We start from the raw sequence: 117,272 nt of genomic DNA on the forward strand, positions 1-117,272 counted from the left end.
TTTCTAGCGGACATGTGTAAAATGCAATTAGTGCCCGCGTCTCCCATTCACAGGATATTATGAATCGTGCACTGTGGGTGGAGCGGGAGGCAATGCTCCTATTTTAGAATACATACACTATATTTATTTTGAATGCTTTATCACGTTATTGAAATAACAAAACAAGAGCACCTTTTGGCAATTTTATTTTTATTGTTTCAGTTGGGCAGCCACTTTAAAGTTTTGCTTATTTATTTTAATGAAAACGAAAATACTGGTATTTTTGTTGCTCATTTATTGTTTTTTGTTTTGTTTTTTAATGATTTTGTTCAATGTTTACTAAAGCGAATGTAAAGGTAATTGCCAGTATGCTAAATATTTAAAAATATTTCCTTCACCATAAAACTTTTCGGATTTGATTCGAATGAGTTAAATTAAGCTTAAAGGCTTAATTAGGTCTAGCAAGTTAATGAAAATTAAATTTCTTTTGCATTAGGTGCAGGAAACGTCCTTGTAAGCAAAAACAGAATTCTCCAACCCATCAGCTTATTAATGTTATTAACGTTATTTCTGAGCTTAAGTTAAGTAAAGACTTTGCTGACATTATTCGACACCATAATTACTTACAGATTCAAATTTTAAAATTTATGTTCTCAGTGTGATATTTGAGCGAATAGCTACATATATAACCTATATTGAATATGGAACGTGAAGGTGAAATTTTTTGCTTTAGTTTCTGTTTCTATAGTCGCGAGTGCCATAGAAATATATAAGAGATACAGATTGCCAAATGCAAAAAAAGACGTGCTGTACTTTTTCAAACTCTGTGATGAAAATATTAAGTTTTTTCGTTTTTATAATCCAAGCAACCTTGTTGATCTAGCTTCCCAATTTGCCCGGAAGGTCACGGGAAGTACTACCTGGTAACATATGTTTCATGGAAATATTGCATTTCATTTAGTGGAATAGTTCCAATTCGCACAATAGAAATATTTTTTTTAGTATATGTAACTTGCTTAAGGAAATGCTCTAAAATTTAAACTATGTATTTTATTTAAATACAAAAAGCGCGCAGATTAGCCTGCTTCATAAATATATGAAAACCACTTAAAACAACTCTACCTAGATGGTATTATTAACGTTGAAGGATGTAAGAGCATTAACAAGCTGCGAGCAGTTAAAACACTAACTTTGAAGGGAAGTATTGCTGATAGATGTCTAGCATTGATTGATGCTCCATTGAAAAATATTGATATACTTGTACTTAATATAAATGACTATCTTTAAAGAAAGACCAGCAGATCTTTGCTGCTTATCTTAAGCGATTGCAAAGCCATACAAAAACATACAGACCTACAGACCACCTTGCATGCGAATGGCTCTCAACAGTAATGCTAGTGAGGTTAACTCTTAAGTAACGCTTCCACAAAATAAAAAAGATATACATATACATATTTAAATATGTTTGTATAGACACATATAGAGGGGGTACATGGTACGGGACGGTAGCATTGCATTCTTGTTTCAAATTAAATTAAATTAATTAATACGATGTATTATAATCGCTTATGTCCATAATCGCTTTAAACTTAATGTCTTCAATATATATAATTTAATATTTTCAGAAGCCATGTCTATATACCTGTCCGCCCTCGGCTATCGACGCCCACTTCAGCTACCCGTCATCGTCATTACGGCCGCATGACATGATTCCTTCCGCCCGTTTAGCATGCGTGTGTGAAATGTGCCCTTAATGGGTTTTAATCCTTCGTTTGTTAGCGGCCCGGTGGCATTTGCAGTGGCAGCAATACGCGATGGTCGAGGGGACGCGTTGCCATTTTTCGACCACCTGTGCACTCTGGCCTCTCATGTCACGTAATATTTTTACAGTATTTTCATAATGAGCGGATTATTTTCTTAATTGATGTTGATCGGTCTATTATATGCACACAATTTCCGCATACGTTAAAAACCTAATTCGAAAACTTGTTCGCAAACAAATGCAAAACGAACAATGTTAACCCGTTGCGGTGACAATTTGTGCGCGCCAAAAGTTAATTTGATTTTGTGCTGACCACATGTAAAATTTGAACTTTTTGACTTTGACAAATTTGCGGCGAACATTTTTAGAATATGTTCACAGTCATTAGCCATTGGGAAATGGTTCCATTTTGTTTTTCTTGTTAGTGCTTTGGTCTTTTGTTTAAATTTCGCAAGTGGGATTTCGGCCTAATTGGTTTGGAGAGCACGAATCGGTTGTGCAAATAGCGGAGCGAATGCAATTAGGGACGTTAATTGTTGAGGGGGAAACTAAATGAAGAGCACTTACCTTTCAATAAAGTGCATGGTGTCCATTGTGTGGTATAATTTTCGAAACAAATACATTTTTATACTCTGTACATGAAATGTACAGAAGTATATTAGGTTTGCGGGAGCTGAAAAATGTAACAGGCAGAAGGAGGCGTGGCAGACCCCACAAGGTATATATATTCTTGATCAGCATGACGAGACGAGTCGATCTAGCCCTGTCTGTCTGTCTGTCCGTCTGTCCGACTGTCAGTCTGTCCGTCTGTCCGTCCGTATGAACACCTGGATCTCAGAGACTATAAGAGATAGAGACACCAAATTTTGCACAAAGATGCGTTATGTGTGTATTCTATACGAGTTTGTTTTATTTTTTTGATTTTCCCCCCCACTTCCCCCCTATGGGGGTTTTCCCGATTTTCCATTCGTATAATCGCCTATATCTCGGAGACTATAATACCTAGGAACACCAAATTTTAGTCCCAGATGCCTTATGTGAATACGCAGAAAATGTATATTTTGGAATTCCCCTCCCTCCCCCCTCTACCCCGCAAATCGTAACTCCCGTAATTCTTGGAATTTCGAACTAAAATTTTGGAAATACCCCCAGTTGGTTATTATGTGTCCGTATGCCAAATTTCATTATGATAGACCGATTTAACAAGAAGTTATAGCCATAAATATATTTGCTGCTGCAGCGCTGCTCAAGCGCTGCCCGCGGCTGTTGTTGATGTTGCTGTTTGGTTGACTGCGAAAATGCTTACACAGACACGAATAGATGCGCATAGGCATACATACACTAACACAGACGCAATTGCTATGTAAATGTGCAATTATAAACCCTTTACGTGAGTTCGAATACCGAAAGAGGTAAAATCGATCAAATTTTTTTTTTTTTTTCTTAATTTTTTTTATTTTCTATAATTATTGTAAACATATGTACAGAGTATTTCAAAGTCGGGACACCCGACTTTAGCTTTTTTACTTGTTTTTATTTATTGTATTGCATTATATCAGAAATTGTTTTTTTACACTATTTGAAATCTGGCATTATAGTTTAAATATGGTTTTCTAACACTTTGTGAATGTGTTAAAGTTGATAACTGAATGGTGTTGATGTTTTAAGTATTTTATTTATTCTTAAGATCTCTAAAATCATGTTTGTTAGAGTTTTTCAAATGTAAATTTCCCAGTTTGCTTTAGAAAAATAGGAAACTGTTGTGGTATTGATCGTATGGTTATCTATGCTAGTCCACCCCAATGTAATGTTATCGATGTAAAAAGTATGAGTAAGAGACAAGCAAGCTTCATTAAATAAACTATTAATTAAGATAAAATGCCCGCATTCATCATTTATTGGAGGTATAACAAAACAAATGTTGTGAAAGTTATAATAACTAAATTGTTGTGGAATATTTGCTCACAAATTATGATAAAATATGAAATTCTTAAATTCATTTTTGAACAATCATGTACAATCTGTCAAGTAAGTTATCAATATAATGTGTTTTCAATAAAAAATTATAAGAAATATACTCTTAAATTTACATATTTTGCGATTAACTTTTGACAGCTTACTTGGCAAATTTTTTAACTTTAAGCAAAAAAAAATTGTAGTATATATTTGTAGGAAGATGTTGGTGGAACTTTTAGAATCAGATATCAATGTTGATTTATTCATGAATTATGATCAAAGATTTTCAAAAAGCTCCACTAAAATGATGCCAGCCTTGAACTGGCATTGGAGACAGTCTACGAAATCTGACTAACAAATGAGCTGCATTTAAAACTAATAAACTGTTCACAGGCATGGTGAGGATAGATTAAAAATAGTTTAGACATTCTATGGTATAGGATTATGTGTTATGTGATATGTTTCTCACAAATCCGCACCCAACCAACACTAACAAATCCATGACACAATTGTAAGCACCTGTTCATCACTAATTAGTGCTGCATGCTGATTAAATCATATGTAGACCCTTTAGCTGCCGTGGCCGGCCAGCTGCAGATGGAAGGACACGAACTACTCGTATGCATATCCCTATGAATGGTGATGGGTGCTGTACGTGCGTTTTACAGGATTAAGCACTTAGCAACAATTTTACGCACGCATTTTAAATTAATTATACATTATTTATAAATAGGTAGAATGCGCACAAAAATGATGCCCAACAGGACTGGCAGCAGGAAAGCAAAAGCCATCAAGTGGTCCGCACCTCGTCCATGGGGGGTTCTGTTGTTGTTATTGTTGTCATCGTTGCTCTATCATCAGGAGGATTTAATGTTGAAAACCACAGAACGAACATGTTGCGCTTAAAATACTTTGCTAATTTTTGCTAATATTTGCCAGGTGCATGTTGTTGGCATTAGTGTTGTTGTATTTGTTGTTGCTGCTGCCTCCGTTGGACATTCGTTTTGTCTGCCAGTCGGATATAACAAATATTTAAACGTATTTAATTAAAACTCACAAATGAAACCGCAACGCGCGCAATGCACGACGTCCGTTTGCATTACACACTCACACTCACACACACACACACACATACATAGACCACACATGCACACAAGTGCGCACAAATTATTGTTTATTTATTTACATGCATAGGAGACGTCAGTGGATGCACGAGTTTGTCGATTTTTGTTTGTGTGTGTGCGTGCGTGCGTGCGTGTGCGTGTGTGTGTGTGTTGAGGGTGTTGATGTGTTTCTATTTATATTTGCATCGGTGAATACATAAATACATTTGTTTGTATGTATTTAATAGGAATCCATGTGTGTATTTGTGTGTGTATGTGTGTGGCATTTGCGCTTCTAAAACGTTTTTGCATTTTTAGCTCTGCATGCTTTTGGGCAACGAAATTTTTTCTCCTCGTCTTGCAATTGGAATTGAAGGGAATTTTGTGTCTCCCGCATTGCATTGCATACTTTTGGGCGCGCGCAGTTAGGGGGGTATGCCAAAATTAAAATATATTAAATAAAAACATTACACGAACATTGTAGACAATTGTTAAATTAAATTTATTTTACAATATAGTTTATTTATTAACTGATTTGGTTAATTTCACTTAAAAGAAGGATCGGAGGGCAGCTGCAATGAATCTTACGAGTACGACGAAAAATTTTACTAGTTGAGGATATCCTCTTCTCTTTCTGTCTCTCTATCCCTCTCTTACTTTTATAACCTTATCTTAGTTCCAATTAAAGAGGACTTTTTCATGCTTTGCGTGGAACATAGACCTTACAATTGCTGGACTTTTTTTGCTAGGCTTTAAGTGCATTAACTGAAAACTTACTTTTCAAAATCGAGGTTTTTTTTAAATTTGTCATAAAATATTCACATATTAATACTTTAAACATAAGAAACCCACTAATACACTATTTATTTAGACCTTTGTAATTAAAATACCTATTTACATTCATAAAAATAAATTATTTCATTATATTGCAGAATTCGTCGACTGGTGTTGAAAAAAAAAAATGAAAAATGCGTCATTTTGTTTGCTGAAATATTTTCAAAGCTCCAGTGGAAGTGGAAGCTGATGTACAAAAAAGTAAGAATCGACCGCTTGAAGCCAACATGGTGAATTGTTTGTGTCTATTTTTAAATATTCGAATAAGCTATTAAAAATAATCAAATTTCATTTATTTACTCTTAATTAATATTAACTACAAACAACAATTAAAAATTAAATAAATATTTATTCAAATGTCCAAGGAAAACGCTGCACTCGCTTCTCCTTTCTTCAAAGACAGCTAAACATAATTGACCCTTAAATCAAGGTCCTAAAAACAATATTTTGTTAATATTTGATTACTATTAAAGCTATATTGCGGCTTGAAAAGTACCTGACAGAACAAGTTTTAGTTACAATTTTGATTGACATTTTATTAATCAAAGATAACAGAAAATGTTTTTGTCTTTCAACCGCACCCTCCCTTCCTCCCTTTGACAGTACGATTTAAAACAAAAGCACAAATTTGCATTATCGAATCAAACTGATTGAAAATATCGTTACTGAAGCTCTACATATTTCACCTATTTAAAATTAAAATACAAAAAATTTTAATTCATCATAGTAAACAAAAAATGTTTAAATATTTGGAGATTTATAGAAGTAGCTGCCAATTCTTGTTCCATCAATTGCCTCTGCTATCCAAAGAAAAGAAAGAAATTGAAATACTCTGCTTAAAATATTTATATTAGTGGAGACTAAACACTAACAATGGTTCCTGAATGGCTTTATCATAAAGAAATATATAAGAGTCTAATCACAATTTGGATATTTTGCGTCTCTGTTCCAACTCTGTTATATAATTAGGCGTTTCGCGCAACGACAATTTATGTTGAGGCGATGGATGTAGAATATCGAATGTTATGGTGAGGTTCTCATCAACACCCATTGTAGCGCCCGCATTGTCATACAAGCCGCAATAATTTGGCGCCGAAAATAGTGTAACTAATTGACGTTTCGCAAAGAATTCGTAACCATCCTCAACCACCTGATGAGCACGACAAACCAAATCGAAATCGTGTTTGGCCAGAAACTTCTCAAGGACGTCACGGCCAAACAAAAAACTAACGCCCCGATCACTGGGACTCCAACCAAAATTGTAGGGATCTGGATCGGCCCACAGCAAGTCACAAAATAGGCCCTCATCAGGCACCTCTGCCGGTCTCGGCAGACCTTTGATTTCATCGAGCTCTGTCAGATTCCGACTTATTCCGCCGTGGCAGCAAAAGATGCGATTGGAAATTATAGCCGCCATGGGTAAACAATTATAGCAGTCTACAAAGTTTTTCCATAACTTGGTACTATAGCGGCGCTTACACTCATCGTAGAATCCGTAGATACGGTTAATGAACTGGGACTCGTGATTACCGCGTAGCAGGAATACTTTTTTCGGAAACTTAACTTTCAACAGCAGCAGCAACGTCAACGTCTCCACCGAATTCTTTCCTCGGTCTACGTAATCGCCAAGGAAGAGGTACTTCGTCTGCGGCGGAAAGCCACAATTGTTCAGAATCTGAAGCAGATCAGTATACTGGCCATGTATGTCACCCACGACTCGCAATGGCACCGAAACCTCAAGCAACATAGGATCGTTCATCAGCACCTCTCGAGCCGTAGCTATAAGACTTCGAATATCGTCCTCGAGTAGTCTGAATGGTCTGTTTTTCTTAAATGCCTTTAGATTTCTCAACATCTCAGTATATTTGTCATCATTTGGCTTGCGTATTGAATGATGTGAGCTTGTCTTCGGCAACTTACCATATTTATTAACAATTCCGGCCTTAGAGCTGATAAGCATGGCTTTCCAAATTAATTCACGTTCGATTGAATAATTTTGGCAATTCTTCTTTGTGAATGGTGGTGATCGAAATTTTGTACAGAAATAGTTTTATCCTTAACTTTTTATCAACAATCAATTTCACGTTTCTCTTTTGTGTGCGAACTGCCGGTTAATACCAAAATGCATGCAAAAATTTTTGAAATTAATACGAATGATTTGTACTCGCCTTCCTAGATTTGTTTTGCTCTTTTATTTATATTTTTTCTATAAGAATTGTATATGTTGCCAGCTTGTTGTAAAACGAATGTCTTTGTCTGTTCCATGTAGACTCATATCCTTTACATAGTGAGGCAACTTAAAATTTCTCAGCATTTTTTACAGCAATTGGTTTCAAACTTACGGTCAATAAATTTTTCTAAAATATCAGTGTTGCTCTTGATTAACTTTTTTTTAACAATAATCTTCGTATATTTGCTTCTTTTGCCTACGATTTAATTTAAATACATATTTTTTTCACCATATATTTATATAATTCATTTTATTTATATAATTCTGTATACTTAAATTCTTATTTTTTAATTATGAATGAATACCAAATTAAAGCAAATTGGGATAAAGAAAAACTAGTGAATTATTGTCCAATTTACCAAACATAAATTTAGCAAAGGTTCGTCTTATTTTATGAAGATGTAGAAGTTTGAAACAAACATTCTTCTTTATTGTTATTGTTTCAACTAATCATGACCTAATTCAAGCATGCATTTAATTTTATACGATTAATCAATTCTGCAAAAAAATCGATGTTTTCTATAATAATCGATTCTAAATTGATTCTTTTCTTTTTACAACTCCACTTTAAATGACAAAATTCTGTATTAAGACACCGATTTCCTGCTTCCATGGTAAAAGTCCATTAGAGAATAATGTTTATCAAATTGTTACAATCTCGTATTTTCAAGTCTAAAATCTACAAAAAACCTTTCTAGGCTTGCTTTAGCTCTTATATTTTTTCTGACGGACTCAACTAAACCAAAAAACAACGAACAGAACAATCCACAAAAGCATTTAAACTTTTAAGTACAAAGTATTCATTTTAAATGTAATATTCAAATTCAACTCGAAGGTGAACAAAACTCCCAGACTCCATGATTTTAAACGCATGTAGACAAACATCAGACTGTTTGGAATGTGTATGTTTGTATGTATGTACATACATATGTGTAAGCCAGCAAGCTAAATAGAAAAGTGCAGGCATTGAAAAATAAAACAAAAGTTACAGAATAAACAATTGAGTTGCAGTAGCCAGAAAGCCAAAGCAGAGTTGTCGGGTGGGGGTATACTTTAAATAAACACACCCGCATATACCCACATATGTATTTAAATTCATCATATCAGTGTAAGCTTGTGTGAGTGAGTAAGTGTGTGTGTGTGTGTATGTGTGCGTGTGTGGGTGTGGGATTTAAGCAAATGGCGGTCAGTGCGATGCAATAAAAGGTGAAGCTAAGTAAAAGGACAGAGAATAGAATTGCTTTGTCAAGCTTTGTTGTTTGTTTCCACTATATTTTCTTATTTGTTATCCTCTCCTGCACTCTGCTGTACCATTCTTCTCTCTGCCAGCCATCTTCTCAGCATTAATTTATGCATTCAAAAAGCATATCAAGCGCTTGAGCGGGGAGATAGAAGTTAACTAAAGTCGAAAAGCCAAAGAGCAGTTACACACACACATGCATTCAGGCACACACACATTGTTATTTGACTTTTGTGCGCACATATGCGGAAGAATGCAATTTTTCACACGCTGCCATTTAACAAAAGTTTTTCCTTTTTCCAACATGAACATTTTCAAAGATACTTACATACACATACAGTTTACTCTTAGAGCTTTTTTTGGGAGGATTTCGTAACTCTTTCTGATTGCATATAATAAAGACAATAGAGTAATGACATTTTGAAGTTTTCTCAAAGTTTGCATTTTATTTTAAAGTTAAAAAGTGCTGTTTCTCGAGGAGTTTTTGATCATATGTATATATGAGTATACACCTAATGCTGTTTTTACACTGTAGATTGGTACCTAAAAAAGTCGTGATAATAAAAACCGTGTAAAAAAAGACATTGACAAAATTAATCTTGCTAAATGGAATAAAGTCGTGTAAGCACATAGAAATTTTTTAATTTTCAAACCGAGTTAAATTCCTAACCGTGTAAAAACAGAATTAGGTGCATTCACACAAAAGCACAATTTGCAAAAAAAGCTTAAAAATGTCTCTTTCCAAATAAATTTGTTTCATGAAAATATCTCTATTCGTTCAGGAGATATGATTTTTGCAACGAAAAAAGTCAGAAGGCTGTGTGATGGTATGAACATACTACTATCACTTAACACTTAATAATTCCGTTTCGAGTAGAGCAAATTTCATTATATTTCTACAGGATGTCGGTAAGGGATGTAATGGAAATAATGAATTTTTTTGTATATATTTGTAAAAATTTGATTATATACTATATTGTCATATCTTTTGTGCAATTTATTACAAAATTTTAAAATTAGGAAAATTATAAAACAATGCGAGTTGATTTATTTAATTATTTATTCAACAACATTGAATTGGAAATTCGTTTCAAACATTTACACTCTAATTATCTAGATTTAAAATCCTTAAGTAGACTAAAAGCAAATAGCTTAAAATTGTACAATTTCATAAAAACTATGGCAATAATCAAAAGTAATGATGCAAATTGCATTTCAATAACATCAATATATATATAGAGTTTATACAAAAAAGTTGTGACAAATGTAGGCGATTATTATTTATTTCTACATATACAATATATTTACAAATATCACAAGAACAAAAAATGGGGGCTTTACGGAAAGAAATAGTAATAGAAAACTCAACGGCATGGAATGTAAGTAGATATGTACATGAATAACAAAATATAAAACACGTTTTTCTAAGGGCGCATAAAAATAACAGATCCATTTTGAAAGCCTCCCGGCATAGAAATAATAGTGAGTAACACTTTGAAGAAAATAAAAAGTTCATTATCAGTTAAAAAGCTGGACATGGTAGCTCAACGGTTTTACTTTCAAAATATGTCGAATCCATTTAATTTTTATGCGCAATCTATTCATCTCTCTCTCTCTCATATACTTTCTCTATGAAAAATGAGCTTAGTTTGCAGCTCCAGAGACTGCAATATTCAAGAATAAATGCGAAATTTGAAATGATAAATTGCCGTTCAACAAGAGACTTAGAGAAGTGAATCATTATGATTGGAAAAATATTGGCAATACGACTAAAACTTATAATACTTTTGCTATACACTTAACCTACGGCTTTAAAGCTTTTCCACATACGCCTCCGATTCCAGTTCCTTCTTCATGCTGCCATTCTCCAACTTCCAATCCGGCTCGAAGGCTCTATTGTCGTGCTGCTCGAGGTGTTGTTGTTGCATCGCATTGGCCGCTGCCTCGGCATGATTCCGATTGCGTTGGATTTGCGTGGAATGGCGCAGGCCATAGGCGAAATAAATGATATAGCCAATGATTATCCAAATCAGAAAACGTATCCATGTATAGAGATCAAGTTGGAACATCAAATACAAATTAACGAACACGCTGAGGCAGGGAATGAATGGCACCATCGGCACCTGGAAGGTCAACTCAATACCAGACACGGGCTGTAGTCCGATCACAACGCATATAACTATCAGAACCAAGCCGACAATACTCAAAGATATAATGCCAGATGCGCTGCTTATATCAAAAGCTCGCTCCAGACCACACCAAAGCAACGTGAAGAGCGCAAACACTACAATGCCTATTTTGGTGATTCCCGAAGTAAGGGTGTTGGGCTTATTAAATGAGTTGCCATTGTAGAATTGTTTCAGAACCGTAGGCAAGCGTACGGTTACCTCCTTGATCATGCCCTCGTCCTGGTAGCGCAAAACAAGCACACAAATAGCCACAATGGTGTAGGCCAGCAATGTGCCAATAGACATCATGTCGATCAACTGATCCAGATCGAAGAGTAATGCCATGATAGCTGAAATATACAAAAAAATATATATTTAGTACCGGCTAGACGAAACAAAAATGTTAGAATTAGATTGGTGTAATTAAAAAATTATAGGATACTAGCTGTACTGTAAGCTTTAGAACGCCTTCTAAACACCTTTGATTTATTAGTTTTGCATGCCTAATTGTTTTTTATATATGCTTGATTGTTTTTATGCCCTGATATTCTTATTGGTCCTCTGTAAACTGAATTTATTATTTTCATATTGAAACAACAAAACAAAGAAATGAAAGAAAATCAAAAAAATCCATTAATTTATAGGAAAAACCAAAATTCTTAAAAAAAAAAAAATAGAAAAATCTACAAAAATAAAATATAATTAAAAATTGTGTTCATTCAATAGCCACGAAATTCCACAGTACTATATTCACAGACTATTTTCAATATTACCACAAAATTTAATCAAAAACGGGCAGCGATTTCGAAGTCTATGCATATCATACATACATACATATATGTACTATATATAGATTATCTAACATATCCATGCCTGTAATTCAATTTTAATAATCACTTTAATCGTGCCAAAAGCCTAATTGTTGTAAAAAAACAATATATCTTCGCTGTTCGAGAATTTTATGTTCAGTTATCGATTATCAAAACAAAAATAAAAATTGAAATGAGGAAAAAAAAAGGAAGGAACCAAATTGCTGGGATTTATGTACAAGTATAATTTTTCCCGCTTTACATTGTTTAATTTTTTATATTTCCCCATTTTGTTTAATTAAGTAGAAAAGAAAGCTGCCTCACTTGTAAATTCATAATGTTTTTAATTAAATTGAATTGAAAGGAACTACATTTATCGATTAACTGATTATGTGTTTAAAAAAACCGTTTTCAAGCAATACATAATAACCTGAAATCGAAAACTCTAGCCTATATTCGATATATTGAATATAGGTATATGTAAATATGTGTTTATATTTAAATCGCAATCAGTTTACATTTTTTAAATCGCTGTAACCGACGTTGTTCATCTTCGATAGCAATTACAAAACAATAACTACCTACATCTAGCGTGGAGATTGAGATTCTAAGATAATATGCAGACTGTATTTGATATTATTTCATTCACCGACTCTCAAAAACTTTTGCTGATAACCCTCAGTAGAATACTTACATGCAAAAATACCCGACACAATAGTGGCGAGAAGTGGCGTCTGTGTATAGTTATTAACCAGGGAGAGCTTCTTGAAGAGTATGCCATCGTTGCCCATGGCATAGAGTATACGTGGCAGTGGAAACATGGCGCCCAAAAGACTTGTGCACAGCGCAAATACTGCACCAATGGTCACTATCCATTTGATCGTATACCAATTGACGGCATCAAAGGCTGCGGGGAAGGGTGCCTCCTTATCCTGCAGATAATAGGGCAACATCATTGTGAGAACGGTCGAGACTCCAAAGTAGGACAGGAATATAATGATGAGCGAGATGACGATGGCCAGCGGAATGTTACGTTTTGGATTGATGGCCTCCTCGCCGGTGGTGGCGATACAATCAAAGCCGACGAAGCCATAAAAGCATTTGGCCGCCCCAGCCATGACGCCAGCAATGCCAAAAGGCATAAAACCGCCGCTACCAAATCCAGGTGGTACCTCCGATTCGGGTATGCGCCAGTTATCGGGATTCGCTGCAATGAAGCTTAGTTGTATTCAAAGCCCAAATGGAATTATTAAGACTTGCTTACCATTTATAGCGCCCGCAACCAGCACGATGCCAATGGTAACCAAATTCACGCAAGTGAAAATGTTATTCAAAAAACTGGACTCCTTGACACCAAAGGCAAGCAATGCGGCCAGCAACAGAATCATGCCAAAGCTCAAGAAGTCGGGATAGTCGCCCAGAAAGCTCACTTTAATGGGCAGATGTTCTCTCAGGGCAGCGGACATTGTGCCATTAATTAGCGAATCAAAGTAACCGCTGAGACCTCTAGCAACAGATGCCGTGCCAATAACATATTCCAAAATTAGATTCCAGCCTATCGTGAATGCCACAAACTCGCCAATAGTGACATAACTGTAGACATAAGCACTGCCCGCCTTGGGCACACGTGCCGCAAACTCTGCATAACAAATGCCCGCAAACGCCGACGCAAGGGCAGCAATCAGAAAGGAAATGGTCACCGCAGGACCCGCTATATTGTAGGCCACCGAACCGGCCAGCACATATACACCCAGGCCGAGTGTACTGCCCACACCTAGAGCCGTCAGATCGAAGAGATTGAGTACGCGGGCCAATTGCGATTCACTCTCGTGCACATCATCTGTTTTGCGGCGTGAAAAGGCTCTCCATAATGCGGCCATACTGAAGGTTCTGAAATAATAAGTTATATAAGAGTAAGTACATAAAGTTATAACAGGTTCTCGCTATTCGTAAAATTACATTTTTGCTTGGCCTGAAGCTTTCATTAATTAAGTTAATTATTATTTTAAAAAATGTGTTTGAATAAAACATTTTTCGGGAAAAAGGGTCACACTTTTTTAATTCAATTCAATTCAAATACATACATTCTCTATTCTTAAAATTAAATCTTTGTTTAGCTTAATAAAGCCTGAAGTTTTCGTATGAACGCAAAGAATTTCGAAAGCAACAAAACTAGGTACTTTTATTATTCAAATTAATTATAATTTCTATTTTATAAAATTTCAATGGAAAGGTCACATTTTTTCAATTCTGAAATAGATTATCTATGCTTAAAATTAAATCTTTGCCTAGTTTGACGAAGAACTTGGAAAGTCACAAAACTTGGTACTTTTATTATTCAAGTTAATTATAATTTCCATTTTTTTTTTTTTAAAAATAATTTGAATGAAACATTTCTCGGGAAGAAGGGTCACACTTTTTCAATATTATTTAATATTTGCGATTCTCCATTGAATGCAAAGAACTTGGAAAGTCACCAAACTTGGTACTTTTATTATTCAAGTTACTTATAATATGTAATTTAAAAAATTAATTTGAATAAAAAGGTCACACTTTTTCAATTCTAAAATAGATTTTATTTATTTATTTATATACAGCTTACTCTACAATATATAAATTAGAAATCAAATTAAACGTTTGCTTAATTTGAAGAAGAACTTGGAAAGTCACCAAACTTGGTACTTTTATTATTCAAGTTAATTATAATTTTCATTTTCGAAATTTATTTGAATAAAACATTGTTCGGGAAGAATGTTTAATGTTTGCAGTCCTCTATTGATACTAAAGTATGTTTAGTATTACAGCCCCCACTCTGTTAAAGATTGCGCAGGTCATGTGGTATGCGATTTATCACTATATCTTATCGTTCTATTTATCTATATGTATGCAATAAACTTGAGTTGATATTTGAATAAGCAAATGTTTTAGACGAAAACGTCAAAACGTTTGAGCCGCTTTGGATGTCATTGTTCATAGCCGTGTTTTTTATTGCTCGATAAGTCATTTGTCTTGCCAAGCACGACATAGAAAAGCGGCTGAAATAACAGAGAAACAGCGATTAGATATCGCAAATCGACTGACAGCGTACAGCTATATAGCCACACATACTTGTATATATTCGTAGATATGAGTTAATTATTAGACGTAACTCATTGACTAGCATTGCTTAGTTTGTTGTTAGTTTTAATGATACTTTAAATAATGAATACTATGAGTTGTGCTCAATTAAAAGTATTCCACTACTTAAGAATATTTTCTGATATTAGCGCTTAATTTTGCCGATTTCTGAATTTTAAGATAAAGCACTGTTTTGCTATAAATTATAGTTAAGTTCTTCTTATATCGAAATAAATCTTTTTAGAATTCTTAGCAATACTTACACTATTAACTTTTTGCTCAATATTTTACCATCAAATTATTGCTTTAATTTTAGGTTCTTCCTAGATCGAAATAAACTTTTTAAGAATTCAAAGCTATTCTTATACTACATGTTAATAGTTCTACAAAATGATTCACTGCCTCTACAAACTGAAATATTTTTGCTCAATTTTTACCTTCATAATATTACTTTAATTTATAGCTCACTTATCTAATCGTTAACCCTTTTCGGGGGGATTTATTCGTAAAGATTAAGCTTCCAACACGTGAGCAGTGTTATGTAATTACAAAGTTCAAGTTCTTTCAGTATTTCGATTTATGGAGCCAAACTTAATAAAAATGGCAGGCCATAAAAATCATTATATGACTTCATCGATAACGTTCATTGTAGTCGGAATTTATGGTTTAACTTTCATTCACACAAACATTTGATAAAATGCCCCCAACATTTTAGGCATTATCGTAAACATAAGTATTTCGCCCCCACAAATATTTTCTGAATATATATATAACGAGATGCCTTTCCTATTAGTCATATAAAAAAATTGCCAGCTTATCAATGGCCCTGCGGCATGACTTTTCTAAATTGGAATCTTTGTGGCAATTTCTCAATAACTATTTATCTTTTTATTAAGAGGTTTGTCTAGTCGAAGGTTAATTATTCGCGTTTCAAATCACTTTTTATAGGTCGAGCAATTCAAGTTATAGTTTCTAGCATGCAAAAAATATAAATTTTGTTGTCTTTAGAATATAAATAGTTGTTTCAAGGTAGTACATCCTAAATAGAATACTAGCTCCTTCATATTATATGTCTGTCACGCGCTATTGTTGGGGATCCCCTGTGCTGTGGATTATTATTATTAATTATTTTTTTATACCCTGTACCCGTAGGGTAAAAAGGGTATATTAGGTTTGTGCAAAGTATGTAACATATAGAAGGAAGCATCTCCGACCCCATAAAGTATATATATTCTTTATCAGCATAACGAGAGAAATCGATCTAGACATGTCCGTCCGTCTGTCCGTCCGTCTGTCCGTCCGTCTGCCCGTCTGTCCGTCCGTCTGCCCGTCTGTCCGTCTGGATGAACGCGAGGATCTCAGAAACTATAAAAGCTAGAATAACCAAAGTTGGCATCCAGATTCTCCTAGGTCCGAGTAAGGACGAGTTTATTTTATTTTTTTTAATTTCCCCCCCCTTCCCCCGCTACAGAATTTCGTCAATAGCGTCCACATTTCAAATGCTACCTAAACCAAACTTTGCACACATAATTTATATATAATTGTCTACTGTTGTTCAACATTTTATTCAATTCGGTCAATTCTAAATAAAGTTATTAGCAAAACAAATTCTCGCCAGTACAACCCCCCAAACTGCAGCAACAAGTTCGCTCTTCTTCTTCCTCTTTTTGGGCGCATATAACTCAGTGACGAAAGTTTACCTGGGTACAGGGTATTACACTGTCGGGCTTGCTCGACTGTAGCGTTCTCTCTTGTTTTTTATATTCTTTTTCGTTTATGACAATTTTAAGCAGGTATTTAAATCGTATTGTAAACACATATGTATATGCATTAATTTTTTTCCGATTTTCAGATACAGCTCTGCATTTCGTAGTCATATACAAGTTGCTTACATGCTGCTTTTAAACGAAATTCAAGTCAAAATTCTCGTCTATATCATCATATTTATTCTTTAGGTAGATAGTTTTCATTTCCTATTTAGTCAAAAATCAAACCGCAAACGGCACTAGAAGAGAATCACATTTGAAATACTCTAACAACCAACTGAGTTTTAGTTCATTCTATTACCTGGAGAAATGCTTAAACTTTCTTACTCCATCTGCTTTACCCACAATTTGAAGAATCTTTTCATAATATTACATATTTCAAAAAAATAAAATTTTTTATTATTTTCGACTAAATTCTAAAAACTAAATTTATTTCAATGTTTAATCCAATTAAGCTTCAAGCATAGTAAATTAATTGTGGCTTTCTGTTTGCGTTTAAGATCCGGGCTCTGCGGCTTCTAAGCAATTCAGTTAAAAACTGGTTTGCCATATATAATATGCATCATCTTGATAAAAACTCAAGTACATTCATACTTATATGGTTTATCTACTCATAGCCTTAAGTTACATGAGATTATGGACTTCAATACCCTTATGTGCCAATTAAACAACTTATCTGATATTTATAATACGTTGACAAGTAGTCCATTGTTATCGGAAAATACTTATTGACGCTATTGATAACATGCTGCTAGGTATTAAGTATTTGAATTGATGTTTTCTTTGATTAAATTCAAGTGTGATTGATTCGAAGAAACGAAACTGAAAGCCTAGAGTGAAGAGGTTGAATAATACTGTTTAATCTATTCAAACTTCTTAGTGTGGAGTTATTATTTATAGTTAATTTTAAAAGATAAGTTTTCCATTAATTTTGTTTTAAAAAAATGTAAGGCAAAAAAATGCCAACATTTAAGCTTCAAATAAACATGTTCCGATGAAATTTTGTAAAAGCTTATGAGTTCCTCCATAAAAGTGTATATTTTAATCACTACGGTCCAATTTAAAAAAAAACATTTTTGAATTTTGATAGTTGGATTTAAAAAATTCGGAGCTTTGCAATTTACATTTCTTTTTTAACGTCGACAAAAGAATTTATTTGTGAGATATCACACATAAAACATTTTTGAGCAGTGTAATACTTAAGGTTTAATATTGGAGCACAACTGAATAATTTGTATATATCATTTCATTTCACTTTTGCATTCTTGTTTCTTTTAATTGTATACAATAATGTGTTCAAGTTTTAAGTAATGCCCGTAGTCTCGAGGACTCTCTTTTTATTAGTTTAAAATATTTTGTGGCATTTTTCATACTTTTTTCTGTTTTTGCGTTTGTATCACTTTAAAAATGGCGCACTACGATTTAATGGCAGTTATAAAAGTTAATACGGTCTAAAATAAAAACAAAAGTTAAGCGCTCTGGCAAATACGTCAACCGCGCGCGTCGCTCTTCAAAGTCGTTCTGATCGTGCGGTATTGGCGTTGGCGCGGTTAAAGCTTTGCAAACAGCTAACAAGCACTGTGCACCGCCGCACCACCGCACCGCCGCCTGGTGTCAGAGACCCAACAAAGTGTTAAACGAACTTTTTTCTTAGCCAAGTCACATACGAGCAAGTATACTTAACGTAGCAAACGCATTTTGCAGCATTATTAATATGTTTCCGGTTCGATCCAATTCGGTACCGCAAACTCGTCGGGCGAAGAGAGATTTTGGCAAGTCTATTGCCTATTGCAACAGTGTTGAAGAAATTAACCGATAAGATATTCTGAAAAATGTATGCATGTAGGAGTAAAATGTATCGGTATTGTAACGGGTTACGTATATAATCCAGGCTAGATGGTGGGCATAGGTGAGAGCGCACGCGAAATTTTTCCGGCTCTGGCTCGTCGGCAAGTGGGGTGGTGATCTTGCTTCTCGCCTATGGTTTGCCTATACATATATATTTCTTTAAAAAAAAGATGCGTGCAGACAAGCGGAAAAGTTGCGGTAATACACACACAGGATAGTAAGAGGGAAAACAAACATAAAACGAAAATTGCGACCCTCAGGTGTTAATGAGGTGAACTGCGACCCTCAGGTGTTATTGAGGTGAACTGCCCTCCCTACCATGGTCATTCCTTACCAAAAAAATAAGGACTAACTATTAGAATGACCCCTAAAATTTCCGGGAGACCTACAGGGGCGGCATGACTAGCATTGATCAAAAGAAGTTAAGTTAAAACATTATAAAATATAATTTATTCACAAAAAAAAACGAACGTGGAAAAATAAGAAGTGCATGACAACCAATTATAAATAACAATTAAATAGGTATAATATAAATGAAATTAAATGTGTATGTATATGAATGCTTAAAATATATAGATAAAAGGTAATAAAAAAAATGAATATGAAAAATAAATAGAATTCAAAAATGATTTATAAAGGTATAACCAAAATGAAAAATATACATTCTTATGAATTATCAAATTAAAAAAAAACTTTCGGCATGGAAACAAAATGGCAGTAGAAAAATGATGCAAGAAAAATGAATTGAATCAGTTAAGCTTAGTAATGAAACTATATGTTCTGAGTTTTGCCTCTTTAGTTGAGTTTTTTTTTTTTTTTTTTTGTTACGTGATTCGCAAAAAAAAATAATAACAAAAAAAATAATTTGCAAAAAAAATAACTTACTTGGCGTTATCCATCGCTGAAAGTACTTTCCCGATGAGACCGCTGCTGAAAAGGAAAATCTTAGATGATGGGAATACAATCCAACCATCTGTGTGGACACAAAACAGAATTTCGTTTCTTTTTCTTTTGCTGTACTCAAAAAAAACTCACTCGAAAGAAAACACTCAACAAAACATACAAAAAAAACGGTACTCCTCTTCCTCTTCAATATTCGAAGATACGGCCTCTCTTCGGATTTCGAGAACCAAGATAAACTAATAATTAAAATTCGGCCATGTGTTTCCCTATGCCTTCACAAAGTAAAATTAATGACATCGAACAATGTAATATAAATGGTCTGAACCAAGATTAACAGTAAAAAAAAACTGTATAACTAAATAGAACTTTAAATATAAATATAATGAAAATTTAACCTATGGAGAAGTTGATTCTGGCTGGCCATTATATCGTTTTTTTCCAACAACCAAAAATTTAGCCACTACTGCCTTTTCCCTTTGCTCAGAGCCACACGTCTTAGCTGCACTCAACCTTTTTATTTAAACCAAACACAACAATGAAGCCGACGCGGGTAAAATTTAGCAGCGCGGATACGACGGCGCTGGTAGCTGCTTCGCGTACGATAGAAGACTGAGTTGCACTCAGGTGGGTCGGACGATCGCCTGCGGTTGTTCTGCTGCGTCGAACTTAGGGTCCAAAACTTGAGTGATTTCGTCTTTTAGAATTTTAATGCTGCTGGCGGCTGCTGTTTATTGCATATGCCAATGCAATGGACTGCTCTTCGGTTTCAGAAACCCTCCAATACGATCAAGGGCTGGCATCCGGCGAAAATAGCTCAATATTATCACTGGCCTTTGTGTGGGCCTTTGTTTTATTTTTTATTTTTTTTATATAAAACCAATCTGGATACGCTTTTTTAGCGACTTTAAAATTTTTCTTCGACTCGGATATAAAAAAACTTTGAACTGCAATTTGCACACGTCTGCTCTCGGCCAAGTATCACCAGAAAAAGAAAGCATCTGACGCCTTGGACCAGGCGGGAACCTTTTTACAGAGGCGGTAGGTCAGCGAGGTGAAAGTAGCCATTTTCGGCGAAAGTGACACTTGCACCTGTTAAGCCAGGAGTTACCCTATTGACCTGCTTGCGCCTTTCCCTCATACGACCAAGAGGTGGCGCTAAGAAAAATTACGATATTCGCCTATTAAACTGATTTAACAAAACAGTTGCTGCTGCAAGCGTTACAAATGCCCCCCACCAAAATCAGACTTGGTGGTTTTAAAAAAAAACATCAAGGCTGATCACACCTAAGCTTGAAGCAGCTATTGCTTTAAGTCTTTTGCGTGATATTTGCCAACAAATCGACCCTGGAGATCCTCCAGCTCGTAATAGCAATTGCCAATTTTACGTCGAACACGGGCTTTGATATAGGCAGGTCCCAATTTTGAGTTATAGCCAGCTTGAAAATTACTCTGTCGAAAATTTCTCCGGTAAATTTCCTGACCTACCCTATACGAAACTGCTCTTGAGCGTAAATTGTAATTGCGCTCATTTTTCTCATTTTGTTTTCGCATTACCTCGCATGCTTTGCTTCGTATAAGTTCGAGAGAATCTTCCTTGCTATAAACAGCTGCTTTATCTTCTAGCAATTTTAAGTGTCTCAACAATTTGTAGGTTGAACCCGAATTTAAAAATTGTTGACCGAACACCATATAATATGGAGTAGCACCAATTCCGGAATGAACTGCTGACCTTAAAGCACAACTTATACTGCTCAAATGCTCGTCCCAGTCTTTTTGATCTGGCCTTATATAAGAACGAATAGCAGCAATAATTGAGCGATTTACACGCTCGGACGCATTAGCCTGTGGCGAATATACAGCTGTCAATGTATGAACAACTTGATTGTCCCGAAGCAACTTTTGAAAAGCTTCAGCCTTAAATTGCGAACCATTGTCTGAAACAACTGTCTCTGGAACTCCAAATGTGTGGAAAAGCTCCTGTTGCATATATTTCACGACAACATCTGCAGTCAGTTTTTTCACTGCTTTAAGAAAAACAAACTTGGTGTAGTGGTCCATAACAATAAAAATACCAATATTTCCACTACGAGAACGAGGATACGGGCCTAAGAAATCAATATACAACCTTTGAAAGAATCTCTGTGATTCTGGGGACTTTCCAATTGGCGGACGCTGAACTGTATTTGGCGCTTTAGTCGTTTTACATGTTTCGCAAGAATTTATGTAACATTTCACATCGTTGACTAAGCCTGGCCAATAATAATACCTTCGTATCCTTTCCAAAGTTTTATGCACTCCACCGTGAGAAGCTAACGGGTGGTCATGTGCGTTTTTCAAAACCTCTGAAACTAATTCCTTAGGAATCCATAACTTCCAACCAAAAGAATCATGCAACTGGTCTCCCGTTGCATGGTCTGATCTACGGTACACAAAATTTTCAACCACTTTAACATCGGGTAATTTGTCTGCATTTGCCTTAACGCGTTCCATGAGCTCAGTATAGTCATCGGACTTAAAAAATTTAGATTCCAAGTCGACTAACAAACCATTACTGGACTCTATCGCAGCTATTTCGTCATCGTGCACCCTAGACAAAGCATCTGGAACAATATTCAATCTACCGCTTCGATGTTCAATTTTAAATCTAAAACCTTGAAGTTTTAGTGCCCATCGAGCAAGACGAGAATGTAAGTCTTGTTGTGACATGAGCCACTTTAAGGACGCATGATCGGTTATCACCGTGAATTCGTGACCTTCAACATAAGCACGAAAACGCTTAATGCATACTAAAGCTGCTAAACATTCTTGCTCAGTTACGGTATAATTTTTTTGAGCCTTGTTAAGTTTTTTCGAAACAAAAGCTATGGGATATTCATCTCCATCTTCAGTCTTTTGAACCAAGACACCTCCGACTCCAGTTTTGCTAGCGTCACAGTGTATAAAGAAGGGCTTGCTGAAATCGGGACTGCGTAGCACTGGTGCTAAGCAAAGCAACTGCTTTAATTTTACAAATGCTTGTTCACCCTCTGGAGTCATAATAAATTTCTGTCTGGGCTTTAACAGATCTGTAAGTGGAGCAGATATTGCGGCAAAATTGCTAATAAACTTGCGGTACCATCCAACCATTCCCAAGAAACTCCTTAGAGCTTTGAGTGTACGAGGAATTGGAAAATCTGTCATTGCTGAAATTTTTTCTGGGTCTGTACGAATGACACCTTCACCTATAATATGTCCTAAATATTTAACCGAGCGCATGCAAAATTTGCTCTTTTCTACGTTTAGTGTTAAACCAGCAGATTTGATTCGCTCAGCAACTTGAGTCAAAACCTTTAAGTGCGACTCAAAACTATTCGACACAATTAACAAGTCGTCCAAATAAACAAATACCTCATTTCTGAGCGATGGTGGAATAACTTTATCCATTAGACGAGTCATTGTTGCGGCAGCATTGGTCAAACCAAATGGCATGACTTTATACTGGTAAAGCGGCCTACCCGGTATCGTAAATGCTGTTTTATCTCGCGACGAAACATCTAACGGAATTTGCCAGTAGGCATCTTTCAAATCTAGACTTGATATAAACATTGCTTTTGGCAAACGGCTTAAAATGCCATCAATTTGTGGAAGCGGATACGCGTCTTTTCGCGATACAGCATTGACTTTTCTGCTATCCAAACAAATACGAAATTTTCCTGGCTTTTGTACCAACACAACTGGCGAAGACCAAGCACTGTCTGACTCTTCTATAACTCCTTGCTCAAGCATGCGATCAATCTCCGCATATAGAAGTTTTTCTTGTGCCGGAGAAATAGGAAAATGACGCTGTTTAATTGGTTTTGCATCACCAACGTCAATTATGTGCGATATGAGCGAAGTCTTGCCAAGACCAGAAACTACAAATGAAGGAAATTTGTCAATTACTGCCTGAAGGCTTTCCTTTTGTAAACCCAATAAGTTGTGAGAATCTGATGACAGTTCGGAAATTTCTCTGTCCGGTGGCAAAAGATTGAACGTTGTCCAAAAATCGATTCCAAGGTACAGATCCTGACTTAAGGAAGGAATAATATGCAACTCTATATCTTTCGTCTCGTTTTTGTATTTTATTGCAGTTTTAAACCGACCTACAATTTCTTGTTTTTTTCCATCTGCGGTACAAGCTGAACTTATAATTCTTTTGAAATTGAATCTACTTCGTATTAATTGTTCTGCCAATCGACCACCTACACAACTAATAGCTGCGCCAGTGTCCATTAATCCAAGCACAATTCTATCCAGCATACGAACTTCAGCATACGGGCGCTTATCATTATTTTTATAGCGAATGGCATTTATTGTTTTTGCAGATTGCCAATACGCGCGCATGCGTTTTGCATTTCTAGAAACTGATTTTCTTCTACCTAAGTTTTTAAAATTAAATATATCTACAAAGTTTTTGTACTTTTGCGGCCAATGCAAAAGTGACAACGTAGAACTAGCTGTACTTGTGTTTTCATCGGTAATTATTCGGCATTCGTTAATTTGCTGCTCTGAACACACGGGTGCTGCCGAGCCGGTGCGTTCGACCTCGAGTTTTTTGAGCATTTGGTGCAAGTTGGTTTATATGTATTCTTAGCACCACAACCATAACAAAAAACTCTACGCTTAGCTTCACAATCTTGATATCGATGCCCCTCTTTACGACAATTCCAACAAACTAGAGCCATTGCGCCAATTTCGCCTTCGCTCTCCATGTCAGAAAATTCTGCGGCATCCTCAGTTTCACTATCCTCTACCAGCTCAGAAACTTGCTTTCTAAAAGGAACTGTTTTTTGATAGCTATAATCTCGCTTTACGTCTTTTAAAAACGCTTCGCGACGGCGACAAATTTCACGCAGGCGGCTAACCGAATTTATTTGAATGTTTAATAATTCGTGCCTTATTTCGGGCCTTAAGTTTCGACGTAGTGTTTCGACAACAATCTCTTCAGACATAGGACTTTCTAAACTATCCATTAGCTGAACTATTGCGTCATAAAATGAATCGAAATTTTCTTTTTCGCGCTGCTTTCGATCCCTGATAGCCTCTCGAATGTCTACATCTGTACGCGAATCTCGATATTGTTTTCGAAGTGCGTTACAAAGTAAGTCCCACCTTGCCAAAGGAGTAGTTCGATGGAACCGCCAATAAAATTCTCGTGCCTTTCCTTCAAAAAGCAAACTGGCATTAGAACAAAGAAGTGCAAAATTTCCCTCTAGAGTTTGGTGTGTCATTGCCTCAGCTCTATATATAAAATTATCGACACTAATGCCCTCCGGATTTCCATTGAAGCGTAACTTCCAACTATTCAGAATATGACCAACTTTATCTGGACGATACGTTAAATCGCTGTGCGAAGTTGGTGTTCCAGTAGGAAATACCACAGACATTGACTCGCGCTGACTGCGTTGCGCCTCTTGCTCATTATTATTTCTACGAGTATTTTGAGCCTGGTTTTGAGTCTGAGCCACCAAAGAACTCATCTGTTCTGCTATGTTGGTCCGTATCGACTGAGCTATTTGAGCTGACAATTGGCTAAAAAGGTCATTTTGCATGGCTCGAACTGCCTGAGCCACTATAGGAACGATAGAATTTTCTTGGGAATTCGTGCTATTCCGTTGTTCTGCTGATCTACTAGTACCCGGTATGTCGTCTTGAGTTGCATACGTTTCGTGTAATCTGACTTGTTGCCTGGTATTCTGCGCTATTGTGTCTGGTTGGCTTTTGAAACAAACAGCTACACAGCATGGGCAAGTATTTGATGTGCGTGCATGAGCCATAATGCACTTTTTATGAAATTCATGGCCACAAGTAGTCGTGTAGCCAGTCGTTGCTGCTATGCTCTTTTTACATATATGACACTGTGTTGTAGATTGGGCATTTGTGCCTGCCTCCTCATCCGAATGATCGACACCCATGATAAACAACAGAACTTATTAAGAGCAAAAAAAAATAACAGAAATACAAAACAGCTGATCTAAGCAATTTCAAGGGCAAGGTCAATAACCCTTGGAGCCGCTATTCGCTAATCTCTTCAACTGCTCTCTGCATGCGAACGAAACTGCAAACACAACCTGAGCGAAATGAGTGTAATTCTAAACAAATAATAATTATGCTAAGACCTAAAGTAAAACGTGTAAACAATAAAAACTATTGCGGTACTTGTAAATCAACAAATAAATATCAAGAAGAACAAAAAGCATAAACATAAATTGATCTTTTGCTTAGTCAATGCTCCCTGCATGAATCCCTTATCAGCAAATTAGCAGATTTGTTTACGTTTGCGTCGAAAAGAAAAAGTAAAATATTACGTTTGATGCTGGCGGCGACAAGTCATTTACAATCGTCCACAGCTGATCCAATAGAATCAATTGCGGTAGACCTGTCCGTTTTTTTCTTTCTTATTTTTCGCGCAACAACAACAACATGAGTAAGCTGTGGCCAAATGGTGATAACATTTATCAACTCAATTTGTCATCCAAAGCAACTTACATATTGAAATATTTTTTTTTTTTTTTTTTTTAAAAGGAAAAGATTTGGTTTTTGATTTATTAAATAATTTAAATGTGGTCAGAGGAATTCTTATAAAAGAAAATCACACTGCAAAATCCTATGCATTTAAACTACAAATAAAGTTTACCCATAGATTTGTTTTGAGTCTTTTCTTTCGCCTTTCAGCCGTGGTCAGTTGATTCGTTACTAATAACAAAGTCATCTGCATATCCTATGCGTCTTGAATAGCAAAATTAAAACTCAAAGGAAATTTGTTCAAATAGAAAAGCTTTCTGAATTACTTTCTCCTACTTTCAGCCGTGGTCAGGTATTCAACTACTGAAAATTTAAATACCTGCATATCCTATGCGTCTAAATGAGGGATCAAATAACTCATAGGAAGAATAAATTTTAGCGGCAACACCAACCGTGGTTGAAAAGACAGAAGATAGGTAGCTGAACTACAAAGTGTCTCCAACCCAATGTTACTGTTATAATTTAGGAAAATTGAAAATGAAAATAAAGAAAAGAACATTGTGTGTGTGTGAGCCTCTATGAGATTATGGGCTTCTTTATCTGAATGTGAGTTCTAGAGAAAGTTATTATAAAGGTCTAGATAAAGTATGCCCCACACGTTGGACGCCATTTTAAATAATATTATTGTCTATTATAATTCATAACTGTAACGGGTTACGTATATAATCCAGGCTAGATGGTGGGCATAGGTGAGAGCGCACGCGAAATTTTTCCGGCTCTGGCTCGTCGGCAAGTGGGGTGGTGATCTTGCTTCTCGCCTATGGTTTGCCTATACATATATATTTCTTTAAAAAAAAGATGCGTGCAGACAAGCGGAAAAGTTGCGGTAATACACACACAGGATAGTAAGAGGGAAAACAAACATAAAACGAAAATTGCGACCCTCAGGTGTTAATGAGGTGAACTGCGACCCTCAGGTGTTATTGAGGTGAACTGCCCTCCCTACCATGGTCATTCCTTACCAAAAAAATAAGGACTAACTATTAGAATGACCCCTAAAATTTCCGGGAGACCTACAGGGGCGGCATGACTAGCATTGATCAAAAGAAGTTAAGTTAAAACATTATAAAATATAATTTATTCACAAAAAAAAACGAACGTGGAAAAATAAGAAGTGCATGACAACCAATTATAAATAACAATTAAATAGGTATAATATAAATGAAATTAAATGTGTATGTATATGAATGCTTAAAATATATAGATAAAAGGTAATAAAAAAAATGAATATGAAAAATAAATAGAATTCAAAAATGATTTATAAAGGTATAACCAAAATGAAAAATATACATTCTTATGAATTATCAAATTAAAAAAAAACTTTCGGCATGGAAACAAAATGGCAGTAGAAAAATGATGCAAGAAAAATGAATTGAATCAGTTAAGCTTAGTAATGAAACTATATGTTCTGAGTTTTGCCTCTTTAGTTGAGTTTTTTTTTTTTTTTTTTTGTTACGTGATTCGCAAAAAAAAATAATAACAAAAAAAATAATTTGCAAAAAAAAATAACTTACTTGGCGTTATCCATCGCTGAAAGTACTTTCCCGATGAGACCGCTGCTGAAAAGGAAAATCTTAGATGATGGGAATACAATCCAACCATCTGTGTGGACACAAAACAGAATTTCGTTTCTTTTTCTTTTGCTGTACTCAAAAAAAACTCACTCGAAAGAAAACACTCAACAAAACATACAAAAAAAACGGTACTCCTCTTCCTCTTCAATATTCGAAGATACGGCCTCTCTTCGGATTTCGAGAACCAAGATAAACTAATAATTAAAATTCGGCCATGTGTTTCCCTATGCCTTCACAAAGTAAAATTAATGACATCGAACAATGTAATATAAATGGTCTGAACCAAGATTAACAGTAAAAAAAAACTGTATAACTAAATAGAACTTTAAATATAAATATAATGAAAATTTAACCTATGGAGAAGTTGATTCTGGCTGGCCATTATATCGTTTTTTTCCAACAACCAAAAATTTAGCCACTACTGCCTTTTCCCTTTGCTCAGAGCCACACGTCTTAGCTGCACTCAACCTTTTTATTTAAACCAAACACAACAATGAAGCCGACGCGGGTAAAATTTAGCAGCGCGGATACGACGGCGCTGGTAGCTGCTTCGCGTACGATAGAAGACTGAGTTGCACTCAGGTGGGTCGGACGATCGCCTGCGGTTGTTCTGCTGCGTCGAACTTAGGGTCCAAAACTTGAGTGATTTCGTCTTTTAGAATTTTAATGCTGCTGGCGGCTGCTGTTTATTGCATATGCCAATGCAATGGACTGCTCTTCGGTTTCAGAAACCCTCCAATACGATCAAGGGCTGGCATCCGGCGAAAATAGCTCAATATTATCACTGGCCTTTGTGTGGGCCTTTGTTTTATTTTTTATTTTTTTTATATAAAACCAATCTGGATACGCTTTTTTAGCGACTTTAAAATTTTTCTTCGACTCGGATATAAAAAAACTTTGAACTGCAATTTGCACACGTCTGCTCTCGGCCAAGTATCACCAGAAAAAGAAAGCATCTGACGCCTTGGACCAGGCGGGAACCTTTTTACAGAGGCGGTAGGTCAGCGAGGTGAAAGTAGCCATTTTCGGCGAAAGTGACACTTGCACCTGTTAAGCCAGGAGTTACCCTATTGACCTGCTTGCGCCTTTCCCTCATACGACCAAGAGGTGGCGCTAAGAAAAATTACGATATTCGCCTATTAAACTGATTTAACAAAACAGTTGCTGCTGCAAGCGTTACAGTATGTATATCAAGCACTTTTGACGTCACACAGATAAGATATTATTTTAGGCCTTTCGTTTTTATTTATATGGGCAGTTAGTCGTTCTGGCCGCTCGTGCCGTTGATAAGCGGTGCAGCTGAGTATCAACCCCGTATCGCCCAAAGCCCAAAACAGCTTGTTAAACAATTTTATTGACCACTTGTAAACGGGTATTGTGTGATAAGCGCGAAGACATTGAGACACGTTCCACACGCGCCTATCCCTACAAAGTAGTTACTACAAAGTCTCTCTTGCCCATGCCGATCGCTTAAAATTATACACTTCAATAACAGTTACATTCTGTGCAGGCCATTGTGCCGATAAGGTAATGATCACTAAAATTGAATTACAGTAGCAACGCTGATCTGTGGCCTTGACACAGTTGTTCGCTGGGAGGCAGGTGGCGATGATTATTATGCAATGGAAACACGCGAGCAGATTCCAGAAGCAGACGCTGATAATATGAGTTAATACTCCAGTTGTAAACACATGTGTGTGAGGGACTCACTAGTGAGCTCATTGGGCTACTGAATTGTCCATCAAGGGTAATGATTGAGTGTTAATTTTCAGAGCTTTACTAATGACATTGCTAAGTTAGTAATAAGCAGTAAACAAAAGCAAGGGCTAAGCTTCGGGTGAGATACTATGTATGTTGTAACTCATTTTTAATTTGTAAACAATATTTTTAATTACGCAGTTCATTACAACGATAACACTTATACTTATAGACTCTAAGATATCATTGTTATTGATTAAAGGTTTTAAACCGTATTGAAATCTAGCGGATACTGGACTTAAATGTACATTGTAGAACAGTTAAGAAGTCGTGGTGAAATATCTTTTTGTAGAATTGAATTTGTAGTCTAGTGTTTAGTGTACTCGCAGTGTTAGAAGCAAATCATTCTAACCGGTCCAACATACCTAAGTGTTCTTAAGATAGTTCATTGCCAATATCTACATTATGGGTTTTAGTAATTTGTGTTGGGTGGATTGGAAATCCACAATTACCTTCAAGAATGATGTTTAGCATGGTTCAAACATTATCTTGCAAGATTGTAGTAGAACCGATATTATCGTAAAAAAGAAAGCAATAATATTTTAAGCCAAAGAACTATCGATTATGTATAAATATATAATTGCAAATATTATAGGAAAGTTTGGAGGAGGACCCCTAAGTTACTTATTCGCACATCAAAGCACATTAAAAAATAGAACCTCTAATAGGGAATAATTCTAAATATTAGCATTAGCATTAGCAGTTTGGGTTATCCATTAGTGAATTTATTTTTAGCTTCCTCTGCTTTCATCTGAGACATACTCAATTTTCATAAAAAATTGCAATTTGGCACACTGAACCAATTTGAAAGTTAATATTTAAAAAAATTGCAAATCGAATAATTCGATTCATGTATGTAATTTGATGAATGGTAGACCAAAAAAAAGCCCAAGCCTGTTACCAAAATCACATTAAATAAATAAAAATTTGTTTTTGAATTTATTTAAGGTACAACAGATTCCTTGCATTCCTCTTGATAATATATTTTTATTCAGACATGCATATAACATATCATTAGGCCTTTCAAAATATTTTTAAAGATTTGTAATCATATAATTGGCTTAAATCTTTATGTGATTTGTAAATTCGCAATCAGTCTTACTCAGAGCGGCTAAGATGAAGTTCGAATAACAAAATAGTGACCCCGACTGAGCCGAAACCTAATGACGAGGCATCCTTCAACAGCGATACTCATCTCTGGCCCTACACCTGCAGCTGCTACTAAAGTTAAATTAAATTGTAAGTTTAGTTTTAATGTCGCTTTTGTCTCTATACTCCTTTAATTACTTTGCAAGTGACATTTTATTTTCTATTTTAATCGAACTCATACAAACAGCATATGATTAGGGACATACACATGTTCAACTATAGCTTGAAGCCTCCACAAATTCATTATAAATCATAAAAATGTCCTCATTGTAAATCAAACTGCAACAAAATAGCAACGGCATTTGGCCTTATAAATTCAATGAGGCAATCAATATACGTTATTGGTACAACATGGCACGATATCAATTGGCATTTCTGCGCAATGTTTGTCAATTGTACAATGTACACATACATACATACATATACTTGTATGTATGTACTCGTATTTATCTTTGGTGTTTAACAATTATTCACGTTGGCAAAAGCACATAAATATAGCGACACTTGTAAAAGTGACAACAAACGTTGAGGTGTGAAAATATTTGGACAACACACACAAATACAGCAATCAGACCAATTATTGGGCTGATACAGAAAGTGTCAATGAATTGGTGAAATATTTAGAAATAATCAAAATAAATTAGCAATAAATTAGATTGCTGGCCAAGAGAAAGAGAAAAAGCGCTTCTGACGAGCCGCCTTGCTGTGACGTACAAGATCATTAGCACCCATCAATTGGCATCACAAATGGCTAAACTATAGACCCTAAAAACCGTCGCTGACGTCAAAACCTCGTCTTTTCGTTTATAACTATATTGGTGGCCGATTATTCAGGTGTGAATAAAATAAATGATCAGAGTGTGACTGCGACTTGATAAAAACAAACAAAAACAACTAAATGTAGTTTTTATTGCCAGCTACTTGACATGGCTTAGCTCTGCTTGGAGCTTTCGACGACGATTGTACCGATATATAATGCCGGTTTTCAATTTCATTACGATCATTTGGCCCACAAAGTCGACCAAAAAACAAAAAAAAAAGTCAAACTACTGTGGCAATATTTGTGGCCGCGTGGCATCAACCATATGTGTTTGGACTCGTGATACGATTTTCAAGTTTGGCTTGTATTTGGTTGGTCTAGTCCTCTCCATCTCAGTCTGTTTCGAATTTGTAATTCGAGAAGTTTTTACGAGTCATTGATCTTGCTCGAGGTTGAACTTTGGAATTTTAAATTAACCAGCGGCTTTGGTTAACTTGGCTTGCAGCTATTTTTCATTTGTTTTGACTGCAAATTTCGTATTGATGTTGGACTATTAATGAGTGCGTGTGTGCGTAATGGAAAATCACCGATCATGTTTGTAATGCTCAAGTAATATGGCTAACCGTTATTTGGCCAATAGATAGAGCAATTGGTTGGTCATAAGACTCCTCAGTGGAACATGAAATTTCGTTTGTCATGAAAAAGTTTAACAAATTTGGAAGAAGGCAAATAACAACATTCAAATTTATGTAAAGACGAGATGGAAAAATATAAATTAAAATAATATTAAGTTTCATTTGTCATGAAGAAGTTTTTACACATTTTGAAGAAACCAAATAACAAAGTTCAAATTTAAGTAAAAAAAATAGAAAAATAGAAATTAAAATAATAAATAAAATATAATAAGTTCCTTTTATTGTCATGAAAACTTGTATTTTGAACAAGGCAAATAACAACTTTTAAACTAAAGTATAGACGAGATGGAAAAAAAGAAATTAAAATAATAACTAACTCTAAAAATGTATTATAAATACAATATAAACATAAGCCTAGTATAACACCCAAGATGAAGGAACTGCATAAACTCTCCACAAAAAGATCTCCCAAAAAATCTATTCCTATCATAATTATTTATTTTAGTCATAAAAAACTAAAAATATTTTACAACTACACCAATATTCTCATTCTAAACAAAACAAAGCCTCAGACGGTCAAAGTTCATAACACTTGAGTTTAACATTTTCTGATTGGTATAACATGCGCCACATGAGTGTTCTGGCATTAGGCCTATATAGTATAATTTAATTTCGCTAATATCTAACAACATTATATGAGCAGCAGTGAAAAGAGCAAGATAAGAAATAGTTTAAGAGCTACGCAATACTTTCACAACAGAAGTAGCCGAGACAGTTCGGCATTCAGGTTGAACGATTAGACAAATGGGACGTTATCTTCGTAAGATTTATTCAAGATTATGCTGAAATCATCAACTACATTTATTATCCTGTTTGCAGTAGTTGAACTTGATTCTTTACATAGAGTACGAGTACGAAATGGGTCTTGCGCATTTTAGAAACTGACGCCATTGGCACACATATAAAATATTTATAAATGCCTGAATTCTGTGCAAATATTTGTACAACAACTCGTGAGTAACTAACATAAATATTTTAAATGGCTCATTTTATCTACAATTAGGTACAAATAAAAACTGCTAGAAAGCTAAACGTGTTTACAGATAAGGAACATAAACAGAGGTATAACATTTTATAGAGCATGCTATTAGATGGCATTGTTTTATAATGTTCTATAAATATAAACAAACAACGAGGAAAACTTCGAAGAAAAACTATTCCAAAAATTCCACAAGACTGTACTTGTTCAGAAATTGCAGTCTGCAGAATCAAGTAATCACATCAACTCGAGAGACAGTAGAAGATTTTGTCAAACCGACTAGCATGTCAGCTCTTTCCGTCAACTAATTCAGTTGAACAATTCAGCTGCTATATATTTTTTAAAATCGAAATAAAACTTTAACTACAAATGATATTAAATTCTGAAGACCCTTTTAAATGTAAATTAAAATTCATTTAAAGCTTTAATGTTCCTTGTAGTTATCTGTTACATCACATATAAACACGAAATAATCGGCATAAATAAATTGACGCTAGAGATAGCAATAATTCTTAACTAGAGAGGAGATTTTCGTCGACAACAAGTTCGTAAAAGAAAAAGTAGCTGAAATTTTAAATTCCCAATTTCAAATCGCACTGATTTCGCCCATTCACCAGCAAATTGAGATTTCTATCTAGAAATGTTAACGTAACTGCAAATTATCAAAACTACAGCAAACCGTAAAGATTTAAAAACAATTTGCACAATAAACTGATACGCTGTCTAGCTACGTGTAATTTAAACACGTGCTCGTAAATATTTTGAGTACATACTTATAAAAAAAAGTCAGTGAACTCATTTCGCAACAATTATAAAAACGAGTACGCAACGTACTGTAATTGAAATTAAAGAGAGTGAATACAATATGGATATTATTTTTGTGCAAATGGTTTTTTTTTAGGCCCAAAAAGTTCTCGGTTGCCCAAAGAGTTTGGGGAAAAATGTTTGCTGTGCATATTTTCCTGGCACTTACATTATTAACAAATTTTCATTAAAAAATTACAGAATTGTTATAAGCAGGCGGCTGACAGGTCGGTCTGTGTTGGTTGGCCACCCCAGCCTATGCCGAATGCCTATGAGCTATATACATATATAGTATATGTTTGTATATAACAATGGTATTTATTTCAATGCGGCTTGTTGGGTGCTCATTGTGGCTTACAAATTGTTTGTGACTTTGAAGCGCGAGTTGTGCGGTTGCACTTTTTTCCCTCACATTATTGTTTTTTTGTTTTGACTCTGTAGGGAACTTTACATTACTCGACATTTGCAAGTTGGCTGCAACATTCAGGGGAGCACTCAAGTAAAAAAAATTGCGAAATGTGTTGAGCTTAACGTCAAATCAGAAACATTGCCCCAAAGCAGTTCATTAACCAGTGCTGAATAAAATGTTGATGTTTCGATAAGAATGAGAAAAGTATATAAAAACATAAACTTTTATAACAGGTATAATTTAAAAAGGGTTTACATTGTCAACATGTAAATGCTGCCCATGTGGTTGCAATTGACCAAAGATAAATACAAAAAAAGTATAGGTAATTGCAAAAAGCAAAACTTTTCTCCAGGAGCTCTCAAACTCAGCTCAGGAAAAAAGTCTCAACAATTACAAACAATTTAAAAAGGCAGGAAGCAGTTGGTCTACAGTAGGAAACGAATCCTTTCAACAATCACATCCCAGAGTCTGTCCTTATTAGCATGTCATCCAGATTTCCTGTAGCTTTTCCCGCAAACATCGATGAAACAATTTTCAAGTAAAACATTGTTTTCAATTGTGACTAAATGGTTTTTTTTTTTATGCTTCAATTTAAAATGATCAATTTTTGATATACTCTTAACAACCTAGGATAGATGAGGCGTCAGCAAGAAGATCAAAAATAAGTATTTACCAAAAATTACAAAAATTGAAGTCTAACAAACGTGCTGTTTTGCACTTTCATTTCAAATGAAGTGTTCAAAAGGACTTTGCTAAATTATAACTATTTATTGTAAAATATAACTTCATCCAAAAAAAAACTAATTTTGTAAAAGTTGCATATTTGTATGAAATCTTTAATCATCGATATTAAATTTTCAAATTTTTATTACTTAATCCTTTTTTATTGATTTGTCTGACTTCTTTGGTATAGTTGTTGTAATATTAAGTATTTTACTTAGTTCCTATTATTACAGACATTATTATCATCAGTTCCAAGTAAATGGCTCAATCCGCATCACGAGTTACCATTATTCATACCTGGGTTTTTTATAACAACTTTGATGTCCACTACCTTCGGCTTTTTTCTTTATAGCTACCGATTGTAAATTTTTTACTTGATAACCGTATTCGTTTTCTAATCAGTTCGTATAGTTTGCATGTGATTGTGTTGCCAGCTGAATTCTTCCCATAAGTGTGGCTGGACTTTATGGCACTTCTGTTTTATACCTATTGTGAACGTTGGAGGTGTTTTGTTCTTTGATTGAAAACTATGACCACTTTGCCCATAAAGTGCTCGCACTCTTCAAACGAGCTATCAACATTACATTTAATCGTAGCGAGTTAATTTATTAGAGTAACACAATCAGTGGGCCATACGATTTTTTGACACAAGTTCATTCAATTTGTTGCTAAGCCCTTCAAAACTTCTTGCCGGGCCTTACAAGTGTTTTTTTGTTTTTCAATTTATCAACGAAACTATTCCTTCATTGAAAAGGTACTTAATATATAAAATTGATATTCTTATCAAAATGGGTATTAAGTACTAGCAATGAACATTAAAAGGCATTATTATTATACAAATCAATTAATCATTTAATATGTCTATAATATAAAGGGGATATCAGATATGCTTAAGCTTTTGGAACACTTTTGAATATATTTACCAAATAAAGATGAATCAAAGATGAAATAGAAATTTTACATCTTTTAAATAATTGAGATATCATAACACAATATCAATACGTATATCTGTTGTTAGTAATATTTCTTATGGTTGGATCAGACGAACAACTTTTTCAGAATTTTCTTTTCAACACGAATACTTGTAAAATAATATAAATTTGTGTGCAATTCATTTTCATGTCGTACCACATCTTTACTTAATCTGATTCGAAAACAGATAAGTACTACGAATACATGGCCACATGAAGTTTCACAAATGTGTCATGAATAAAATGTTTCTATAATTACAAACGGTAAGAATATTCTGTATTAAAATTAAGTTTTCTGATATAAGATCATCTCCATTTCTATGTTTTTAGGTCTAATAACGTCTCTGCTGTGAATCGAGGCATAGCTGGCCCGAATCCCCCACCGAGTCGGATAGGTATATCAGTTTTTTTTCTTTAGTTTTATTTAAATTAAGTTCTCTATTGTTTTGAGTTTTTTTAATCGATTGCTTTGCCTGTCGACAAAATAAATAGAATAAAAAAAATAAAAGTAAAATTGAAGTGTGATTTTCATCATTATTTGAATTACTTCAATTTCATGCATATAGCTTTTCAGTATCAATATAAGCATTGGCGGTGTCGTTACTAGAATGATAGATATGTATTCTATCTTTTTTGCTTTCTCTGTACTTATTTCTCTTCATAACCCAATCATGAATGTAAAATGTAATTAATCTTTCACTCGTCAGCTCAATTATAGGACTCGAACAAATGTGTGCTTTAATTAATCATTTTTAATGAATATGATTACATCAAGAATATACATCAAAAAATCATATTTATTTTACTGTGGATGTTCATTTAAAGATATTTTATTTCCAAAAACGCACAGAATTTTCGTTTTTAAAGCACATATTCGTCGTTAAAGCACATATTGGAAGTAGGGGGGAAAAAACATACGTCAAATATTATTTACAATTCAAAACTGTTGTTTAAATTATGGCAAACATGATGTCACACCAGTGGGAATAGGAAAAACACACTAACATGGAGAGAGGAAAGTCCAACTAATTTAAAACAAAACGAAGAACATGATGAGGGTCCATAAAATACGCAAAACAAACATAGACAAATTTACCGAATGACCGACTTGACTGACTTGTTTTTAATCACGATCTACAAACACACATATATACATACACAAGTTTGTTTATAAATTTTTACTTTTATAATACCTTTTTGTTGCAATGTAATTTTAAATAATTATTAGTCACTTGATCGGTATTTAGAAACGACTTAAAAAACCTTTACCGCGAGCTCTTTGTTTTCAATATGTTTCGTGCTTTGCACGCGATTTATTTTATACAAACAGATATGGAGACGGAGTTCGACAGACTGGCAGAAAAAAAAGCATTCACACCGTTTAATTCATTTATTAACAATTCACGTTTTTTACGCACACAACCATATGCACGCCGTTTCTTTGTTGGTTTTTTTCTGCTCTTTAACTTGTTATAACATTTAAACAAAAACAAATGTACAAACAAAATGAAATTAAATATAAACCGCAAAAAGTAAGGTTGACGCTAACAAGCGCAGCGATTGACTTTGTCGGAATGAGAAAGAATAGGCGAAGATGAAAACAAATGAGACAAGAGATAAAAAGAAGACTTGAACAGTTAACAAAGAGAAGTGATAATATTCCTATTGCTCTCTAAAGTTGTTGAGAATTTGTTTTGGCTATCAAAGATACCAAAAGATAAGGAGAAGGAATTTTCCTTCTCAAAGTAAGATGGCAAGAATTCTTCTTTGAAACTGCAGAACGCTTTTTGGAAAGGAAACATTACACCTTGGATATAATTATTGGTAAAAATAACTTGGTCTTTCGTTAATTTTTCTTGATAACAATATTAAAATAATTATAACATTTTAAGTGGTCTTTCAGCAATGTTTGAGAGCAAATTATCATTTCAAATGTTACGGGCTCTTTGGCTAAATTATGTTATTTTCAGAACAGTATGTTTTTAATGTCAAGTAAATATGCCTAGTGCTAATAAGATAATTTTCCTATTTAAGAAAAGTAAACAGCTGACTTCTGACAGTGCCGCTAAATACAACAGCTGCTTTGCATAATTAATATACATGTTTTAATAATTTTTTAACAAATCTAAATGAATTGCTATTACTTTAAATATAATTGTACTTCTATGCTGTCCCTTATCTTGTTTTTTAGAGAATACATAAATGAATTATAATAATAAAAGGACTCAGCTGATTTTCTGGGACGCCATTTTTGGCTTTAGTGTTGGTAAACATTTACATATTTAAACTTGAAGAAAATTCGTCAAAAAAGTTTTTAAAAAAAGTAATTTAAAAAAATGGAAAGCGCTCACATAGCAGGTTCTGTAACGTGATGTTGTATAAATTGGATTGTTGCAAATACATAATTTTGAAGAATTAAATATTTCTTTTAACAATTTCGTCAAATACTCACGTACATACCATCGGTTACGTATGTGGAAAGGTACTCAGAAAGCACTTTAGACTTTCTAAAGTGTTTTGGCATTTGTAACTGCTCAATCAGTTCGGTGTACGACAAAAAATGCATTTTTTACAGATAAGGCTTCACACAGTCTAGCCTTTTTTTATTATGTAACCATTTCAAGTGTAATTTATGTAATTTCCAACTTCTGCATCTTCTTCAGCGATTCCAGCCGAGTCCACTATTTTCAGTGGACCACATTGATGGCCTCTTCCCGAACTCCAATCGCTTAAATTTTTGATATTTTTTACTCATATTACTAATGTCCATTCGTAATATCACAATTTACACATTTTAGTAAGGACGATATTAAGGTGTACGAGTATTCTTTTAAACAAAAAGAGAACCATATCTCCAATTTCTTATATCAATAAGTTTTTGCAACTACCTTTTGCAAAAATCACAGTAAAGAAATCTAGTAATCTTAAAAGTGTGCTCAAGCATCGTCAGAGACATAAAAAAATAGAATTTCTTAATAATCAAAAGCTTATTGATGCTGATGCAATATTTCATACTATAACTTGACTTAGAATATATATTTAAAATGCTGCAACTTATATCGGCATGACAAACTAAAATATAATTTAACTATAAAATTAATTCAAGCAAATGGAACAAAAATTATTGCATAAACTTGATGTCTTTCTGATTCATTTAACAAATAGAACGCGCACCTCTAGGTGATATATTTTCCATCACACTAAACTGGGTTTTTGCATATTTTAAAATAATTTATGTATTTACAATATACACACTAAAAAAAAATTCCACATGTGGTAACAGTAATTTTAGACAAATTTTCGCTAACATACTATCAAATGCAGCTATCCAAACATTCGAGTAATTTTCTCTCTAAAAACTAGTATTTGCTCTGTGAATGATAAAAGTATTTCTTAACATCTAATTTATATTTACGGACATTTTTCCAATGTTTTAAATAGTTTCTCTGATTCAAGGCAATATGTTTTTCAATTCTGTAAATAATATGTATTTCCTAAGCAATCCCAGATCGCCAGTTCATTTCATTTCGCAATTTGGTTATCTTACAAGCCTACTCGAAGTATTCTGAAATCTGTTGTAGATTATTGAAATAAAGCCCGAATAATTATAATTGTCAACAAAAGTATATCGAGTTAATACTTGCAGCCTCAGTACAATGCAAAATGCGATTTTAAACTTCTGTGTTTCAGGGCAAAATTTATTATTACTTTAGGTACTAAATAAATCCATTTGGATGTTTTTCATTTCCTATAAACTAGGAATCAATAATAATAAAATGTTTGAAAATAGAAAAATATCAAATGTTTCTAAATTTATGAGGTTTTTAGTTTAAAGGCGAAACTCTTGCATCGCAAACATATTTTTCTGAGTGTATATTTAATAAACAAATTGCTGTTGCATTAAAAATGTGCTTCTACTAATAGATGGAAATATATATTCACCGCCACTAATTACCATTTTCGGACGGGTTAGTCGCTCAGTTATGGATACAAGGCACCACTTCATAGGACCACTAGCAGCACACAGACAGATATTACAGGTATATGTATTTATATAGCTCCGCACCTGTTGTGCATGTAATTAATATAACAACAGATTTGTAAGAGCCATGACTATGAGTTCAAATGTGGTTGAGTGGCTTTCTGTCTTCACCTCAAGGCAAACGGGTTAAGGTTATCACATGTGAAATGATGGCTGGGTTTTTAACAATCAATCGCTGGGCTTATAGCAAAATTTGTTTCAGCTATAAATAAAAAACAATTGCCTATAAAAGCTAAGTTTTTGTGTTAATTATTTGTTGTTGTTTTTTTCTCTTGTCATTAGCAAAAATAATTTCACTTGTGCATACATTAAATAATTGCATTGCGAGCTAATCAAATAAAATATTAATTTTATGACATTAATTGGCAATTTTTGAGGTTCGTTAATGTGGGGGGGCGTTGTTTGTCCAATTTAAATTTGCCGGAAGTTATTTGCTCGTTTGTCTGTTTTGCTGTTTGTTTTGGCAGAAAGCAAAAATAAAATCATAAATAATATTTTTTCTTTATTTGCGACGGCGGACAAAAAAATATTGTGAATTAATAATAGAATGTGTGTCGCGCATGGAAAACCATAATGGTTTCAATTTAATTGACAGGCCGTAACAAAGCATAAAAATACATAAGTATTTAAAACAAAAAATCACAATTTGATCATTCTAGTTAAATAAACAATTATTAAAAAATTATTTTTTTTCAACAAAACCAACAGACTGCACATAACTATGTGGATATCTAGTTATGTATTGGCATAAAAAGGCAACTAGAATATTTTAAATATTGTGCTGGGAAAAAATATTCGTTTATTTTAGGTTGATAGGGTTGGAAATAATGTCCCCGAGGCATTTGTGGTTGTGGACGCAAAACGTGACATTTCAACCATAAGTTAAACGACATAGAAATCTGTGAGCGCAGATAAGCAATCAATATACTTAGTCATAAGAAGACTTATCGATTATAATAAAACACTTATTTTACTTATAAACAATTTATTTAAACGCATACAATGAAGAAATTTGTCATATAAAGTCGACTACACGTTCATTATTAAGACGCAATATTTTGCCTTAAAATGGATCTGAGTTGGATTTGTTGAAGTTTTTTCATTGATCATATGCAAAAGTTATTTTTTAAATGCATCGTGAATTTTTTAATCAAAATTTTAATTTTTCTCTTCCGACACTCTTTAAAGTTTCAAAAAGAAACAAGAAAGAATAGCAAATTACTTTGATACGTTCCGAAAGCAGGGGCATATAGTACAATACAGACTATGACCATACACGTATTTATATTTACATACATAAGTATTGTATGTATGTATGTAAATTTCTGTAAAATAAAAATTATAATATTTTGAAATTAAACTGTGAGTTTTCTGATAAATTAAAAAAAAAATATTGTGGGCGCCCTCCTCAGCGATTCACATACCAAGTACCTAAGTACCTAAGTACCAATTGAATCGTGAAAATTTTAAAAAATTAAATAATAAATTTGTGAATTTAAATTGTGAAGTTTCTGATAAGTTAAAATATTGTGGCCACCTTTAACAGGAATCTTGTGTCCAAATTTCAGGTTCTTAACGCTCGCTATTTGGGCTTTTCGTTGATTGCAACATACAATAGTAAATAAATATATATATAAATATTAAAACCCCAATAATTCATGCTCCAAGAAAACTATCAAAAAATCGAGTATGCAGTTCTTTGTCTGGTTTAAAACACCAACTTGAAGTCGATCGATGCCATGTTTCGATTGTCCAACAAATACTTAAAGTTCTCAGCTACATAAATATTAAGGGCACTTATTAAAGCCCAATTCATTTTTCTACCCAATTGTAGCATTATTTGATATCAATGCCTTACATATATGTAATACTTTTCTTTTAAATCTAATGTAATAAAAGCTTTTTCCATTTTCTTATATATTTGTTATAAAGAAACAAATTTTATCAAATTCGTAAAGTTGCCTTAAAATATTATTAAATTTTTAAATAAATCGATAAAAATCGGTCATACATCACTATTCATTACTAAAGACGAATCTGAGGTATTGCAAAAAAATCGGCACACACTGTTTATCCCAAAAACGCCCCAAATCAGTTAGAATTGTCAATCTCAACATTTTCTTTGTTAGTCTCACAGGCTAAGTTGTTAAGAGTTGCTAATTAAATTAATTACCGCTCTCCAAAAAGATCAGCAAAATGTTTAAATTCAACGTATTCCGTAAAGTTATATTTAAATTCATATACGAGCTTGTACCATAATCATAAAATTAGTAAATAATTTCGAAGGCTCAGCCCAAGCCCAAATCGATAATGCTAATGAGTTTTACATGAACCACAAAAAAGATAAATAATTTTTAAAATGCAAGCTGTAAAACGGGATTTTTGGCAATATAGTACCGAGTCGGATGTTAAGATAAAAAATACACAAAATGCCTTTTTTACTGCAAATTTCGCTTTTAAGCAGCACGCGAGCGTTTTCACACATCGAGTAGCTATAAAATAATATAGGTATAGATATTTTTTCATTCATGAACAGGTGGCAATTAAAAGTCGTTAAGTTCAATCCGGTTTGGTGTGGCTATCCAAACCGTATGCTATTAAGGCTATGCGGCAATATAATTTCATTGCTAACCTTAAGTCGATTTGATTCGCGGCTCATATACTGAGGTTGGATGAATTGTTGTTTTCAAATTGAAAATACATCGAAATCCACTCGAATCTCTATAACAGCAACGTCATTTCCCATTTACATAGATTTGTACTTGGAATTGAAAACTTGAAAAGACATAAATGCCTTCTCAGGAGATAAGATTTATTTGCCTTTCAACCAGCTAAATAAAGTTTCAAGGTAATAGGTTTAATTGAAGAAGAACAAGACAAAAACCTATAATTTGAAGTTCAAACTCTTTATTAGTCTAACATAATGAATTATTTTCTTTTTTTTATACACAATAGACGAAGAGTAAAAGGGAATACATTTTCTGATCAGCTGGACTTGAAAGAACTTATGAAAAGAGTAAAAATTGAAGCATTCATTTACTTGTAATAACAAAGATGGTTTAAAATGATGGTTTAAAAAAACAAATAATTAAATTATAAAATCATATTAAAAAAAATGTATTTATATAATTAATAGGCATAGCAGAAAAAATAAAGTTATAATAAAATGTTAGCCCTTGGCTTTCTCCTGATCAGTCATTCAAAATCAACATAAAATAAACATACGAGTATAAAAGTTAATTGTCATCTACATTCACGTTACATTAAAAATTAGGCGTATTCTTCAGACTCTGCTCCTTCTATATCGTGGCGAACCATTCAATTGCGCTCTAAGCACTTTAATCAATTCTTATAAATTACAAATGGCCCATTATATTATGCACACGAATTTGTGTGAAACTTTTCGTATACAATGCAAATAAGCTTAGGATAGAAACAATCAATGGGCACCCAAACCCTCAGAAACATACTATACAAGTACACAGACAGAACTCAGGCAGCTTATCCTTTCGGCCACCCCCAGGTTAGTGTTGTTGACTGGGGTTGGCTGAGCTAGAAAGCCAAAAACATGCCACAACAAATAACTTAACAAGTGATTAGCCGCACAAAACTTTTCATCAGCATCCGTCTTAGCATCAAAGACGTTGTCGCTGGCAAGCCTACAAATTAGGGAACGCTTTTAGGCGTATTCCCTGCATAAATTATTATGGTGAATTTTGTGTAGTTTTAACAAAATTTTCCCCATGGGCGTATTTTATGCAAACTTTTGCCAGCCTAATGAACATTTTTGCGACTGCTTTAATTCAACGACATTTATTTTCAGTCATTTTTCCCGTGCAATTTCCATGATGACGGACGGAAAATGTTGGCGCGAAAAGTCGTCCGTTAAGCGAAATTGCGAATTTGCGTTTTGGGGCTTGTCAGGCTGGCAGGGGCGTTCAGTCGTAATTTTACCTTTAATTAGCTAAACGTTAATTGCTGGCAATTGTTACCGATATGCCTGCATATATGCACACATACATATATGTATGTACATATGTACTATATATGTATACCTAGTATATGAATATATTTAGAATGACTTGCTGTTGTATGTACGTACATATATACGTTAGTGCATTATAATAAAGCATTTCATTTATTATCTGATTCATTCAACTTTCACACAATTATCACATATATACGTACTATGCATATGTACTTGTATGTATGTTTGTAGCATTCAGGTTGGATTCGATGCGGAAAAGCAGTCACATTGTGGGCAGCACAATTAGTCAGTCAAGGCAGACAGAAAGACGAGCTGTAGGGAGGCCTGAATAGATTTGTCTGCCAGTTTACTTAACTGTGATTTGTAACTATTTGTAATGTCGACACAAAAAGTAAACTGCGCTCATTTAAAACGAGTCTACCGGTATTTTTGCATTTTTAATATTACACTACAAATAGAAGTGTTGACATGCATTCTTATGCATGTTTTAGTTTATTTGCATTTGAGCTGAGCAAGAATAGAGCTCGTAAATACTTGTAGTAGAATAATAACTTAGTCGCATACTATATAACAATCTAAATGAAATACTTGATTTTAGTGCGCTTCAGTAATGGAATTCTGCTTAATGAAAAAACAACTGTTTCTTACTAACTTAAATGCCAGAATGCATTCTAGGTCTAGACCTAGGAATCTGCATAAATAACAAAGTACAAGGTGAATCCCAAAGTAAACAGGAAGCAGAATTTGAATTTTTCAAAATTAGTTTATCTCTTTAATGGCCTCGACGTCCTTGCATCTCATTTCTTTTATAAGTAAATTCAATTGAGTGAATAGATAATAATCACACGAATGCAAATCAGGCGATTAAAGGTTAAAATGTGGTGTAATCGTGTGTCTATTATTCAGTCAGAAGTGTCAACCGATGAGACGCACATTATCGTTCAACAAGCCCCAATTTCCTTCTTCACTACTACATACATACATACACTATGTATGTACATATATTCATATGTACATAAAAAACAGCATTAACTGTTTGGCCAGGCAGAACGAATTCACGATAAATATGTACATATATCCTCTTTGAATCGTAGAATCAATTCAACAAAAATTTTGACTTCTCCAAACGACATTTTTCAGTTTTCCCACTGTTTTACGATTGTTTTCAGGATTCAGTATCAGTCACAATAATATAAAATAATTGTGTGTCTTTTTTTACTTCTTAATGATGTCTTCGGAATATTGAATTCTAAGCAATTTTATTGTATCGTGTTACTTTGCGTGTTATAGCTTGGCTTCCATCCGATCGTCAAGAAGTTTTGACGGTATGGAGCCACCAGAAAGGTAAAGGAAGGGTGCATTGGAATATCTTTAGATAACACACAAATAATATTTAAACTGGGAATCATTGTTGTGGTTTTTCTCTAGTGCTCCATTTATTATACTAACCGCACTTTAAGAGATTGCATACAGTCCTATAATAGTTATAACGCATCCGTATATCTCCCAAATAAAACGTGTCCTTAACACTTACTTATTCACTTTTATAGCATTCATTTTATTCCCAATTTATATTCACTTTAAGAACTCTTTCAATAATTTGTTTTCTCTCTCCATTTTACATATTTGTAACACTTACAAGAAATAATCAATATTTAAATATATTTCAGGGGTAAAAACATATCACTGCATTGCATAGTCCCGACAGTTCTGCTAATTAATTTTAAATTTAATTTATGCATGCTGACTGACAAACTCTCTAAAAGCCATATTTTATGTTTTTCCGTTGTTTATTTTTTTTTTTTGTATTTATATTTTTTGCACATTGAAAATGTCATAATAAATCGTATTTCTTTTTCGGTTTTACTGAGTTCAAACCAGTTTTTTACTAGTTTAAAGCAGTGTCATTGAGCTGTTGTTCGATTTATGGCATATTTTATTATAACGTAAAACAAAATCTAGCTCTATAGCACCAAAAGCATCGATCTACCTACCTGTCTGCCAACTGACTGGTCTGGGTAACACACTTTAAAATTCACACACCAACGCATTTATTGTTACTGCTATTGTTGTTTTAGTCTAACGTACTCTTCTAATAATGACATAGTTATACCATGCTATATATGTATGTACATAGTATATGTATGTAATACGCCTAGACCCAAAATAAGCGCGTAACGAGCGGCGATCAAATGAACTGCACGAGCGTTGGCGTTCAACTCACGCGAGCTTGGGACAAAAGCCACAAACTTGGCATAGAAATAAGAATTAACTGTGAACGAAAACAGCAAAGCACACACATAATAAAAACAACAACAATGATTGTTTAAAAACAAATTATAATTAATAGCATAATGGCTTGTTGTTGCACTTGGGAGCTGGCAGCAACTGGCCGAAACCACAATGCTCTACAACTAAACACACACAATTCCTCATCGCTGGATATCAGACAGCCTTATCGGAGTCACAGGTATAATGGATTAATAAAGATCCAGGGTCGGAAATCGATTGAATATACGAGAAAATGTTTAATAGCTTAGTTACCTGTTGTAGTAGGTCCAGTAACTGCAGATCCTAAAATAATTAAACACATCGGTTTGTGAACTATGGAGATAGCTGAGAAGTGATACATATATTAATTTCTCCCAATAGGTACTTTAAGACCTCTATCAAATTCGCATAAAACAAGCCAACAATTACCCCTCACAGTTTCCGCTTTCAGCTTACAAATCTGTTTATTTTTTTTATTTCATAAATCCTGATTAATCATATTATAACATTTTCAAACACTCTTAAATTAGACGAGTATTCTCAAAACATTATTACAACAACATGCATATAGTATGATTAAAAACACACCTAATCATCGCTTTATCATTGAATAATACGAATAAATATTATAACATTTCCGAACACTCGTAAATTAGACGAATATTCTCAAAAAATTCTTACAAGAACATGCATAAAGTATGATTAAAAACACACCTAATCATCACTTTATCATTGAATAATACAAATGAATAACGTACTGCCAATATACATACATAGTTTCAATAATTTATTAATAAACTTGCTGTATGAAATTAGTACCTTCGAATCAGTGTGTCCATATATTTTAATGACATGCAAATCAGCATAATTTCAAATTTGCCGCACATCTTAAACAGCTGATTCGGGAGCTGATAGGCAGCTAGTGCTTTATTAGTATAAATACTAATAAAGCCGCAGTATTATTGGCCAACAGAGTTTGATGAAGTTGTTTTTGATCAACAATAAATTGTTACGACTATCTTCCCTTCTAATTTAAAATCGGTACTTTTTGTGTGTAGATATAAATAATAAAATACGTGCTTAAGTAATTAAATTCTGCGAGCTGATAACTTTCGTTACAAAATCAGCTTGCAGTATTTTAACAGTAATTAGTATTCTTACAGGACGACATTTACCATCAAATATCAATCAAGAAAATGTGGTCATACTGATATATTTGATATCAACTTTGAATCTACAAAATGTGGTCATACTGATATACATACGTATAAAATAGAGCTGTAATGTGTGTTGGTAAACATCAATGTTTTCGATATTTTAAAACCAAATACACTATTTTGATTTAGTCTTTATTTGTTAGATCAATATTTTTGTTCAAAAATAACAAATTATTCACGATGTTGCTTTTTTAAAATCTCCTACTTCCGTTATAAATTAGACAGCTTTGCTAAAAGTGCGTTCAGTGGCACAAAATGTGGATGGCACGGCCATGATCCGCCTGACCACAGAACTAAATGAATCATGACTGCTCGCCAAACAAAAGATGGCTCCTTTTCCCCCTTGGGGCTATCAATGTTTTTTCGTTCCTTCTCACACAGTGGGGAAACATTTATAGAAGCTTCAATGCATAGCAGGCAACCACTACCTTAATGAGCCAGCCCGTGTTCATTTCTTAAATACATATGTACATACATACATATGTACATACTTGTATATGCACTTCGAATTTACGTTACATCCCTGTTCGCTGTCAACACCACTACTTCCAAAACTATTACATTAATAAAAAAATATATTCAAATCCAGTTAATAAATAATAAATCTGGGAGTAAAATATTTCATCCTGCTTCTTCGCTTTCGAATTTTAAAAAAGTACCCAATTATCGATATGGGCAACAAAAACATCGAAGTTTTCGATATTGCCCAAACATCGATATATCGATGTTTTTTCCAGCTCTAGTATAAAATTAAAAATGTGATTCACCTGCCACCCGCATATTGGTTGATTGCAGCGGAGTATTATTATTTAATTCAATTGCTAATCTTTCTTAACAAATAGAACTCGATTCACGCAAAAATGGAATCCATTAAGCTGATTTCCAATGATGGTCAAAGTTTTACCGACAATGTTGAGCTTTTATATAAATGCTCGGTTGTTTTGAAAAAAATGCTGCATAATTGCGGCGATAATGAACGGTTCGAATTGGATAAAGATTCATATTTAGACATAAAAGAGTTGGTCACTTTCGCTTGGAAGACGTTGGTGGATCGCATTAATGGAAAGAATGTAGAACAGATTCGTGAAGGAATTTAACATTACAGAGGACTTTTCAGAAGAAGAAAAATAACAGATTAAAAAGGAATTACTGTGGGTTAACTCCAATTAATACACCAGATGTTTCCATGAAGTACAATAAAATACAAATAAAGCTTTAACGTACACATTAACTTTGTGGTGATATTTTATGATTATTATGCTGCACATTGAACTGCAACGATTAGCCAATGATTTTGAGAAGATTAAGGTCGCGTGGCAATGCCAAGCATGCTCAACAATGCTCTGACTATTGTGACTTAAACTAAAAGCGTTTAAGCGCTTGTTCATATTACATGCTAAACTGGCGTTGCTGCTTGGAGGTGCTCGGGAGCATGTCGTGTGTTTCAGCAGCGATTGTCTTGCCGCCTTGTTGCTGTTGCTGGTAAATCAAGCCAGCAACTCCCGGTATAGTGTTGCAGCCTACACAGGCATGCAGTGTTTCATGTATGAAAATATCACAATCGATGCAATAGAACTGCTTGCAGTGACTGCATTTAAACACCATTTTGTCATGGGGAGCGCTCAATACTTTCTGACAACCATAACACTTGCGAATGCCGTCACATTCAGAAAGTTGCGGTACCGATTCCATGGACAGCTCCTCATAGTTGGGCACCGGAAACAGATGGTGATAAGAACGAGCCAGATGCGGCGCTGAGACCAGAGTCAAGCCACAAGATTGGCACTCGACGGGCAGCTCACAATACTTGCTTTTGCACTGCGGACAATGATGACCAGTGGTGCAGAGCTCACTGGGCTCGTCCAAGTTATCAACGTGACACATGCACATAGAAAGTGGTGCATCCTTGCCCTCCACCTCGTCTTTACTGTGTGGAAAACCCATACGAATGAGTGAGTTATGTTGCGTTTTGGCAGCTGGCGGTGGATCTACCTGCGAGAGCAGCTGATCCCGAAAGTGCGCGTCGTCCAGCACAGCGCCGTAAGTGCCAAGAGTCTTCTGGGTCAGGTAGCGGCAAACGTGTATTTCAGCCGACAGCGAGATGACAGAGCAACGTATGCCCTCCTTTACCAGTTCATCAATAGTCAGATTTATGTCGACGGGATCACATGTGGTCAACGAACCCATGATGACGACAATTTCACGCGATGCATGGGATGGTACTACTTTGAGTGTTTTCAGTGCCATGTCTAAGCCATTCTGAAGTGATGGCTCACTGGTTAATGTGACATTTGCGAGACTGTATAGGAAAATGGAACGAAATATAAAAAGCAGTTTGGCAGTCTTTGGTCCGAACACTCACCCCTCCAGTGCCTTCAAATGAACACGCGCTGTTCCTGTCAGCTCAGTTATTTTCTCCGCCCGTTTAGCCTTCAGCGCAATAATCCCTAACTGGCTGATGGGATTCTGATCAAAAAATTCCTCAATGAAAATCTCCAAGAGCTTAAGAGTACACAGCAACCGCGTGGGCTTCAGATCAGGCACGCTCATCGATTCTGAGCAGTCAATCACCACAAAAAGATGTCGCATCATGCCCAGCCGATTTTGCTTAGCCTTTTGCACCTGCCGTTTGCGCTTAGCCTTTTGTATAATCTCAGCTATGGCGCTATCGAGCAGGCCATCGTCGTCCTCCTTTATGGCTTCCCTGGTGAAACGTAAGTTAGCCATTGAAACGTTGGGATTTATTTACATGATGCGCTTACCATGTTTTCTCATAGCCCGTTTCCCAACGGTATTCTTTTTGATCTTCATTCTCGTCATCAGCCATTTTAACGTCGCAAAACTTTATTTTTGTTCAACAGCTTTCGGTAAACAAATCGCGAGAAACTGCATGCAACCGGCGTTCTTTGAAAAGTGTGTCCACACAAAAAAAGGCCAAATACAAGTAACAGCTGACCAAATACCTAAATATAACCAACAGTATTTAAATTCGAGTTTTTTATTGGGTTTCGATTTAAAAGCTTAGCATCCTTACCAATTTAAATATATGTATATATTTTAAATAAATATGTATTTTTTGTATGTATATTTAATGAATTTGAATTTAAATATCGCAAATCGACATTCACGTGTACATGTGTAACACAAATTTATTTATGTTGAGATACATATGTATATACATACATATGTATGTAATATTAATGATTAAATCCTCAAGTAAGATATCAAAAATAAATGCATGTATTTATTCCTGTAAAAAATTTAATATTAATGTAAATTCATGTACATATATGTATGTACATATGTATATTTCAAACATTCATAAAAGAAACGATAACAAACCTGCACTACAAAACAATATACACAAATAAAATATTGGTACACTATTCTGCTACACTAATTAATTCGTCCAGAGTTACAGAAAATAATTCAGTTCCGTCCGAAAACTTACTAACGAACATAATCTCGTCCACTCCACTCTCACAAAATTTCTCATGTTCTTATTTAAAAATTATTTACTTTCCTCGGTACACCAATTACGAAGCCCTTCCGAACTAATGAATTCAATTTATACTTTTAATTTTTTGATAACAAAAAAGTGATTAGACTCAAATATTTAACAACAAATAATTATTTATTAATTACAATAAATATTTATGCAACACAAATCTCCCCTCTAATCAAAAACCTCTAGCTCAAATTTATAGCTGTAAATTTCGTTCGTACAGTAATTTCATTCCACATGGGACTCACAATAAAAAAATAATAACTAAAGAAAAATTATAACGGGCAAACATTTTAAAAACAAAGCATTTAACATTACAAATGCTTCCTTGACCCGCCAACAGCTGAAATATACATATGTACATGGCATGGCAAAAGGAGAAGCAAAAATAAAAGAACGTGCAATGGCAACAAAAACAGAGGTGCCACACTGCCACATACAAACACAACACACGACGCTATTGGTGGATAAACTGCTACAAACCACGGGCGAACGGAAAAGAGCGCTACGCAATAGTCTGGTCATATACGACTTATGTGGAAACATTGCGGTGTTTAATAACACCAAATTTATATTAAAAATCGGCTTAATCGTATTTAATTACTATATCATCAATTGTTGATCATAAAAGTAATAGGTGCACGTGTTTACAAACCATTGGCTATATAGAGATACAGGTAGTATAGGGCATGTGAAAGTCATTAAGGCCAACACCATTCAAATTGTTGTTGTTGCCATGTCGATTTCTGTAAAAATCATTCGTTCAAACGCGCGGTGATGGTACGAACTAAAATCAGTTAAATTATTATTCAAATCTTAAACTTGTATGTTAATCTGTGAGAATATATTCCAAACGGTTTTGTATATGAAGGTGTGTTTAACTTGCCAGATTTCAAATAAATGTGGCCAAAGCATGGCCAAGGTGATTGCGTGAAAACCAAGCATGCGAAAATGTGCTAAAAGCGACAGTCGAATGAAATTTAATCATTTGTCTAGGCACAAATAACATGCTTAAATAATGTGAAAGTTGTATAAATAAAAATAAATTAAAAATGGCCCTACATTTTTGTATTTTTTAACCTTTGCACTAGTTGTGGGCGTGTGTGTATGCTTTGTGGTTTCCAAACATTTGCAAATGCGCTTTCCGCGACTTATCAAGTGTTAAACATGGCGGCGTATCGTACGAGGAATGGTATATGTTTAAATGTAGTTCGTTTAATATGTAAAAGGGTTTTAGTTGTCTCAAACATTCCGTGCGCCCGCATTAGTCAACATGCAATTTTCCTCTTTCATTTTCGCGCCCGGTTTGCTCTGTTTATGCGCCTACGTTTTGTGCTTGCGTTTCTGGCCTAGCGCTGCATTGCAGCCATTATGTTTTCTGCTGCTTTATCGGCTAGTCTGCTTTGTAGCATCGAGAAACTCACCGCATCCTGCATACACGCACGAAGGCGGCGCGTTGCCACCATGTTAGTGTCAGTACCAGCGTTTTATTCACCATTGTGCTCGACTTACTGTACTTTTTTTCTGTGTGCTCTGTATGCGCGTACTTTTGGTTTCTTTTTTGTTTGTTTTTAAATTGTTGAAGGCATTTAATATTACAACCTATTTGTTGCGGTTTCAGCTTAAACGTTGGTGTTGTGTATAATGTTGGCACAGGAGATCACACCGACGGAAATAGGCAAACACGCAAACATAATTAAAGGTAAATGTGAGCTAAATATAATAAAGGAAAAATGCCGACCACACTTTTCATATTTAGCCGCCCAGGAAGAACTAGCCAACATGGATGTCCTTGTGTGTGGACGCTGCCTGCGGGCATTTCACTTCGTTGAAGAGTTCCAGACACATAAAGAGGACGGGTGCGAAAAGGAAAATGCCAACCTCAAAGAGTCCCTCGATACAAAACCAAAAATTTGGGCCTTTACCCTCTGGAAGGCAACCCAGCTGCAAACGCGCAAAGAGACAAATGCCTCAAGTTCATGGGCTCTGTATCAGCATTGGGTAAAATTGGAGGAAGGTGTGCGTGAGCCATGGATAGTGGCAGGGAAAACGATACAATCGTTTGGCAAAATCGGACATGGTGAGCTTCAAGATATGCCTGTGCGCATTACAAAGACGGTGGTAAATCCCAACAATAACAACAATAGTGCAAATACCAATAACGCCAATACAATGTCTTCTGGCTCCCCAACACGCAGTGAGTACTAGAAAGTGAACAAATAAACTAATAATTTGTTCATTAATGTGCTGTGTTTTGCACTACATTGCAGAATCTCCCAGCTCGGCAAAGTTGCCTACAGTTGCCCACCTCAAGGACACGGAGAATGAGCGGCCGAGATCCAAGTCAGGCACACCTACGCCCAGTGCTACAAGTGGAGTCGTCAAGCCAGGCAACCGCATGGCACAACGCACAGATCCCCAGACAAATAAATGCACCGAGGAGGCTGTCGAAAAAATCGTAGCCAAACGCTTCAATCCACGTCGCAAGACGCACGAGTATCTTGTTAAATGGGTAGATCGTGGCCACATGGATAACACATGGGAGTCAACGGCGAACTTGGAGCGTGTACCCACTTTTCTGCAAGTTTTCGAAAAGCAGCTGGCCCGTCAAAAGCTGTCTCGCGAGAAAAACATGGATGCCATAAAAAGGATGCAAGCGTCATCTAAAACCGAAGCACCACTTAGTCCCGCACCTATTTCACCCAGTGGCGGCGTAGGATCAACAGCGTCCTCCAATACACGGCCGTCGCGCACTTCCAAAACCAAAGCTATGGATCAGGTGAAGCAATGGGTTAGCGAGAGTGGTACAGGCGCTGGTTCGACATCCCCTTCGTCCGCGAATGATGATGAATCACCCACGGAACAGGAATGGAGTTCCACGGCAGCGCTTAAGCGCAAGTTAAACAATACAGATTCCAGTCAGGACGGTGGTTTCAATGCCTCCAATGATTCAACGGGTCTGGAGGATCTAGAGGAGGATTTAATACCCTCACATACGGTGAAGCGTTTAAAAAACGGCGGCAGCATATCCGTTGAGATCAACAAGCCTAAGGTGGGCGGAACGGACAAGTCCATAAAAGTAAATGGCAATGCAGCCCTCACAGTGGCCAATTCAAAAATGGCAGAATTAATTTATACACAGGATGCCACGGCCACGGGCATGATGCGCAAAGCTGATGTGCCCAATTCCCTACATCTGGTATGTTCAGCCCCCATATATATCAATTAAAATGTAGATGATGTTTGCTCACAAATTAAAAATTTCGAAAGTTCTTCACACAAAACATTAGACTTAGTCACCAATGATATCAATTATAATCTTATATGAGATCTAATTCAAAACAGTCTTCTAACCTTCTCAAAGGTAACACTTATTAGCTAAGTTGCCGCTTTAAGCTCCAATATCAGAAGTAATCGTATTATTAATATAAGCTCATTTTTACGCTTTAATTTTAAAACACCCTTTCTCTGTGTTCTTTTAAAAAGCACTTCAGTATAAAGTTCTGGGCAATATTAATTTGAACATTTTGTAATATTCGTTGCAGAAGCGTGAAAAACAGGAAGGTTTAGTGCGTCATCTCTCCAAGGCCGAGATGCTTGTTTCCAATACAGGTATTGTGCGCCTGGACCAAGCGCAATCTGCTGGAGTTCCCAACCTGTCATCGTCGCCAATTCCGAAACACAGTCCCACTGCCTTGGTGGCTAGCAAGCGGCTTACAACCGCCGCCGGAACCCGTACTGCCTCTCCAGTGACCGTGGCACAAAGGACACAGCTGCTCCGCACGCCCGGCGCCCAATATGCGACGGCGCAGCGTCGCATACAGGGAACGCCACAGACACGCGCTACACCAGCGGCTCGGGGAGCAGTGGCTGGTGGTCGGACGCTGATCACCCGGTCTGGCGCGACTCCACAACAACGTCAACTCAACTCACCCGCCGGCAACAAAGCGGTCACGCCCGAGCAAAAGATATTGCAACTTTCCAAATCCGGAGATCTCAAGGTCACGCGCAAGGTGATGACTCGAGATGAGCTACTAGCGCAGCGTGCCGCTCAACAACAGCAACAGCGTCAGCAGCTGCAACGCCAACAACAGCAACAATCACAGGTACAGATACAAAAAGTGCAGCAATTGACGCCGCCACGCCTGCGTTCCACAGCAATGAAGAGTGGAACACCAGCGATAGCTAATGAGACGCACGTTGCCATGGAAGTGGAGGAGGATGTTCATCAGGCACGATTGTGTCCGATAACGGGCAAGCTGATTGGCCAGGAGGAGACTCAATTGCAAATGGAGCAGGAACAGCAGCAGGAGCAGCAACGCGAGCAACTGGAGGCAGCTGCTCATGCGCTGCTCGGAGGGGATCAGCAAGTCCTGACCAATGAGGATGGTACCGCGTTGCTGGTGCGTGGCGAAGATGGCACCGTCTATCAGGTGGCTGGCAAGAATGCCGAGGGTCAAACCATACTTGTTACCCAGGGTCCCGATGGGGAGCAACAGTTTGCTTATGTGGCTGCTGCTGAGGGCGAGGATCAGGATGTGCTAACGTTGGACAATGCGGTGGCCGAGGCTGTGGCCCAACTGCCAGCCGATCATCAGGCTGAAGCGACCACTGCGGACGGAGAGCAAATTCTCGTTAGCATGACAGAGGAGGAGTTGGCTCAACATCAGGCGGCAGCGCTGCAACAAGCGGCGGCAGCCGGTGAGGATGGAACCTCTGTGGCGCCCACTGCACAAATACACATCACCACATCGGATAGCGATGGTACGGAGGCGAATATACCTGCGGAAGTGGTGCAGGCAGACTTGCCGTCACCGGGTAAGCCAGCATCATAAAATCCCTCTAAAATAAATATTCATATATCGTATTTTTTGCAATCCCAGGTGGCACGCGTCGCGTTGTTTTATTGCTGCAGGATGGCACCTTTATGATGACTGAAATGCACGACGAACAGTTCAAGACGCTAAACATCCCGACGTAAATAAATTTATAATGCCTAAATAAAGTAGATCCTAAGTATTATGGTATATATAAAGCACATGCCGTTGTTAGATCAATCAAGATTCTGTGCCCGCCCACTCCCATTCGTAGCCTCATAGGCGGCACAAAGTTTCTTGCAAATTTATAAATGCCGCTCTTTTCTAGAACACATTTCCTTAATTGCGTAGCTTTAAAAAAGGTTCTAGAAGCCTTATTTTAAATTCTGTTCTAGAAATGAAGAGTACATATGAAATTTATGCAACATGTAGCAATAAAATCACGATCATTTCCTTTTTAAAAATTTCAGGGAATTTAAGAGTAACTGGCTTATAGTATTCTATTTGTTTAGTTCAGTATATTTTGCCAAATTATATTAACATAACAAGTACATTTTTTTCAAATGTATAAAGTTAACTTTGATAGTTTTGTGTTAATTAATATATATATATATTACGAATAATACCTTGAGATTAAAAAGGTTACTTCTATTTGAATCTCTTCGAAACTAAAACGCAAAAGAATTTTGAAAGAATCAACTACACCTATTATATTTTGTATTAAAATCGATTTCAACGAATTTATCATTTAAAAAACTTTCTATATTGTTTTTATATAAATTTCTACAGTAAAACCAACAACGGCATTGGCTTGTAGTACATTAAATATTGCATATACATTAATATTTTTTATTAATTAAACTTAACGCATTGTGTAATTCTCTATTCTAGGCAACCAAATGCAGCTCTTGCATTTTAAGTAAAAATTAAATTATAAACAAATCAACAAACTGAACACGATGTACACACACACACACACAGGTTTGTTGTCGATTTTAGCTTTAACTCTAAGACGACAACAACACCAACAACTACGATTACAAGACAACAAAAAGAACTCTACCAGATAGAAGCGTAACATGAAATTCAAGAAACGACTACACACACAGATCAAGCAAAACTTTATTATAGAAAACACTTATGTATATGTACATTATTTAAGTAATTTTAAACAATTAGAATTCCTAAATGCATAAGTTTTGTTCACTAATTTTACAGTTATACACAAATAAAGTCGCCAGCCAACTTAAAGCGCAACTAATTTTAACCAGCTGAGATGAGTTCATAGGCGACTCATTCACAAAACGATTGTTGTAAATTAGTATTGCAATTGCATATACATACATATAACTAAATAGAAATTCATTAACAATTTCATTGAACTTAGTGTATAATGCAAAAGTGTATTTATAAATAAAAATCATGTAAAACTATGGCAGCGGAGAATCTTACAGTAAAGCAAATGGAAAACCCGTCTGGCAAAATGAGGAAAAAAAACCCCGTTTTGGGGGTGCTATCGGAAAATTGTTTCGTTCCTGAATTGTTTTTAAGTTGAATAGATTTCGCTGATATTCAAAATAGAGAGAGATACACATTACGTTCAAAATTGTGTTTATTTGTCTTTAAAATTGACGAAATTCTGTAGCGTGGAAAGGGACTATGATAACCTTGTGTTGCCTAAGGCTTAAGGTGGTCTACAAACCAATATTGGCTAACGAATCGTCAGTGGTTTTCGAAATATAGATGTTTATCCACACAGATTAACAAACATGGCCTGCTGATCGAGTATATATGAATATACATAAGCTGTGGGTTCCAAGCTGCTTCCATCTACCTGCTAAATACACTGACACAGGCCTGATATACCCTTTCCATTCCTCGGCCAATTTAAACGACTTTTATGATAGACTAGCGTAGCAGGCTTGCGTCCTTGACATCGTTCCCAACACTTTTTATGGCTTCGAATAGGTCCTTTGGATTAATTTAACCCAGACATAAGAGTGTATAAATTTTAAATATGCTTTTGGCGCTTTGTATGGGAAGCGCAGAGAAAAGACTGCTTTTAAATGTAATCGTAAAATTTTGTATACTTTTTGACAGGTTTCGACTAAGTGCTTAGTAGTATAGTGCGGAGGAGGTCTGTCTTTTCAATAACAAAATCAGTTACTGGTGCTTCAACTGCCTTAAATCCTTGGCATTTCATTTATTTATTCATCGACAATCTGTCGATGTAGAACAAAAAACAGATAACTTGGTCAATTTTAAAGATTATTCTGTTAATCCAATCGCCACGAAATTTCGAAGAGTCCCACGGATTTTTTCTATATTGGCAAAAAATTTAGTCAAAATCTTAAGGGAACATGCACATACATATACCGAAAAGACAAAATGTATCTTAATACAAAATGATGCGAAAGTACATGTACTATACAAGGGGCGTTCCAAAGTAAACAGGACTTGGTGGCGCTATCTATGTATATATCGACTGGTGCTTTAGAATCTGCTATCTTTATCGATTGTCCCGTGAGAATTTCATGACATTGTATAACACGAAGCTTGCATCAAAACAGCCATTCGATATAATAAAACTAGTAGAGAATCTAATGCCGGGTGTCCAGACTTTGAAATACTCTGTACATATGTTTAGAATAATTATATAAATTTAAAAAATTAAGAACATTTAAAAAAAATGGTTAATCGATTTTACCCCTCTCGGTATTCGAACTCACGTAAAGGGTGTATAATATAATTGCACGTTTACATAGCAATTGCGTCTATGTGAGTGTATGCATGTCTATTCGTGTCTGTGTGAGCATGTTTGCAGTCAACCAAAGCACCAACAACCACAGCTGCGGGCAGCGCTTGGGCAGCAATTATATTTATGGCTGTAACTTCCTGTTAAATCGGTTTATCATAATGAAACTTGGCATATGGACTCATAATCACTAACTAGAGGTATTTTATTGATTGTTTTTGATTGATTTCAATCACAAATTCCAAGAAATGAAAATTAATGACTGCGGTGGAGAGGGAGGGGAATTCCAAAAAACACATTTTCTGCATATTCATCTTCGACTAAAATTTGGTGCTTCTAGGTCTTATAGTCTCCGAGATATAGGTGATTATACAAACGCCGTTTCCAAAAATCTCCCATAGGGTGGAAATTCAACAAACTCGTATAGCGTAAGCTCTAGATCTTATAGTCTCTGAGATTCAGGTGTTCATACGGACGGACGGACGGACAGACAGACATAGATCGACTCGACTAGGTTTAGGGGTCTTCACTGTCGATATTAAACAGAAAATTAATATCTCCCATTTATTCTATACCTTTTGCCTTTTTAGTTAATGAAAGGTTGGTAAATTTTTAATTGTATTTCTTCTAATTTAGTGGCAAGTTAACTTGGTTTTATTCACCCTTAATCTTATGAAATATTCTCCTTCCCCCAAAACGAGCGTAAATATACAAGTATGTACATATATTTCATTTTTCGTGGATATGAACTTTTTTCAAGAACATAATTTATCTATTTAATTAATCTTTCTTTAACAAGTTATTATAATCATGATTCCAAATTTCTTCGATTATGATAAAGAATAAAAAAGACGAACTTTATGTGGAATAAAAATAATGGATTTCCATTTTGATACTCCCTACTCAACTAATAAAAGGTTATAATTATTTGATGCGTATGTATGCACGGAAAAATATTAACATTCTAGACAACACGAACTTGGTATTCATTTTTTAAAATGGTAAATGCTGTTACAGCTAATTAACAGGAAAGGACCCCCCCCATAAAGCAATATATTCTTAATCAGCATGACGATGAGGCCTCTGAATAACATTTTTTCGTGTCTAATATTTGTACTACTTGTAAATTAATGGAATAATAAAATAATGACGAGAGAAATCGATCTAGATTTCGGAAACGATTGATCCCACTTTGACCAAACATGTTATGAGGGCTCTCCTAGTCCCCTAGTCCTGTTCCCGCAACTGAATTTCGACACTTTTCCCCATAATTAACGTAAACTTAGCGATTATATGATTAAAAACTCTTAACTGTTGTTTCAATTTTTATCCATATCTGTAAATTCTAAGAAGTTATTAGCGAAACAAATATACTCTAGTAATACGTCCAAAAACTGCTATGCAGGCATATATAACCCAGCGGCGGAAGTTTGTTCATATTTCGCTGTCGGCCTTGCTCGACTGTAACATTCCATCGTTGTTTAAACAAAGTTTTGGAACATTTAACTTGAAAGCTCCGTTTTCGCTCAGGCTACTGACATGGTGTTTATTATCACAATCATTTATCATCCGATTATTTTCATGACTATTCGCTACTTGAGAGCATTAATAATAGTAACAATTACATACATGTTTGTATGTATTTACAAAACCACTGTTTAATCGTTTCAACAATTCATGCATATGGTTTAATGTACATACATACATATATAATTTTATATATTCGCTATTTTCTTAAACTTGGCTATAAAAAACCCAACCGTGTCCAAATCCTGCACAGCATATTCCTCCTTGTTTGGACCGAATCGTTGCAAAAGTACGCACTGCGAGGCATCTAGACCTGGATTGGGCAGTCCAGGCGCACCAAATTTTGGCGTGGCATCCACCAGAGACAGCTGAGGAAATTTTCGCAAAGCCCAGGCAACAATTTCTTCGCATTCTGCCTCCGTCACAGTGCAGGTACTATAGACGAGCACGCCGCCTGGCCGGAGAAGTGGCACGGCTTGAGCAAACAATCGCCGTTGTATGTTTGGATACGATTGCAATAGCTTGAGCTGTTTGATGTGACAGGCCAGTTGGGGTCTATTGCCCAAGCCGCTGCATGGTGCGTCCAAGAGAATGCGATCGAAGCTGTGCGATCCAAAAGGTGGCTGAGATGATGACGACGATGCAGTAACATCATGTGCTCGGGTGGAGTCGAAGACATGAGCCTCGATGCAGCTATAGTTGACGAGCTTCGACTGCATGGCATGCACGCGACTGGCCGAATTATCTAATGCGATGACACATCCCTCATTGGTCATCAGCTCGGCAATGTGTGTGGTTTTGTTTCCCGGAGCGGCACACATGTCCAATATGCGCTCTCCGGGCTGTGGTGCCAGCACCCGAACACATGCAATGGATGGCAAATTTTGTAACAATGCATCCGAGCTGCTGAGATCCCCTAATGCGGGCACACCACTAACATTTGTTTGCATGCTGACGGCAATGCCTGTGGAAGGCTGTTTGTCGTTGTTATACAGCTGATAACGTTGCATGAGTACTTTCCCGACGCCCAGAAAGACCTTTTCTGTGCTCTCGTAGCGTGTGGCAGTACCGCGCTTGCATTTGCCCTTAAGATCTGCAAAGACATTGACCAGTTCGTGGATTTGGGTGCCCGTTTCCATGGCCAAGACACCGGGGGCATAAATGTGGGCACCACGCAGCAAAGCAGCACCACAACTGGTATCAACAATCAGGTGCTTGAGCTTAGCATCAATAATTTCCTCCGAAGACGGCAATGGAGCTATGCAAACAATTTCGGGTAGTTCAGACATGCCAAATACTTTGGGCGCTTGCGAGCCTAATAGAGATTTTAATTTGGCTTCCAGTTCGCTTTTATAGGCCGCTACACTTGTACGTAGTGTATTTACACGGTATGTGGTAATACGTGGGGTCTCACAAAGCCATTCTAAAAGTTGCGGCAATCTAGCTGACTGAAAATAAGAGTTTAAAATTAACGTTCAGTCAGTGTTGCACCGTGAAAAAAGTGTTGCCCTATTATAAGAAGTGGCAATGACAGTTGGTGCAGCGATTGACACTTGATTGAATGTGCTACTTAAAATAATTTTAACTTACATACATTAGCTTTTAAAATTTCGCTTTCCAAGAGTGAATTGCCCAAAAAGGGCGTTTTGGGATAAAACATAACTGCGCCAAAACGACGCTCGATAAAACGTGCATTCGTCGCACACCTACATATACACTCTGACGTTGCTGAATTCACCACACCGGTCTTTTCTGACGTATATACTGCTCTCGTTCGTGAAAAAGACGTGGCAACATTTTAGATAGCGAGCAACGAACTCAACACAACACGTCAGCCGTGCTGCTCTAACATACGGGAAAAGGTAAGCGCTGAGCTCGTCTATCGGAAACTCTGGTGAGTTTGCAGTTTTTTCAACGGCAAGTGTATTCTCGGTCAAGTTTTATTTCGCTCTGTGATTTTGACATTTCCAAGTAGGAATTTATAAAATTTCTGCTCAAATTTGTGTGCATTTGCTTCAATTGGTTGGTGCGTATGTGTTTTTAATCGAGTTTTAGGTACTGCTTCCGCAAATGCGTTCTCATCAATGAATTTTTAGTAGCATATTTCCTTGTAATGCTGCAGTAATGTGGAGTTGAAATTGTGACACACACACGCATATTTGCTTTGCTTTGTGGTTGCACTGTTCTAACGCTTGTGTACGCTTATCTCGTTCGCTCGTACCGTGGGGAATTTGTGATGGCAGTTGTAACTCCAAAACGAAATCGAATATAAAGTATCCATAAATTGCTATATAAACAAAATCTTCATTTTTTAAACAAAGCGCGAATAGTTTGGTAGCCTTTGGTGTGAAATTATGCAATTGAGATATATGAAAAAACTGGGTTTATTACTCAGCAAAAAGGAAGTAAAGGATTAGTTCGTTTGCTAAAACGCAACATTTAAAAAAGCGCTATCGATATTATTCGACCATCGTACAAATCTCATCGTTTTGCTCTATCGCAGCCCACACTATTCCCATCACTATGTTGTACCTTCTTTGCAACTGTCGTGTGTGGTGTGTTTGCCGTAGAAAATTTCAATCAAAGAAAAATTTACTATAAGCTGCTACAACGGTAAAAACAAGTGCATTGTGCAATTAAATCAAATTTAACACCAATGCAATATGCAATGTGAAAACGAAACCACAATTTCAACTGTATTTTAATTAAACAAAGGTGCCGCATATTGACGAAAGCATTTCACCAACACCGAAAGAAAGAAAAAAGCATACGTCGCCGTCATCACTTCTTGGTACCCACACAATCGCAATCAACACACACACGCACACATATTAACGAGTAGAAACTGTATAGGGCTGCCTAGTTGATGTGTGGGTTAAATAAAACTTAATTTTTCTAGTTTCAAAGAACAAAATTTATAGTATTAAATATGCTAACGCAAAAAATAACACGATATAGCATGTCAAGGTCTCTTACCAAGTGTTTTGTATTTATTTAACACTAATAAATGTGAACCATTCAAGACGCACACAACTCTAGGCAACCCTGAATGCTTGCTCATTGTATGTGTGTGACTACGTATTTGTGTGTGTGTGTGCAGGGTGTTGCTGCTGGCTGGTCGCTTGGCAAATAAAAGTTGCTACGTGTAGTTTTCTTCTTTTTTTGTAGTTTTGCTTCGTTTTTTGCACGTATTTGTGCTAATTGAAGTTTTCCCAAAACGTAAGCAGTTAATGTAGCGAAACGCGCAAATATAGTGCATAAAAAATTGCGTGTTATGTTTTTGTGCGCATTATGTTTCGTTGGCAACGATGGTCGGTCGGCCGAACATTAAATGCTCTTTGAAATCAATTAAAAGATTAATTGAATTGCATATCTGTGTGAATGTACTTCAGCCTTTTTGTTACAGTCGTAACACACACATACACACTAGTACATGGGAGCATGTGCTTTATGAATAGGATAGTTAACATTGTTGTCTATTTGCGCCTTTGCATTGAACTCCAGTACTGCTGACTCACACCCTGATTTTCCATTTTGGTGGACGAATTATGCGCCACCACCCGCTGCTGCTGCCCTTTGATTTTTGTTTGCCTGATAATGGAGAACTTGTTACTATTAATACTTTAATAATGCTTTAATTTACCGCACGTATTTCATTAAAAATAAATAAGAAATAAATTGAATATCTTATCAGTACGAAGCATGCGACGGCAGTAACTTCATTGTTAATTGTAACTCCATTCAATAATTGGCGGCTATTGCGAAATCCTACCATCTATAATGGAATTACATACATATACTTTTGCTTTTGTTACGACTTTTCATAATCGTCTAAGCCGGTTACTGACTCATCCAATTGTTTTTGACCAACACGTCAGCTTAATGAAATAACTATAATTTCCGAATCATTCAAAAGATTTCCTTCCTCCGAAACAGCTGTGATTGCTTGCAAAGCTTGGTACGATGCTGAACGTTAATGTTTTTGATTAGCTTTAGGGGATGGTTTTTTTTTTTTCATGTCAGTTCGCCATATGCTTGTAGTAGGCAATAAATTCAATTAATGTCTGTTACACATTTGTACTTGTATCCATTTAATTGTCATTAATGAGCATATGTTTCACTATCTCTGTCTTCTCTTTACAGATTCTCAACTCAAATCACACAAATCCATAGAGTTTTGCATACCAACAGCATTGCAAACTCGGATTTGAACTTAAATATAATTCCAACACATAAATACAATAATAAACAAGAAGAGAAACTTCGTTTTAGAACCCACAAATATCACATTCGCCGGCGTATATTAAAGACAACAAACAAGCAACATGGGAAATGTATTTGCAAATCTATTTAAAGGCCTCTTTGGTAAAAAGGAAATGAGGATATTGATGGTCGGTTTGGATGCCGCTGGTAAAACCACAATTCTGTACAAACTGAAATTAGGCGAAATTGTTACAACGATACCTACTATTGGTTTCAACGTTGAGACTGTAGAATACAAGAATATTAGCTTTACAGTGTGGGATGTGGGCGGTCAAGACAAAATTCGTCCACTATGGAGGCATTACTTCCAGAATACACAAGTAAGTTCAGTTCTGGATATTATCAAGCTCGCCCAATTCTAGATGATGTTAACAACTTGTAATGATTTTGACAATGATTATTCAAAGTTATATTTGTTTCAAGACGGGACTGATCAAATCAAAAATGAAATCAAAATGAAAGTGAAATTAATTTTGACAAACCTCTAATATGTATTTTATATTTTATTCCATAACAGGGTCTTATCTTCGTCGTTGATAGCAATGACAGAGAGCGCATTGGAGAAGCGAGAGAGGAATTGATGCGTATGTTGGCCGAGGATGAGCTTAGAGATGCAGTCTTACTAATATTCGCTAACAAACAGGTGAGTAAAAGACTAAATGTTCTTGAGTGGACGTGGGAGAAGTGCAAAGTTCAAGTGCAAATATTTATCGCGTGCTTATGATGGATGATAGCAGCAGTAGAAATGCCAATGAAACGTTTCTCATTCCGCAAATATAACCAGATGTCATGAACAGAGATTGGCATTCATTGATAGTAGAGTTAAAATTCCAGAATTAAAAGAACAATCCATATCTAAAGAATAATCAAAAACCTTGTCCACAATTAAACTGATTTAAAGTTTGCCACTTTTCATAAATGAAACATCGTAAAATTAAGCTAAGAAGGAAATGGCCAACAAATGTTAACTAAATTAGTACTTGATGTAGGAACAGGAACTACGTAACGAATTGATTCAAAAAGCGGGCACGTTACAAACGATCTTTTAGTTAATGTGCAAGCATATCAGCTACAGACGTTGCGCACTTTCATTAGCGCACGTGTGTGAAAATTGAGGGTATTGATAAGCGGTCGGGTAGAGTCTAATAACTCACACACATGCATCTACAGGGCTTGATAAGATCTTACACAGTGCAATTCGTTAATTGGCAGACATTTTCAGAGTTTATGCTTTTTTATAACATACTCACCGTTCTCCTTGTTTATGTGCCTTTCAGGATCTGCCAAATGCGATGAATGCGGCTGAAATAACTGATAAGCTGGGTTTACACTCACTCAGAAACCGCAACTGGTACATACAGGCGACGTGTGCAACTAGCGGCGATGGACTTTACGAAGGACTCGACTGGTTGTCCAATCAGCTAAAGAACGCTAATCGCTAAATAAGCAGATGAAAAACAACCAACAAACCAACAACAAAATAATTATACACTAACTTTGATTTAAAGTAAATAGCAACAACAGCAACAACGCCAGCATTCAGCCAAGACATGCAAGGAAATCAACAGATCAACAAGAACCACAACAACAGCAACCATCAAGAGAAAACATTCGTAAAGTTAGAATTTCCAAGAAAGAAATGTTTTAAAATCATACAACTTTTCAACAACATATGGAAAAAACGCTATAATTTAATTCAAATTTATATAATTATTGGATGTTATAAAAAGGAAGAAAAAAAAAAACAGCAAAAAAGTATATGGTATAAATTGTCTTTTAAGTTATTTAGCCCCCCTCTCCTCTACAAAATATATACAACTTTTTAATTTTATAAATATAATAATAATGAGAAACACTGTAATTGTAATTGCTCTTAAAACAACAAGAAGATCAGCAAGGAAAACAAATTGAACTTTTTTGTTTGTGTCGTCGCTCTGCAGCAGAACAACCCAAACACACGCATACATAAAAACTATATAAATCGTAATAATGATAAAAGAACGTACTATATAAAAGAGAAGTAATTCTAAATAAAATTTAAATAATAAAAAAACCAAAACTCGCTGGCACTTTTTGATACATGCAGAAAAACGAAAACAAAGATGAGAAGATTCAAGTATTTGAAATTAGCTTTCATTATTATTTGACACATTGGAAGCTTAAGCGTTTTTAAACCCATTTGCGAACAATAGCACATTTTGGGGGCAATATTTTTAAAATTTTTCAATCGTTAATGAGTCAGTCGTCCCCACGTATCTTTTTAGTAATGTAATTTAAATATAATTTAATATTTGTAAGTACTACACTATGAAGTACTTATTTTGCTCTGTTTACCTATTAAATACATACATATGTACAATTATAATGCAAGCGCCACCCAAGCACGTTTAAGCAAAGAATTTCAACTAAATATTCATACAACACAAAATGGCATCGTAAATAAGCAGAAGCAATTATAAATAGCATGAAATCGTATATAAATTCAAACTTAAGTAATAAGCGTCGCGTTTATATAAGCTGTGTAAAAATAATAATAAAAACTACAATAATACATCTATCCGAAACTGATAAAGTTCTTTCAAATAAAAAGAAGTTATATACAAAGCACTCGTTACCTCAAACTAATGACCACATAAGTACTCGTTACCTGTTATTTATGTACATATTGCGCGTAAATGGGTAATCGGTATTCCTAAGATGGCCTCACGCACGCCCTTCACAGCTGTCACAAGCCGCATTTTGGCATTGCTCAACACTTAAAATTAGTGCTCAAGCAAAAAAACATTAATTTTTCTATTAATTTGTGTCTTAAGCTATAAAATTAACTTAAAACTCATATAAAAATACACGTTGCTATGTCGGCCAAGCAGAACTCCAGGAAATCCAAATGGGCGCTGGACTTTAATGTCAGGTAAGTGGTTATTTGGCACTCTGTTAAGTCACGCTGAATTATTAACATACAAAAATGTTTTTTGTTGCCATTTTAGTAAAAATGCGGACATACCTTCACCCGCAGGCTATAATCCTACAGCGCTGGTCAATCAGACTGAAATAGTACGTGATCAGCGTTTAGTCATTAAAAAATCATGGGATTTGGCCTTAGGACCACTTAAACAGGTGAATTGAATTTTTTTTTCGTAGTCATATATACACACATATGCATGTGGATATGTATGTAGATGTGAAGTTCCTCGACTAACCTTTGCCTTCGTTGCAGATACCCATGAATCTGTTCATTATGTACATGTCCGGCAATTCAATTTCTATCTTTCCCATCATGATGGTGGGCATGATGTTAATACGCCCCATTAAGGCAATGTTCACCACACAAGTTACCTCGAAGATGGCTGAAGGAGCCCAGGGAACGGGTCAGCGTATTGTCTACATTCTGGGTAATCTGGCCAATGTCGGTCTAGCTCTGTACAAATGCCACAGCATGGGCCTCTTACCGACGCATGCTTCGGATTGGCTTGCGTTTGTAGAGCCCCAGACGCGTCTAGAATACTATGGCGGAGGCATCTCATTCATCTAGAATGTACAAGTTGGCCAAAACAATTGTCATATGTTTTATTGATCATAATTTAGTAACATTTAACATCGCTTTATTGGACCATAGATAAATTTTGTTCAAACTTAACACAAAAATGAAACGTTGTAGACTTTTCTTGCATTTCCTGAGTTTCCTACAAATTGCACTCTACTCTATCGGGCTCCTTAATCGTCCAGGATCTTTTTGGCTTCTTTTTTGAGGTCATGCACAATTTGTTCCGCGGCATTTCTGTTTGAAGAAAAGATATTATTAGTGACCATTTTTGTTGGGGGTGCGAGAAGCAGTTCCTGGAATGATTAAGGCTTCTCTAGCTACAGTAAAAAAAGTTGGTACATTTTTATGCACTTTATTATGAAATCAATTTCATGGCAAAATTTTGAGTGCTTTACCAAAATATATTGCAGTTGCATAAAAAACTCGCTGTCCTACTCATCAGAACATAATGCTGGTCCAGAGCGTAATGCCTCTTTTGGACCTACACATGTATGTATGTATCTTGAGTTCTCAAAACTTGAGGTTTTCTTGAAATTGACTCTCGCGTGTCCCCAGCTTAAATGAATTGGCAGTCGTGCTACTCCTTTTTATCACGCCTAAGTTTTTTCAATTTGACAGAATCGTTATCTTCATCTTCCTCGCCTCTCTTACGAGTTCTAGGATGAGCCTTGGCATAACCCGGATAGCTACAACAATATATGGGGGATGGATAATTTAGAATTACAATTTTATCCCAATTTATTGACAATTTTGTGAGTGCGTGTGCGAAGCTTTGTATGTATTACAGACTAGTTATTAACAACTATGGAGGTCAACTGCTTGGTTGTAGGTTTGTTTAAAGATCATTAACAATAAATTATTACTTTTTCTTATGGTCGTCGGCCAACTCTCGGATCTTCTCATTTAGCTTTTCGATCAGTTTGGGGGGGTCATCGACACGCGGCACCTGTAAAGCATTTTTAAACCGATTATAATAATAAAGATTGTAAAGATTTGTGTCCGTTACCTCATAGTTTTGCGATATGTAGATGCCCGTGTAAATACCGGCCCCAAAAGTAAGCTGCAATAAAATGTTTGTTACGAATTAGAGTTATGGATTATATGATAAAACGGCCACTTGCTGACCAAACAGAAGAATAAAGCTTTACTGCCAGTCCAAAATGGTTTTTTTGGCACCTGGTCCGTTCCACAGCAGCAGGGTGCGGCACGGCGTTTGTTCCCACCGCATCTCACATTATCGTCGCACCTCTTTCTTTTCTCACATCCCCTACTCTTCCCAGACCCGCCGTCTTTATCGCCCCCACCGCATCTGCCGCAGCTCATAGGACGTTTATTACAACCCTTACTATATTTTTGATGTTTTAATATAGTCGTACAAGCACCAAGCAGTTTCATCTTTTTTATTTTTATTTTTGAATCTTGTTTAGCCAAATTTGTTTGCTTCTAAATTCTCGACAAATGATGCAAAGGGAAAACTCCCGAAATAGTCCACCCTTTATAGTTTCCCTAGGCCGTGGAGACCCAGGAAAATCTTTGAGGAGTGTAAGGGAAGTTATCTTAACATTTTAGGCATCTTTTTACATTCTAATTATTTTTTTTAACACGTATAAACAATTTCACGAATTTGGTGTTGAGAGTTTCTTAAACTGTGAGAACTGATACGAGCTATACGATTCAAATCTACTTTCGTTTGAGACATTTGAATTTTTATGATAAAATGGTTCGGACTTTGAACCGAAGAAATAAATGTGCCTTCGCTATTCACAAGATCTACAGGCATCTGCAGATGGGAGCCAGGCTCCGTCCCCTCAGCTATAAACTCTAAGATCTGCAAAAGGTATTCCTTAGCAGTTGTAATAATATATATACATAATATTATGTATATTTTTGGTAATTATATAACGCATAAAGCAGAAATATTGTCCAGCGTGAGTTAACAATTTTGTCAGTTTCATTAATTTGCATTAAATTTACGTCAACTGTTTGGTTGGTTTTTCTTTGTGATGTTATTGTTGTTGTGATAGCAGCACCAACGTCGACTGCGGCAGCGACAAAGAACCAAAACAACAACAACCTTGGGCCATTAAATCATCGCCATAAAAAGCCCAAAAGCAGAGCCGAATAAATGGAATTCCAGCACTTTGTGTTCCCACAGGGTAATTATCAATTTAACAATAGTAAGTTATTTGCTTACTTACCAAAAATTTAAGCATAGCCAGGTAATTGATTCCACCTTTGTCGCTACCCGCTACCCTTGAGAGCTTCAACAAATACTGGGCCGACAAAAAGCAACGAACGTCACTACGACGCGCGAAAGAGAGGGGACGCCGACGCTTTGTGTTTGTTTGAGCGAGCAAGCGAGATGTCTGACAACAGCTGACTGGCACACTTGGGTATACAGTAAAAGTACAATACAGTGAAACTCTTCAAATGACAAAGTTGACAATATTTAAAATATGTTGTTCACCCGGAAGCTATTTCATATGACGATTATAATTGCATTACATCTATTCAATTTATAATTACGTATTTTTTTTTCGAATTGCCTTAATGATTTATTCAAGTGCCACACGATTTGAAAGCCTTGCTAGGGTGTGCAATTGCGGGGATGCACTGTATGTTAGGTAATCTGGTAACTAAATTAATAGACACTGGATGTATTTGTTATATGTATATATTTTGTATTTTATCTGCACCCCTTTGAATTTGTAATTCCAAAGTTGCAACTTTTATTTTAAACTGCAATATTTTGGATGGGGGCACAAGTATGAAATAAAGCAGAATTAGCACCACGCACTTGGCATGAACGATAACACTAAAATGAGGGCGCGTATATTGCTAGTTTGCGTTTAATACATGTACGTATATAAATATATATACAAGTTTTGGCTAATAGAAAGCGAAATAAGTAGCCAAAAATAAAAACCCGTTTGGGTTGTCTTTGGCGCCAAACAAACTTTGATATAATAAGTGGCAACGCCACAGAAACAGTGCACAGTGCTGCCAAGTGACAGGAACATTTGCAGCACTGTGCCAAACAGATGATAACATTTGGACAAAGTTTGTTATGGCTAGGCCAAAAGTTTTTATTTAATCTAATTTCGATACAAAAATTTGTGGTGAACTAATACAGCATTTCTAACGCCCATAAGTATCGCTTTGTTTGGGGTAATTTAATTTCGGTCAGTAACCGCCTAAAATAGTTTCTGTAACACTTTGTTTAATGGTCATTGGATCTTTCGCACAGTCTTTGCCATTGCCATGGCCGCCCACAGTGCCGATAACCCACCCAATGAACGCACAAAAACACCTCCGCCTCTGCCTCTCTTGCCCATCAAAGAAACGGCATCCATAATGATGCTGAACAATGATTGCCTGATGAGTGTTTTCGCTAGTTTGCCGGATCTACGAACGGAAGTGGCGGTTTCCCGTGTCTGCAAAAGATTTCAGGCCGTTTGTCTGGCGAAGTGGCGTTACTCGCATATGTACGATGAGTTCGATTTGGAAAGATGGCGCGAACTGTTGCCCTGCTACGAAGATCTCTGCTATTTTATACGTCTGATGCAGCCCTACATTCGCAAAATGAACGTAAGCAGCTGTCTGTGTACGTTGCTCAAGGATCTAGATGAAATGCAAATCTATGTGCTGCCAATGGTGACCAGTTTCTACTATGACCCGGACGATATAGACTGCTATCCCTCGGATCGCAGCATACAAAAGATGACCTACTTGCTGCCTAATTTACGCCGACTGCGTCTTACAACGCCCATTCAGGGACGCTACTTGTCCAGTTTCAAGCAGCTGCAGGAGCTGCATTTGTACGAGGATCAGCACAAAGACTACGAGCTCCAACAAGATTATTTCGATGACGTCTGCACAAAGTTAGTAAATCTGAAGGTGCTGGACATACGCCTGTTCGATGTGATAAGCAAACTGCGTCTTAACAATTGCGTTCACGCGCTTCAGAATCTCACGATCCTAAAACTGAATCTAGCCTCATTGAAATCTGTCCTGCACGAGGTCTTAGACCTGCCGGCGCTCAAGCAGCTGGTCGTACTGCTTGATACTGAATGGTATATACCGGCGCTACTTAATGTGGATGCCTTCGATCATAAAATTCGTGAGGTGAGTGAATTCTACAAGATAATGGAGCGGAAGGCGCGACAAATTGTTGGATTTGCTGTTGACGGCTATTACATGCCGCTGGAGCCCGGCTGGGATGCCGACTTGCCCATTTGGTCGCATCAGAAACTTCAGCGATTAGCCATCTGCAGTTGGACCCATGCTGAGGACTATCTGGAGCGTTACACCTGTATGTCGAATCTCCGCCTGCTGTGCCTGCGAAATTGGACTTATCTCTCCGACAATGTGCTTCTTAAGTTTATCGAATCTTGTCCTCATCTGGAACATCTGGATGTTTCCTATTGCCGCCAACTGACGCCCAATTTTGTGCACTGTGCGCTAAACATCATGAAACGGCGACAGCACAGCAGGTTCTTGGATGGCTATATGCAACGTCTGGAACCACCACTACTGATCTATTATGTCTTAAGCGGCTTCGAGGACTATGTAGAATCCAAGGTGAGCAATTCTTTAAACTATGTAATAGTTTAAGTTTGGAAACGATCTCTGAGATTTCTGAAAGTGATTTAAACTAAAATCTATTTTCTTTTTATTTGCAGAAGCTGAAAAATTCACCAGACTACAAAGGCTATATTGTTTTTATGGACGATTTTCCTGCAAGATCAGAGCGCGGCCTAAGCTTTGTCGATCGCGGCTATCAGTTCGATTTTGATTAACTGCCCGGTACGAGATCACTCGAGCGAGATGAGCTGAAATCTTTTGTATATAGACAATTTTTCCTTCTCTTGTACCATTTTCCTAATTTAATGATTTAATTTTGTAAATTATTTTCGCCACTAAGTTAGAAATTAGATGCAAAAGGAAACACATATACAGTTATGTAAAAAATAGTTTATGGTTATTATTAAAATTCAGAGTTGCCCAAGACAACTGATCATGTAACTTTAATTTGTCATTAACATTCGTTACTACACTCACATATACTTACTAAAAATTAACATTTAAAACTATTGCACGCATTTAAGTGTATCGCTTTTATTTCAAAAGCAGAAGATTCTTGTATTTAGGGGCGTAAGTTCCACACATTTAGGCCATTACGGCCGGACGCGTTTTCAAGTAAACAAACAACACCACCAACATGGCCAAAGTGCCCAGAGCAGGCAGCACGACTGTCTTCATTTTGCTCTGTATATTCAAATTGTCCTCCTTGCGCTCCTTCTTCTGCTTGCGAGTCTCCTTCACCTTTCCCTTCAATTGACGCATTTTCTGTTTGTGCGTAATACAAATTTTAGTATGTACATACATATGTATTTAATTCTAAAATTCTCAATTGCTTACATTCTGTTGCGCGGTATTCACCTGTGCACGCACACCTGTATGGCAATTGTTTTATCAGCCTATCTGTCCTCCTGCTGGCCTAACACTAATGCTGGTGACGTGGAGTTCTTGTGCGTGCGTTTCTGCCTCCGCCGCGTGTTCGCATGTGTATGTACAATGCTGCGTGTGTTGTTGCTTTCTCGTCAACAAGTAGCTTCTGGATGTTTTCTTAGCAATATCTTCGTTGGCGTGGCTAAAATCGCGCGCTTTGGTCTCGCATAAATTTGTATCCACACACGATTAGCTCTGTTTTTGTTTTCACAGCCGTTGAAGAAGGCCGGGCCGAATAACTGGGAGAGCTATTGAGCTGGAGAGAGAAAGCACGATGGAGTGCGCATGCTCCGTACTCATTAGCTGTCAACTTGTTGAGCGGCAGGCAGTGCTGGAAAACACAAATTGGACATTGGCGACTGGCGCGTAATTTGAAAACCAAATCCAATTGGAGAGATGGATGGCATAAATACAAATTAAAACTTGAAGACTCCAAAAATATTTTAGGAAAATGTGAATTGTGCTATTATATTTAAATATTAAATTACATATCAGTACTAAATTTTTTAAAATATTGATCTTTGTTAACAATAAATGCTTGCTTTTTTTAAATTACTTTTTTGATTATCTAGGTAGCGCTATTATGAATGCTGTCCAAAATTAAAAGCGAAATATTTGCTTAAATTATAATATTAAAAAAAAAATTCTAGTCAAGGTGTATTTGTACCACTTATATAATATAAAAAATAAAATACATTTTATAAAACCAATTAAATATTATCTGCGAACTACATACCACCAATATTTTCGTTCTAGGCACTGCTTTTTATCTTACCTTAAATTGTCTGATTTTTAATCTGACTTAAAGACAAATCGGATAGCTGGGATATTAAAAGCATTTTACAATGAATTAATTGACTTGTGCCGTTGTTAAAATTGTGCCCAAAATACTTTTCATTGGCCTTGTAGTCTGTCTATAGCCAACGTAAGTTTTGTAGTTATTTTTATGAATTTTTCCCGCTTGTGTTATTTTTTAATTTTCTACAGCTACGCTGTATACGCCGTTGCCCGTTTCTGCTTATTTTTCATTTTCCGACGCTAGTATGTCGGAAATAGGAAAAAATTTACTGCCACCCCCACATTACTGATTTGTAACCGATACGTACACAGCTGATGTCGATGTGGGTGTTTGCTTTCGCCAATATATTCCTATACTCTTGCAAAAGGGTATGCCAACTTCACGCCTATGCTTGAAAAGTTCTTATGGTAGTATTACAGGATCTTAGTTATAGGAACGGTTGGTAAAGTGGGGTCAGTTGTTAATTTATAAATGAATCTATTAGTTTCATAGCAGTTTATCTTTCTTTCTGGAACTAAAATTTCTAAGATCAGATATGTTTCTTATTTTAAACAAAAGTTCTTTCACACTTTCTGAAACTAAAATTTCTAAGATCAGATATGTTTCTTATTTTAAGCAAAAGTTCCTTCACTTTCTCTAAATATATTAAAAAAAAACTGATTTAATATTTAGTTCATTGGAAGGACCGCTCGAACTCATTATTATGTTTTTTTTCAAATGATCTCATATTTTCAAATTATAAATTGTGAAATGATTTTAACCTTTAACTTGATATTTTATTCTGAAAATAGCTCTTATTTTGTTATAGGGTATAGTTATATTTCTGAGTAATTGGATAAATTATTTGATACAATAGAGCCATCCCAAAAAATGATTGCAAAAGCATTAAATCTTCGTTGTGCCGATGCTATAGTTTTTTAATTCTTTGAAGTGTGTTTATAGTGGGGAAATAAAAGTAAAATAAAAATCTGATGTGGCACAACTACGAGTAGCTAGTATATGTTGACTTTTCTCTGGCATTTGTTAACCCATATTTCTTTTTAATTACCGGCTGTTTGTAATTGTTAAGCCTTTTTGGCAAATGGCCAGGCCGCCAGCGAACAAGATACGCCACCAACTTGTTGGCTGAACTCTCACCTTTAAATGCGATTTCAGACTGTATGAGCAGTTCCAATGGGCTTGCGATTGCATGTGTCGTTGAACAGGTTGCACAATGTGGTGGCGATATGTAGAGCCGTACTCGCCACAAATCGGTGCACCGATAGCCTCACTGCTTTGGTTTCTTCAACTGTTTCTGCCTTTAGAGATGCCGACGGTACTTGTTCAAGTTGATTTTCTTTTGACTGCATTGTCTGTCGTGCACATTAATTACTGACTCTATTTTAAAGAGTATTATTAGCTTATAGCTTTGTACCAGATACCACAGTTTAATGCTTTTACCTTGATTCTAATTGACGTTTTTCCTTTGCAGTACAAGTACAGTAAAAGATACTAAATAATTAATGAAAATAATATCATTAATGATGAGACATATATATATTGCCATTACACTAGCATTCCAAATTTCTGAGTAATTTTATTAAGAGCGGACTTAATTGAAACTCCAAATACAAAATCGAGATAGATCAAGAATATCAAAGATCTAATTTAAAAATGTCATTTTATACTAATCCGTTGTATTATTATTTTAAATACTATATGTATGTTGATCTTGACTTAAGTTTACAAGAAAGATAAAAACTGTGAGCGAGCTAGAAATTCCTCTGTCCCATGCTCTCAAAAATTACGAACTTTTATGCTTAATTTTCCGTTCCGGCTTTGTTTTGATTATAATACCTAAGTAGTTGTTTCTTTTTTGGATTACTGGACTTTAGTAATGAATTTAACTAATAATACATCATTAAAAATAATACTAGCAATTTGCATTTTAAAAAAAAAAACAAACTCAGTTGCCAAAGAAAAAACATTTTTTATATTTAATCAAGTCAAAACAGTATCAAAACGGAAACAATCCAGATGACTGATATGGTAAAGGTGTACTTACTTTTTCTACTTTGAATATTAATTTTCAAGAATAATGTAAATTTTTTACTGCTGGTTAGAATAGTTTTCTTTTTCAATATTGAATTTGTTTTTTGTTTTTTTTTTTTTTTGTAACAGATGGGTTTTATTTGCAATCTGTCCGATTGGACAGCAAATTCTAATGGGACAACATTGGCATTAGGATTTCGTATTATGTGTGACTTAGTGGTTATAATAGTAATAGTTAATAGTACTGTTAGGTATTCGATACCTTGTTAAGTATTATTGTAAAAGTGTCACCTGGTCACATTGATCTTGTGCCCTTTAGCTACACATTTTGAATTGTAACACATTCTGGAAATATACGCGGCCTGATACACAACAAGTACTATATTTGGAGCATAACATAATTTTTGCTGGATTTTTGCTTTAAATGAAATCTTCTTAGCTCCCTGATTGCTCAGATGGAGCTGCTTTTAAAGAGGAATGTAAGTAGATAGATGTTCAGCTGATTATCAGCATTTTTAATTATTGGCAATCGTCCATATTGATTTTTAAACTGCGTAAAACCGTTGCCGTAGCTCCCTTTAGTTATAAAAGATAAGTTCAGTCAAGTTGCAAGAAATGTAAATTCTATAGCTCCATGCCACGTGCTTAGACAAACTAACTGCCTGGGTTATTGCCACTTTTCCCCAACCGATGCTACTGGCCTAGTTAGTAACCATCATGTTGTCAGTTGGAAAACGTTTGGCACTTTTCTTCTGCGGCTCAACATGCATTGCTGATGTCTGACAGACGCTGAAGAAGGCATAAATTACACACTGGCTCGGTATTATTCGGTCCGTCCACTCGCTAATTGACAGCGCAACCGAAAATTTGCCGACCATGGCTGCTGGGCGCACTCAGTCAGTGGCAACGGCCAGAGCCACACCACACCGCACCACAACACACTAAACAACACACAACAAAATGAAGCAATAATAATGCAAAATGCAGCGCCGGTCGCGCCGTTGCGAATCATTTGAAACGCCCAAGTTTGTGCATCGATAATGAAGCGCTGCTGCCTAGTGGATGGATGTACGAGTACACGTACACACATATGTATCTATGTATGTATGTGTGGACGTGGACGGGGGCCAACAGTTTGGCATCTAAATTCGTCCATTACCGTAAAAGGCAATGGCAGGCCGGTCGATCAATTTGGACACGGATTATTGGCAACTATTTAGTGGCAGCCGTCAGCGGCCCAAAACAGCCCAAACTGCCACTTGGCCAAGTCGTCAGGCCACTGTTATAAATTGAGCTTAAGATTTTTACCAGCCACAATGCGTGATCCTCTATCTTACTACACTCTCAACACTGTTCAGCAAAATACCACTACTTTTATAAATTGTATACTAATTAATATCCCAAAAGTTCAAACGAATTTTGCTTACAATGTTTGCAATTCATATAAATCCAAAATGGAATTAAAAAAAGCATATTTATAAATATATAGATTTTATATTTTTAAAATAGAGAAAAAAATACTTTGAATTTTTATTGTCCATTAAGAATAAAATACAAGTTTTTTCTCAAATATTGAGCTCAAAAAAATAACTTTTTAATTTTTGTTTTCTATTTCAGTTGAAGCTCCTAAATAAAATTTAAAAAAAAGCAGAGATCTTCTTCGGTATATTTCTTCGCAGTTGGAATCCACACTTTCAACACATATGTACATTAAATACCAAAAAAAAAAAACGTTGAATATTTATTGTCCATTAATACAAAAGACAAGTTTTTCTCAAATATTTAGCTCACAAAAATAACTTCTTAATTTTTGTGTTTCAGTTTTTTTTCAGTTGAAGCTTCTAAATAAAATTTAAAAAATTATTTTAAAGAAGAGATCTTATTTGGAATATTTTTTCCCAGTTGGAGTTCACACTTTCAACACATACATTAAATACCAAAACAAAAGTTGAATATTTATTGCCCATTAATACAAAAGACAAGGTTTTCTCAAATATTTAGCTCACAAAAATATCTTCAAATTTTTTTTTTCTATTTCAGTTGAAGCTTCCAAATAAAATTTTTAAAGAAGAGATCTTATTTGGAATATTTTTTCCCAGTTGGAGTTCACACTTTCAACACATAAAAAAAAAAAATAATGTTGAATATTTATTGTCTATTAAAAACAAAAGACAAGTTTTTTCTAAAATACTATTTGACTCTGAAAAAAAAATCAAAATGTTGTTTTCTGTTTCAGTTGAAACTTTTAAATAAAATTTTTAAAAACGCATGGAAAGGGTTACTATTAGGAATATTTTTTTCCAGTCCACACTTTCAGCACAGTCTATTAGTACAATATATTACAACTATATATTTACATAACTCATAGAATTCCGTATTAAATTTAAGTACAAAGCCTGAATAAAAAAGCTTTAATATTTTTTAGTATTAAAAAAAGATATTAAAAAAAATGTTTAGGAACATAAATATTTTCAACACTTTTTTTAAAAAGCAAATATAATTTATTTTTAAAAAATACAGTTTCTGTTGGGTACATTAATTGATCCTATGAATAACTAATGTTTTACAAAGATTTGGAAAAGATTTCTAATCCTTGTTGTTCCCCAATTTGGGGCCAAATTTTACAAAGTCTTGGGGCAACCTGTAAACATAGCTATAAACTTGAGATAATCTCACAACAATTTGATTGAATCTAGTTCTTAAGCTTTCCGAGATCCTTGCAATCATACAGACAAATGGGCGAATAGATCGTCAAGTAGACATAACATTGTCGACTCATCTTACCATACAAATAAACATTTAATACCCGTTTCGGGTTTTTTGCAAACAACAATGCCCTTCCATCCTTCAGGTAAGGAACGAATGTCATGTCGCCCAGTGCGATCGTCTGGCCGGCCGGCAGATTGGCCGGGCAGTTGATTTGGCCTGAATGTGTATGCAAGCATGTCTAAAATGCATGTTTCCTGGTTTTGACCATTGCGCGCACTTCTAGTTCTGGTTAACATGACTTTCGACTTGTTCGTTAGTTGGTTGGTTGGTTGGCTAGTTGCTCAACTTTGTTGTCGTTGATTGGCCATGGTCGTGCTGTCCGATGGGTCGTCCGGTGTCGTCCGGTGCCGTCCCGTTCCGTTCCGTATCGCCTAGTCGCCTCACTCATTTTAGCTAAACTCCTTATTTTGATTGCCAAGTCGTAAAATGATGGATTACCGAGTTGGGATTTATTTCTTGCTACGGTCATAATAGATTATCTTTGCTCACTCAGACTTCAGTCCGTCGCATAAAAGCCATTTTTTCTTTCGACAAATGCTCGTTAGACTTTAAGACAGGCCTACCATATTTAAGCTGCTTTCTGCCTTGGCCATGCAGAAGTTTTATGAACTATAAGCCAAGACTATACGCATTTTATTTTTGCACAAAGCTGGCACTCATCGGAGTGAACCTATTAATGAAATGTGAATACATATGAATTAAGATTTATCAGTACGTTATGCTTAATAAGCAAAGGATCGAGCATGCGATGGGATAAGAAAGGACTGATTAAAGTTATCTTTAAAGTCGCTTATCGAAATTAATCGATGAAATGTTGTCGATGCAAATGTATTCAGACTGCGGTAATCGGCAGAAATGAGAACGATCCAATTAGCAAATATATAATTTAATTTCTTAAAGAATGTGGATAACATTTTTTAATTATACAAACCAAGGCAACTAACAAAGAAATAAACAATTTTTTATAGACAAGAAGGCAATTGTTGTATTGAATGAAAACAAAGATATTTAAAAAGCAGTTCAAATTAAATATAATAAAATAAGATGCAAATTCTGTAAATCTGAAATGTATTGAAGAAAATAAGATTAACAAAATTAAATAGTGTTGATTAATTAATCTTCAGATTTGTTAAGTTAGTGTTAAAAAGGTTTAAGAGAGTTCACAAATAAATAAATAATAGTTTGTTAAGTATTATTATTAGATTAATACTCATAAACTGGAAATTGAATTTGTTATTTGATTGTTAACAATTTATTTAAAAGAATCAAAAAACTACGCGGTGTTTTTGAAATTCCTTAATTTCACAATGCTAATCGAAAATAGAAAATTTCCTCCACAAATTAGTTCTGGTACTTCGGCAAGTGCCTTGGTTTCGTTATAGATTTTATTCCTATCGCCTTTCACAGATTCGCCAGAAAAGAAATAAACTCATGAGTTGGTTTAAACCAGGGACTGTAATCATTATAAGTCTTATTAAAAAAATTACAAAATAATGATTATTTTTTAATTTTATTAATTCGCTCACAGTTTAATGATTAATTTTGAGTTTTACTTTAAAAATTAACCAATAATCATTATTGATGAGCAAAAAAATAAAACTTATAAAATAATGATTATTCTTTGAGTTTTATTTTTTTGATCAACAATAAAACTCAAGCTGAAATTTTGTCTGTTTCATAAGGATTAAGGACAAAATTTGTATATATCCTTAATCAGTGAGTCAAGGGGAACATTTTTAATTAATTAATTTTTAATTAACTAAATAATTAATTTATTAATTAATTATTTTTTAAACTTTAAATTTAATAAAATTATTCCGATGATCGTTTTCTTTGACGAAAATAGTTTGGCTATCATTTTAGTTTCTCAAGACTATAAGTAGAACAAAACACATTCAATATTTTTTTTAATATTCTTTTTATTAAATTGTTTACTGTCAAGAAATTCGAATTCGATTCCGAATAACCGACTACAAATTTAAATCACAAGAAACGGTAAGACAAAATGTATTTCTTAGCAAAAATTTGGTTGCTCTGTTTCGAATGGATTATTTAGATTCACAGATATTTCACTTGTAGTTGAAATGTGAAAAATATGATATGTTTTCCAAGTTTTGCATAGCTAAGGGTTTATTAAGGTTTCATATGCTACTTATGTTTAGAAGACGCCTGAAAAAAGTGAGTTCGAGCTCGAAAAATTCAGGGACATTTAAATTCAATTTATGGCATCATTTTTTTTTGTGTGGATTTTAAAACTCACTTTTTTCAGGCTTCGTACAGATATAGTTTTCGATGTCTAGTAGTTATGACTGTAGGGCAGATTGTTGAGTGACAATTAACCAAAAATTGGTGCACTGTAGGCGGCATAGTATTGTGGTTGAGTGTAGGCAGCGGTGGCGGCTGCTGGAGCCACATAAGCCGCTGGTGCTGCGGCTGCGCCTGGTGCGGCAATAAACTTGGCAAATGCCGTTGGCTGGACAAAGCCAACAGCGCCAGCTGGATAATAGGCAATGGTGGGCTGGACGGGTGCCACAGGGGCGACGGGTGCGATTGCCGCTGGAGCAGCAGCTGGCACAGCTTTGCGGACCTCCACCTCCTCGGCGGCATCGTCTATGTCCTCCTGGGCCTCACTGTTGGCGGTAAGACGGGCCGGCTTGGCGGCGGTCAAGCGTGCCGGAGCGGACTGGATGGGTGTGTCGGCGACGGGTGTTTGGTAGAGCTGCTGTGGTGGTGCTTGTGGTGCCAGTGGTGCCTGTGGTGCCAGTGATGCCTGTGATGCCTGCGGTGCACCGTAGGTGGTGGCCGGTGCTGCTATTTGCTCCAGATTCTGTGCTGGCAGCCTGAATTGACGTGATGGCCGATAACCGGCGGCTGGATAAGCTGCCTGCTGCTGCCTCTGTTGTGGTTGTTGTTGTTGTTGTAGGTATTGTTGTTGCTGTAGACGGCGGCGCTGCTGCAGGGCAACGCCCACATCCGCCTGGGCCAGACTCTGGCAGAGCACAGACGCGAATATGGCAAGCACCAGTGAGCTGAGTTCCATGGTTGTAACTGTTTAGCGCTTTGGTTGTGGGGCCAATTTTTATACATTCCTCGAATATGTGTTGGCTGCTTAAAATTCTGGGCGCGCATGCGCTCGCGGGTGCCACGACCTGGAGGACGGCACTTTGTCTGGGCCAGCACTTAAGCGAATTCAGGCAAATCAAAACAAAATAAAATAAAACGAATCGAATCGCACCGCATCGAAGCTAAACAATATTGACATTGACCCCAAAAATTTAAAAAACCAACTGCTATGCGCTATTGCATTTGCATATGCAGTTACATTGCGGATTTGGGTTATGAACGTAAATAAATACGAGTATATGGCCACTGCATGCTCCACATTGTCGCATCAATATGCAGCCAATGTTCTATTAATTTTATTGAGCTCTGCATTTTTGGATTTTTATTTTTCATTGTAATGGCTTTTGGCCGTTAGCCACAGTTGCTTAGTTCGTTTGGTCAATTGATTAGCCATATATTATGCATAAACACTAGTCCGGACAGTGTGGGGCTTGTAACATAGTTTAGTCACGTCTGCGCTAACACTATAAATTAACTTATCTGACAGATACATTTTCAACCGCACATGGAGCAATTCACAGGTGACAAGTCCACCTGACATAATGCCATGAGTTATTGTTAGTTCGTGTTGCCAGTCCATTCGTTTTCCTCCCATTGAACGTCTTAGTATCTGGGGAAAAGTTTAGAATGAATGCATGTTGGTTAGATTAAATGCGGGATTAAATATTTTACGAGTTAACACCTCAGTTCGTTTATATTGGGCTCTGGTCTTTAGTGCCAGCCTTTTACTCCTAAATAAATTCAAGCTTGCAAATATATCTTTGTTATAAAAGTTTCAAAATATAACATCAATAATGAAACGGATTTTTTTGCAAATGTACAAGAAATCAATTTTTCAACTTTAATGTTATAAATCGTCAAGCATTGGAGACACTGATTCATGCTAGTGCTTATTTTAAAAAAGTATTTATTTTTTATATAGCTATTTTTATAATCCATAGTCATACGCTTTATTTATTTATTTTTGTTATCAATAGTCATAAAAGCTGTTAAGAAATACAATTTAGAAATTTACAATTAAGTTGCAAAACTATTTTTTAACCCTTGGTATATTTTATATATGTTTGCATCATTGGAATATTTAATTAGACGCTTGTTGAATACAAATAAGGCATATCTGAGTCGTAAAATATTTTTAAAATAAATATAAAAAAAAATATAAAAGAAACTTCATAGTTTCCCATACCGGGAATTGAACCCGGGCCTCCCGGGTGAGAGCCGGGTATCCTAACCACTAGACAATATGGGATAGTTGGAGGTTCCCATCGCAAAAAAACCTATAATAATAATCTCGTATTTCAAAATCTAACAATCTATAAATAAATATAAGCAACAAAAAATGGGACGGTGAGTCAAGAGGAAAATATAAATTCGTTTTTAATTACGAAAATTATAGTTTTGGGAAATGGTAGATCGGTAATAAAAGAATTGTTATTTTGTTACGCCAAATGTTTGTTTAATCGTCTCAACTATTTCAACTTAAAAGTCAAATGCATGTACGAATTCAAATCTATATATATGTATATGTAAATATTTTTCCTGTATAAATCGAAAATGCTATAATATTTTGGAAAATTTAGAAGACATTTTTCTAAATATATTTATTTTTATACTATTTCAAAATAAATAATACGTGTTCAAAATCCATTTATGTCGTAGTTCTTGGATCTATCGCCGCAAGACTAGTGTCTGGGACGCTCATAAGCCGAACGAGAAAGTAAGGTCTGGACTGCAGTAATTATAAGAAGTCGCTGCATAAATTCGTGAGACTTATCCTTAGACTTTTCGGCATGGAAGTGAAAGAGATTTGTTTTATATTTTAATTCGTTTGGCAAACTACAGTCTGACATATTATTACCCTACGGGTAAAAAGGTATAAAAATTACAACCGATCAACGAACAATTTCAAGTGAGAAAATTAGCATGAAACGAAATACGTAAGGCAGGCGCGGGAGCGAATTTACAGTTATGATTTTTGATTCCTTGCTTTCACTTTTACATTCTTCAAGCGCGCATTCTGCTTGCAGCTGCAATGCAAGGCTCAGTTTTTCTCGACCTGTTGAACGCGTCGCGCCGTTTGTATTTCGAGTTGCCGAAAACATTGAGAAAATGTTTAATTAATAGTTTAAACATTAGAAAAATTATGTAAAAGCATATGTACATATTAAGTTGTGTGTGAAGTGTGCAAAATATGTGTTTATTAATGCGAAAATGCCGCGCGATTAATGTGCTGCGTGCATGCATACATACTTATGTGTGTATGCGTGTCCGTGATTTCAAATAAATTGCGCAGTGCCTCAATTTTTGTTTTTCTTTTTTTAAGTGTTTGTAAATGTGATTTAAATAAGTAAAGGTGTTTAATTTGAAAATAATTTTTAATTAAAGCGATTGCAATTAATCTGTATGTAAATGTAAGTACGCAGCGATTTATATTAATGATTTTTTTTTCATGTATGTGTGTACACGTCTGAATATTAGCAGACAAAATGTTACCATAACATAACATAAAAAGAAAGAAAAAACTCAATTTACAGAACTTGCCGAATGTGTTGTATAACAGAATGTTAACTTGCCTACATTTTTGTGTTGAGTCTGTTGTTTGAAGACATACCAACAAGTTGAAGTTTCGCTGGTCGAGCGCCCCAACTTGTCACAAAGGACCAAGAGAGCGCCATTAGATCAATCAGAAAAGCAAGAGAGCGTACGAATTCTCTTAAAAAATGTAAGGAAATGAAGTAAGCATGAAAGCCACAAATGTACTTAATAAATAATCGACAAGTCAAGACGATTCCTTTTGTCCGGTTTTTGCACAATTAAAGAAATTACGAATAATAGTTATAATCATAAATACAATATCTGCCAATGCTTTGCCATCAGCTGTTTCTGTACTGTAAAAAAACAGATCAATAGACACTCATAGACACACATGCATATAAATGTACGCTTTTTGGACTTTATTTACTCCCCCCATAATGGAGTTTTGCGTAACGCCGTTCGTATAATCACCTCCCGAAAACCTAATATACTCTTGTAAGTATGTTTCATGTACAGAGTATTCCACAACTTTAAAATGCAAATACAATGTTGCAAAAATTGACAAAGCAACTATTTTATTACAAAGGTGATCCTCATAGGTTTATAATTTAAAAGTTTTATTTATTTTAATCGAAACTAATGGCTTCAATATACCGTCAATATTAGCACGCATATCTGCCTAATAGAATAACGCCCACTCTATTTATTTAAAACTCTTCAGTTAGTTAGCTCAATTAATAAAGAGACAGTTTTGCAATTTATTTAACAAAAATCAATTATAATCACTATTACTTACATTTTATTTGAATAATCTTCGGGACGCCTCGAGCACTATAGGCAAACTGCCAGCCTAAGCCATCCTTTTCACTGAGCATTTGAAATGGGCCATAAATTTAAATTCAGATCCAACCACTTGCTATGCAAAGTCTTTGCACAATATTTACAACAACAAATTCAATAAAATTGCAACAACTAATTGAGGTAATTAATTTATTAAATTGCATTTGCCACTTTTTGCCGCCAATTGGCAGTTAGATGTTGTTGCCACAACGGCCAATTGCGAACCACCGGCTGCCGGTTTTAACTTTAGTTTTACGCAACGGGAGCCAACGGGCCAGTAAATGGGCAGTAGCCGTGGCTATTTTATGGACCACAGTATCATTAGCATGATCATAATGGCATTGGGGTGCAGTAAAAATAAAAAAGCAAATCAACTGTACTTGGTAGTAAAATGGATATGATCGTATTTTACGGCTAAGCGAAATCTTTATGATTTTTTTAAGGATTTCAGTTGGTGGTAGATAATAGGTGGGAGTCTTACAGTGTCCGTAATAATTCATAAAACGAGTTTGCTTCTTGAATTTTCCAACATATCGAAAATATATTAAAATTTTCACTTAACAGAAATAAGTTAACTCCGAATTTTTTTAGGGTTTTGAGATGTTCTTTATCCCTATTTTCTTGTTTTTCTGATGCTGATTGAAAAAATAGTTTGTGATTTAGTTTTATAAATATCCCTTTTTAAAAAGGGACATGTTTGGTTTTAGTCATCGAATCATACAAAGTTATTTGTAGATTTGAAATGTTTGTATAGAAACTTATTGTCAAATAAATCTTACTGACGACACTTTCGTGTATTTTAAAGTGTTCTCATAGCTCAAACCTTTTATTGCAAACAAAGGGCAATAATTAACAAGTTTCCTTTTTGGAAAATTTTACCTGAAGTTTAGTTGATATTGCTATCCTAGAAGAAATGTGCTTAATTTCGAAAACTATAATCTTTGTCTACAAATATTCTCACTCCACTCAATTATTTATTGTACTGGTATTACCAAATCGCTGCCAAAACTACTTGAGGAAAAAGTTATTTGCAGTTCTGTTTTAGTATGGAAAACTCAACCCAAAGGTGGGTTAAGGTTTCTGTCAAAAAATAAATGCGAGGACTATTGTCTTTGATGATGTGAGTAGAGAGTTTGGAAAAATCCCTACGGCATCTATATAATTTGTTTAGTATGTTTATGTAAAAATATTTAAGTGTAATGTACATATTGTGGAAAATTTGACTCAGAGATGGGTAAAAATTGCAGCAGAAAAAGAAAAGAAACGAAGGAACTATTGTGTTTGTGAGTAGGGAATCAAGGTCTAACAAGTCTATATATAATTATAGTTATAATTATAGGCTTAGTTCACTATTTTCTTGACAAAACTATAAAGTTTTGAGTCCTCTGCACTTTTCATGCAAAACATAAAGATTCGTTAATGCAAATTTCTGGGTGACTGCGTATAAAGCTAATATCACGAATGTGTTTGTGCCAAATAGTTTCCTTCCATTGTATATGTAAATTGAATTCGGACATATGCATATATTTTATGGATTATATTTTACAGGTCAAGTCAGATCTACATAAATTTGCATTGCAGTTGCTTTGCCAATTCTACATTAAAAAACTTCCTTATTGTCTCAAAAGCCTCCGCATGCAATGCACGATAATGCTCTTGTTTTGACTGCTTTTATCCAACGAGTAGACAAAGTGCCAGCCAATTCTAATCTGGCCAGCAAATGTAAAGAAATTCATAATTGTAACAAATTCTAATCTAGCTCACATACATTACATGCAAAGTTCATTTGTAGAAATTGAAAAAAAAAAAATTAAAATAAATAACGCCCATGTTGGACTTCTTGGAAATGCGCAAAGTTATCGCCATTCGCCCATTTGCCATTAGAAATGGGTTTACATGAGGCATGGCGCAGAGAAATTCATTTCTATGCAAAAAACTGGGCGTCATATTTCAAGACTGAGGCCACGCATGCTCCATCCTCGTGGTGGACGAAGTCGCGCGCAGCGGGAATTATGTAGATGGCCCCACTGACGATTTCAGCTCCATAGCGGCTGAAAGTGCGAAAGAGATGGGGAGCGAGTGAAGAAGAGCGAGGAATTGATGTACCCGCCGTGTTTGCGGCGCGCTTTACAATTAATTTTCGCCTAAGACGGGGTCCGGGCTGAATCGTCGCGTCGGTAGCAGTCGGAGCTACCGCTTCCAGAGTCCGGCTGTTGGTAAAAAGCAAAATTTCTCTGATGTTCGCCTGGGCTTGCTGCATGCCTTTTGTGATTTATTTTCGCTTTTAGTGTCTTTTATTTTATGATTTATGCAGCTAGCAATGGCAACCGGTTTTTTGGAGTGCACCTCCCTACCGGTTCCTGAAGCCACACAACTTCAAGTTGCCTGGAATTGTTTGGTCGATTTTTCATTATTTTCATCGTAGATCAAAATTAAGTGATTTTAATGATGAAATTTATTGGCGCATTTATTTGTACATGATTTCGAGCTAAATTTGTATATGCTATAGCATAGCATAACGAACTGGATGCGTGTCTTGGGGGCGCCAAACGCGCTAAGCCGTTTCATAGTGACGAAACTGGGTGGAACGCTAAAGGGAGGGGTAATAAAAAATACAATAAACTCGTGCTACCTAGAGACCAAGAGAGTCTACATACAAAGTCTGGTCAGTGTACGTGCAGCTGTTTTCGAAAACAAGGCGTTCATACAGACGGACATGTTGAGATCAATTAGATCAAAAAATAAAATAAACTCGTGTTACCTAGAGACCAAGAGAGTCTACATACAAAGTCTGTTCACTGTACGTGCAGTTGCTTTCAGAAACAATGCGTTCATACAGACGGACATGTTAAGATCAATTAGTCCCGTCGCGCTGATTCAGAAAATATGTACTTTATTAGTTCGGAGATTCTTCTTCCTTGCTGCTTTGCACAAATCTTAAATACCCTTTTGGAAATTCGGGGTACAGGATATATAAAGAAGTCTGGAAGATTTATCGAGGCTTAACTGTACTTATATTAAATGTATTCACATCAAGATGTATTAATGAGTCAGATACTAGAAAGAGTTCAATTTACAGAGTTCTCTTTCATGCTACCTATCATTGCTGTCCTCATTTTATAATTTTTTTTATTAATTATAGTGGCTTGTATATTTTGTGTTGTGGTTGGTTGTGGTCTGCCGCATTTCGTTTTGTATAAATGAAATGCTACTTTTTGTATCATTTATGTATACAAATTATAAATGCTATAATGCATGCACGAGAATCATTTTGTGCGTACTAATTTATTTTCTCCATTAAAAGTAATGCGTGAAAAAATTAATAATTAATTGCAAATTAAAGTGTAATCAAATAAACGCAATGTACGTTTACGCACAATTTGCATGAATAAAGTGCTAATTATGAATTTATATTTTTATTGGAAACTGCAATATGAAGTAGGGAGATCGAATTTTTATTATTAAATTGCAAATTTAATAATTGAGATTTTTCATGGTAGGGATGCTGTTGCAAACGAGGGCAGTCCAATAATTGCACGGAAAAATTATCAAAAATTAAAAAGCACTGCGTTTGATATTTATAAGACACCTATATTTTTATGAAAAAACTAATAGATATTTTAAACTTACTATATTCAGTATTTTGTAAACTCAAAAAGAGCATTCCAATATTGTTTATTTAAAATATGTAAACACTCAAAAAGTGATTTGCATGATTTGATTTACTTTCTTTATAATTTCAATAAAATCTTTTTATAAATTGAGGGTACAAAAATGTTAATTAATATTTTGTATGGCCCTCATAGGTTCAATGTTTTTAAATAAGTTAATTCTAGATTGGCTCCAAAAATACAAACGGCTCATTTCTAAAGTCACGCCAGAGACGAAATAAAAAACCCATCTGGTTCATGGGCATAGGCAAGATCTCAACTACGGGGCAAGTTTTGTATATCTTTAGTCAATTATTTGTTCTAGAATAATGTAATATTAAACATATGGAAAAATAAGAAAATATGAAATGTAAATTATTGGAAATTATCAATTATAAATTCAATTCTCATCAGAAAAAATAATCTAAGTATAAGAAGACTTATAGATGTCGTTAACTCTGCACACTTCAGCTTTGTCTGCGTACTATATGTCGTGAAAAAGGAAGTGGAGGCTAAATATAATTTGTAGGCGTGCCAATTTAATAGATATATTTAAATTTTAAGTTAATACTTGTAACACAGTCATTTCCTTTCATATCTCCATTGCTTTTTCCTTCATATTTGGAATGCAGTTTGTCATGATTTGATGTGAGATTTTCTGCAAAATCCAACATTCCTAAAGTCAGCCTCTGGCTAAGCATAAACGATTAATAATGTAATTAATTTAAAATGCGTTTTTATGACATACACTTGATGACTGAGGCGCGTGTGTAATTAACATTGTTGATAGCTTTGAGAAAAAAATTCCAGTCAGGAATGCAAATCATGATGAGCTTGATGAAAGCGACTACTCATCAATGGGCAGAATATGAAAGAGAAGAGTTTGTATATTTTATTTCAACACTTCTACATATATATGTATGCATGTATAAGCGTAAATAAAAAGTTAACCATTAAAGAAATTCCGTTAAAAGAGTAGTATATGCTAATTGTTTAAGAGTGTTTCTTTTATTTTTTACAATTGTGTCAGTCTTCTGTTCTATCAATCCATAAATGTAATCTTTCTCTTTAAACAACTCGCAAATGTATAAATTTTCATCAAGCTTCTCCACTATTCTCTCAACTTTTCTAATGCAATATTTTCTGGAGTAATACTTATATAATTATTTCTGCTTATTTCACAATAACACATTTAAGGAGAAAGTTCAATACATACTTCTGCAAAAAACAGTGTTGGACACAACAAAATGTGTGTTGGCGAGCACTGCTTTGCGCATTATATACATTGTTTTTTTTTTTTTTTTTTTTTTTTTTTGGATTAATTTATGGTCATTATGGTCGCTTTGTACAATATTTCGTTCAACACGATAAAATGTAAACGTGTTATACCAATTCTCATCTCAATACTCATTCGATATAAGCGATTTCGACTGTATTTGTTGTTTAATGGTTTTGCGTTTCTATATGCACTTATTGGCTTATAGAATCGCACTTCTTGCCATATCAACTTTCCCGCTTGCAAGCATCATTGACAAAGGTCAGGGCTATAGATAACAGACTGGGTGTCTTTGCCTGATTGGAGGGCATGGCAGTGAGCCTTCGAGAGCGATAAGCATGTGAGTGAACAAATATTGGCATTGTTAGCAGTAAAAAAAATGTTGTTTTATAAAACAGAGACATAAAATAATAAATGCAATGAAAGCAAATTTCAATCGAAATTGGCGGGAATGTTGTAAAAACTACTAAAGATATTTCAAGACTGAATGAGAATAAACTTCTCCATAGTGTATACTCTAAAAAAGGAAAGGGATCAACTCTAGGAGAGGCTGAGGGTACGCGAAACGCTTCTTTAGATAAGAGAAGTACTACTTAGGGATGACTCAGCTTATCTACTTAATATACGAGTATACAAATAGGTTCCATTATTTATCAGCCGCGAGTTGTAAGTATGAAGAGGCGTTCTTAGTTTCCAATTAGCAGCTCCATCAACTGTAAATGAGAAACTTCAGCTTGCATGCCAACTGTCGGGCCAATCCAAGCCATAAAGTTGCATCAAAATGTCCAAAAACAAGTTTAAACACGAACAAGTGAGAAAGAGAGAGAGGGAGGGAGAACCATAAAATGCGTGCCACTTCAAAATTAATGAAAAGCAAATAATCAAAAATAAACAACAAATAATCAACAGTGCGGAGTTAACATTTTTCCATTTCTTTTATTTATTTCGCTTTTGAAAAAGGAAATCTTTTGCGAATTATGCGCCTAACCTTGAAAGTGTGTGTTTGACCAACAAAATATTTATTTGTCTACATATACATACTTGTACAATATATATATTTAAGCTTTTGTCCTTTTGTCTTCACTCAACACATTTCAAGTGTGGAGCTCATTTGTCCAAAAGTTGTATTTTAAGTGGGTTTCGTCTTGCCTGCCATTCGCCCCCTTGCAATCGTGGAAATTTGATACTTTTTTAATTTTTTTTTTGGCACCAACTATCAGGTGAGAAGACGATGGCAACAGGTTGCTGATTTGTTGCTGCAGCTGCAGCGCAGGCAATCAACAACAACAACACCAGCTCCAACTTGTTGTGTGTCGCCAATTTCTCGCTTGTAGTTGTAAGTGTTTGTATGTTGGTTTTTACTGTTTGTAAAGCCCACGTGATGTCATGAACTTGCCAATCCAATTCGGTGAAAACTAACAAGACGTCTAAGGTGAAACTCTGCTATGGAAAGTCGCAGAAGGATTTTCTCACGTTCCATCGCCAGTTTAATGACTTGAGGTTACAAGTTGTCAGCAGTCTGTGGAGGTTCTTCGGATTCTTCTGCAGCATATGTTAATCCCAAAGCTTTGAGCGGTCTTTCGTCCCAAATATGTTTATAGCTGAACAAACTAGTTTTGGTTGTCGTTCTAGATGTACAACAAACCGAAAAGGCATTTCTGTAAAGTTACTTTAAGAAAAGTTGCAGTACAAAGTTTGCCTAAGCCACCAGATTTTCCTACAAGATTCCCAATAAGAATTTTGGAAATAAAAAAAATAACTCTTGAAGTTATATCGGTTCTACAATAGCTATATAGTATGATAAAGTGATCTAATATCGTCTCAACATATCCATTCATTGTTTTAGCTATAAAGATAATTCATTTATTATTACTTTAATATACCATATTGGATTGAATTCAAATTTAATTTCACCGTTATTTTTCATGTTATGATATTGAATTAATAATATTTCGTTAGTATGCATCAATTCTAATTTACTAGGAGACCTGGATAACTTCATGCCAGCTAATCCTTTAGAAAGTCCTGCTTATATATTCAGCCTGAACTATATTTATTATTTTTAGATGCTATTTTTCGTTCAGTTGTAAAAAAACATGGAGTAGTAATTGCTTTAATGCATTAAATTGCAATTTTTAAATCAAAAAAATAAAATATATTTATGTTGCCTGGGGATAAGGAGAGCCTACACATCTAGTTTGGTCAAAGGGGGCTCAGCCGTTGACAAAATCCAGGCGTTCATCCAGACAGGCATTTTATTTTTTGTTATTATTTATTTATTTATTTCATCGACAAACAATGCAGTCCATTTATAAAAAAAATCAATACAATAGAGAACTTAAGCTAAATAAAAATAAAGAAATAAAAAAGCCTATAAAAAATATAAAAATATGCTTAGATCGATTTTCCTCGTCATGCTGATTTAGAGAATCTATTTATTTAATATTTAAAATGTTTAGGAAATTTATATACTTAATGGTAAAATGGTTACGCTGATCGTATATATAATATAATTATAACATGTGACTCTCCAAAAACAATACCATTTTCAGAAAAGGTTAGAAAAGTTGAAATATATCCCAAAATACGTTTTAAATTACAACAACTCAACCTACCGCCATCTTGTTTGTGCTTGCCTTCATTTGAAGAATGCTTGAAGGCTTTGAAAATTTTCCAGTGGCGTTACCATCCGTTTATGCAACTGAAGCATGCTTGAAGGCTTTCAAAATTTTCCTGTGGCGTTGCCATCCATTTGCGCAGCTAAAGAACGCTTGAAGACTATTCAAATGTTCCGGGTGTGTGTTTGTGTGGGGTCAGCAAGTTTGCGAGAAACCACAACAAGATCTCAAATGTCAATGGGACTGACAAGTAGTTGTTGTTGTTGTTGATTAGGCTACGAGGTGGGCGGGGAGTGCAGGTGGTGGAAACAACACCAAACAAACTCATGTGCCTTTTAATTAACAAAAGTGCAACAGAACGGTGGCGACAACGTCGATGACGACGATGACGATGATGACGACGACGACGTTGCTGTCGCGACGACTACGACATCGAATGCAACAAACCGGAAACGAAAAATGCCGAGGCATAACAAAGATGAGTGTTTTGGGGGCGAGCAGGGGTTGAAGCGCTTGGCACGGGCTCTTTGGCTGTGTGGTGGTCTCTTCTCATATAACAAACGGAGCGCCTGAAGCCAGTGGCAAGCCAAAGCCGCTGACGAAGTTGGCAACACTTGAGTTAACACGCCGCCGGTCTGGGACACGTGTCACGAACAGCAGCCGCAACAGAGGCAGTCAAAAGATCAGGCCCGACCACATGCAGCGTAAAATTAGCCCTAGCAAGTGGCTAATTAGAGTGGCGCACGATTGCCACCACACCCTATTTTTATGACAGAGATGTGATGGCTTCGTTGCAGCCGGTTTAAGGAACCATCAGTCTACTAATTATTGGCAGACTAGAATATTGGGACTATTCCATAACTTGGTTTAATTTTTCAAAAGCTTTTGATCTATTAAATTTATTCTAAAATAAAATCATATATCGGCAAAATATTTTTTAAAGTCAACATAAGATAAAAAAAATCCGGCTCAGCCATAAACAATAAAAAATTGGTTATATTTTTTGCATCTCCATTTTAAATAATGACAAAAATGGTTCTTCACACTGTGGGACAGGCAGGGCTGGATTTTGATAACAAATCGAAATACGTTTCCGTTCCTGACCATTTAACTTAATTAACTTGGCTTAGTTTTTCAAAAACTCAGTATATGATCCATTAAATGTATTCTAAAATAAAATCATATAATATCGAAAAAATATTTTTTATAATCAACATAAGATTATTTATTGTGGGGCAGGCAGGGCTGGATTTTGATAACAAATCGATATACGTTTTCGTTCCCGACAATTTAACTTAATTAACTTGGCTTAGTTTTTCAAAAACTCAGTATATGATCCATTAAATTTATTCTAAAATAAAAATAATATAATAACGATAAAATATGTTTAATACTCAACATAAGATGAAAAAGTCCGAATGAAATAACTAGTTCATCACATTTTTCACAACTCTAGTATGCACATAAAAATATATATGAATATAGATGCCATGTACTTATATGAGCATATAGACACATCAGGCTAACACAATTTGACAGGTTAGCTGATTCGTATTTGGATTGGGTCGTCGGAACGACGCTACAGCGGTAGTAGCGTGCTTATAATGGCCAGACTGGCGCAAAGAGCCAACTATTAATACAATTATGTAAAACATTCTCTCCTCTTTTTCAATTGCAATTTCACAATTATCGCATGCATCTTTAAATTCCAGCAACTTGTCTGCCATATATAGCTATAAAAAAAGAACCATTTTGCTAGCCATCCAATTGTTTTTATACACGCAACATTCTTAAATACTCTCCCCTCCCCTCTTCCCCCTCGTCGACACACCACTGTCCATCTGACAGCATTGAGTGCAGCTTAATTGAAAAACTGCGTGTCAGGCCAGACTCGGTGGTGTCTTGAATGCGGTTTTTGTGTGGTCTTATCATTGACAACTGTCAGTGGCTGTAACTGACACCTAACACCACACCATTTATGCGAAGCTTTCCTCGACTTTTTTTTTGCGACGTCTCCTGATATTTCGTTTGGAGTGTGTACGAATTTCTATTTGACATAATTTGTCAGCTACTTTGAATAGTTGCTGGATGGCTTTTATTCTTGTTTTTTTTTTTTTATTTTTTTTATTTTTTTTTTTTTTTAGAAGCCGGGAATATGCATTTCAGAGTGGAAAATGGATGCAATTCTGCGAGAAAGTGAAATATTATATTATATTAATATAGCCCATATTATTGAAATAGCGAAACATTATAATAAGAAATAGAGAAACATTATAACAAAGTAATAAGTAAATTTATTTACTTGTAAATACAATCTAAAAAGTCTCAAAAAAGAAACCCAAGTAGATTACAGTAAAATCAAACAAATCCCGATGTAAAGGCAAATGTGTCTTAGGTCTATAACAAAGTGATGTTATGAACAAGATAGGAATGCTAAAGTCAAGTGGGCACAACGTTTCAATACGCTGTACCCACTTCCAAAAAAAAAAAGAAAAAATATATTATTTTTTAAATTTACGCTTAAAATATATGTCTTTAAAGGAAGCAACAATTGCGAAGAATAGCAGAAACACAGAATCTCCAACTGGTTAGAGTACTTAGAGTACATTGGTTGGTTAGTTTACAAGGAAGTTACAAATAAAGACACCTTGAAAAAGGGAATCAATGAACAAGTTAGAACAAATTAATGTTTGTAATATAATATAGATTAAACAATTTTTAAAAAGAGATGGAAAACTATTAAATAGGGGGTCATCAATAAGATAGATGGTGGAACCGACTTGTATTTTCGTTTAAAAAGATAAATCTCTCCGTGCTTGTCTCTGCGTTGTATGCGATTCTACACCTACATAAGTAGACAGAGTAGATGTTTTTGTGCGTCCTGCTAGCTCCGTGGATTATATACAATATATAAATTTTAGAATAGACCAATCTTGGTGATATTTGATTTTTTTATATAAAGAAACTGGCCTATTTGTCTGTAGCAATCAAATTTTAATCTACTACGTTCAATTACTCAAAAAGTATTGCAACATATCCACTGCATTAATGTATTAATGCGTTGTATGCTGAAATAAACGCATTGCTTCGTCATTCTCTTCTGAGTGATGCCTCATCTTTCACTAATTGGACAAAAACTTCGGTTAACTTCCTTAATCAACGGAGCACCGTTAGCTAATGAACACCAACAATAATAAAAGTAGATAGTTCGAAGACCTAACCCAAATACCAACGCATCGCCAAAGCTAATGAGCTAAACAACTAATCGCCACTGTTGTACAAGTAGTGCCGCCGAGAAATTCCTGCAATTCATCGAGTATAACAAAAGAGTGCGCAACTTTAATTTCCAACACTATAAATCAAATGTGCGACCCCTGTTCGCCACATAAAATGAAGTAGTTACCCGTGCCGTGCTGCCAACCACAGTACACCATTCATCATCATTGCCAAGCGCGTTAAACATCACCATCATGTAGAGAATTCAATTCACGCCTCTAAGGAATGCCTTTGACATACACACTCTTACATACGTGTGCCTTCAAGTGATGCTGAAGAAGCGGTTGATGGGAAATTGTTTTAAATTTCTTGGCTAAAACAATCGGCTTATCGTTTTTCAAGAAAATCTTTTAGTTGGTTAGCACTTACATCTTCTTATCTCAAATACAGGCCAATTCAAATGATTGCACAATTCAAGGCCCCATGTTGGGCGCTATATATTTATCACTTGTTTATTTTATATGTAGTTTTAAGGAATAGCGTAATATCTTAAAACCATAAAAACTTCCGAAAAAACATTTAGCGTCGGTCGAGTCTGCCCCATGCGGGGCGCTATATTTTTCTGGGTAGGCAAATATTTTTGATATGTGTATATTGTATTAAGTTCTTCGAAGTTCTCCCAGAAAGAGTTTGGGAGTGATAAGAAATATTTGTGGGAAGTTCTTTTTCCTTTAAGAAAAGTTTAGACTTATAAACTTAGTGTGGTTCTCATATTTTATCGCGGATGGCTTAATTATATTTCCTTTTTCTTGCACCCTTTGGCGTTCGCCGTTTTCTGCTTCTTCCCTTAGTGTGACCATTCACCCACGCTTTATCAAATACAGTTATATTGTTTGTTACATTATTATCGATATCTCGGTGAACGTTAGACATTAACAGATACTTCGGATCACTTAATTCATGGAAGAGGATTTGAAGCATTATTTGACATTAGGGATTGCAATAAAAAAAAGGAAAGGTAACTAGTTCTTTTTAAGTACCAACAAATGAAGTATATAAGCACTGTATTGTAACCCCATAAAGGCATGTCTTAAATAAGGATTATATTTGGTCAAGAGCTGATTCAAAACGACAATACTTTGGCATTTCGAATGTTAAAATAAAGTAATACATATAACAAGGAAGGGTTACAAAATTAAAAAAATAAATAAATAAATTTTAAAAGCATTAATAAATTTTGTTTTTTATAAGCTATGTTCTTTTTGCATTGAAAGCGTAGGAATTGATTATTTTTTTCGCCACCTAGATCGCTGAATTATCACATTGTGCTGCGGCTGGCGATGCATCCCAATGGGTTGCATGAGGCGATAATTAGCGCGCAATTGTCGTTAACGCCGTGTCTATTTTCTCCATGCCGCTGTTAAGTTGTTGGCCAGGCACAGACCCAGCCATCAGGCTATGATCGTCAGCTATATAGAGTTGCCGCCTTTGTTGCGCGCCAGCAAGAGAACGTGACGCGCACCACAATTGTCGTCAATCAATGGTGTGTCTCCACCATACCGCTCTCCATGTTCACCTGCTGTGCCGCATCTGCGAGTTCCCAGTTCCCGTCCCAGTCCTATTCTGAGTCGCGGTCCCAGTGTGATTACGATGACGATCATGATCATTGCACTGCAGCTGATTATGGACGCGCCCAATTGTGATTATTCACATATTTAATGAGTTTATTTTGGCCCGTCTCGACTTTGTGTCTGGGTCTGAGCCAAATCCGGCTTGAAGGCAGCAACAGACATAAAGTTTGATGGCACAAAGGATAAGCCGATATATTGAAAATGCGGAAAGTACAATTCAAATAGTTCCAACTGAAATATTTTAGACTTGATGTATACATCAAGTAATGATGCCAAATTCTGGTAAAATACTCAAATGTGAGGCTAGATATTAGGAACTGTACTATTTTTTATGGAGTTGAAGAAAAGTTTGATTAAACTACCTTTTGAAGCAAATATTGAATATTGAAATGTTTATCATGAATGTTCACTTTGCCATCGAATACTTATTTAGTATAAAGTTGACGAAAATATTACTCTATTACTCTATTACTCTCCATTATTAATGCAGAATGCTTTTTTGTTTTTAACTCCATTTCACAATTGACTAGAAAGTATGTCGAAAATGAGTTGATACTTTATCTACTATATTTATTACTCAGTTACTTAGCGCATGTGAAATTTGAACACTCAAGCCAAGAAATATACAACATATATGCCACACTATAATTATCCATAGCTTTCCTTTTAATTATAAATTAAGTCTCTTATCTAGAAAAAAATTTAAATTATTTTTTCTGAACTAAAAAATTTGTTAAATATTAGTAGGTTCTATAATTGTTTTTATTAGCGATAATCAATCCTGGACTCTATGTTTGTTCATTATTTTTACCTCATTATTGATCAATTTTGAAACATCAGACTATTCGACACATTTTTAATTATTCAGAAAAAGCATTATGTTGGGGAAATAATCTTTGCCAAAAACTATATATAGAAATACCAGCAAATCTTCTTTTCCAAATTTTCATTAAAAATGGTGTAAAAAAAATCCACCTGTGTTTAACAAAAATAAATTGCGCAGCTTACAGTCGAATAAATTAAAAAAACTGCAGGCTGTTAAATCGTACGAAATGTTAATACCTACAAGAATAAGCTAAACTTCCTACTCAAAACCTTTTATTTATTTATTTATTTTATTATGTCAACAAACATTTGGCTGTCGACATAGGAGGAAAATATATAAAAACAAGAGAGAACACTACAGTCGAGCAAGCCCGACAGTGTAATACCCTGTACCCAGGTAAACTTCCGTCACTGAGTTATATGCGCCCATAGCAGCAGCAAAAAGAGGAAGAAGAAGAGCGAACTTGTTGCTGCAGTTTGTGGGGGTTGTACTGGCGAGAATTTGTTTCGCTAATAACTTTTCTTAGAATTGACCGAATTGAATAAAATTTTGAACAACAGTAGACAATTATATATAAATTATGTGTGCAAAGTTTGGTTTAGGTAGCATTTGAAATGTGGACGCTATTGACTCGTCCTTACTCGGACCTAGGAGAATCTGGATGCCAACTTTGGTTATTCTAGCTTTTATAGTTTCTGAGATCCTCGCGTTCATCCAGACGGACAGACGGACGGACAGACGGACGGACATGTCTAGATCGATTTCTCTCGTCATGCTGATCAAGAATATATATATTTTATGGGGTCGGAGATGCTTCCTTCTGTATGTTACATACTTCGCACAAACCTAATATACCCTTTTTACCCTACGGGTACAGGGTATAAAAATTATAAAAAGCATCTTATAAGCTAGAAAAGTCTAAGAAGGAGAAAACTAATCAAATTACAATAATAACTAATTAACTTAAAGTCTAGTTCGGAGTCTTTAATTTTTCCTCAATGTCTCTTAATGGCCGTAGAATTCAAATAATTGAATTATTAAAATTAAGTAAAGAGCGGCAAACGATGAATAGTAGTAGTTGCACATTGAATTTAATACAATTTTGAAAAGCTGTAATATTTATCTTCAGCATGCTTTTTCTCTAAAAGTGCCTACAATAATAATAATAATTTGTGGAACTACCACAAAATGTTATCTATAAGCATAATTAAGTTATTAAATTGTAAATGCCGAATAATAATAAGAAGGCGGCGGTTGTGGTGGGAAAACTGGAAAAAATTGTGCTCCTGTGGCAGTCTCAGCTGAAGATCAAGGCGTCAATTAAGAGAGAAAGGTAGGCCGAGTGTACAGCGGCAGGTAGCAACAAAAAGGTGGAGTCATTGGTGGAGAGGCTCGGACTTGGACTCGGACTCAGGCTCAGACTCAGACTGAGACTCAACACACCATTCATATCAGGCACGCTGTGATCGCGTCGAGACCCAAGACTGAGACCGCAAGCGTTTCTATGCCGGCAAAGAGTTGGCCAAGATACTCGTAGCCGTGCCATCGTTGGCACCTTGCATTTATCTGACGGCGGTGACTGGCTTTGAAGCCTTCCAGTCAACCATACCGCCTTCTATCAAGCTGCTGCTGCTGCTGTGGCCACTCTCACGATATTGATAAAGTGTTAACAGCTTGAATTGATTGCAGCAGCAAACCGCAGCAGTGGCGGAGGCAGTGGCAGTGTCTGTGGCAGCATCTGTCTCCAAATTGATGAAGTTTTATTTCAGCAGTTGTCATTGACAGACTGTGTTCAATTGGTAAGTAGCGTGGACTGGCTCTGGTCTTTGATCAATTGGTTAGTTAGATGCGATTTATTAACCTCTTAGCGCTAACGATAAGATGGCTCTGTGTCTCTTAATTTTAAGCCGATTTCATGCTGCACGAATGCAAATAAATTGCCCAGCAAATGCCAAGTGTTTTTTACTTAACTAAGTGTGAGGAAGGCCTCCAGCCTTTAGCTATATGCCATAGAAAAACTTATCACCTAATTCGTGTGAATTGTAAAATTTGTAATGTGCCATTAATTAACATTTGAATTTCAATTCATTCAATTCATTGAATTGGTGGCAAATATTAACTCATGCCAGCAATTATAGTAGCTATAGCTCTTTATTGGCATTAGCAAGTGACAAGAGTTATGGGAAGTATTTTCTGGTGCTCATGTTATAGAAATGATATCTTTAATTCATTAAGAAAAAGGAACAGAAGGTCTGACTTGTTTGGAAACTTTTTTGCTTCGTCCTGCTCTCAGAAAAGTTGAAAACGGAATAAGATTAAGCCCGGATTTCACAAATTAAATCGATATCTTGTAATTGCACATTAACTACTTCTCATAACTAAATAAATAAAAATGGTGCCAGTGCTTTTTATAAATTAACTAATCTAGTATATTTGTGGGGTTTTCTATAACAAAAATTGTGTTTGTCTTGAATGCTGGATCGGCAACTTTTTCTGTAACGAAACAAATAGCACGGTAAATCTGATATTCTCCTATTGGTCAAAACACTTTGCTTGCGGTTTTCGGTGATTCCAAAAATATTTGTGATGCGAAATAAAACCATTGGTGACGGCGGGTTTTCAATCAATTTTTTTTCTATCTATTTTATAGCTATTTATAGCGGTGTTTTCATATATATTTTAGTGGGGTCTCTAGACATTTCCTGGCGAATTTTTAGCTAATTTTCTACCTTTAGTAGCTACTTATAATTGTTTTCCTTGCCATTTTATGTTATAAATAGTTTTAAATGCTCCTCTCACCAATCAACAAAAAAATTAACTCATTAACTTAGAACCAATTAAATTAAAGACAAAAGAATTTTTTTTTTAAACTGTGTACAGTACATTTTTAAGTACATTTTTTCGCTAAGTGCTCGGTTATACTAATGGTAACCGAAATATTAAATAATCCATACAATTCTACAATAAAGCAACCGTCAAAACATAATGGCAATATTTGCGGCACCTTTGATTTACCCATTAGTTGTAAGTAAAGGGCGAAAGGTAGTCTAAAATTTATGTACCAAATATAATGATGCAACTCAAGTAAATGTTCATTGCGAATGCGAATGCATCTACATAAGTTCCTTATTTATGGCCATGCAATTGTTTGTTAATCTCAGTTTCTGCCCATTAATGTTTCCATCAACTTTAAAATTACAAACTGCAAGTCAGGCTGCCGAATAATTACACTCATCATCGTTTTGCATTTAAATAAATTGATTAGTTTCTCCATTCGCTCGGGTATGGTTGAGCGTTTCGCCTCACTATCTACGCACATGTGGCGGCAGCTAAGGCGGTCTGGAAGCTCCGACAATTGGTCTTAGTTATGTAATTACAAGCTGGAATGCCAATGTACTTCAGTTTAGCATCTTATGTGTAATTCAGCTTAAACGGCTGAATGCCTCACGGTGCACAATAATCAACGGTAGGTATTGCCATTGCCATAACCATTGCCACTGCCACTGCCACAGCCACAGTCACTGCTAGTGGCAAACAGCAGACAAAGAAGGCTCTAATTAAAAATAACAGAAAAATATAGGTTACACCTCGACAAAGACCGTTGCATGCCAAAGCACGAAAAAGGTCCAACTTGGTTGTGAAATGCGAAGCATTTTCATCAAAGCAAATACACAATGCCGGGACGGGAGGAGGAGCGGGCTTGGGTTCGGGTGCTGGAACCGGAGCCGGAGCTGGAGCCGGGAAGAGGGATTCGAAAACAGAGCTGGCAAGTGGCACTTATCATGCATGCGCCAAGTGAAAGAAACAACAGCGCCAAGCGAAAAAAAAAAAAAATTAATGGACTGTAATTATGTGTTGCAGTTTGTAGCTCGAGAAATACTGGAACTGGGACTGGGACTGGGGTTGGATCTTCTGCCTGTCTGCCTGCTGGATACCAGTTTCTTGGCTCTGCTGTCTTGGCCAGCTATTCAGAATTAAAGCTTAATTTTGCTTGTGCAAAATTTACGATGTGTTTACGATGTTTTAAATTATTGGTTACGCTAATGCGTTGCAGTAACGCGAACTTAATTTTTTGTTGTTTCGCTAAGCAACTGCGAGCACTGAAGCACCCTGGCATAGACATTTCAATCCAAATGACAGTGTAGCTCCTCAAATTGTATATTTCAGACGCAAGTCCAACTAAATTTAACTTTTGTAAGTAAGCTGTTAGTTAAAAAAACGAGAACATGGAAAAGGAAATACCCACCGATGATGCATCCACAATTGAAGCTAACCAACCAATCAGAGAGAAAGGCAACGATTCAGAAGCCTATAATGCTGAATTGATAACGGTACTATTTAAAAATTTAAACATTAATGAGCCGACCATGCAGCAAGCAGAGCAACAAGCAGTCCTTGAACAACACAAGTGCATTGCCAAAAAGCAACAGCAGGAGAATGCCTCACAAGCAGTTCAATTAAACCAATTGAAAGAGAGCCAGTGTGACAATAAAGAGAGAGCTGAGAACCAAGAAATATGGCAGGAGTGCAATAAATCAGAGCAAAAAACCGAAATTGAAATGTTAATTGAGAACAGCTTTTCACAGATTCAGGAACCTGATTTGATGGGCCGTAAATTAGAGGTAAAACACTTTATAACTAAATTAATTGTGAATTTCTATCTAATATATAATATATACTACACATTGCCAGAAGGGTGTCATTGAGCACGATTTGACATCGACCGCAAGCATGGAAACACTCCGATCCAACTCATCGGAACGTTTGTGTGAAGCCACAGACTTTCAGAAGTTTGAGGAAAACGCTGCAATAATTGTTAACACTGCAATGGAAGTTAAGAATGAACAATTTCTTAACTATAATGATTATCTCATGGAGTGCGTACAAAACATTATTAAACAGCAGCAGGAATGTAACAGCAAAGCAGAGAAAGAGGAATTGTTAATGGAGGAATCAGAAAAGTTGAAACTAACATTGAATGAAGCCGAAAGTACCACTACCCTGAGTGGAGCTCCTGATTCCGCCAATCACTTTGATATTTCCACACTTATCGATGACATCAATCGCTTCACCGTGAATATTCAGGAGGGACATGTGTCGTCTAGCAATTCCAATCTAAATTGGAGTCAACTGCGTCAAAATTTACTGAAGATTCGTGGCTATTATGTAAGTTCGGTTGCTGCTGACAATACTTCGGAACAGGAGGAAGAAATTAAACAAGCCATAGAAGAAATACCAATTCAGATAGAATGTCCTAAGACAGCTTCCAAAGATGTCTGCGATAATCAGCAGCAGTCCGAAACACCTGAATTTATTCCATCAACATTTGTTGACAATGCTTCAAAACTGGCTGAACTCAACTCTGATGCCGGGGACATAAGAAAAGGTCTTTCGGATCTGGGAAATAGAATTGAGGAATTGGATGAAAATGTTGAGCAATTTAGCGCTAAGTTTGACAAAAGTCTACTTACAAGAGAGCAGGCAGAGAAGGATATGCAGGCCATCGATGTATTGCGTAAAGACATTGAACAGAGATTAAGTCAAATTGAGGTAGATTTTATGGTTTCTAAATATATGCTATTTAACCAGGGTGAGCCATCAGACCAGTGAGCTGAAATTATATTTAAAATATTGTCCATTGCAACCAGGAGAGGATTAATAAATGTATAAGGCTATGTGCAGAATGCATTTATTTCGTCGTGTACTATTTGATATGTTAAAGTTTTGTTTATATACCTATGTATAGAATTGGGAATACAGTATGTCAGTTACGAGATTTATTGTACTACCTTTATTCGCTTCATGGATATCAAATCGCCGTTCAGAATCTTCAAGCTTTATATTCACATTTTACTGCTTGGACCAAGCAGTTTGATACGCTATGGGATAAAAGTATTGAAAATTAATGTCCAACGATATTTTAAAATGGCGGAGCGGAAATTTATTTAAAATCCGCAAAGTTAACCCTAAAAGTAAGCTGCTCTTAATTTTAAATGTGATTTATTTCCACACCTTTTGACTCCAAGAGAAGTACATTACTACAGTAGGCTCTTAAAATGTCTTCAGGTCAAGCATTTTGTCAGTTAGCCTCTTTTTCCTTATTAAATCAATACATACCAAAATTTTTGTTGAAGCCTCCATCTCTCCATCGTATCATCGTCAGCGTCGCCACGAAAGTAGATCCAAAAATATGTAAACCAGATTCCTTGGGCCGAGGCAATTCTCTCTGTTGTAAACATGTGGCAACGTAGTGTACCAAATTATGTCCGTGAAATCCTCTGGGCCGAGAATAGGTTTTCGTATTCTCCTAATCGTGTGAGTGGCACTTCGATACTAACGGTAGTTCGGAACAAACCCCTTAAATTCAAGCTGATCAAAAGTTTGCCAAAACATGAGCAGCGGAAACGGCGAAGTTTGCCCGATTATCAGAGGTATTTTAAAGGACCTGACACAAAGGACTCCTTTATCAGCTCGCTCCGAGTCGATGACCTGGCTGATGCCCAGCAATACAAAGCCCATCTGGAGCCGCCGATTATTCCGAAACATAGAAGGAACGGCGCGTCAGGATCCTAGCAACAAATGGCATGCCTACGATATAGAAATCACAGATCGTCTCTGGTCCCTCTGGGGCAGCATGCATCCCTGTGCCGCCTGGTTCGATAATATGGTTAGAGGACGCCAGACCCTAGGCTGTTGTGTGGTGGCTTGCTGTGCGGCGAGCGTTTTTCGGCGCCTGGCGGATTGGAATGCCAAGCTATTAGACGCCATTGTGGTCAATGGTGACAAATACTATCGGGAGAGTGTCGTTAGCAGCCAACGCTGGGACCATAATCTGGGCGTTGACGATATGTCCCTCCATTGCGAATTCGAGAGTATGCGTTTCATGGTGCAACTACAACTGTTGGCCTTTGGACATCTATACAGTGGACCGGCGAGTGCGGTGATGAGTTTGTCAGAGGCCCTCAGCTACTTCTTCACCCGCTGCCAATGGGGCATATTAGAGTGCCAGCAGCGACGTCTGGCCTTTGGCTATACGTCGACGCATGAGGGCGGCTATTTTATGTACGATTGCAGCGAGTGGGATAGGCCCATATTTCCGAATGATATGGGAGCCTCTTACATACTCCGCACCAAGCAACTCATCATTCTGCTCTATTGTCTGATCGTCACACTAAACGTACAACAAAAGAATGTCGAGTTCCGATTATATAATGCCGATATAGCACGCATACAAAACAATGAAAACAAATACGCCGAGGACGATGAGGTGGAGGTGAAGACGAAGAAAACATTAAAACATTAACACAGATATTGATAATAGAATTATTGTTTAAAAATATTAAAAGGATTTTTTTCTTTATTTTTCCACTCGTACAACATGCCTATTTTTCAATTGTTTCGATTATATATTCTACTTAAATGGTAAATACCTCATACATCCACTTTAATGGGAGCAGTCCTGCGTTTGTTGGAAAAAATCTCGGAGTGTATACAAGTTAGAGTGTTAGTATGAAGGTTTATTTTTAAGGGCAACCAAAATATTATTTAACAAATATTGCTAACTACTATTCATCATAGCCTAACTACTATTGTGCTCTATGTTCCGTATGTTTTAAGAATCGATGTAATCTCTGAGTTTTAGAATGTTCAAAGAAAGTGAAGGAAAAATATGCGATTGGTTAAATCAACTTGTACCGAACATGAAAACTGCCTGCCTGAGTAACTTAAAGTGGTCATTAATGGGTTAAGATGCTGCTTTTCTTCAACGGCTCACACTCTGAGCATCAAAAAAGCCGCTACGTAAATAAATATTATGCGCAAGCCAAGCCGGCCAAAAGAAAAGGTGTCACAACAGCATAAAAAATGCACAAAAGCCGACGGTCTTAGCTCCTGGCTCCAGGCTCCTGCCTTGGCGTGAGAAATGGGAAACCTGGAAATAATTAACGCAAGTTTTTTAACCGCCTCTTTGTGTTTGTTTGGCGGCGCTGCTTCTTTGTGCAACCTGCGAGGGAGCACATTAAACAAATGAGCAAACCTCAATGCTTCCAACAAGGCGGAAGGCGTTGTAAAAGCGAACCGTATTGCTTTCAAGCGGACCATAAAGGAAGCGGGGATACATGATTTTAAAGATAAGTTTACCGTGATGAATATCTTCAAGAGGAATATTATACACAATAACGTACATAAGTACATACTAAGTAGTAAGCAGTAATAGGTTGGAGTTAATAGGAAAAATGTGAATACTATGTACACGTAGTAGTTCCTAATAACAATTGTTCTCGATTTAGTTTGTAAAACTTTTGAAGTTTACTAAAAATATTCTTGAGTGCAATTATTTTCTACTCAAAGTTTGATCCAATTCTGATATTCTATATATGTATGTATACGTGTATCTATAGTGTTGCGAAGTGATTGCATATTAGTTTTTTTTTAATTTTCAACTTGAATGCGTCATTTTTAAACCCTTCTTAATGTTACCTGTCGAATATTTTTAGTTAAAGTTTAATTTCGTAAATTAATAACCATTTCAAAAGGTTCTTAAATAATTGCAAACAAGCTTTAACCAATATAAAAACAAGCAAGCATTCAACAAGAATGAGAATTAAATAAATAAATAAATATAAAGTATACGCCCTGATGGGCTCAAAACTATAGAAATATTTGTAAGCACCTAAAAGACATTTGATAGGTGCAACACAGATTTTTGTTTATGTAGTAAAATAGGCAATAATATAATAGTTTTCACATCATGGATATCATCTCCTAAAACAATTCATAATGCATGTTGATAGGTATGTGGAAACGTTTTTAATTCCTTTGGGGATCATGTTGTATATGTATGTACCTTCATCGGCTGCACGCTGATTCAGAAAACCAGTTCGCATTTCAAAATCAAAACAAAGTTATTTTTAATTTCCTTTTTGCAGTTGCCCTGTTGAAAGAAACGCTTTTGTTTTATTTTTTTCGATAACCAGTCTACTACGAAAATATGCAAAATATTACGCGGAAATTGTGAATCATAAAGAGACCAACAAAAAGCGCAAAGCAAACTGCACAAAAGGTAAAACACTACGGCCAAAACAGAAAAAAAGGAACAAGAAAAACTTAAATAAGGTAAAATACAATAAAACTGCATGCCAAAAACTCAGTCAAATGTAAAAAAGAACGCAATGGAGCTCGGCACCAAACACGAGACAAACTTCTAAAAAAAAGAGGCAACAAATATACAAAATCCGGTTTCGTTTTCAACCAGAACGAGTGAGGCGCGCGCTGGGCGCTGCTTTGGAGGCTGCTGTTCCCCAAAAGGAACAAAAACGCAAAACGAAGCACGAAAAATGACAACAGAGTGCAAAAATGAACTAACAGAGCATGGCAGGGGGTGATGACAAGGGGCGGCAGTAGCAGTAGGGCGGGGCAGTGGTGGACTGTGCTGTTTTGAAGTGCTGTTATGAAGTGTCGACTCGCAGAGGTTGCCAAAAAAAAAATAAAAGCATAAAAAGCGCTGAAACTCTCTGATAAATTGCACGAGACGAACTTGAAATTTAGATTTTGAGAGCAACCGCAAAATGTTGCCGACGCCGCCGTTGCAGCGCGTGCCGGTGGCGTTGACGTCAACGTCCGCGTCGCTGCTGCGAGTGTGGCAGACAGCGCCAACTGCTCACCCATACAAATGCACACAAGTGGGGGCAATCTGCTGCCTCTCTCCTTTTGGGAGCTGGACAGAGCGTAAAAGACAGAAAGAGAGTGAGAGCGCGAGCGCGAGCGCGCTTTAGTGGAGTTTTGCTGCACATGCACATACCTGTATTTGTGTGTACGCATGTGTATATGTAAATAGTATATGCGTATGTGTATAAATGCAGTTTGCCAGTGCAAGTGTGTGTGTGTGAAAGGTCGGGTGGTGTGTGCATCTACTGCGTTATCTGTGTAGTTGCGTTTTTATTTAGTTGTTGCGCACTGCAGGTCTCTCTATGCGGGTGCATGTGTGGAGTCTGTGCAGTTTTATCGATTTGTTTTATTGGGGTTTGATTGTGTAGACAAATTTGATCGCATGCTATTTTGTTTATCAAACCTGTTCCCTTAGCGGAACTCGAGCTATTGGTACGTTATTCTATTTGTGCTAGTTGGATACAAGTTGGAGATATGGTATCCAAGGCAAAGATTTTAAAAGGGAATATATTACGTCAATAGGTATTTGAAATTGAACATATTAAACTATGTAGATATTTGGAACGAATTCGAAAACGGTACCATGCCTCGTGCTATTTAATTAGCAAATGAAATGAAAGTAAGGGTTATTCTATTACAATGAGTAATACATACATAAATAATAGCGTTATATACTTATTCATTCTTTGTTATATAATTATGCTTTAAACATGTCTGGCTTCGGCTAAATTTTTCTTAAATGTTCAGCACCCGTATATAAATTAATTCTGTTATTGCCCCCAATTACGACCTCTCTTTCAGCACTCTTGCTCCCTCTCTCAAATTGAAACTCCCTCCCTACAGTCCAACATGCAGCTAGCAGGGAGTAGCACTTCAAAGTGCAGCCAAAAAACATTTTTTTTTTTCGGTATACGAGTATGTAGTACGCTCTTTGATGCTGTATGCAGTTTTTTGCACGTACTTATGTGTGTATGTTATTCTCTCCCCTTCTCTGTCTCGCTTAGCACACATGTGAGGAAGGCAAAAGCATATTTTACACACACACACACCCACGTCTGGGCATTTATTGAACTGTGATTTTGTTTATTAGAAAGGCTATTTATGGCTTAAGTAAATCATGTCACTTGCAGCTTAAGGTGTGTGTGTGTGTGTGTGTCCAGAACAAGATGTTCAGGTATCAACCTTTTGGCCCACAAGCTGAAATGGCCATTTCATTCGTGCTAACTGGATCAACTACACTCACGACTCAGCGACTGACTAGCGAACGAGCCACACAGCAATACAAAACAAACAAAACGCTTGTTGTGGGGGCAACAAAATGAAATGCAAAAACTCAAAGATGCACACAAGTTCGAGGTCATTGCATGTTGCACACAGCAACACTCACACATAGAAGGCAAAAATCGACGCAGTCAACTACAAACCAAACAACAACTACACACACATACACACACACATAAGCACTCGCAAACTTATACAACAAAACAACAAATGAAATGCGCTCGTCGCTGTCTCTCTGGTCTGTCGGTCGGTCGGTTGGTCGTACTCGTCGCGTCTGGACTAAAAAAGTTCCGAGTCAAAATTGCAAATAAAATAAATGGAAATGACTAAAAAAGTGAAATCCACAAAAAGCGACTACGATAACAACTACAACAGGAACGCAGTCGTTTCTGCAGTTGACGCTGTTGTTTTTGCTGCTGTTGTTGTTGCTGCTGCTGGTGGGGGAGTTCGTCGTCGTCGTTGTTGTTGTTGTTGGTGCTGCTGGTACTGCTGCTTTTTGCCATAAAAGACAAGTAAAAAGAAGAGAAGAAGAATAATGTTGTGCATGGCAAATGGCATATAAAAGGCGCGCCAGCAAAAACAACCAAGACGATGACGATGCACGGTACTATGCAACAACAATAACAAGAACAACAACAACAAAAGAAGATTGATGATCTCGTTCAAGGATAATACTCTGACAGCGGCAACAACAATAACAACAAAAGCTAAGCCATGCTGTACTGAATTGAACCCTTTTTATTAGCCCAGAAACAGAGCTTTGCTCAAAGCTTGATGAGAAGGTTTTTATTTCGGACTTTGAAACAAATTGTGGACATAATTAATATGGAATAATGAGTTTTTTTATGAGTCGCAATTAAATAATTTCAACAAATTTTTGCATGATAGTTGTGATGGTTCAACTCCATAATTTGGAATTTTAAAGTACTGTTTTATAATTATAGTAGACAATTCCATGATTTGTCATTGTGTAGAGTCCAAATTTAATTTTTGATAATCGGAATAAAAATATTCCTAATAAATCTGGGAAAATGGTAAAATTTTTTAAAACTTAGCTCTGTAATTTGTTTGATCATTTGTTTTAGACATTGAGTATTTGTGACTTAAGAAAAATTAAATTAAAGAGTTTTTAAATTTTCGAACATATTTATGTATCTTTAGAATTCATTTCCAAACAACTTCTAATCCTTTATATGCAGATATATATTTCTTCATTTTTGCGTACTATTTTCGCTTCTATTTTATTTTTTATTTTTTAGACAATGATTTTTTGTGACTTAAGAAAAAAGAAATTAAAGACTTTTTCAATGTTGAAACATATTTATGTATCTTTAGAATTCAGTTCCAAACAATTTCTAATCCTTTATATGCAGATATCTATTTCTGATAATAATACAACCTTCATTTTTGCGTACTGTTTTCAGTTCTGTTATTATTTTTTAATCTTTTTTATATAAGTATTTCCAGTTCCTTAATTATTAAATTCATTGTTTTGCAATACCTTTCAATGAATTATGGATATATTTATGGGCTGTAAATCGATTGTCTAACAGCTCCTGTTTTATTATTAGGCTTCCTTGCAAAGCAGTTCCTAATAATTATTCTTTTTGATCCATAGCTGGCACAAAAGGTTACTAATGAAGAGATAATAAGATTAGTGTGCCGGGCTGCATATACATATGTACATATAAAAATTTCATTCTGCTGTCTATATGTACATTATGGTGTTTTTGTAGTGAACTAAAGGATTCTAGTTAGGCGGCAAAAAAAGTCTCATGTAATCGCTATTGCGTGCATCTGACTGGAAGAGCTGAACGCCACTCTTCGGGTCCCCTAGCCATGCCCCAATCATGCGACACACTAATGACCTAGCGTTCCTGCCCGTTTTCAGCTACTGCTTAACGATATGGCGACTCACAACTCGCTTGATTGTTTTAAACGAGCCAGACAGCCCCCAATCCCTTCTCCCTGCCCCCACAGCAGCCAGAAGCAGTCCCGTCCAGCTGCAGTGGTGCCACAAAAAGTTTAAAACAAGCGAATGCGTAGGCGTAAACGTTGCCTGCCAACCGCATCGGTTGCCGTGCCGCCTCTGCCACGAACGCCCCCTTCTCATTCCATAACACATGCAACAATGGCCACTGAACTGGTCAACCAGTTAGCTACACTCACAAAAATTGCACTAATGCTGATTTTTGTTGGAGATGACTGTAAAAAAAATATAGATGAATTTATAACCTCCACCTTTTTTGAAGTCGGTTAAAAATAGCAGGACATCCATGAAACTAAATCTCTTGAGTACTCATTCGACTAAAACATACTTTTATTTCTATATGATAAAATTTACCTGGGCACTATAAAAATACACAAAAAGAAGCAAGATTGAAGAATTCCCTTCATATATGCACATATAACATAATATCTACAACAGCACTTCCTGCTTGTTATACTTACATATATCCATATGAGGCGCTTAGATTTTCTAGTATTCCATTTCAACCTTCCGATTCATGGTATAAATACGAAGTTAGAAGCGTTGAAATTATCGTGTGTGTATTGTGTATTATATTGTGTCCGATAAAGTACAATTAAAACTGTTCAGTTAATAATTTAGTTTACTTATTAATCTAACAGAGATATAAACTATAATCTAATAGAATAATAGAGATATTTGAATGGATTATTATACGCTTAAGCAGATTATTAGTTATATAAAACTCGTTTCTGTTTACCATCTAGTTCTCATCCGAAGAATACTAGTAAGTACTATACATGCAGCACATTATAGCATCAGTATTTCCAATAACAGCTTCATAACATGGATATCGGATATAAATAAATTTTTCATACACTGGAATGGAATTTGTTTACATTATTTCCTAATCTTACTCGTAGATGTTATAATCATTCTATTCTACGCACATACCCTTGTATAGAAATATGTATATACAGTTTTCTTTTTTCTCGATCTTTTTAACATTTTTTTTATAGAAATAGAAATTGAAAATATAATTAAGAAGTAGAGCCTTTGCTTCTATTAAACTAAAAATTTTTTTTAGAAAACTGTCAACAATTTTACAAAGTACGTATTTAAGTCTTTGGCATTGAATTTTATTAGATTTTGGTGTCAGTCAATCATTTGTTCAGTGCAGTTTCGCAACTGAATCACTTAATGACTAAACGTAACACTGCACACCCCCAATTCCCCATTTGAGGGGGTTAATGACGCATGCCTGCAAACATTTACATTCAGCTCGTGTTTAGCATTGTGCTTCTCCTTTTGCCGTTCCTATATACATACATATGTACATACTAACGTACATGCATATATGCATGGGTATATACATACATATATAGTAGATGTATAAGTCTGCGAGTCTGGGGAAGTTCTCGTTGGTGGCAAACATACAAAACAGAGGGAGTTCTTTTTTTCCCATTCAAACTTGTTGGCTCTACTTATAATTTTTATTTCGTTTTTTTTTTTTATGAATGTACAGCACATTGAAAAAAGCGCAAGTGATTTGTTGAGTTCGAAAGCAAAAAGTGTGCTATTTATATTGGGATTATTTTAAATTCAAGCCACATTAGTGGGCGAGGCACAAACCTTTCAAAAGTGTGTTTCTGAATAGCGAGGTAGATTGTTATATAAATCTTTCAAATTTATGTCTTTCTGTTTAACCGAAGCATTTATAGTTTCCTGTTGAAAATTTAAATTACGTAATAGAAAAGATTAATCTGGGATAGTATTTTTTTTTTACCCACTCTGCATGGAAATTATTGTAGAGTTCTGTTGTTTAGTTCATAAAACTGCTGATAGGACTTTATTGGTTCACTTATTGAATATATAGTACTTATATGCAATAATATCGAATAGTATTTGTATCGAAAATAGGTATGTTTGAAAATAAAAATTTAAAATCTAAAAGTAAGAGGGAAAATACTAAAACAAAATCGGTTTTTAATTACAAAAGTATGTCTAAACGAGTCCCTAAGGTTACCTGTTCCATGACTAGCCTCATAATCAACATACCTTATAAACTATGTTGGTATACATACTTTATTAGAAGAAAAGAGTGGAAGGAATATTGATATTGTTGCATCAATCGTATTCGGAAAAAATAGTAGAAGTCGATGCATGATTCAATATTATTATAAGGTTTCAAAGTCAATTGTTTGACAACGGGCCCTCTTCTTAACGAGAGTAGGAAATTGTTCTCAGAAAATGGTTCAACTTAGCCAACGTGGTGCACAATAAAGGAGTAACAAAAACTAATTGGTATGCCTTAGAAGAGAACATTATCAAGAAGCCGTCTCACAAATCATCAGTACGAGTTTAGGAAACTAAAAACAATTTCGGTTAAAAAAAGCACCCAATAGCTATGATTTGGACTGTTAATAAAACTGTAAAAACTTGCACGTGATATATGTATGTATGTATGATTATTATTACGTTTTTAATGGATTTTACAGACACACTTACATGACCTACACGAGCAGCGCTTTTAATGCCTGCTGAAGTGAAAGTCAACTCTTAATAATTATCAGCTTTAGCTTCAATAAAAGTGTGCTGCTCTTCTTCGCTCTGACAATGTTGCAGGCTAAGCAACCACATCTACCTTTCTCCGCTCCTCTCCTCTCCCATCGCCTCTCTCCATCCAACATCCACTCAAGCATTGGTGTGGCCGTGAAACAAAATGCATTGCAAATGTCGTTGTTGCCGGCGCACAGTTGCCCTTTCGCAGACGCCACTTTATCACTTAACAGTCAGTTGTCAGAGAGACAGACAGAAAGACAGGTAGACATACATACATACATACTTGTATGTACATGCACGTACATATGTGCACTGCTACATGCTCTCTAATATGTGGATATGGGTCGGTCTTGCACTCAAACCTGCACTCGCACTCCTTCTCTGTTTCGGTCTTTTTGTATCGTCTTGTCTCGGTAGCAGCAAACAAGAAAAACAACAACAACGGAAAAACAAAGAGAGCTGTTGCTTGGCAGCGACAGCGACAGCGACGATGTCGTCTCGACGCGTCGTCAGCTTCATTTACATCTCGGTTCGTTTGCCTTATTTGTCTTATTTCTTGGCTTTTCTGCTTTGTTGCTCACATTCCTGTTGCTCCTCTGTTGGCTCACACACCCATCCAATCGCATCCTTTATGGTTTATGGCCCATGGTCAAGGGCATCAGATGCGGCGTGAAGCTATGCGCGTGATTATGTGTTCTAGTTACGATTTGGAGTGGAGTCCAACAATCGTTCGAAATTGTGCCACAAATGTCAATTGTAGGACACCTTTGTCAATCGTTCCAATCGTTTATTGGCATTCACAAGAATTTCAGGAATTCCACACGGTCAGGAAATACACAAAAATTTGACCTGATCGGATTATTTTAAAATAGGAAGCAATCTTTAGAGAACGAAAGCATAACTTATAAAATATAATCTTCCCTAAAACAATACACCTGTCTAAAATGCATTATTCGTTTCCGATTATAATCATTTTATGAATGTCTTCTGGAGAGAAATATGTGTTTGAATAAGCTAACAATTTCTAAGTTTGAAGAAATGATTTGCAAATTATTAAAAACAAGTTTATGGTGATTTTTTAAAGTTCTAAGTTTAGTCTGCGTTTTTCTTAATAAAGAGTTTAAAGTGTTGACAATTTTACATTTGGGCACAGATTATCTTAAAGAAATAAGAGCTTTTCTTAAAAAATCTGATTTCGTTTCTGGTTTAAAATCCCTTTGCGATTAATAATTTACAAAAATTTAGGTCCTTATAATAATAATAAGATATAAATCAATATTTTTGTTTTGATTCTGGTTGCTTAAAAATTCACTTAAAACGTTGATAGTTCTATAATAATAAATACTAAAAAAATAATAAAAAACTAATAAAATGTATATATTTTTGTTTTGAATTAAATTGTGATCAGAAAAAAACTAAAATAAAATATATGTATATCATTTATTTTGAATTAAATGGTGATCCGAAAATTATACGTTCGTTACAAAAAATGCCCAATTATAATTTTTTTGTTTGAAAAACTATTATAGTGCAAATAATTCTATAGATAGGCTTCGAAAAAAACACCTCCGGCAAACAAATTTTTTGTTAATTTTAAAGATTTTCAAATTTTGAAAAGATTCGCTCACAATCAGAGACTTTGAAAAAATTCTTCAATTAGCATTATCTGATCTGCTTTGGCTTGGACAGCTTAGAGCTATAGAAAGTAATTATGTGGATGTATGTTTAAGCCATGCTCTGTGCTTATAGCTTTATCTGTTAATCCGGACACGCTCAAATGGTTGCCTCAATTGCGAACGACCTCAAAACTTGCCACAAATAATGTGTGTTAGGCCTATAATTTTGTTTGCCGCGGCAACAAAGCTGGTCGTCTCGTGTGGTTGAAAGTTGGTCTCCCACCAGGCCGCGGAGCGCGGTCGTTTTGCACGGCCGTTAAGAGTGCATTGGCTCTGAACGAGCACCAGGAGAGCAGAGACCAACAATTTGTCCCTAATTAATTTTCATTGAATGTTTGCTGAGCACACATCGAGGACACAGGCTGTGGAGGCTGTGCTTGTGGTGGAGACTTGCATTTTATCGGGCCGGCCGCATCGCACCAACAAATTACCAACAGCCGGGCCATAATCGTAACGCATGCCAGCCTGGCCAGCAACGAACATAGGCGAGTAACAAATATTGTGCCATAAATTTAAATGATAATAGCGAAAACATACATTGGCAGATACTTTGTTGCTAATTGCAGTTGAGGACGACTTTGCTCTAATTGAAATACAACATGCCTGCGCTCAGAGCAACGGGGGCGATCATGTCGGGGGCTGCTTCAAGTTAGTTGGAACTGGTTGGTAAAATCGCAGAAAATGTGGGGTTTCACAATATAGTGTGCTCTAAACTAAAACCAAAAGTATAAAATATTTTTATATGTGTTAATTTTTATGGGATTATTAGTAAAGGGATATCACAAACTTAAATTGTACAGAGAATTTAGAATTTAATTAGTTGGAACTAGTTCATAAGTTTGTAGGAAGCGTTTGGGAATTGAGACATAAACTAAATTCATATGAATTGTTTATTGAATTATTTTTATTATAATAGTAGTCTTATATTACACGACGTCTACGTTTCTCGACGCTTCAACTACAACGATTCACTTATGAACTAGTCAGCCAGGAGTCCGTTGTATATCTCCGTTGTATATCTGCTTACATTCATATATAGATACTTATATATCTGCCAATAAGGCAAAGCAAATGGATAAGCATTAACAATATTTTTCCGTAGCTCAACCAAATAATTAAAAACTTTATCGTTCTTAATTTGAAACCTTCAACTATTACATAACATAATCCATCAAAAAATATAAATAGCCGGTATACAATTCCGCAATAAAGCAATATGATCACTGTTTATAAAAACATGGAAAATTATAAAATATTGAACCCTATGATATTAGAATTAAAAAA

General features: G+C 35.8%; 13 protein-coding genes and 1 non-coding gene across 34 annotated transcripts; 6 read left to right on the plus strand and 8 right to left on the minus strand.

Moving 5' to 3' along the window:
* Positions 1–6,462: 6,462 nt before the first annotated feature.
* On the minus strand, positions 6,463–7,759 carry LOC115632536 (serine/threonine-protein phosphatase alpha-2 isoform-like). 2 transcript variants are annotated; one of them, XM_030529743.1, is made up of 2 exons: positions 7,555–7,759; positions 6,463–7,471 (listed from the first exon to the last, which is right to left on the minus strand). In XM_030529743.1, the coding sequence occupies exons 1-2, from the start codon at positions 7,555–7,557 to the stop codon at positions 6,554–6,556; spliced, it is 921 nt and encodes a 306-aa protein (XP_030385603.1). In that variant the 5' UTR covers positions 7,558–7,759; the 3' UTR covers positions 6,463–6,553. The 2 variants fall into 2 exon arrangements, with proteins under 2 accessions (XP_030385603.1, XP_030385602.1); XM_030529742.1 differs by having other exon boundaries at positions 6,463–7,759.
* A 2,820-nt stretch (positions 7,760–10,579) lies between these two features.
* LOC115632467 (cationic amino acid transporter 3) lies at positions 10,580–37,521 on the minus strand. 9 transcript variants are annotated; one of them, XM_030529634.1, is made up of 4 exons: positions 37,274–37,521; positions 13,346–13,971; positions 12,776–13,288; positions 10,580–11,622 (listed from the first exon to the last, which is right to left on the minus strand). In XM_030529634.1, the coding sequence occupies exons 2-4, from the start codon at positions 13,959–13,961 to the stop codon at positions 10,916–10,918; spliced, it is 1,836 nt and encodes a 611-aa protein (XP_030385494.1). In that variant the 5' UTR covers positions 13,962–13,971; positions 37,274–37,521; the 3' UTR covers positions 10,580–10,915. The 9 variants fall into 9 exon arrangements, 6 of the variants coding, with proteins under 6 accessions (XP_030385494.1, XP_030385491.1, XP_030385490.1 ...); XM_030529631.1 differs by lacking the exon at positions 37,274–37,521 and adding an exon at positions 19,698–20,920; XM_030529630.1 differs by lacking the exon at positions 37,274–37,521 and adding an exon at positions 20,111–20,919.
* On the plus strand, positions 36,460–57,187 carry LOC115632469 (AF4/FMR2 family member 4). Of its 4 annotated transcripts, none has more exons than XM_030529637.1 (7): positions 36,460–36,475; positions 52,725–52,805; positions 52,863–53,300; positions 53,374–54,302; positions 54,649–55,921; positions 55,987–56,080; positions 56,812–57,187. In XM_030529637.1, exons 2-7 carry the CDS (start codon positions 52,748–52,750, stop codon positions 56,837–56,839), a joined length of 2,820 nt encoding a protein of 939 aa, XP_030385497.1. In that variant the 5' UTR covers positions 36,460–36,475; positions 52,725–52,747; the 3' UTR covers positions 56,840–57,187. The 4 variants fall into 4 exon arrangements, with proteins under 4 accessions (XP_030385497.1, XP_030385495.1, XP_030385498.1 ...); XM_030529635.1 differs by lacking the exon at positions 36,460–36,475 and adding an exon at positions 51,846–51,974; XM_030529636.1 differs by lacking the exon at positions 36,460–36,475 and adding an exon at positions 52,245–52,295.
* LOC115632470 (general transcription factor IIH subunit 2) lies at positions 48,813–50,495 on the minus strand. The gene is made up of 3 exons (XM_030529639.1): positions 50,361–50,495; positions 49,961–50,302; positions 48,813–49,897 (listed from the first exon to the last, which is right to left on the minus strand). The coding sequence occupies exons 1-3, from the start codon at positions 50,423–50,425 to the stop codon at positions 48,988–48,990; spliced, it is 1,317 nt and encodes a 438-aa protein (XP_030385499.1). The 5' UTR covers positions 50,426–50,495; the 3' UTR covers positions 48,813–48,987.
* Positions 57,188–60,344: 3,157 nt separating the features above from the next.
* On the minus strand, positions 60,345–61,945 carry LOC115632154 (putative methyltransferase NSUN6). Of its 2 annotated transcripts, none has more exons than XM_030529173.1 (2): positions 61,793–61,945; positions 60,345–61,650 (listed from the first exon to the last, which is right to left on the minus strand). In XM_030529173.1, exons 1-2 carry the CDS (start codon positions 61,796–61,798, stop codon positions 60,391–60,393), a joined length of 1,266 nt encoding a protein of 421 aa, XP_030385033.1. In that variant the 5' UTR covers positions 61,799–61,945; the 3' UTR covers positions 60,345–60,390. The 2 variants fall into 2 exon arrangements, with proteins under 2 accessions (XP_030385033.1, XP_030385031.1); XM_030529171.1 differs by having other exon boundaries at positions 61,797–61,910.
* On the plus strand, positions 61,901–66,528 carry LOC115632155 (ADP-ribosylation factor 1). Of its 2 annotated transcripts, none has more exons than XM_030529175.1 (4): positions 61,901–62,064; positions 64,346–64,785; positions 64,983–65,108; positions 65,743–66,528. In XM_030529175.1, the coding sequence occupies exons 2-4, from the start codon at positions 64,528–64,530 to the stop codon at positions 65,905–65,907; spliced, it is 549 nt and encodes a 182-aa protein (XP_030385035.1). In that variant the 5' UTR covers positions 61,901–62,064; positions 64,346–64,527; the 3' UTR covers positions 65,908–66,528. The 2 variants fall into 2 exon arrangements, with proteins under 2 accessions (XP_030385035.1, XP_030385034.1); XM_030529174.1 differs by lacking the exon at positions 61,901–62,064 and adding an exon at positions 62,118–62,228.
* Positions 66,529–67,235: 707 nt separating this feature from the next.
* On the plus strand, positions 67,236–68,115 carry LOC115632286 (ER membrane protein complex subunit 4). The gene is made up of 3 exons (XM_030529379.1): positions 67,236–67,376; positions 67,453–67,582; positions 67,683–68,115. Exons 1-3 carry the CDS (start codon positions 67,321–67,323, stop codon positions 67,995–67,997), a joined length of 501 nt encoding a protein of 166 aa, XP_030385239.1. The 5' UTR covers positions 67,236–67,320; the 3' UTR covers positions 67,998–68,115.
* Positions 68,008–70,752, minus strand: LOC115632285. Of its 5 annotated transcripts, XM_030529376.1 has the most exons (6): positions 70,536–70,752; positions 70,208–70,397; positions 69,016–69,069; positions 68,873–68,955; positions 68,405–68,695; positions 68,027–68,243 (listed from the first exon to the last, which is right to left on the minus strand). In XM_030529376.1, exons 2-5 carry the CDS (start codon positions 70,220–70,222, stop codon positions 68,587–68,589), a joined length of 261 nt encoding a protein of 86 aa, XP_030385236.1. In that variant the 5' UTR covers positions 70,223–70,397; positions 70,536–70,752; the 3' UTR covers positions 68,027–68,243; positions 68,405–68,586. The 5 variants fall into 5 exon arrangements, with proteins under 5 accessions (XP_030385233.1, XP_030385236.1, XP_030385235.1 ...); XM_030529373.1 differs by lacking the exons at positions 70,208–70,397; positions 70,536–70,752 and adding an exon at positions 69,135–69,788 and having other exon boundaries at positions 68,008–68,243; XM_030529375.1 differs by having other exon boundaries at positions 70,208–70,752.
* Positions 70,753–71,071: 319 nt separating this feature from the next.
* LOC115632372 lies at positions 71,072–73,022 on the plus strand. Of its 2 annotated transcripts, XM_030529491.1 has the most exons (3): positions 71,072–71,191; positions 71,257–72,590; positions 72,692–73,022. In XM_030529491.1, the coding sequence occupies exons 2-3, from the start codon at positions 71,271–71,273 to the stop codon at positions 72,806–72,808; spliced, it is 1,437 nt and encodes a 478-aa protein (XP_030385351.1). In that variant the 5' UTR covers positions 71,072–71,191; positions 71,257–71,270; the 3' UTR covers positions 72,809–73,022. The 2 variants fall into 2 exon arrangements, with proteins under 2 accessions (XP_030385351.1, XP_030385352.1); XM_030529492.1 differs by lacking the exon at positions 71,072–71,191 and having other exon boundaries at positions 71,203–72,590.
* LOC115632373 (single-pass membrane and coiled-coil domain-containing protein 4 homolog) lies at positions 72,969–73,737 on the minus strand. Its single transcript, XM_030529493.1, has 2 exons — positions 73,431–73,737; positions 72,969–73,358 (listed from the first exon to the last, which is right to left on the minus strand). Exon 2 carries the CDS (start codon positions 73,353–73,355, stop codon positions 73,179–73,181), a length of 177 nt encoding a protein of 58 aa, XP_030385353.1. The 5' UTR covers positions 73,356–73,358; positions 73,431–73,737; the 3' UTR covers positions 72,969–73,178.
* A 7,717-nt stretch (positions 73,738–81,454) lies between these two features.
* On the minus strand, positions 81,455–82,159 carry LOC115632832 (testis-specific gene A8 protein). Its single transcript, XM_030530086.1, has 2 exons — positions 81,937–82,159; positions 81,455–81,777 (listed from the first exon to the last, which is right to left on the minus strand). The coding sequence occupies exons 1-2, from the start codon at positions 82,157–82,159 to the stop codon at positions 81,455–81,457; spliced, it is 546 nt and encodes a 181-aa protein (XP_030385946.1).
* A 1,260-nt stretch (positions 82,160–83,419) lies between these two features.
* Positions 83,420–83,491, minus strand: Trnae-cuc. Its single transcript has one exon. It is a non-coding gene; the product is annotated as a tRNA-Glu (tRNA).
* Positions 83,492–102,990: 19,499 nt separating this feature from the next.
* On the plus strand, positions 102,991–104,522 carry LOC115632859. 2 transcript variants are annotated; one of them, XM_030530120.1, is made up of 2 exons: positions 102,991–103,456; positions 103,527–104,522. In XM_030530120.1, exons 1-2 carry the CDS (start codon positions 103,061–103,063, stop codon positions 104,442–104,444), a joined length of 1,314 nt encoding a protein of 437 aa, XP_030385980.1. In that variant the 5' UTR covers positions 102,991–103,060; the 3' UTR covers positions 104,445–104,522. The 2 variants fall into 2 exon arrangements, with proteins under 2 accessions (XP_030385980.1, XP_030385981.1); XM_030530121.1 differs by having other exon boundaries at positions 103,530–104,522.
* Positions 104,523–104,937: 415 nt separating this feature from the next.
* LOC115632870 lies at positions 104,938–106,208 on the plus strand. The gene has a single exon (XM_030530134.1). The coding sequence runs from the start codon at positions 105,226–105,228 to the stop codon at positions 106,135–106,137; it is 912 nt and encodes a 303-aa protein (XP_030385994.1). The 5' UTR covers positions 104,938–105,225; the 3' UTR covers positions 106,138–106,208.
* The last annotated feature ends 11,064 nt before the right edge of the window (positions 106,209–117,272 follow it).

Source organism: Scaptodrosophila lebanonensis, unplaced genomic scaffold (genome assembly GCF_003285725.1).
Source record: "Scaptodrosophila lebanonensis strain 11010-0011.00,11010-0021.00 unplaced genomic scaffold, SlebRS2 tig00001415-arrow-pilon, whole genome shotgun sequence".
NCBI classification, from domain to species: domain Eukaryota; kingdom Metazoa; phylum Arthropoda; class Insecta; order Diptera; family Drosophilidae; genus Scaptodrosophila; species Scaptodrosophila lebanonensis.

Bases quoted from the DNA above. Each gene is read 5' to 3' on its own strand.
- LOC115632467 (XM_030529629.1), bottom strand. From the start codon at position 24,296: ATGCTCAAAAAACTCGAGGTCGAACGCACCGGCTCGGCAGCACCCGTG.
- LOC115632286 (XM_030529379.1), top strand. From the start codon at position 67,321: ATGTCGGCCAAGCAGAACTCCAGGAAATCCAAATGGGCGCTGGACTTT. The intron at 67,377-67,452 runs GTAAGTGGTTAT...TTGCCATTTTAG, and splicing joins GCGCTGGACTTTAATGTCAG to TAAAAATGCGGACATACCTT. The intron at 67,583-67,682 runs GTGAATTGAATT...CCTTCGTTGCAG, and splicing joins CCTTAGGACCACTTAAACAG to ATACCCATGAATCTGTTCAT.
- LOC115632155 (XM_030529175.1), top strand. From the start codon at position 64,528: ATGGGAAATGTATTTGCAAATCTATTTAAAGGCCTCTTTGGTAAAAAG. The intron at 64,786-64,982 runs GTAAGTTCAGTT...ATTCCATAACAG, and splicing joins ATTACTTCCAGAATACACAA to GGTCTTATCTTCGTCGTTGA. The intron at 65,109-65,742 runs GTGAGTAAAAGA...TGTGCCTTTCAG, and splicing joins TAATATTCGCTAACAAACAG to GATCTGCCAAATGCGATGAA.
- LOC115632285 (XM_030529373.1), bottom strand. From the start codon at position 69,404: ATGAAACTGCTTGGTGCTTGTACGACTATATTAAAACATCAAAAATAT. The intron at 68,956-69,015 runs GTAACGGACACA...AATGCTTTACAG, and splicing joins ACATATCGCAAAACTATGAG to GTGCCGCGTGTCGATGACCC. The intron at 68,696-68,872 runs GTAATAATTTAT...ATATTGTTGTAG, and splicing joins GCCGACGACCATAAGAAAAA to CTATCCGGGTTATGCCAAGG.
- LOC115632832 (XM_030530086.1), bottom strand. From the start codon at position 82,159: ATGGAACTCAGCTCACTGGTGCTTGCCATATTCGCGTCTGTGCTCTGC. The intron at 81,778-81,936 runs AAATAGCAGCAC...GCTTGACCGCCG, and splicing joins GCCAGCACAGAATCTGGAGC to CCAAGCCGGCCCGTCTTACC.
- LOC115632470 (XM_030529639.1), bottom strand. From the start codon at position 50,425: ATGGCTGATGACGAGAATGAAGATCAAAAAGAATACCGTTGGGAAACG. The intron at 50,303-50,360 runs GTAAGCGCATCA...ACGTTTCACCAG, and splicing joins ACGGGCTATGAGAAAACATG to GGAAGCCATAAAGGAGGACG. The intron at 49,898-49,960 runs GTGAGTGTTCGG...TTTCCTATACAG, and splicing joins CATTTGAAGGCACTGGAGGG to TCTCGCAAATGTCACATTAA.
- LOC115632154 (XM_030529171.1), bottom strand. From the start codon at position 61,862: ATGTTTTATCCCAAAACGCCCTTTTTGGGCAATTCACTCTTGGAAAGC. The intron at 61,651-61,796 runs GTATGTAAGTTA...TCTTATTTTCAG, and splicing joins GCGAAATTTTAAAAGCTAAT to TCAGCTAGATTGCCGCAACT.
- LOC115632373 (XM_030529493.1), bottom strand. From the start codon at position 73,355: ATGCGTCAATTGAAGGGAAAGGTGAAGGAGACTCGCAAGCAGAAGAAG.
- LOC115632469 (XM_030529637.1), top strand. From the start codon at position 52,748: ATGTTGGCACAGGAGATCACACCGACGGAAATAGGCAAACACGCAAAC. The intron at 53,301-53,373 runs GTGAGTACTAGA...ACTACATTGCAG, and splicing joins TTCTGGCTCCCCAACACGCA to AATCTCCCAGCTCGGCAAAG. The intron at 55,922-55,986 runs GTAAGCCAGCAT...TTGCAATCCCAG, and splicing joins GGCAGACTTGCCGTCACCGG to GTGGCACGCGTCGCGTTGTT.
- LOC115632536 (XM_030529742.1), bottom strand. From the start codon at position 7,594: ATGCTTATCAGCTCTAAGGCCGGAATTGTTAATAAATATGGTAAGTTG.
- LOC115632859 (XM_030530120.1), top strand. From the start codon at position 103,061: ATGGAAAAGGAAATACCCACCGATGATGCATCCACAATTGAAGCTAAC. The intron at 103,457-103,526 runs GTAAAACACTTT...ACACATTGCCAG, and splicing joins TGATGGGCCGTAAATTAGAG to AAGGGTGTCATTGAGCACGA.
- LOC115632870 (XM_030530134.1), top strand. From the start codon at position 105,226: ATGAGCAGCGGAAACGGCGAAGTTTGCCCGATTATCAGAGGTATTTTA.
- LOC115632372 (XM_030529491.1), top strand. From the start codon at position 71,271: ATGGCCGCCCACAGTGCCGATAACCCACCCAATGAACGCACAAAAACA. The intron at 72,591-72,691 runs GTGAGCAATTCT...TTTTATTTGCAG, and splicing joins AGGACTATGTAGAATCCAAG to AAGCTGAAAAATTCACCAGA.